Raw genomic sequence first — 144179 nt, 5'->3', positions numbered from 1 at the left:
GTGCCATTTCTAGTGTTTAAATCTAACTTACTGTAGCCCCTTTGGCAGGAGTTCTCTTAGCTGATTTTTTATTTTTTTTTGCTTTCTATCATTTTCTTTTAATCACAGGTTGAAAGCCGGCAGCTTGGAATTATGGGATAATATTCAACCTCAAGTAATGCAATATCAGGCTATTACAGTTTGATTGAAGAGTCAGAAAAAGAGCTGAAGTTCACACATTCTTCTTATGCGTAGTGCAGTGTTTTAAGAATTAATCCTTCATATGCAGAGAACAAAGTATTAAACAACAATTTCATTTGATACTCATTTCTTTCCAACTTCATTCTTGCTCTCTTTCCCACCACACATCACCTTAGTGCCACTCAAATCCTTCAGTATTCATTGAATAAAATAGGATATTATATTTCTTGTCAAGTGCTTTCATGCAGGTGTAATTTTTTCATGCTCGCTTAATCATTTCTGGAGGCTAAATCAGTGTTTTTGAGGAGAGCAACACAGTGAATATGACTGGAACTGAACTAAGATCCAGAACAAAGATGTTGTTATTTTCAAGTTGGTAAAATTATGATATCTATATTAAATAAAATGTAATAAATCTATAGCAGTTTTTATAAAGGCATTGCATCTTATATCTTGCGTTTTAGAAAGAGTTATAGTATTTTGATACTGGGTTAATGAATTCTGGCTTTCATTATATCAAGCAACAGTTTTTTCATTTTTCAATGGGGACAGGATTTCACTTGGAGTTGACTGAAACAGAGATGAATATCAAGGTCAGTTTTGAGGGCACTGTGACTTCAAAGTTTACTGAAACCTGAAACATACCGTTAGGGCAGCACAGCAGGACTATTGCAGTAGATAAATGCATTGTAACATTTCAATTTTAAGTTTTGGAAATTATATGTTTTTGAGCTCTAATTAATGAACTCTACTTTTGAGAACTGTCACAGTAGTTCAGTTTTACTCTAATCTAGACAAATGTATCTGGTTATGTCACTGGTTTTATTTGTCATGTAATTTTTCACCAAAGCGGAGCAAGGAAAAGGCAAAATTTGTTTAAAACTTTTCTGACATAAGCTGGTTACAGTATTTATGTGCGCAGTTTCTTACCTTTTGAAAGCTTTCATTTGTGCACAAGCATATCTTAGGTTGATGTATGGCAAACCTAGAAGAATAGCTAATATACTGTGCTTTATATAGCTATATTAATTTTCTTTATATAGTCATCACAAGTTTTTTTAACTGCTGTGCCAAACTACTGAAGAGTGTGATTCTAAATTACTTCAGTAAAAAGCAAAAGAGAAATAAATGATGAACGTTAGGATTGATCTGTTAATGATCAACATTAAAGATCAACTGTTAACTTCCCACTGACTCTTTCAAAAAATAAAGAATAGCTTCCTTCTTATATGTAAAATATTATAAGAGTAGAAATAGTGGACCTGCTTTTGGACTTCTGTGCTGTTGCAGGGAAATGTTGCTTTCATCTGAGCATTTTTAAATGCAGAACCAAAAACCAAGTGACCAGAGATCTTATGTACTCTGTCTCTACCTAATTGTATCTACAAACTCAGTCTTATTCATGCACTGGTATTAGTGCAATTTTGTACTATTTTCCTTTCCCTTTTTTTTTTTTTTTTTCTTTCTCCCTCCTTCACTCCATCCATTCCTTTCTTCCTTTCCTCCCTCCCTCCTTTCCTTTTTTTTCTTTTAAATAATTTTTTCCCCTTTTGCTTTCCTTTCTTATTCCTTGCTACTTTTACTTGTAGCTCTGGAAAAGATAAGCCAAGTGAGTTTTCATTTCGGACTGCAAATCTTGCAGCTTTCAGAATATTATTTTCCAGTAACAAATTCAAAGCTTTTGCCTTTGCTGTTGAGAGATCCCATCTCCAAGCCTTTCTGCTTCCTGAGGCTAGCTACTTCATTCAGCACTACTGAGAAATGTAGCAAGCAGCAAGATTAATTTGGAGAATGGAGAAGTGATTTTTCAGTGCTTTTGGAATCTTAAAGATCAACATAAAAGTTGTTGACTTCTTGTTCCCAGAGGAATCAGTGCACCAGCAAGAACTATGGGCTGGTTCTGCTTTATTTGTTTTTTTTCTTTGATAGGTTTTGTTTTCCTGTTAGCTGCCTGTGTTACCTGCACAACAGGATGGTAGTTGGTCCTGTAAAAACATACAAGGTTGATAGTATTACTGGCTGCCTGTGAGCACCTGTCTACCTCATTCAGGCTTGTTCATTTATTAGAGTGCTGCCCAATGGGGAGGGTTTCTTTCAGGCCTCCTTTATAGTTTTGTAATGTTCTGTAGCATGGAAATGGAGAGCAACACAATTGATCTGAGTAGCTATTTCAAATCTGTACAAGAAGAAAAAGCTTGCTGAAGCAGTTGATCATTATCAAAGTTAGCTGATGAAGGCTTCTATGCTGTAAATGCTGTGCAAAGTTGCGATGAAAAAAAAACAGTCCCTGAGAGTAGGAGATGCTGCAAATGCTCCATTCTGCTGTTTTTCCCTCTAAGGTTTTGAGACTTCTCCATTTCCTTAGCAAAATCTAGAGGACTGACTGGAGTTCTCTGGCCCCAACTAAACTGCCTATTTTGGTATCCTGTAGAGCAGCAGGGAAGCATGGATAGCAGGTTTGTGGCAAGCTCCCCTTTTACAGCAAGAGCTGACAAAAAATGTAATAAAAAGTGTGGCTCTTTGATGCCACTCATTACTAAAAAAGTAAATAAAATAATACAGCCAGCAACAACAGAAAAAAACCCACACACAACACACAAAAACCTCTCTATTTTCTCTATAACAGCTGACTTCATATTTAAAGCACCAATAAATAGACACCTACTGCAAGTCCCAGCGTTCTCATCGCCTGTATCCAGGAGACGCGGCTCAGGTTTCGCAGAGCCTCAGCGGGCGGTGCACCCAGCAGAGGGCAATGCGCCTCTGCAAATCGCTGCGAGCCTTCTGCTGCGAGCCTTCTGCTGCAGGGTCGGAAGTCTGCCCTGTTGGTTCCATTTGTACAGATTTCCATAACCTGCTTCCTATTTGTTCATATCTCCCCTTAACCAAGGGGAGCTTTCTCTCACTGAGAATTCGTAAGAGTGCAGTTTTCCAGATAGTACTTAAAAACAGCAGAACAAAATGAAAATGAGAACATTATCTAGAATATTCTTGTTTGTTACCATCCTGCTTTTTCTTCATTACTTTTATTTCTTTCACTTCCCTTAACCTATGGTAGTAAATATTAAAAAAAAGTAAAATGAAAGAAAAACAACAACAAACAACAACATACAAACTAACAATGACTATAAGATGTGTTTTTTAGGTGAGTGGAATACTTTTTCTATAGGGATTTCTTTGAATGAAGTCAGGCTGATTAATGTTTTTCTGAGGACATGCTGCATGTCCTTGCATCTGCCTGCCGTTAAAGAAATGGAGAATAAGATAAAGATCTTAGAGAGAGCACATTATGGAGATGTTTTTCAAAGGTGCGTCGTCTTAACTTCCGTAAACTGACCCATTGTGCTAACTGCTGACTAGAAGTACAGCTTGGTTATACAAATACTCCAAATATTGTGAAATGCATTGTTATTTCTTGATAAGAAAAGATCTTTTATCTTGATACCAGTGTCATCTTACGTGCTTCTTCTGTTGAGCTTCCCTTAGTGTTCAGCAAGTCTTTTCAAAAGCTTCAGAGCTTTCTCAATCTTATTCTCTCCAAAAACCTCAAGAATGGGTTGCTCTTCTCCCCTGGTTGTTGGGTCAGCAGGTTGATATACGAGTACAGGCTTGGGAAAAGTTTACAGTGTCATAGCTGGCATTAAAAAAAAAAAAAAAAATTTATGCCACATCTTTTTAATTACAGGAGGTTTTAACTGTGATGTAATGTGAGATTGTGGTGCTGATTACAATGTGATAATCAACTTGGGTAAAAATACAAAGTTCTGATAAATGACTGAAGATTGCTTATAGTGTTAATGATCAGATTTTCAATCAAGGTGCTGCTGATTCCAGTTTATTTAGAAATGTTGTGTTGTAAGAAGGAATTTGGGAACTGTAGTCTCTTATTTGTCTAAGGACTATCTCATAAATATACCTGTACAAGGAGACAGAGTGAACAATCTATTTTCGAGCCTTCAAACCCCAGTTTTGTACAGAAAATACTGTATAGTAGGGCATTAAATTAGTATCAGTGGGGAAATTCTCTCTTCAGTTGTGGAAGAATCACAGTTTTCAAAGATTAGTAGCTTAGCACTCAACTTTGTTATTCATTTCTAGACATGCATATAGTTGAAAATTTTGAAGAGGATTTAACTTCAACTCCACAATAAAAGAACAAAATCTTACCTAACTTTCCAAACTACCTCTATGGGAATTACTTTTTCTTTTAAATATATTCTGTGAGATGAATTGTTTTCTTAACATCTTTAGAAGACATGAATTAAAGTTTTCTCAGATAGCGTTCTGCCAAAAAATACGTTGTCATCAGGAAAATGTAAGCAACTACAATTACAATGTTGTTCTTACAAGGCCTGTCAGCAATTCTTTTTTAAATACAGAATCAGCAATACCCAGAGGAAAAACGTAAGTGAAACTCATTAATTTAAGAATTAATTTTCATTTGATTTTTTTTTTTCCAATTGGAATATTTGTAATTCTTCATTGTGAAGTATGTGGGGAACCTCAAGTACTCAACTATTTCTTTCCATCAGCTTGAAAATAATATCTGTGCACTTGAAAATCATTAGTATAATAATACAATCTGGTGTAGCTGCCAAAAATAAAAACTCCTTTTAGATGTAGTAAGGTAATGTAGCTGTCATCTCCAAGAGCAGAACCCTAAAAAGAACAGCTTAAATATTCGCATGCCTGTTCATCTTCTGAAATTGTTTCCTTGTAATAGAGGAAATGCACATGTGTTATTGATGTCACATCTGGGCTCTTTCCAGTTTCAAGAACAATCTCCATATGGTGTATTATGTGCTTCTCAGCCTACATGGAATGATTTCTCTCATGTAGATAAGCTTCTACTGCTGCCAGTCAGCATGCATTGGAAGTTGCAAAATGCTAATGTATGCTCTGTACATTTGGTAGAAACATCTAAAAAGAAAAACGCAGAGGTGATTTATATAGTGCTTTGAACTTGCACGTAGTTCCATTAGTACGTACATATTTCTATTATGAGTCATCATAGTCTGCATATAGAGCGATAATCCAGTATAAAAGCGCATTTTAAACTGCCATTGAGCAGTATTAGAGCTGTGCTCAGTAGAGGTAGAGCCACGGTATGAGTGCTCAAATGTCACTGTTGATGTTGACTGTTGTGGTCCAGAACTTGCTACAGGTAAGTAGTACTGACTGATAGTAGGTGCCAGTGGCATTATGCTGATGTACCTGATTCTTGCCAAGATTTCTTTTTTTCTCCAGTTCTGGTAGATAGCTGTTTCTGTTTTCTAAGCATGTGAAGCAGTGCAGCATTGCTTCAGATGTTGTTAAGGTGAGTAAGCAGTTGCCCAACAAACTAGCAATAATCATTTTTCAGTTAAAAAAATAGCATATCTTACTAGCAGCAAGTGAGAGGGAGTATGTTGGAGGGGAGTGATTCCATAGTGTCACTTGTGGAATAAGCAGCACTTCAGTTATCTCTGAAAAGGTGAATGCTCTGGAATGTGACAAAAAAATGCTTTTCATGGTATATTCTTCGACTGCTGTTGAGAAACCTGTTGCTAATAGTGAAACCGGTCAGATAATTGTTAGAGAATTGTCAAATATTCTTTGATACTGAGTGAGACAGCTCAGGCAATCACTGAAGTTGTTACTGTGGGGAATTATAGGATGATAAAAACCTGAATGAATGGATACTTGTGTAGGAAAAAAGTAAATATTTTGCTAGTGACACTTCTGTTTAGGAGTTCTTTTGATAACCAAGCTGCTACAATTTTACAGGTATTGTAGCTAGAAGTAATTTCTTTATCTTAAATACAAATGCATTTTAATAATGCATTTTTGTTTCCTTTCCTTCCCACACAAAATTCAGTAGCAATGAGCCTGAATTCCATGAGGCAAAATTTTCCAAGTGGCTTCTAAAACTAAAATAATTCCAATATCATTTAAAAAAAAAAAAAAAAAAAAAAAAGCAACTTGAGATATTCCCCATCTTTCAGAGTAAATGATGTATTAGCTATAAGAAACAAATGTGGCTAAAGTTTCCACAGATGAAGATTTATCTTCTTTAGTTGTCAAAATACTGTCGCAAAAGCAATGAGTTTTATGTTTGTAACCATCCCCTAAAGTGGGAAGATGACTGGAGAGTTAGACAGGGAGGAACCTGACAAGGTTTAAACAACAGCAAGCATGGAGTCTTACACCAGGAGAAGAATAACAGCATACATTGATACAGGTTAGGAGATGATCTGCTGGAGATGAGCTCCATAGAGAAGGACATTGTGGTCCTAGTGGACAACAGGTTAGCCATGAGCAACCACATGCTCTTGTGGCCAAGAACGCCAGTGGTATCTTGGGGTGCATTAAAAAGAGGATGGCCAGCACGTCAAAGGAGGTAATCCTCCCCCTTTATTTTACCCTGGTAATGCCACATTCAAACTATCGTGTCCAGTTCCGGGTTCCCTAGTTCAAAAAAGACAAGAATCTCCTAGAAGATGTGCAGCAGAGGGCCACAGAAATGATAATGGGCCTGGAGCATCTCCCATATCAGGAAAAGCTGTTCAGCTTGGGGAAAAGACAACCAAGAGGGAATCTAATAAGTGTTTATAAATAACTAAAGAATGATAGGAGGCTAATCATAGAGTAAACGAGGCCAGGCTCTTCTCAGTGGTGCATAGCAATAGAACAAGGAGCAATGACCTAAAACTCAGACACAGGAAGTATCATACAAACATATGGAAGAACTTCATTACAGTAAAGGTGACAGAGCACTGGAACAGGTTGTCCCAAGTCTCCACAGCCTCCTTCTATGGAGATATTCAAGACCCATCTGGGTGCTTACCAGTGTGACCTATTGCAGGGGACCTGCTTTAGCAGGGAGGTTGGACTTGACAATATCAAGGTCCTTTCCAGCCCCAGCAATTCTGTGAAGTGCTTACCTGCTATTACTGACAAGAGCATGACTTCAAATGTAGAAAAACGTTCAACGTAGTCACTGTGTAGATCACAGAGATTGAATTTAAAAACATGTAAGGAAAACTGCTGTGATACTGAACTGAAATTGTTATGATGGGATACCACGAGATAAGGGTTAGAAGCTTGTGGTAGCAATAGTAATGGGAGGACGGTTGGACTAGATGATCTTGCAGGTTGTTTCCAACCTTGCAATTCTATGACTGTTGATGATATCCTACTGAAATTGCCAGTTCCACCCTCTAGCACAGAGATGCAGAGCTGTTAGGTCCTACAGTTGAGGGGAGTTTCGGTAGTTGGAGAGACACTTTTTGAAGCTAAAAAACACAGGCCTAAGCAACAGAAAAGATAAAGATTGAAAAGGCTATGTCTTTTGAAGTGTTACTCTGCATATATTGTTTTATCAATATTTGCTTTGTTGAAGAAAGATAAAGAACAGCTTAGAAAAGCACTGTAAGACGTTTTGGGAGAATGAAGAAACAAACTGATTTCTTGAAGAGACTTGAAAAGTTCTCAGGTCAGTAGATTCCCAGACCTCTATACCTAGCGTATAGCTTAGGAGACAAAAACATTACCTGTAATAGAGGAAAAAATGAGCTGAAAAAAAATCAGATAAGCAACATGGGAGAGGCTATTCCCCATTTTTTCTGAAAACATGTGATCACTATGAGGTCTCTAGCAAATAGCATACCCACCTTCAAAATGGTTGGGAAGGAAGCCTGGGGAACAACATAAAAGCCAACCTCAATTCTTGGTAAGATTATGGAATAAATCTTCCTGGAAGCCATTCTCAGGCATGAGGATTTAAAGAAGGTAATTCAGAACAGCCAGCGTGGATTACCAAGAACAAATCATGCCTGATTACATTCCATGATGAAAGAGCTGGCTCTGTGGACAAAGGAAGAACAGCACAGGAAGTTTACCTTGACTTATCAGATATTTTGACATGATTTCTTGTACACTTTGGTAGCCAGATTGGAGAGAGACAGGCTGGAGGCCACAGGATGGTTGAGAAAGCCACTGCACTGTATTTCTTAAATAAGTAAATAGCTTGAAGCCTAATTTATGGCTGGTTAAAAATGACATTCTTCAAGGTTTGCTACTGGCGCAAATATTGCTTAATGTTTTTATCTTTGACATTGATGATGGGATGGAAGGTACCCTTTACCATGCTTATGAATGACAGTGAAATGGGTGAGGAAGAGAGGTGGTCTATACACTGGACTCTACAGGGCTACTATTCAGAAGAACCTTGACTAGCTGTAGGATCAAACCAAAAAGCTATGTGGTGAAATCTGATAAATTCGAGTGCAAAGTCCTGCATCTAGACTGGAATAAACTCATTCAATGGCACAAACTGGTGAATGACTGCCTAAGGAATAAAGCTGTGAAAAATAATCTGAGAGCCCTGATGAATGGCAGTATTAAATATGAGCCAGTATTTGGTAATGAAAGCTATCTCTATCCCTAACAGCCACGGTAATTGTAACCGGCATAGCAAGGTGCTCCTGCTTCTATAAGGAGATTGGTAAACTAGAGAAAGATCAGCAGACAGCTACTGGAATGGCTAATGGGATGGAGCACAATGGAGATTTATGTTCTTGAAACCATAGATCTCTTATTTTATAAAGGGATAACTATATAATTAGTTAATGATAAATGATTATTTAAATTGAAATGATCATTTAAATTATGTGCTTTTAACACCTAAGGCTGCGTAGGCTAAGAAACTAATGTGGAAACAGAATCTATGCATTTGATAAGAATCAGTATTCTTTCCAAACATGAAAAGGTTAAGAAAAAACAAAGTAGTATCTACCCTTAGTATTCCAATTTGCATTATGGCAAAGATGAAATATAAACAGATTAGAGGAGTTTTATGATTGGTATATTCAGTATTCTCATTTTAGATTTATTCTCATGTGCCTTGGTTTCCATAGCTACTAGTTTAATCATGATGCACGGAGCTATTTCTAATTACAGTATACGCCAGCATAAAATTAATTTTTTGAGTATCTTAAATAACAAACAGCTTACAGCTTGTTCCTTGGCGTTCTATTACCACATATCCTGAAGTAGGATACATTACCACATCATATTTGACTTGCTCAATTTTATTAGAAGTTTTTAAATATATACCTACTTTGATCTGTGTCAAGGGAGTGTATTTGATGAAGGAATGGAGTGTATCCAAGGCTGATGTATTAATTTTATATGGTAGGACTGAACATCCATTACAATCCATCTAGTTTTCAAATAGTGTTTAGTCAATGTGAAGACTGTAATGTCTTTGTATTCTTTCTACACGTTCTTTAATTAGGTGTTTTTTTCTTCACACAATAATAGAACAGATTACATATGCCTTCTGTCCTGAAGATCTTGCAGTATGCAGGACTCAAGTTCCAAAACAGAATGCAGGTGAAGTAGACATATATTTCAGTGTGAATTAGCTCAGTGAATGCAGGTAGGTCACGTAATGAAGTGCTACACATAAAACAGTGAAGTTAGTGGCAGCTGATGATCAGTGCCATTGAAAACCATGCCAAACCTTGTTGATCTTCAGTTATTAAATAAAATAGTTTTTTCCCTTTTTGTGTACAATCTTAAGTTATTATTTAAATAACAATTACAATTTATTTCCTTATTCAACTCTTTTCTCCTTCCCAAGCCCCGGTTATATTAAAACACTACCTTCCTAAACATGTTTCTGCAACATGAAGTAGCATGAGAAGAATCAGAACTGTTGGAGTTCTTGTTTAGCAGCAGTCAGCTTAACTAAAATGTCTTTGTATTTTAATAATCTGTGTTGTTGGGAATTGAAAATAGCCTTTCCTTATGTGTTAAGTTATGACAGGGATTTGCAGATTGACAGAGATATGAACTCCCAAGTAACAGCGGTAGGATGAGGGCTAACGGCCTCATGTTTCACCAGGAAAAGTTCTGGTTGGATGTCAGGAAAAACTTCTCTTAAGAAGTGGCTGGTCATTAGAACAGGCTACCCAAGAAGGTGGTGGAGTCACCATCCCTGGAGACATTCAAGAAACATGGAGATGCAGTACTTCAGCACAGTAGTGTTGTCCACACTGCGTTGCCACAGTTTAGTGGTGGTAGGCAGATGGTTGGACTCCATGATCTTAGAGGTTTTCTCTGACCTTAATGAGCCTAATGATTTTTAAAGGAGTGCTGGAGAAAAAAACAACACAAAAAATTGAGGAGTCCTAAGCAGGCTCTTGTTGAAAGTTGAATATAGTTTTTGCTCTCAAAAACAACATATCTAGTAGAGGAAAGCACAAAAGCTCAATAATATTGTTGTTTGTATTTTGTTTAAGTCAAGAGAAAAGAGATGATCAGCAAGGTCCCATGGGCATGAACTCCCCCAACAAACTTGCTTAAGTCATAAGAAAACTATTAAAGTGGGAATTGGTAGACTACTGAGGTACAGAATCTGAATTCAGGAAAAATATAGCCATGAAACATAAAGCTAAGTTGTTGTGATATTATTTACTGGACCATTAATTAATATAGATAAGTAGAAGTCCACTTAACGGGGGACAGACCCAAAACATTACATACAGCAGAAGAAATGTTTCATCAGTGACTAATTGGAAGAATTAAATAGAATTCATCTGAGATTACTGAAAGAAACCTGAAATTGCTTAATTGGTAGCATTTAATCCATGACTAACTTCGGTACTTTATCAGCGATACATAACAAAAGAATGTACTTTTAAAGTTATTAAAAGGAACTGTAGATACTTTAATATTTTCTAACATTTGGAAAGAAAAATTGTAATATGCTGAGTTTTTAATTTTTTTTTCTTTTTCTACAAAGGAGCAGAATTGCTTCTAACAAATTCTTAACAATATCAAGTAAAACATTGCAGATAGACTAATAGTTGCCCATAAAAATAAATAAATAAATAAATAAAAATCAAACTCACCCAACTGGTGAAAGGGGTCTCTAGCTATGCAGCCTAGATCCAAGAAATATCCTACTATCTGTGGCTGGCCCTTATATGAGCCCAGGTTGTCTCCACACTGGGTTCACTCCTTCTGGTCATGCGGGGAGCACAGGTGTGAACAATGTACCTGTGCTTCCTAGGCTAGCCACAGCCCTTCACCAGGTGCTCCATCACCTGTTCAAGTACTGCCCTAACAGTTCCCCTATATGTGCCGTGCAGAGAATTATGCTTCATTAAGGACTTGTTTCAATCTTTTCTGACAGAGATCTCTGACAGAGAAAGGAAGTGAATTTGTATCCTCTATTTCGAGTGAGTATTCCTCAATTGGACTCCAGTGAAAAATATATTTTACATCTTCTGTCTTTTACAGTGAAATCATTATTTCCTGATTTCTGAACAAAAAGTAGTTGGCACAGATGTATCTGTGGTGTTCCCTGCATAGTCTCAGTATTGTCCATATATTAGGTGTTCTGTGGGTCTGAGCTACAAAATGTGCCAAATCATTATAGTCCTATGATACAAAGCATGCCTTTTGTCACAGAAATAGATTGCTTAACAGAAGAGTAGCGTACCCTGACCTTATCTTTGTAGGCATATACTGGGTATTTCCTGGGTTAGCAGGTTGTAGTGGAAATGCTAAGTCATAGCTCGAACCAGTGATGAAGCACCTGATGGGAAGTCAGGCCAGCACAAGGGAGCTCAGGTGCACGTAATGCATCTGAGTGGCCAAAAGGTGTGGAGCCAGGATCCACCCCTACCAAGATCTTATTTAAGAGCTGGCAGTGGAAGTAAGGGGATCTTACTGGAGCACCCTGTGTATTTGAGCTAGTACGTTTCTGGAGGTAAGCATTTCCTTTATTTCTGTGCCTACTGCTGTTGTGTTGGATTAAGTCTTTATGCAGTGTAGTTTCTGGCCTTGCTTTGATGTTGTTATTGAGTTTTTCATCACTTTACATGGTGATGCTGTTCTCAGTACCTAGCTCAGTTGTGCCTTAGAGTTTGGATGCTTAAAGGGGAGTGTAGATAGTAACTACTAAATATTCCTACTTGTAACTAAAGAGAGTTCTCTAACAATAGTATGATTAAGTAATACTTTTCAAGGGCCCTTTTCCTGTTTTTTTTTTTCCAAGACAAACATTTTAAAATCTCAACAAGTACTTTATTCTTTAAAAACAAGTTTTTGAGAATTAATATTACTAATTACTTCAATAGTACTGTAAACAGGCTAGTCATTGCTAAGTGACAGTGAATGCAAGAATCATTCTTAAATTACTAATTGAAGTTATTTTGGTTTATTATGTGTTGTGGAATATTCTGAGATTTTATGTAGCTTTCTGTGGGATGTAAAAGGAAATAAGTGTGTATGTCAAAGCATATTGCTTTAATATCTATTTGTGTATTTATTTTATACTGTCTATTTAATATTTATTTGCGTATTTTATTTTGAATGCCTCAAAGTACAGCACTCTTTTCTTTGAGTGAAACTCGGTAAACTGTTTCACTGAAATTGCATTTACTCTAGAAGTTCTATTTCAGAGGCTTCTTGCCTCAAAAGAATAAGTGTGTTAATTTTAAGTTGTGGGAGTCTGCTAAGTTTATTCCAGGAGTAAAATGGAACTTATTCTTGATTTATTAATATAATACATGCTGCCTTCTAGGCAATCTAGAATAATGCTGTTCTGTCTCAGTGAATCTATTTTTTTAATTGCTATTACTGTTGCATTCTCGCTCCTCAGAAGTTCTGTGAAGAGATTTACTCTAAATGTGGTTTAGAGTATCATCTAGTATTTGAAAATGATTTGTGTTTATAAATAAACATATGTATTTATGCTATTTCAAGGGGAGAAGACCATATGGTTTTCAGCATATAGTAGTTTGTTTTACAGTATCTGTATGTATGTATTTAATATCTTTGTACTGATTTAAAAGAATAATAGATGTACTTGTCATGAAATATGTAATAGCTGAGACTTTCCTGTTTAAAAATGTGTTGCAAATTCTTTGGAGTAGAAAAACTGGTATAAATATTAGTGAAAAAAAGTTTTTTTATCCCTTGATGGAGACCTTTCCTGGATGCTGTACCTGATAGAACTGTGAATGTCAGTTATTTATCTTACTTTTACACCTGTGCTTAGAACTTTCTTTCTTTCAGCATTGTCTGAGAACTTAAAAACTTTGTCCAAAATCTCACTGGACTTACGCTGAGTGACAAAAGCCCAGCTTTTGGAATTTAATGGGTTATACAGGCCTGAAGTCTGTTGCCAGGAAATAGAACTCAGGCTGTGCTCTGCTGCCATTACTTGATTGTATTTAGTTAGGACAGTTTAAAATCATCAGTAGATAAATCTAATGTTAAAATGCTTCTTGCAAGAGTAGCATGGAGAAGGCATTGGTTGCTGGTAGGCATTGAGTAGTGGTGGAGGGAAAAGGATGATGGTTGTGAGGAAGTGAAGCAACATGATCTGCTGAGGCTCATGCTGTATCATGAGAAAGCCAATGGTATTCTGGGATGCATTAAAAAGAATGTGGCTGGAAAGTCAAATGAGGTTATCCTTACCCTCTCATCTGCCTTGGTAAGGCTAAATCTAGAGTACTGTGTCTAGAAAGGCTAAGAGAGCTGAGGCTGTTCAGTCTGGAGAGGAAAAGTCTGACGGGAGATCTTGTTAGTGCTTAATGGATGTGGAACAAGGCTCTTTTCAGTGATGGCCAGTGTTAGAGCAGGGGTTTGTGGTCACAAATCATAACATAGGAAGTTCTATACAAACATGATGATGAACTTCTATACTTTAAGAGCTACAAAGCACTGGAATATGCTGTACTGTGAAATATGTGGGTTCTCCTTTCTAGAGATGTATGAAACCTGACTGGGCACTTTTCTGTGTAACCTGCAGTAGAGAGCCTGCATCAGCATGGGAGTTGGACTTGATGATCTCCTGAGGTCCCTTCCAACCCCTATGCTTCTGTGGTTGTTTGTGATAGTATTCATCTTGTTGAATATTATCCTTGCTTTGGACTGTGCCTAATCGTGGTTTTGTTAAAGAAGGGCAGCCTTCACACTGAGCCTAAAAAAGGAAGATCAACTTCAGATTAAACAATGTTATTTTAATTTTGTCTTGATTTAGTGGGTGAGTTCAAACCAGTGGATTTTAAAGAAAATCTCTGCCACACAGTTTATGTAGTGCATCTGATGCAAGATAATATTCAGCAGAGGTTTATCATTCCAGGAAGCTGTTTACTAGCTGGGAGTAACCCAGCTTTGTTGATTCTTAAGGGATAGAGTTCTTACTTTTAATGAGCTTGAAGATCTTTCTACTTAATTGATTAGGCAGACTTTAAAGTAGTAACACATGAATTACGTAGCTTGGAAAGTTATTTCTGTCAAGGATGTTATCTTTGCATCTCCTGCAGTGTTCAGGTGAGGATACTTTTCATTATGTGAAATTCCACAATATTAATATTTTGTCTTGAAGACCCATGTACTTTTCACTAGAGATTTGAGTTAGACTTCTACTATTCCAAACATCAGGAGATGGCAAATAAGGTAAAATGAGGGTCTTTCACTGTGGCTGATATCACTTGATGTTGAATATCAGCTGGCTCTCAAATTTGAATTCTGCATTTGACATCAAGGGTAGTCAATATTGATATCTTGTTCTGTGGTCTATGGGAATAAAGTGGAATGGCTGGGTTTTTTCTGACTTGCTGCAACTTAGTCATGACTAGCTCTCCTAAAATCAGTGCAGATAGACAATGATAAAATCAATGGTGCATGTGTGCCAGAGTAAAGAACACCATTTAGAACTATGTATTTCTAGTGTTATTTCTGTAGCCTAGTACTTCATATTTTATTGTCATCTGGAGCATCACTGCGGTGTCAGTAAAGTTCTGTAGCAGCTCCATGCCTGGGTAAATTGTAATAATCAAATAATTTTAAGAAGTAGTCAACAGAAGGCCTTGTTTATAATCCCTAACCCAGCATGCATAACCAAAACTAAAGTAATCTGTCTCCTCTGTCTGCCTGCTGCAGTGATTGTCTTCCAAGATTCTTGATATTTGCTCGAGGTCGTGTGTTTTATTTATTTTCTTATTTTAGACATTAAAAAGTCCACTTTACGAAGAGCTTCATGAGTATCTGAATTAGTAGATTCAATGCCAGTGTAAGCAAAAGCTGCCATGAAGTTTCAAGGAATGTATAACACATTTCATTTTGTTTATGTGAGACTGTTGTTTGAGTTTATGGTTTCCTTGGCCTAATACTGCTGTGGAATATAGCCATCTGGTTTAGCAGAGAAAAGTAGGTGATTCTCTAAGATGCCGTGGCCAATTTGCTTGCTGCAAAATATATTTTCCACTTGAAGATCTGCTAGATCCTTTGGAAATACTAGTTCGCAGACTTTGAGTGTTTAAAGAAGTGATAAATTGGGATTGAATTTTCGAAAGTTCCTCAAGGTATCTAATGCACTTCAGAGAAGAAGCTGGTTTTCAGTTCCATAAGTCTGTGCATTTGCTAAATACTGTATCTAGTTTAATCTTAATCCCAGTGATCTAATTTTTTGAGGAAGTATGATGAAAGAATGTGAACTTGTTATTGCTGTGAAGTTTATAGTTAAACACACAACTTTAAATTTAGAACATAACAAATGTTGTGTTTTCCTTAAAAATGTTGTCATGATGAAAATCTCTTCTCGTGGAGTATCTGAAAGATGATGGTAGTAAAGGCCTTGAAGTGTAATCAAGTCTCTTATTTTCAGTGTCACGATCAAGTAGCTCAGGCTCTTTCCAAGTGATGTGGATGATTAAAAAAGGTTGCTCACAGTAAGGTAGAGATGATTGTGTGTAACAATTAAGTTCCTGAGATGGAGGAAGATGGGGAGCGTAGTTCCCCTTAATGAAAGAAAGGGGATTATATAAATAAATGAAAAACAGTAGTGCAGGGGAGCTAAAGATTGAAGGCATTCAAGTCTGTGGTGTCCTAGAATGAGTACTGTGCTAACAAATGTACTCCCTGACATGGAGAGTTTGCGATGGGTAGGGGAAGTCTTATGAGAGGCAACATGCAGTCTGTACTACTGAAATGTCAAGTCAACGAGTATTTATCTTTGCAGTAAATTTTTTGTTCTCTAGGGTAACATGGCTAGCACACAGAGGAAACAACCTATCCGAGTAGAACTTTACTGACGTTTTGATACTGTCTCATACATCATGGTAGAGTGAGGGGTAGAGAATTAGAGGGGTAGAGATGAGTTTAGCCATAAGACCAGTGCACCAATAGCTGACAAGTTCTATTCAAAATAGATAAAAAGTAGCTCTGCTTTATGTATGCTGACTTGCTCTTTGAGGAAGGAATGGTTCTTTCAAACCTCTGTTACCTTTTTTTTTTTTCTGTGGTGTCTTATTTCAGCTAGATAGTCTGTTAAAGTGCATAGTGTAAATTAAGAGCAAACTAATAAAACACCATCTGGTACATATATGGATCTCTTTTAAAATTTCAGTAGTTTTTTGAAGGCCATTATTTGAATCCTATCAGTAAGGAGATATCCTTTATAAGTATCCTTCTGCTTCAGTTCCTTAGGGACTTGATTGAAGCATAATCAAGTGACATGAAAACCCTTTTAGCTATCTTGAAATGCAAATAATTGTTTGAACTTCTGTGGAGTAAACTGATCTCAAACTGAAATATCTGAATTGGTATTCTAACTTTATATGGTTATGTAATGAGAACATCAGACTGTTTCTCTTCCTGTGAGGGTAGTACAGGTGGGGTGTTTCTGTTGATGAAAATTGTCTTTCCTAAGTTTCCTTTCAAGTCCGTCAGCATTTTTCTTCTCATCTTTCTCATCTCACTCTTTAATTCTTTATTCTTTTCACCCTTTTCTTTGAATTCTTACAGAAGAGATTGCATGAAACTGATTGAGAGGAGGTTGTTTTACTTATTCTCTGCTTGTTGTGCCTTTTTTCTTCACCACTCATTTTATTCACTTTCTCAGCTAGTCTAAGCAGTATAGCCACTACTTCATTCATTCCTTTGTGCTGTTTTACCACATACCTGCTCAGGTAGACTCCAGTCAATTCTGTCCACTTTGGCTAGAGAGTGAGTAAAAGTCACTGTTACTTAGCCAAACCATGAAATAAGGATTAGACTTTAATCCTTGCATGACAGTGCAGGCTAAAACCAGTCTAGCCTTCTCAGGAGAGGCTGAGATTTACATTTTAAAGATTTAGTTGAACTAGGAGTTTCAGAGGCAGTCTGTAGTGACCTGGTTAATTTTTAATGCTTTTTTCCTTTGGACTTCATTACATTTCCTTAGTGCAAGTGTGGGTGATAAATTTTAAGGAGCATGGCATGATCCCCAGATGACGTTGCTTTCTGTGTCAGTTTCTCAAGGTAATACAGAAGACAGTAAGCTAAGCATGTCTTTTCTGCACTTCAGTGCTCCTTGTAGCTCTCCTAAAAATCTAATTTTGTGAATGTGGAGCTGTGCTTTACAACTTCTTTGGTTAGGTATCTGGTTTAGGCAGAAGAGTGGTGATGATGGAGAGTAGTGCCAATCTGGATTAACATCTTGCAGCCAGACAAGATGTGGGTTGCTACTTCCTGTTGCTGAGGAGCTGGCAGTCTGATAAACATCTAGATGAGTTCACCTGGTGCACAAGGACAAACTTAAGATTTCTGAAGACCTGAGAATAAATTTGCCTCTTCTTAACAAGATCTGGCAGGATGAGAATATGTACTTTGTTCTAAAATCTAGATACTGCCTCCAGAATGTCATAGAAGTTGAATCTAGAGAAAAATAAACTGATTGCGTAGGATGTGCCACATACAAAAGCAAATGTTGTACATCTCAATAAATAAATTGCCTCTGTCTTTCTGATACAGTCCCTTGCCTAAGTGATCTGCACACATGAAAACTGAAGTGTCTCTGGATGTTCTAGTTCTTTGTTACTGTGGCTTTGTTCTTTGACTTTTGATTTGTTAGCGCTGAGCTGTTGCACAGAAATAAACCATCATTCCATTAAAATAGTGCATGTTCCATTAAATAGTGTATGCTCTATATAGTGTATCTTGCTTTATAAAATTGAGTAGATACTAGCTGTGTTATCAGTTCAACCCTGTTGTCTAAAATAGGGTACTTTGCCATGAATTCTTGCCTTCAGTTTTGGTTTTTGGCCTGTAATCTTTTATAGTGAGTAAGGTGATAGGTTGAATGAAGATTACTTGAGTAACATTTTATTATTAACAACTAGATCGATGTAGTTAGACCTTGAAAATATTTCTAGTTTCTGCAACCATTCAGTTATTTTCATTGACAGAGCATGACTTGAATTCAAATCATAAAGGGTATATTTCTGCTCTTACTCAGTTAATTTTTAGACACAGCTTTCTGAAAGCTGTGTTTATGGTTCCAAGAGCTGCTTTGCTTTTTATATTACTGGCTTTAATTGTAAGTTATTTTTCCATTGGAAGGATTGACATCAACTCTGCATGCACCTGTTTGGATTATATATGTTTATATATAAATTATAAATACCACCAACAAAAAGCAGACAAACACCTATTATGTATTATACATTTGAGGAAAATGTTAATTTTTTCTTTTTTTTAGAAAAGGACATTATTTTACTTGTTACATTAAATCTGCCTTGTCCTCCCACTTCCAGTTACTGTGGCTTAGCTTCCTGGTGATTACAGTGATATAATAGATTGCTTTGGCCCCTAGTTTGGTGTCCTTGATATGCTAGTGTGTGCTGATAACCTTCAGTTTAAGTCTGCAGTGTTTCATTGTAACTCTTCATTATTTTCCTTGATGTGATGGAATGGTAGGTGGCTGGCTTAGATTTTATGTAGTATTTAGCAAAGCTAATAAATCAGTGAATCAGGTTGTTAATCACGATCACCTTTGGGAGAGAACTAGAAATTGGTGGGACTGCTCAGTTGGAAACTGAATATCTGAAGGCTCATCAAGGCTATATATATATGTATATATATTGTGTCTATTCCATGTAGCAGTTCAGACTAACATAATAATTTAAACTCCTTAATTTGTATGATTTATCTTCCATATGTTAATGTCCATCACTATTGCAAAAAAAAAAAGTATACCTTAAGATCCCAGAAGCTGCTGTATGCTTTGCCAGAAAAATTGCACCTGGTATTATGAATACATGTTTAAAAACAAACAAACAAACAAAAAAAACCAACGTGAATCTATCTTTCAGAGGACATACAATTCCAGTCATAATTGTTTAGGAGAAAATTCTACAGGTAGCTCTACTTGGTATAGAGACATAAGGAAGTACAGAATTCAAGCCTGTAATTTCAGTGTTATTTTTGCACTAGCAGGCCTAGCTAGTCACCGAATCACAAATGAATGTACCTCAAGGTGTAATAACTCCAATTAACACCGCAGAGGATATTTGTTAGGTCAGCGATTTATCTTGAAAATAGAACTCAATAAAAATGTATGAAATTTTGATCTTGCATGGATTTTTATCTCAGTATCAAAGTAGTCCGAAGTCTAAGAGCCAGCTAGGTATTGTAGTAAAATATGAATATCAATCCCATGTTCCTAATGCTCAGATGTTTTTTCTAATTCTTTTGCCTTCTTATCTTGTCTTGAACTGCCTCCCCGTTCTTTTCTTGGCATTTTATTTTTAGGACTATTTCAGGAGATATGTAAATGGCTCTACTTTCTCTGCAACAAGATTCGGCTTAATAATTGAGATAAAAGATTTCTGGGATGTGGCTTGTCTTTAATTTTTCTCATTCCACAGTGGTACTGAAGATGTATGATACTTCACTGAATTACTAGGCATCACCACAGTATTGCAATATGTACTGTGGTTCACTTTCACTTCGTATGTGATCAGTATTCGTGGTTCAATAGGAGTTTATATTACGTACATCTCAAATGCAGTATGAGGATTTTAAGGAAAAAGATGAAATAAATATTGATAAACATATATTACTTATTATAGAAAGCTGTACATATACTCAAATATATATGTTTCATATGTACATATGTTATGTATATTGAAAGTGGGATCATCAAGTTGAGCTAATTAGTACATAAGATGCTGCTCACATTACAGCTCTATGAGAAGGAAAATGTTGAGACTTTTTTCACAGGTTATGCCATCTGGCCTCACTTTATTTAGTGTATGATTAGCATAACTTTTAATTCTTTTCATGTCCAGAATGCATAAACTCCTCTATTTTGTATGCCTTCTAAATCATTAGCCTAATTAAGAGCTCAGCAGAAAACTGCATTTTAATTGCTTGGCCTCTTTTAATAACATGCTAATTTTATTAGGTTTAAAATTATGCCGTAATGCTTCAAGAAATGGAGCTTCTGTAGTTTTTCTGTGGTGTATCTGTATTGTCAGAACTATCAGCAGCTATCACCCAACAGTCTTGCTGAGGTAAATATGTGTCTGCTCAGGAACGGAGACTTAATTTTCTTCATGCTTTGCAGCAATGTCAGCTGCATAATACTGACCTTCAAAAAGAGGTCTTTCTATTGCTCTGTGGTTTAGCCTGTCATTTTTCTTCAGGAATAATGAGAGAGTGTATACGTGCTTCGGAAATTGAGTTCCAATCCCTTAAAACTTCTCTTGTTTATTAATAAACCACCTAGAAAACTAATTTATTTTTGGTGTTTGTGTTGTTTATTTACTGTTTACTATTGCAGAGTACAGGAAGTGTGTGATTTCATTTTTGAATTTTTGAGATAGTGTGAGTGCTGTTTATCACATTATTAATTCAATAAAACAGTCACAAAAAGTCTCTTCTATCATTGTGCATCAGTAAAGTAACATGGTTGTGTGATGGTTTGATGAAAAACGGTTGGGCTGGTCAAACACTTAAACATACGGATATTCTTTAAATACCTCCATATTTCAAGGCTTTGTACTTATTAAAGTACGTTGTCAGAAGAGCTGAGTGATTGCACTGGGTAAACTGGTTAGGAAACATGGTGCAACTTATAAAAGACAGGGAAGATTCTTAGAGCATGTTGCTTTCAAACTATTTCATATACTGACAATAATGTTTATTTTACTGATATTTAAGTAGTCTTGAGCAAAAGGTGAGCTTTAGGCCTATCTATACAAACCATAATAACTTCAGTCTTTATGAATTCATACCATGATTGTAGTTTTATTCTCCGTGCTTGGAGGTGGTGATATTCATAGATCTTCCTTGCTGTCAAAGTGTGCATCATGTTTTGCAATTTCTCTTATCAGAGATTAAATAGCCTGCAAAAAGCTTTCTAGTTCTAAAAACTAGCCTTGTTTCCTAAAAATGAGAATGTTAGAGAAACTCTTACTAGTAGCTTCTGAGAACTATAATGTTAAAGCTGTTTTCAATACTGAAAAAGAAATAAGTGAAAAAAATTAATATTTGCATTCTTAGCAGTGTGATGCTGATCCCAGGCAAGAGATTAAATGATTCTTAGGAGACCTGTTTAATCAGAAACTGAAGGAATATAATCTAATTAATGCAGTCAACTGGGATAAATGGTAAGTAGATCTTGTTTGACAAAAGAAATGTTGTAAGGATGTATTTAAAAGCAGATGGGGACCCTGAAAATCAGAATCAATTTTTTTAGTACTTGACATTTTGATTAAAAAAAAAAAGTGATACAAATTCAAAATGGTACACTACAAATAGAATAGGGATTGGCTGATGGCTCCTGAATTAATTTTAAAGGTGGTATAATCACCCATGTGCTCTGTTTTAAGCAAGAAATTGAATGCTTTGATTATATATTGTTTAATGTTAATGTTTTAATGTGTAGTCAATCAACTTTTGGCATTTTGGTTTTAATGTTGAAAAAAATTCTTGACTGATATTGAAGTAGATAGAACTTTAATGCCGCAGACAGTTTTGCTTTGGAACAACTTCCTAGCAGGTGCTGTGCTGCTTGCTTGACTTATCCATGTGGACTGCATCATGGCGGAGTTTGCGTAAATTGAATTGTACAGTAAGAAAGTCTGCTGCTTTCTAAATGTTAACAAGTTGAGGCTTGTCAATGTTTTTTTTTTTTGCTTTTTTTTTTTCCCAGTTTGCTATGCAGAAACTTCTGTTGGAGTGACCCTTCTTAGTTTTAGGATATTGTCAGAGCTGTAACTTTACTGTCTGTTACTGTCCTAGTTATCATGTCTATTCTGGCCCAAAATACTTGCAAGGAAGAAAATACTTTCTTATTCTCTTTGCCTCCCACCCCTTACAAGGCTCTCACTTTCACTCTTTTAGACCGATGTTCTTATGTTGAAAACTGAGGAACAAATAGGAAAGTTCTAGTAATATTCTCAATGCTAAGAAAGATTCTATTTCACTTATCTTGTAGTCTACTTTTCAAGTAATGAATTACAGCTAATAACTTTCCAAATGCAAAGATTCAGGTGCCTATCTATGTAAATTTCCCAAGCAGCTTGTAGCAACACACAAAATCCTTGCGAAGTTTGGAATATATTGTGCCCAAATAGTTTAATGCCTTTGCCAAATCAAAGATGCCTTTGGTTTTTCTTTTAGATATTGTGTTGTGTCAAACAGGAATTCCAGAACTTGTCATAACTACTGAAGGAAAAGTGAATTCAGGAAAATTACACCTGATTTATATATAGATATGTTGTTTTATTAAATTTGTATTGGAGGAATTAACCATGTGTGTGTATAAATGCTGAATTGTGACTGGGTATGGTGAAATAGAACTTGTAAGATTTCACAGATAGATGTGGAAAGGAAGTAAAGATCAAATTAAGAGTGGATGAATGCACATATAATTGATACTGTTGAAGTAAATCAATGATGCAGTGATTACCTCAGTCTTAAATGTATGTCAATGCAATACAAGCACTTTTTCACTGTGTGGAAGTTCAGAGAACTCCTGATCATACATTACTTTCAGCACTCTTAATTAATTCTTTGAACTTAATACTCATAATTTCTTTCAGACCATAGAGCTGTTATGGATGTTCCAGTTTTCTTAGAACTGCATAAGTATGCAATGTACATTCTGGACTTCAGCCACTTTTTAGCATATTCACTTGGACTACCACATAGCTAAGTAAATAGTTTATTCATGACTAGTTTATCTGTGAAGACTAGGTGAAGACTAGTAATTGTATTTTTAAGAGTTAGAGGGGTATTCTGACTCTGAAGGAGAAGTTGTACGTGCATTATACATAACACTGGTGAAGAATAGGATAGCTGTCAGTCTGGATTACAATCTAGAGATGTTCCTACAGAGCTCTTCACATTAGTGTGTGACCTCTGTCAACCTCCCTTTATTACTTCTCCCTGATGTCAGTGGAAAGGAGTGAAAGAATGTTTATTCATTTCTCATAGCAATAATCACAAACAGAAGTTTTCAGGATCTTCCTGCTTTTTCGAAGTAATAATTGAGTAAGCTTCAGTAGTTACCTCTTCATTGTATTTTCAAGCTACTATAGTAGATTTAACTAGATTTTTTTCCTTTCATAGCAGAAGTACAACAGAAAATGTAACTCATGCTGTAAGAAATCGCTTACAGTAAGCAAGGCAATGATGGGACTGTGAAATGGCCATATACACTGGCAGTCATTTCAGGTGACCAAGTATGGAAAGTGCTGCTGGAACCCAATCCTTTGTGAGAGATACCTCACAAATCAGAAGTCAGTCCTTCACAAATCAGAAGGGGGTTTTCATGTAATGCATGCTACTCTTTTTAATGTCTTATTCCAGAAAAACAGTTGCAGAAACGTGTCAAATGAGCATCTTTTCCCCGCTGGCCAAATGTCTTGGTTTTGACCCTGTTGCCATTCATAGAACCATTGGAATTTCTGTTGCTTTTTCTGTAACAGGAAAACAAAAGATCTAGAATTAAGCTTTTAGTAGTAAAATTGCTCCTTATTATGGTAAATGATTTTAATTTTAGAAGTGAAATAAAACATTGAAATGCTTTTTATTAAATATTTAAATGCATTTTCTCAATTTTTTTCTGCAGTATTTCCCTTCTTTCTAGTCCCATTCAGTTTTTATGTGGAAAATATTTATGTATAAGAAATGATGTGGAAAAGATATTAAGAAATAACCAACTTAAAGATTTCTCCCTCTCATTCTCCAGAGTCCAGAGATGTTATAAATGGAGAAATGAAGAGTTAGATCATAGCAGTAATGACAGATTTCACTTAAAAGATAGAAACGTACCAAGGCCAGTCATTTGACTTATTTGTGTTGCTCTGAAACATGGTCTTCTGCTACTATTAAAGAGGAACTGGAAAGATACTGTGAGATCATTTAGGCCACCCCTTTTTTTCAGGAAGCAGATTTAACTTAATGTTAAGCAGAGAAGAAAGACTTGTTGCTTGCTATGATCTTCTTTATAACCCCTACTAAAATGGCTATCTTTTTCTTTATACCATCCTTTCTGGTGCACTATTTTGTGATTTGCTACAATCCTTTCAAGCTTTTCACTGGAATGGGAGTCTGTGAGCAGCACTGTTCTTAATGCAGTCATTTACTTTTTTTTTTTTTGGAGACTTTTTTTTTCCTACATGTAAATATTGGTTTGTATTCTGTTCTTGTCCTCTAAGACAATTGTAGTCCCTTTAAGTTGTATGACGTGCAAATGTTACTAGTGTAATTTCTATTTCATTATACTGATGATGAAAATGCTGAATGAAAAGGCATCAAAGTTTCAGACAAGTTTTTAAACATTTCAGAGCTCAAATGAAGAAATAATTGCTCCTGGCAATTTGTTAAAAAGGGGTTTGTTTTAGAGGGTTGTAAGTTTAGGCATTGGATATCCAAAGCTGATACCCATTTGTGAGTAGGCAAATGTGTTTATAAAGGAATTATTTGGATGTGGAGGAACTCTGGATCACTTCTTCAGTTATGTTTGGTTTTCTTTGTCAGCACATCACTTCCTTGAAGTGCCTACACCAAACACTTTAAATGTAAAGATATTTGACATTTAGCTTTTGTCAAAAATTAAAATATTGTAACTTATGAAATAGGAAGTCAGATCTGTTGGGCATTATAGTTTGAAGTGAAAATGTGTGATGGATCCTTTCTTCACCCTGCCTTGCTAATACAGCATCCTTCAAGGGTATTCTTGGTTGCAGTAAGTAGTACAATCTCTTCTGGGTTTCCTGGGCAAAGCTTTCAGTAATCTCAAAGGCTGGCCTGGCAGTATGCTCTGTTCCCTATTCTAGGTTCCCTTGATGCTTACCCTGGCAGCTTCCCTGCCTGCCTTGTTTCACAGCCACAGCTTGCCCCATTGTGCACTATGTAAACATTTGCCAAATGAAGGTTCACGGGTACGTTTTGAAGCAGTCTTTTGCCCTCCAGAAAGCACATTTTGTCCCGATTAGCAGCAGCAAGCACAAGGCAAATAGATTTCCTCCTCTCTACAGCTCAGCTGTACTCACAAAGTAGACCTTATAGTTAGTAAGTGATGAACCAATAACTGAAGCAAATACTCTTTTATGCGGTGTCTTCATTGCACCAGCAGGCTCAAGAATGCAGTGTCACGTAACAGATGGGGGGGAGGGGCATCATTGGGACTGAATAGATGCTCAGAAACAGCAAAAATATAGGTGTTGAGTGTGCAGCTAGAAGCCTGCTTTGCTGGACAACAATGCTCAAGAGCCAAGCCATACTGGACAGTCAACCAATAAGTTTGCAACTAACGCTGTGCTGCTGTGAGCATTTCACAAAGTGCTGCTATAGAAAGGAGCTTTCCAGAGTAACCAGATGATAGCTTGTTTTGACAACTGTTCTGTAAAGATGGCTGCAGGCACTGTCCTAGTCAGTCAAGGAAATTGGGACTGTACTTTGAAAAAAAGAGAGGATGATACTGGGCTGTCCTTACAAATGTGAAGTGGCAAAGAAATGCCCTGAAGGTACTTCTGTAGCTCCCTCACATAAACCATTTAAATAAGGGAAAATAAAGATTTGTAGGTTCTCAGGCTTGACTTGTGATTATGTGCTTGCATATTTGTTTAAAAAAACAAACAACAACAACAATGTGGAGAAAGTAGAACTAGTAAAGTAGCTGCTTAAGTGTACATGGAACTTTGCAATGTTTATGAAAACATTTAAATAGGTCTGGAAGACATCTGTGTACCTACCTACTTCTGTCTGCAGCTCTAGCTGCCACCATTGCTGGTTCAGTGCTTTATGCTCTTTTTTTCAAGAAAAGGCAAAAAAAAATTGTCTTAAGTATTTTAGTACTATTTATGTAGTGATAAACTAGAAGAAATGATAGCAAAGAACACAGAAGGGTGTGCATACCCTCAAAGGGATGAAACATGATTGGACATAATATACTGACTGCTAATCATATGAAGTTACATACTTGTGATTTTTTTCATTTAAATAAGGCTTGAATAACTCTTCTGTTTTACTGGCTTTTTTTCCTCTGACCTCAGCATTTCTTCTTAGTGTGGAACCTGTTTTTCTGGTCCAGAGAGCTATTTCATGCCTTTAATGTATCCTAGGAAAACTTAAATGGACTTTTTAGTAGGTGGTCATTATTACTCATCATTATTTTTAACACAATGATACGTATGTATCATCATACATTAGTTATAGCACTCAAAAGTTAGAATTTTCTGCTGGTTTTTCAGTGGATAGTGTATCTGTTCTCTTGTTTAATCATGATCATTTCCCATTGACATTGGAATATCTTTCCACTGAAAGAAAACAGTCACTCTTACTCCCCACAAAGCTTGCAGCATCAGAGTGACACACAGTAGTGTTAGGTAATCTAGATGCTGGTGGAAACAGATGTCTCATGAATGCTGGACTTTCGTAATGTACTGTTGTGTTATATTAAGTATGTGGCAGTCTGATTTAGTTCCAAAAATTGTCATGTATCAAACAGACATTGATCATATGTATCAGTAGAGCATGCTAACAAATCTAATCTACAGTATATTGTTTTATAAGTTTAGGACCATATTTTTCCAGGATGTTTTAAGTGTCTACATTTTATGATTGTTTATCAGTATCTTAGAGTAGTAGAAGTTACCTTTTTTATTAAGACTGAAAGGCAGGGAAAAAATTAAAAGTAGCCACTTCACATGAGAAAGAGAAATAAATTCTATAATTACTTGTTTATGTGTAAGAAATTTAAAGAAGAAAAAGTGAAACTATAGAGTGAGAAGTTTTTTTGGATGACATTGATAAAATGAAAATAACTGGTAGTGGTGAAGTTGGATTGAGTCCTGAATTATGCTACTAGAAGAATAAATCGGGAAACCTAAATTATGTTGTTAAGCTAGTGAACCTAGTACATAACTAAAATTATGTGATTTTTTTTTTTTTTTTATAATGTGGAAGAAGCTAGGGAGAATAACAAGATAGAAACATTAGGAAGAAGGGTGTTTTTTAACAGTATAAAGAAAAGAATGTTTCCACGTAAATTATGAAAGATCATTTTTTGTTCAGAATGGGGATCTATATGATGTGACTGTTTAGGTTAATATGTAATAGGAAGGCAGGTATACTTTCCTAGTCAGGGAAGACTGTGTTTCTGTTTTCATCTGCACTTTTCTAAATGTGTAAAACGTTGGGCCATATTGTGATGATATGGTGGCTGTGCATGATAATGAATGAAGAGAAAGGAAATTGACAGCTGTAAATAACAATGAACAACAGTTTCTTAGTAGCAGAACTACACTGACCTGTTAACTAAATGAACTGATGAGAATTCTGTTGCATTTCTGGGTTTTTTTTAACTGAATGATGATTTCTGTGAAGCAAATGTGTTCAATGTTGTTCACAGTAACTGTTTCTTACCTTTAAGTAAAATATGGCTTTCTTAAGTATCCAAGGAAACCATTTCTCTTGTACCCTTATTTGTTTATGGAAAGTTTCCAGAGGAGAAACTTTTCAGTTTAAAAAATAAACAAAAATAGCCAGTGTATGCTCTGATAAAACAAATCCTTTTGAAATGTTCTGGCCCTTGATGTGCTTCTGTTGCCATGGGAATGGAGGCTTTTATTTTTTTCAAGTTGGTTTATTTGTTCTCCTTTGCTTTTTAGTCTTTTCATTATAAGTTTGGTGTTGTACTAGCAGTGGTGTACCTCATGGAAGAGTAGTCATCCTTTCTTTTATTTCTCTTTTATGTCCTTTAGGATTTGATGTTGAAAAGAAGAAACAAATATATTGGCAGATACAAATATACCAAGAGTGTGCTTCATTACACTGAGGCAGTAGTCTCAGTATGTCACAAAAAAGGTCATGTTTACAAGGAAGAATGAGTTTAAAAAATAAAATTAAAATCAAAAATGGTAACAGAACTACATGACAAAAAAAAAAGTGGATGTTATTAGCTCTTTCCTTTACATACACATGAAAATTGAAGAGTTAAGCTATGGAGGAAGGTCATGAAAACAACGCAGTTTTTCTGTGAATTGTTGTTGACTTAGGATATTTGCTGCTACAAAATTTTTCATTCATAAAGACATTTTGAGCTTGTTTCTGCCTTTTATTTCGTGTTGGGTCTTCCTGGATCTCAGTAAGGAAGATGTCTCAAACACATAGGTAGTTAAATGCTATTTACTGAATAGAAAGTGAGAGTAATGATTTAACCCCAAGGCCCTTCAGAAACCAAGATGGCATGAGGTGTGCCAGCATCAGACAGTCCTCTTCAAGGTGGCCATGGCATGCTGCAAGTTCTGATCTGTGAAGAGGTTCAGCACACCTTCCCTGCCACATTTCTGTATCCTTTTTCCTCCATGTAAACCACATCTCTCTCAGCTAAGAGTCTTCTCTTCCCTGGCAATGCTACTACTGTTATCTGAGTGTAGAATGTCTGCAGAGGACAGGTCACATGTCAGAACATCAGACAGGACTGCATGTACACCCTCCACAATAGCTGCAAAGCATAACAGACATGGAGGGGGATCATTCAGCAGGTGCTTAACCTAATATATGAGCACTGGCTAGGGAGGCTTACTTGGGACAACACATCTCTGGATCACTAATTACTCATATCTTCCTGCATGGTTCCTGCTATAATAGCTTTTTCTGCATGTATATAGGAAAATAATGCTGTAAGTATGTGATCTGTAAAAAAAGTATGCGTATCTTTCTACTGAGTCAGAAGGGGAGGGAACATGCTTCAGACTGTGTAATTTGTGCCTCTACTCTGCAGATGTGTTACTTCTGAGGAAAGGTTTATACTTCAGAAATAAATTACATAATGTCTTCCTGTTGGATCTGATGTTGTCTTAGCTCTAATATGGTACTTTAACCTCCTTTACAGGTTTCATATTATAATAGTAGTTGTGAAATGACATCTACAGCTGAGTTCCTGTGAGGTAGATCTTTTAAACATGGCATCAAAAGTTAGTTTTCCCACTTTCTGTGGAGGAAGGAAAATGTGGGGAAATACATGCTAGTAATAATTTGAAAAGGTGTGCTAGTAAGTTAGTGCTGCCTTAAGCTTGTCCTTTAAAGTTGTCTGTGAAGGTGATTATTCTGCACTTGAACCCCTCAGATTAATGCTTTTAGGTAATGCTTAGTGAGTACATGAGATATTTTGGAAATGACTAGAAAAGAGTTCATGAAGTGGATAAGTATTCCTAAAATCTACAATGTTAGCAGATAAATTCAGGAAGACTCAAAGACTCTTCATGTCTATAATGTATTGCGTGATTTAGGAAAGAGTTGAGTTACTATATCTGCATTTGAAGTCTTGATTTTTAAAAAACAATCTCATCTGCTAGGAGGATAGATGTCACGTGGTAATGATGCATAATATTTTTTATTTTTCAGCCATTTTTATTCTTTAGACCATATGTTGAGAAATAGGCCAGGAAAACTTAAAGGTCTGTAATAAAAAAAAAGTATTGGATCATTAAATTATTGTACTTACCATGAACTTGTGAAAAGTTATTTCTGATTCTTTATTTGGCAAAATTTCTACACTGCAGATTGCAATTCCACCCTTGTTTAAACACTGCAGTTGAGTATGTGTAAGGGAGGTGGAGGGATATCTGGTATCTAAAATTCTTTTTTTTTTTTTTTTTTTTTTTACAGTTAAGATAGCAGTTCAGGAGATGTGGTTTGATTTTTTTTTTTTTTAATGTGTTTGTTGTTTTGATAAAGATGTGTTTTGTTTTTTTATAACCTCCTAGTTTTTTTTTTTCTTTTGGATGGGGGCAGGGTCATCTGAAAACTAATCTGCAATCCATTTATATGACTTAATTTTCCAGATTAGGAAGATCCTTTAATTGTGTTGTATTAAGCGATTACAAGTAGAGTGTGTAAAGGAATCTTAAATTGAATACCACCTAAAATGTACTGCTTGAAGAAAAATGTTTTCTTGATCTTGTTTCCTCCATTGCTGTGCAATGAGGACATTGTATGCTACTTTGATCCTTTCAAAGGCACTAAGTATATAACAGATGAAATAAAGGGATTATAGGATTCAGTGAGTTTGCTGAACCAGCATCATTACATCAGTGCTCATGAAGGTATTTACAAACTGCTCTTTCATGGCCTATGGTTGCGCAGTCCATTTCAGTTCTGACTTTAACACTTTTTCCTTATGAGTGTTAACGTGTTGGGGTGAGAGATGTAGTGCAACACTTACTGTGTGCTCTGCTAGGACATGATTTGCTGGCCTTTTGTCTGTTGCTGGGCATCCATATTGTTGGAAGCTTTCATTTGTTGAATACTTTGCAGGCCAATAGAATTGCATAGGAGTATGTCTGTGATTCTGTATGTGGTTTGTGTGTGTATATATGGATACATACACATAAAATTATAAAACACATGTATGCCTTTGCATTTCCATTCAGATACATGAAATGTATACATACCTTCATATCTATATATATATATATCATACATGAGTATGCGCATGCAAATATGAAACATGCATAGGTATGTGGGGGAGCTTTATTTCTAGCAACCTTTTTTTCTAACAAACAAGAAAAAACAGATTGCATACTCCTAAAACCTTATAGCTTGCTTAAGGAAGTTAGGTTTTGTTTACTCTTCTTGTGAATGTTACTTTAGGAAAATGATTATATCTGTTTAAGACATAGATTTTTCATGTGTAGACCATCACAGGGAGTGATGTGTTGCTTGTTAGAAGATATATTAAGGAGTAAAAAGCTTGCTAGTGAATTGCTGTAAGCATAGTTCAACTTGTGGTGTTTTATGAAAGATTTGTGATCTCTCCAGTTGTAAGTGGTGAACACAGACAACTGAACTTGACTCTAGAATAACTGTTTAACATCTATGATTTTTGTCAGCTGCTCAATTCTCTGTTAGTCTTGAGCTTTCTGTGCCAGTGGGAAGAGCCACCCAACAGGCTTTTGTTAATTTCTCTTTTCTTTTTCCTTGACTGATAATCTCCCCTTTTTTGGGGGGTTGTTTTTCTTTTGTATTCCTTTCAGAACTTGGGTGAAATAAATGCAGTTTGAGGAAATGGAGCTGGCATCTACACAAAGCATCTACTGTAGTTGCTTCTTAAACAGGCCTTCAAGAAAAGAGTCCACAGTGGGGCATCTCAACTTGTTAGCAACCAAGAGTTTACTTCTACTGCAAGGACATCTTTTCTGGCTGTATTTTTTCCACCTATAGCTTTAATGTAGAAAAAAAAATCTGCATTAGCTGACATGAAACTTCTCTGAAGTTGTATGATCTTAGTACCTTGCCTGCGCCTCTCAAGCACTTCATGGTGTATGGATGGTCTTAAAAGCATAATTTGCAGCAGTGTTTTCATTTGGTTAATTAGAAGGCATGAAGAGCTCTTCATGAGAAAATCAAAACTATATATTACACAGTCTCAAAACTACTTTTTCAAATGCACAGTTTTCTTTGCAGTTCTAAAAAGCAACAGTTTAAAGTCTGAATGTTCTCAGGTATTTTTTCACTTCCGAGTTTCTGTTGAGAATAAGTGTCAGCTGTGTGTAAAATAGTTTTCTTCTATGGAATTCTGATTTAGGATTTGACTGTTTCATGAGTGCAAAATAAAACTCTCTCAATAGTACTTTATATTACTTTTCACCCCAGAATGTGAAAGGCTAAGCACTGGTAATTCCTTATTATGCTTAACTTCAAAAGTTTATAAAGAATGTTTCTGTACCAAACAAAGTGTGAATAAAGTGTCTAAACTACAATTTATAAAACAGCAGAGATAAGTTCAAGTGATCGGGCTACCATGGGTAGTCTGAGTAGTTTGCTGTTCTGTGGTTTTTTTTTACATGTGCAGAAATCCGTTTTTCCTTCTGTACTATCATCTCTGTGGAGAAAGCTGAAGTGTGAAGCAGAGGGAATGCATGATAATGCTAGAAAGGCAAAGATACTTCAGTACTTCAAGATTTTGTAGGTTAATATTTTGCATTTTGTGGGTCATGAGGTCAAGTCATAACTTTAAGTTATTTGAAGTTTAAAAAAAATAATAATCATTAGCTTACAGCATATAGCCCATATCACAGAGTGATTTATATTAACCAATAGAGAGCCTTAACAAATAAACACCCTGCTTACAAGATTCAAATGGAAGAGATAATTTAAACTTTTTTTGTTAAAAGAGAGCTGTGAGGTAAAATTTAAATGGGAATTGTGTTTTGGAGCTGGTTTAATTTTTGTTGCTTGTACTTCTGCAAACCAAACTATGATGACAGTGAAGTAGCATGAATTCAGCTGGAAAGATTTGATGTTTTCTTTTCCTGTGAAGTGGCATCTCTTATAGGATGATGATGTTTCCCAAGGGGAAAATCAAACCTTTCTTTCTTTCTTGCTTATACTTACCAGGTATTTCTGAATATGAGGACTGTTTTGAAAAAGTTCCCTTCTTGTCTGTGCATTTTTCCCGTTTCCTTGCTCTTTTCTTCCATACTTATCCATTCTTGCTACTTTAATTGCATGTTGTTTGTGTTCCATATTCTTCTGTACCTAGCTGTCTTCTTGTAGCTGTCTCATAATTTGAGACAAATGCAGTCCTCATCAAACCATGTTAGACCAAATTCAACCATTTGAAAGCATTAATAGGTACTTTCAGAAGTCTAAGGCTTTGAATGTGAGAGAGACTTTATGTAGTTGAAGAGATGCTTGAAGTATTTAATGGATTGATACCACTTGTAGAACAGTGGCGTGCCCAGTTACATGTGGGTGAACAACATCTTGGATCACAGTGTCAGAAATGTGCTCCAAAAGAAGGGTGGGAACAGAAGAAAAAGCAAAGGTGTTGGTGGTAACTTACATCAAACATCTACATCTTTGAAGCTATTTCAGTACAGACTAGTATATATAGACTACAGAAGTAAAAGGAATCACAGAGCACATTAAGATAAGAAATCTCTCAGCAAACATAATTGCAGCTTTAATTAATTTAATGATTAGAAAGCCAGAAGGGACTAGTATGGTCATCTAGTTCAAACTCCCAGATATTGTGAGAACAAATGAGAATTCCTGTGACCTAATTTAACTGAAATATTACTACAAAAATGAGGTATTCTTCATTTTTTTTCTTACAGGGATCTAATCTTGACAAACTTCTCTAGTGTTTTAAACAAAACTGTTGAATGTAATTTTTTAATGAATTTGTCTGGATCCATATTCCAGCAATATTGACTAACATGAACAGTTTTCATTAAGTCAATATCCTTGTAATTAATTTATTTCCAGTGTAGATGGTTGCTAACCTGTTTTGCTAAATTTAGTAGACCAATTATTTTAAGGTTTTTAAGTGAAAGGATGTTTTATTTAACCATGTCTGTGGCCATTTTTTTGGAAGTATCTTAACTTCTTTTAGCAGCATTTTCGCATTGCTTGGAGTATTTCAATAATAATAACACCAGTAGGAAATCACAGAACACAATCATGGTATGAGTTAGTGGGTGAGGACTTCTGGAGATTTTGCAGGTCAAGTCCCCTGATTAAAGCAGGGTCAGCTAGAACAGGTGTGTATACTACCCTGTGAAATGTTCTTTGTGTATTACAGAAACATGTTGCTGTCACAGAAACATGGTGGGGTAAATTAAACAGCTAGAGTACTATAATTGAGAGATAAAAACTTTTCAGAAGGGGTAGGCAGGGTAACAAAAAAGGGAGAGCCTTGTTGGTTTAAATTAGGGAGCAGACCTACAAAGGACAACTGGTGGCTGGGGTATAAGACAGGCTACCTGATTGAGGAGAACCTGACAAGGCCTTCTTGCTGTGGCTGCAAGAGATATTGCATTTGCAGGCTCTCTTCCTGATAGGGGATGGTGCAGATGGAACTGAACTTGGTAGGAATGTGAACAATAGCGAGAAGGGATTCAATAAGTATGTTCTTGAGAAGGGACAAAGGAGAGTTGCTCCTGGTAAATGAGAATGGAGAACTGGTTTCAGCAGTCACTGAGAAAGCTGAGATGCTCAGCTCATGTGTCTCCCTTGCACTGTGATAGAGCATGTCTGAGACTGCCTCATGAGACTGAATATGTGCAAGTCTATGGGCCAGATGGTATGCACTCCAGGGTCCTAAAGGAACTGACTGATGTTGCTAAACCACTCCCCATCTGAATTACTGCGTCCACACCTGAGGGCCTCAGCACTAGACAGATGTTGAGCTGTTGGAGCAGGTCATGAGAAAAGACACAGAGATGATTGTAGATGGCTGGAGCACTTCTATGAGGAAAGATTGTGGGAGTTTTTCTTTTTTTAGTTTGGAGAAGAGAAGACCTTGGGGAGACCTCATTGTGCCCTTCCAGTACTTGAAGGGAGCTTATAAACAAGAGCGAGACTGACTTTTTGTCACAGGCAGGTAGTGATAGGACAAGGGAGAATGGCTTTAAACTTTAAAAAAAAAAAAAAAAAAAAAAAGGAGATTCAGGTTAAGTAACTGGTTCTCAATATCTACTCAGAGGGTGTGAGACACCTGGAACAGGTCGCCCAGAGAAGTTGTGGAAGCCCTATCCTTCGAGGTGCTCAATGTCAGGTTGGGTGGGGCTCTCAGCAGCCTGATCTAATGGTTGGCAGCCCTGTTAACAACAGGCGTTTGGACCTAGATGATCTTCAAGCTTTTTCAATACAAGCCATTGTGTGATTTTGTGATATCCAATCCACCCATTGCTATTAAGGGAGAAAGAGCTCTCCTGGAGGATGGCAGTGCGGTGCTTATGGGATGGCCTCCAGTATTCACAAGGGATGCCAGCAGCCAGCTGCTGTTGTGCTGTAGCACTTACATGCCAGTTCACATATGAGTCAGATTTAGAGTGTCTGTGTTGGAAGATCTAGCCAAGCAATTTATTGTGCTGTATGTTTAAATGCAATAAGTGTGGGAGGTTTCCCTGAATTCTCTTGTGCAACATTCGTGTTCTGTCCTCCATCACCCTCTTTGCCAGTATCCTTTGGAAATATGGCTAACTATTCTTGCTCCTAAAGTCTTAAGACTTGACCATTTAAAAAAAGCCATAATTCCTTACTTTTATCTAATGAAGTAATAAAGTGGGTCAAGGTCTTAAGAATTTTGGGGGATAACATTAGCAGTGTTATTTCTATTTAATTTTGGAATTTTTACCCATTTCAAAAATAAATCCTTACTGATAATTGTCATAGAACATGCAGTCAAAACTGAGTTTCAAGTGATAGGTAATACTATTAATAGTTACAGATAATAGACTTCCAGACTATTAAGTGTGGTATTCTGAATTTAAGGTCCTATTAATCACTCTTATAATTCTCCTCTTGGTTAATACTGCATGTAGAAAAGATGTATTTGAGTACTGAGAGGAGCAAGTTCTTATCTATTGTGTTGTAAGGCTGGGTATCTTATACAGTAGTGAAAAGTTTCTCACTAAAGAATTTTTTTTTAACCAGATGAAAGTTTCTCAGAGGGGTTAGCCTTTTTCTGATAGTTGTGTTAATAGCTCTTAGTTTTGGATTTAAGGGCATCCACTTCACACTTCCCTCTTCAATAAAATTTCTGTTGTTAGAACTGTTAGATTATGGGAAGATTGAAAAATAAATGTGAATAAATTAAAGATGTAAAAACAAAAAAGATACTACTGTCTGTTGCATCTCAAGCAAAATAGGAATGTAATAACCTCTTTAGACTCCTTTATAGCATTCTGCATTTGTATGTCACTTGTTTCTCTCTGTTTGGCAGTCAGTAGTTGATATTATTAGTCAGACTCAATATTTCTTTAAGTAGCAATAAGTAGCAATAGATACAAATCAAGCGCAGTACTATTCAGAAATAGCTTTATTATATGACCATCCTGCCATTTCTTTGGTAATAGTTTGATTTAAATTGCTGCTCTGTTCCTTGAGCTGACAACATATTCATCTAATAGTTTTTAAATTTATTTCTGATTAACGGAGTTATGCACATCCCATTACTAAGATGAGCAACACTCAACCAAAGTTACATTTTACCTTCCACTTCCTTCCTTTTTCTGCTAATTTAACCATTTCCCTACTAATTCTGATAATTTGTCATGTCATTAAGCACTTCTCCTTTCCCCAAGACATTTTCATGAATGTCTGGCATAGACTCTGGGATGGACTGTTATTTATTATTTGACAAGCATAATGTAAAGCTGTAGATAAGGAACTTGCATTCTAGAACATGTAATCAGGCAGATTTTCAGTGCTTCAACTAAATCTATTTGGTTCTGGCATCTTATAGTTATATTTTGAATATAAAAATATAAACATTAATTGCAGAGCACTCTAAATACCAAATTTGAGAATCCAATTTAAATTTTCTCAGATTTCCCTAATCCACTACCTAACTTTGATAAAAATTACTACAGGTTTGTTTTTTGTTTGTATCGGGAGTGAGCATACAAAATGTCACAATTTTTCCTAGCTGCTGTGTTTTGGTTTGTATCATGGGATGTTCTCTGAGAACATAAAATTGTTCTTCCAATAAAGAAATTAGAACATGCTTTCTAGGAACATACCTAATGCACCTGAGCTCTGCAGGACAGTGAATCTATGGGACGAAACTGGAGTTAGTTTGAAATGAATTCCCCAAAATAAGCAGCATCAGTATGGCTTCCATTTTCACATCCACCCAGTTAAGCTTCACTGCTTGCTCATGCACTCATTGCAGCAGAGTGCTCGGATAGTTCTAGCTGGCTTTGATTTTTCTTTATCAGTTGTTGAGACACAGTGTTATTTTCCTATTTTTAAGTAATGTTTCCCTGTGTTGATCAAAACATCCCTGCACCGCAGCGTTATTTTTATTATGTAATTGAAAACAGTAGTATAGAAGGATGGAATGGTGAACTGACTTGGAGGCCTTATAAAACAGGGAGTAAAAGTCAGGTTTTATCATTCTGTTTAAAGCTGTAAGTGCTCAACCACATCTCATAATATCATAATAGATACCAGGGGATCTGTTAATGTCATCAGCTTCCAATTATTCTCTTGATTAACTGTTTATTTATTCATTATACAGTTGGATGTTCTGTCGTGCTTTGCTACTTACAAGTGGCATTGTTATCCAATGATCATTTGCACCAATAATCTCATCTTGTGTTATGAGGGAATTTTAGGCTGTCGTATGAAGCTCCTACTAAAATAACTTATTTCTGTGTTAGAAACGTGCCCAGCAAGAGATTAGCAGCTTTGAGAGGTTATAACTTCAATGGAGTTCTTGTGTCATAGAATCATGGACTGGCCTGGGTTAAAAAGGACCACAATGATCATCTAGTTTCAACCCCCCTGCTATGGGCAGGGTCACCATGCACTAGACCAGCTCAGGCTGCCCAGAGCCTTGAATGTCTCCAGAGATGGGGCATCCACAACATTCTTGGGCAACCTGTTCCAGTGTGTTGCTGGTATCAAATATTTTTCACAGTGTACTGAAGGATGGAAACCTCAACAGTTGTATCCTAGAAAATAACATAAGATGGCATTTCTTGTTTTTCTTGGTACTTTTAATGTTTGCAGAATTTTGTAACTGTAAGTTGATCTGCAACTTTATCTGCAAAGGCTTTCAGAATAATCTGAGAGGCAGATATGTTTTACTGTAAGCATGTTAATAAAATACAGCAAAATATGAAGGGAAGAGATGTAAAATCTGTGTGCGTGTGGTGCCAATTAATAACACTTGAAACTAATCCAACACCTCTTAAGTCAAAATTTCAAAACTTAAGTAGTTTTTTTTGTTTAACGGGTGAAGCTGTTATACCTTCATTAGAGCTATGTCTGCACAGAAAAAAATAAACCACTGCAAGGAAAAACAAAACAAAAACCATCTCTTAAAAAATCTCTAAGCAATTGTTTGGCAGTTTTCAACTTCATTTCACTGGTCCCTGAGATTTCACCTTAATCTCTGACATATGAATGTATTCGTCTTCTGGAAGTTAAAATCCCATCATTTTACCAGGTTCAAACACACTTTGATTTTGAAGATGACCTTCCTGGATGAGATCTACTATTCACAGAACACAGAATCTCATCTCTTTGTGTCCCAAAGCAGATGTTCCTGGAAGCAGTACAAGATTAAAAAAAAAAAAAACCTTCAAAATATTCCTTACTATTCAATAGTTTGTTACTCAGGGGTCTCCTGATGTAAAGGGATATCTTCAGATTGTGAATTTTCATGTGATCCAGATTCTCTTTTTTTTTTTTTTTTTTTTCCCCTCTACAGGACCCAGTTGAAACAAGGTTCACAGCTTAAGTACATACTGTGTTTCTACACCTTTTCATCTTCTAGGCCTCCGTTCTTTACAGCCCTCTCCCTTTGAAATAACTGGTAAACAAGCTTTCTTAATTCAGCCTTTCATGATGAAAATTCACCAACACAATTGTCTGGATGTAAGCTGTAACCTCTTCCAGTTATCTATTTCCAGCCTATTTTCTATTTTTTGTACTATTTGTATTTAAAAATAATATATTTGTATGATTGTTTCAAGAAATGAGGTCACTTGGTGCCATAAGGAATCCACAGATTCATGTCTTGAAGACATCCCTGTAAATGCAGTCAGTTACTTTAATTTTTGATGCTACCCAGAGGAACCAAACTTCAGAAGCAAGAGACAGCCTAAGCACCCTGGTGTTTTTGTTTGATTTTTGGTAAATATGAAGATATACTAATGTTTATGTAAGAAAATAAGTTGAGAATAAAGTATAAATAACAATGTTTAATAGTGGTTAAGGATGCAATGCAGAGAAGACAACAGACGTGATGTCTTCTAAGCTTTTTTTTCATTGGTGATATCATCTGTGTTCCTGTACAGAATTCCTTCACATTTTTTCCAAACTCAAGATCTTGTTAGATCATTTTACATATATTTGTCCCCTCCCTTTCCGTTTTTTTTTCCCCCCTTTTCTCCAGAAGGGATTGTGGGGCTGGAATGATTGAGGTGGATAATTGAGGTAGACGTCACTTCTACAGCAGAAGTGACTTATACAGGAGATGGCTGTGTAAAGCCATTAAAGGATGTATTTTTTTATTTATTATTTTATTTGCCTGAAGAGGTAATTTCTAGAAAGGCAAATGACAATGAGAGACTGTGATGTCAGAGCACTTCCATGTGTACAAGTAGTCTTTAAGAGTGTCAGATCTGAGAACTAAAACTACACATCACATTTCTTCTGTTCTTCTGGAAAAGAGAATCCTAGAAGGGTAAATTAAGAACTTCTTTGCAGTGAGGTGACGGAGCACTGGAACAGGCTGCCCAGGGAGGTGGTGGAGTCTCCTTCTCTGGAGATGTTCAAGACCTGCCTGGATGCCTACCTGTGCGACCTGCTGTAGGGAACCTGCTTTGGCAGGGGATTTGGACTCGATCTCTGGAGGTCCCTTCCCACCCCTACAATTCTGTGATTCTGTGAAATTAAAATGAGGAAGAATGATTTCTTAAATATATATAAAATATATATAACTTGAAATTCATACATAGAAGCTATCCTGGTGTGATTCTAGTAAGAGCAATTCTATATGGAAAATATATAAACTTTTTGTTTGGTGATATAGATTGATCTGTCGTTTCCTTCTTTTTAGGCAATATAAAGAAAATGAAAGTTATCATTTACATGTGAACAGGAATTTTCCACCATAGTAGATTTTAGTTGTATGTAATTTTGTCACATTTTTCTGAGCATGAGAAGAGAAAATTAAAAAAAGTATGATCTAACTGCAGTTTTGGTGAAACGATGAATCTCTTGAAATGATTCTACGTCACCCATAGACTAAGGTACAAAATGCTAATTTACTGCTAGACTGCAGCGTCTGATTTGCATTCCAAATCAGGCTGCAGAGCTCCCCAAATGACTGTGTGCCCTCACAGAGTATTTAACCTATGCTTTTCCTGAGTAAATCTGTTAGCGTGTGTGTGTATACTTAAGGAAGCCCGTACAAACATGTTGTGCTTCACCATTTTCAGACATCTACTCTTTAAAATGGGGAATAGAAGCATAGGGATAAATCTGGATACTAGCAATCAGATAAGGAATAGATAGTGGTTGTTTTAAAGCTCTGCACTGTCCCTGAGTTCCTGTTTATTGTAACACTGATGGCAGATAATGTATAGGGTGTGTATCATTTGTAGTGATTAATATGTGTTAAATTCTGCTTGTGTATATGCATAAGCACGCATGTGCATACATAGATGCTTGCTGTAAATGTTTTCTAGTATATTCTAAATGTGTGTATATTTTTTAGCTCCAAATGATACAGATACATGAGAAGGAGGGAAATGAAGACTTGTATTATTCTTAAATGTGCTGAGGGAGAGAGAGGGAGGGAGCGAGGGAGGGAGAGAGACAAGTAATACAGCATAAAGAACCCACAGGCATCTGGGCTTTCCCACTTCAGTAGCAAATAGGGGGAATTATGGGTTGGTGGTCTGCTGCATGTTAAGAGGACACCCCTCCATCTGTTTTCAGTACAGCCTGTTTCCAATTTAAAACACAGTTTTCAGTACAAACCTCAATTTTTCTCTCCATTTTATATGCAAAGTAAGGCTTATGAATTGGTGTCATTGCCATAAGGGCTCAGACCAAATTTCCCCCCAAAAAATTCACAGGCTGTTCATTTGAATACCTGCTTACAGTGGTACACAATGGGCAGCTTTGAGAAGAAAAATTGATAATCTTCACGGAAGAGTAATTTGAATGAAATTACACTTGACAGCCTGTCTCCAAGCAAACAAGGAGAGTGAGGGAGCCTTGCTAAGCTCTGAGGACTTGCCTAAGCCTCTGCTGTTGGAGCTTCCCAGGGAAAAAAAAAATCCACACTTTTTCCTAAATCTGACTGAAACCTTTGATTAATTCTCTGTAGCTGTTTCTAGTGAAGAAAGGTAGCCATGGAAGAGAATATGGAAGAGGGACAAACACAGAAAGGTATTGTGATAATTGCTTTCTGTTTGCGAAGAGATAATGATTTTGCAGTTCCTTATTTGCTTTAGCAGCATGCTGTAAGGTTAGTGAATGTCCTTATGCGGCAGATGGGAAAGATTTTTTTTTTTCCTTTCTGTACTGCTTTCATTCATTTGTTTCTCTGCAGCAGCAATTAGTATTAATATAGTGATTGTTGTATGACGTTTAATATTAAAGGGATCTAAACAGTGAATTTTACGTTTATACTTAGAATATTGCAAGCATTTAATGCAGGCTGCTTCCCAGACCAGTCTTTGTTAGCCTTCATTTATTTCATGTTTTCACGCTTGTCTAGCTGGGTCAAGGGAGCCGAGTGTGAACTATGAGAGAGCTACTCACACAGTATTTGAAGCTGGTTGCTGTTGGATATCTAACAATGTAGCCAGTATTTACACCTTGAATGAGAGTCCAGACTGAACAAAGACACAGGGATATATTTTGTGTGTGTATGTATATATATATATATATATGTATATATATATATATTCAGGAAGCACTGATATCTTTTGGCGTTTTTTCTTTTTTTCCTGTGCTTTATGTTGAAGTAATCTTACTATTTGCACTGTTCAGATTTGGATCTTGTTGAATTTTGTTCTGCATGTAGCAGCTGAAATTGCTTTAGCAAGATGTACACAGCATGTTCTGAACATCCAAGGTTTCTGGATAAGTTGAAAATAACATCAGTGTGCTAGCACTTAAAGATGCAACACAAGATGATTGCTGACTGTTTATTGATTTCTGAATCTCTGAAAAATGCAGTGTTTATGGAGTCCTTGCAGTCATGTTATTCTGTACAATTGACATTACAGCAGTGAGAGGAGTCAAGGATTTTTTTTTTTCATTTTACTGCAGAACAAAGATTAATCCTGGGGAATATTGGCCACGATAAATAATGCGTACTCTTAATTCTCTATTTATTGCCATTTTTTGAGAAGGAATGAGAAACTCACCAAGTTTGTTAATGAAAATTGCCTGCAATGGCATGTTTTTCTGAGTTGATGCCATATTCTGTTTTCTGCTCCCTGATCAATCTGCTTGCTACATGTAAATGTCATGCTTTCTCATTGTAAGTGACCCATTTAGACTGAATGCAGCTTTGGATTGTTTATGGTTCTCGTTTTGTCTAGAAACATAGTATATAATCATAAGAAGACTAAAGGAAGACATATGACCACCTTCTGTGTTCATATGTATTATTATATATAAAAAGACTATAATTTGTTAGTGATTTAGCAGTTTCTTGAGTTAAATTTTATTATTTGCAAATGGCAGAAATAATGGCAAAGTACAAGAGTTTTTTCTGAATGTAAAATCAATACTTTCATTGCCTGGTCTGTGTTACTTTAGAAATTAAAGATCGTTTTTCATAGAGCTAGAGTAAATTGAACTGTTTGGTCACTGAATTAAAATGCTTCATTGTTATTGCCTGAAGAAACTGAAATTCAAAGTCCCCAAATCCTTACTAGGAAAAAAAAAAAAATCATGGAAAATGAATCTGTATTTTAAAAGCACATGTTGTTAATGAACTGTGTTCTCATTGTTCTTATTATAAGCAGCTGAATGACCAACAGCCACTCAAAATGGTGTGATTAATAGTCTGATTACAGCAGCTAACACTATTTATTCCCCCCTCACCCTCTTCCCATTTACAATGCAATATTTTTGGCCTTTTTTTCCTTTAGTGGTACCCAGCTGTCATTGTGGACAGTGACAAGAGAATGTTAAGACCTGACAAATTATATTTATTTTTTCCTGATTGGTGTGGAAAGGGGGAGCTGCTTAGTTGCTGTCACCATATTTGTTAACCTGTCATCTCGACTTGTGTTCCTGCTTTAGATTCTGATGGCTTGAAAAATGTATTTGGAGTTTGAAGAAAACATCTAGTTTAGGAGCAAAATGAAAAAAAATCTTTATTTTTTGTGAGTTTTTGAATGCAGATCCAGGAATTTTAGCAAAATACTTTGGACGCAGGGAAGATCGTGAAATGATGGATCTGTTTAAGGTTTGCACTTTGCATTTGAAAAGTGTTGGCTATTATCAGTCTGACTGGATATTCCTCTTTTATAATGCCTGTTTTTTGCTCTATTGAATGTTTTATTGATATCAGTGATACAGTTCCAGTTAATCTGGACCAGTTTTTCTAACTGTAGTGCCTCAGCAACTTCATCTGTAATATCTATGCTCTGATTTTCATGTTTTTCTCCTGTTTCTTACAAAATCGATGGGTGTGTAAATCTCACTGCTTGCCAACTCCAGTGCTCTTTACAGCAGTTGCTTTGAACCTCCCACTGAACAGCATTACGTCTTGCTAGCAGCCATGATGGAATTGGATAGTTTCATAGTGATGCATTTCATAAATATTATAATGATATCTCTAATAACAAGACTACCAGAACTGCAAGCCTCTTATTTGAGAGACTATTATGCAATAAGTTACTGAGAAGTGCAAATGGAATTCTTACCGTAGAGATTCTTAATAATGTCATTCCGTCTTACACAATCTCTGCATTCTGATGTTTAACGACGTTTGTTTATGGCTTTAGCTTGGAAAATTGTCAGAGTACATCACATCTGGTTTCTGAAATTAATGCATTATTAGAAACTATACAGTTTGAATTAATGATTGGAGATCAGAAACTTAATATTTCCTTACTGAGTGGTTTCTTTTTGACATAATTATCCTTTTTTTTTTTTTTTTTTTCATAAATGGAGCTACTGCTGTTGCCCAGTGGATTTCATTTGTGAAAATCTAAACCAAGAATATTTAGTTACTCTCTTTCTGTTTTAAACTACTAGAAGATTTTTTTTCTATTTTTATTGTTCAGTTGTCTTTGTTCACATTCTGCAACTTAAGCTTGCAAGCCAGTGCAGACTAGTCTGTATGTCTCAAACACATTTGCTATACAATTGTTTGTAGCTGACCAAGAACTGAAGCTGTGCAGAAAACCTGGCTGGAGTGTCTACAAGTGAATGCCTAAAATACGTTCTAAGAAAGATCAGCTTGTTAACAATTTCTGTAACAATGTCATTGCACTATATGCCTAGAAACTTCAACTTTCTATACCTTTGATTGTAAATTTGCAGTCTGGAAAAGCCCGGATAACTAAAGCCTGTGATTGAAGTGATTGACATATTTTTTTTTTTTTTAAATGATCAGCTGCACTTAGAAGCATAAGTTTTCTTGATGTCCGTAGGGATGCATGCTAATTGTGAAACCCTTATGCATAAATTAGCACGCGTGTTAGTGTTAGGTCTCAACTGCCAGTATTTGGAAGACAGTGATGTCAAAAGCTCCAGCTCCTGCAGCACAGGTCCTCTCTCCATGAAAGCACTGAGATTGCAATGATGACTCCCACTCCTGTCATTCACCCTAAAAAAACAACAAAAACAAAAACAAAAAAAACCGAACACTTTCTTGAGGGCAGGCACTGTAAATCCACTGTAAAGAGTGGAGTTTTGAATACTCATACAACATACTCATTTCAAAAACAAACAAACTATTCTGTACCACAGCAAGACATGTTTACACCATTTGGAAATATTTTTTTAATGGTGTAGTGGTTTGAATTCCTTTCTAAAATAAGCTGTTGTAAATGGATAGAGCAATTGTTTGTGCAACAGCAAGCACTGTGAATATGATTTTATTTTAGCTCTCTTGGCTGTAGTATGCCTGACAAAAATAGGCAAGGTTCCAGTGGTAGCAGAATAGCTATATTTTGTGACAGGTAGTGGTTGAATACTGGAGTTAATGAGTTAGCACTTCGTTTGCAATAGTGATCGTGATGGATCTGCAGTCTATTTACCAAAGTATAAAAAGGAAGATTTACGCTGCCTAGGATGCTATCAGCAGCGTGCACACAGATTCTGCTTCTTCAGACATGAGAGAGATTGAATTGCTTCCTTTTATTCTGGAAGTACGTAGTAGTCTAATATGGAGTAGATGAAACTGATCTTGATTTCATATTCAGAAGTGAAATCATCAGCTAAAAAATTGCAAACATTGCTGGCAGTTTTTGTGTTCTTCTAAATCTTTTTTTTTTTACCTCTAAAAGAGAATAATTGTCGCTAAGTCTTGTTAGGAAACTTGTTAAAATAAAAAGGAGCAGATCATGCATTTTTGCACTTTGATTTTCTTGGTGACACTATTTGTAAATGAAGAGTTAACTTATTTTCTTCACTTCAAATACAAATTATAGGTGCCAGCCATGTTTGTATCTTTAGTTGGATTCTTCTTGAATTGTTAGCACTTCAGCCCTCTAGGACCCCTGAATTATAATCAGTTTTCTGAGCAATTTGGAAACTTTAAATTTGGCCTTATAATTAGGAAGTAGTGGAGTTTTGCCAGCTGATATTCTTCATTCTGAATCTGTATTTTTCAATGTTTTCTTCTTAAATCCTGATGTACACAGGTCAATGTAAAATCTTACTTGAAAATTGGAGAGCCACTAGCAGAGTAATTAATTTTCTTTCTTAATCAATGTTTAGTATGGAAGTAAATTTTAGTATCTGGCAAAGTCTCTCACTCTATTTCATGCTTAATACTTCTGTGTTAATCAATATGTTTATCAAAGAAAAATTCCATAACATCGTTCTATATGAATTTGAAATTGTTCTAACACTGTAAATTAATCACATTTATATAGTAATATCAGACTAAATTACTTAATTCTTACATTAGGATCTGTAATTTGAACATCTGTTATTATTCAATATATTATGCTGTTATTCAGACAAAGATGCAAATTTCATCTTTCTTGTTTATTTAATCTTTAACACTGAAAAGTCTGTCTTAAGAAACACTGTTTTTTTACTATTGCAGGCTTAATGTCATGTTAGTTGTAGGCATGAAAAGCCAGCTTAAGTATGACCTATATAAATTCTTACAGGACAAAAAGTATTCTAGCTGCCGTAGGGTAGCATTTTCAGTTAAATGTATGAGAATTGAAGTCTGTATGGTAATTTTAACACTTACGTCAACTTCATGAACTACTTTTGTAAAAAGATTTCATAAATAAGCTGTGTAAATATTTAGGAAAAAATATTGAATATATTACAAATTTATATATCAATTATTTAAAAATACATAATGAGAATAGTGCTATAAATTTGTACCAAGATATTTGTACGGTTTGTGAAAGTAGAAGTTAATTTGGTAGGGAAAACTTTCTAACTACTCTGAAAAAAATCAACAGTTGTGACAAAAATCTGCAAATATGGTGAAAATAAATTAGATTCAATTTAGTGCTTAGGCTCTAAGGACTTACACATCTGAAAAATTATTCTTAAGTATAACTATGCATTATTTCTAAGTACCTCATACAGTTTTGCCCATGTACTTTTTACCCTGTTTGATCTGCAACGGGTTAAAGAATGTGCTCTGTCCTGTTGATATTTCATATGGAGTACAAAGTAGAAAAAAAAATAAAATAAAATAGTTCTTCTGGTTGTTCTGCCACAGGTTGCAGACACCGGGTATAATTATACGACAATTATGAAGCACATAAGCATCTGATTTGCATTTGAATCCAAACAGAAAAAAATCAATGGTGAATATGATTCTATATCAAATACTTTGCCAGTTAATTTTCAGTTTGACAATTCTATGTTACAAAATCTTCAGTCCATACCACTGCGATGCGAAATTCCTGCTAGTATGTCATCAGGTGACTGATTTCTCAGATGTGCCAGCAAGCTCCACATTAATGCATTGTCACAAGTCCTTATGGGGGCTTATGGGGAAAAAGAGAAAAGGTATAGGGACTTAAATTTTATTGTGTAAGGAGTGGTTAAGAATTCTTGCCATTTTCTTTTGCAGAGTGATCAGAATCAGTGTCAGATCAAGAAAGTATGGCGTGAAACACTTCTTTCCAGAGGGATCCAGAATTTTAAAACTGCTATGGGAAGAGAAAAATATTTGATTTAAAATATTGAAATATACAGTTGTCCTTTCATGTCAGACCTATAGAGGTTCGACCACCTCCCTGGGGAATCTGTTCCAGTGCCTAGCCACTCTTTCAGAGTGAAAATGTCAATTGAAGTGTTGGCAATTTCTTTATGCACAAAATCTATGTTTTGAAGTGGGGTGTTTTCAAGTGGTTTCCAAATCTTTGTCTTCTGTCTTTCAAGGAAAAAATCTGTTTAGGTGTTAATGTAATGATTAAAGGTTCGATAATCTTAAAGTTAAAAACAAAACAACACATAGGGGTGGTTTGAGAAGAATAATACTAGATTGGTATTGAGTGGTCAGGTGCTGGTACAGACTGCCCACAGTCACCATCCCTGGAGGTGTTTAGTAAACATTTGGATTTTGTGCTGAGGGACATGGTTTAGTGGGAAAATATTGGTGGTAGATGGATGGTTGAACTAGATGATCTTAGATGTCTTTTCTGATCTTGGTGTTTCTATGTCTGTGCTACATTCTATACTATGTGAAGTAAAACATTTGAAAAATGTTACACACAAAAAAGCTACCATAAGAGTAAGTCCAGATTCCCTTTTTAAAACAGTGCACCAGTAACTTTTTTCCCCCTGAGGAAACATTCAACATGCTACATTCATGGCACCTTACATTTATGCTAATATTGCAAGTATGAGCAGCATCTAAGTATTTCAAAGCTATGCTCAGGTAATTGAAAGAGGGAGAGCAAGTTTGGTTTTACCTTAACTGAAAGCAGTGAGTGATAGGAAAATTTTCATGCTTGGAAAAGGTGAGTATACATTTTCCTGTTACTGGAAAGTTCTCCTAGTTGACCCATTGGCCTAGTTTCCATGGTGAGGGAAACTGGCTACATCACTTTGCTAGGCAGCATACACTGTCTGGGAAACTCCTCTAGCCTAGTGACACTATCTTCTACTAGTGAATCAGTTTAGCTTTGTTTTTTGTGTGTATGTGTGAATTCATTAAAACTTGCCACACTCAGTTTTCCCACCAAATCTTCTTACTGTTATGCTATATGCAATACTAAGCAGCTAGCATAATTTTGGACCAATTTAAAAGCCTTTGGAAATCTAGCATGGGAAGAGCTTGTGGTCTCTTTCTATAGCTTTCAAGTGAGCTATCTGAAATGTGTTTGGTCATAGCTAAGAACTTGGGCTTGCAGTTTTTCATACAGGAAAGAAAAATGACTTGCTTCCCATCTCCTCTACCCTTCTACAAATCTTATCTCAAACAACTTTTCACTGTCAAAACTCATTTTTTTTATAAAGTGCAGGTTACCAACAGTACCTTGGATGCTTTGGTTTGCCTTAATAATTAAAAGCTGGAATCTGCGTGCCGAAGTTGATAGTTGTTTATAACAGTAATGCTGTTCCTGTTCTGTCAGTAAATAAGCCCTCTTTAAGGCTATTCTTTAATATTTAATTCACACTAGTAAACATCTAGGGTCTTAGGTGTTTTAATTTAATTTCTTATAAAAAATAGAAAGTCCAGGCTCTAGATATGGTGGTATATAAAGCATCAAAGGAACTTGCATCTCTGTTAGCTTGTAGAAGTATGCCACAGAGGCTGATATGTTATAAAATCTGCTGTTTCAGATTTTACCTGGTTGTAATTCTTGTCTTTTAGCAAAAATTAGGTCACAAGTTTTTAACTTATTAATTCCTGAGAATATGATGCGAAAATAATAGAATCACCAAGGTTGGAGAAGCCCTCCAAGATCATCCAATCCAACCATCCACCTATCACCAATAGTTCTCACTAAACCATATCCCTCAGCACAATATCCAAATGTTACTTGAACACCTTCAGGGTCGGTGACTCCATATATGTACTTAAAATGTAAGGAATACCTTGAATTTTATGGCATTGTAGGTATGCTGCCAAAGACATCTACATAGTCTACTGGCAGAGCCGTCCCTAAATTTCATATGCTGTTGTGGTTCTCATAATGTTTTGGTTTTACTAATTGGAACTGTAGACTTTCATGAGACATTTCTGTCAGATAAGGGTAATTAAATACACAGTGCCAGTGATATCATAGTACTTACCCTTCACTGTAAATATGAGAGACATTTATTGGAGACGCAGAAGAACATTTGCTCCAGCAGCAGGCAGTACTCATAATTACTTGAGAGAGTGTTTATCTGTCATGCAACTAACTGTTAGGCTGTTCACTGAAGTACTGCATTGCCTGTTAGTGAGTGGCAATGAACATTAATTGTCCTGGTTTTTTCATTTTGCCAGTTAAATGTAATATTGCTTCCTTGCATCATGTATATGAAGTGATTAATATTGAGTAACTTCTTGCTTGGTACTGACCTGCTTGTTCTTGGATGTCCATGGGCAATATTAAATTTATAACTCTGTTTTTCTGTGTAACTTATTTATCATAGGTCATGGGGCAAACTGAAGGTTGGACCTGATCTCTGGGGTGCTTATATCTAATCCACTCTGTTTTTATGGGGAGACAGATCAACAGATTAGAAGGTGCTGCTGACATTCTAAGCAGACAAATACATCTGAGACCTGCCTGTGTATAGTTAGGGCAGATAGCTGCTGTAAAAGAAAATGGGATGCAGTAGCTGCTCCTATGCGTAGTGAACCCAATTCAGCCTCTCTGGTTGTTGAATTGGTCAATTGTGGAATAACCTTAACTGAGAAGACACTTCTATTTTTACTGATAATTATAATAGTAAATAAGTACCTTGTTGAATCCTGCGTGTGGTACGGAAGAACTGAAAACTTTAATGTAGTAGTGTTTAAAATAAAGACTATACCAACAAGAAGGATGTACTTTATAAGGATAAAATAGTAAATAGCAACTGTAGATTCTCTTTTTTGTTCTCATGCTATTTAAAAGCATCTTATTACCATGTGGCCTAAGTAGATTGCTGTACTGATCTCTGCAGACTGGAACAGTGAACAATTTGTTCCTGCGTAACTAGTTAGAGATCTGCTCCTCTTTGAGCCATAAGATATTTCTTCAATTTAGTTTTGTTGCTGCAGAATACTTCCCCTTTGCTGGAAGATCAATTGTCCAAGTAAGTATTAAGGATCGCTTTCATTCACACTAGCTACCACTTGTAAAAATGAGTAGTGTTTGCTTGTAAAATCATACATTGCCATTGATGTTAGTGTAACTTGATGCAACTGACATACTAGACCTGTGTAACTTCGGTGAAAGTCACTAACCAGGGCTTAGATCCTGAGAATACTTGCCTGCATATTTTTGCTGTCATGCACTGTCAGTAAATCCTATAGGCTTTATTCAGATTATTAATTTATGCAAAAATGAAGCATTTGCACAGTCTTTAAGATTAGAACTAACATTGCAGTGGTGGAATTTGCTGTCAGGTTTTGGGCTGGCAATCTGAGAGAGGACATGATGATGCAATTAAATGGGATCTGAGTGGAGACTGGAAGGAAGTTTGAATGGCGTCTCAGGTTTTCTTGTTTGCATGAAATCACAGCAAATTAATATGTTCCTGTCTGTCTACAAGAGGGTCTGTTTTCAAGAAATACTGCCTTTTTTTTTTCCTTGGCTGCTTTTTTTTTTTTTTGAGTTTTAGTGGGGTAAACTGTGGACCTAGTAGTAGCAGTACTGAAATATATTGCTGGTGTGTTTTGTTCACACACTTAAGCCATGCTGATCATCAAATTTACCATGCAGAAGGAATTTTTCCCCAAGGCGGATTGTGAGTGACCTTCTTTTTACCTTTCTCCCATAACATAAGCATAGTATGCTTTCTAAGATTATCTGGGAGTTTAATATCAGAGTTCTGCTGCTAATGCAAGGACATACAACATTGATATTATCCTACTTGTTATTGTCCTATAATGAGTGATAGGTGAGATTTTTAGTTTTTTATTGCAGATCTGATGGAGAATGCTGGTTAATTACCTGTGTTTTGTTGCAAAGGGTAGTGTAGATCTTTAATTAAAGCCTTCTGAGTGGAGTGTCTCTTATGTGGTTGTCTATGATTACTGGAGTTTGACAGTGTCTGAAGTGAACGCATAAAATGGATGCTTGTTTTCAAGTTTTTTTTCTTGCCATGCTAAGCTGTACCATTAGTAAAGGATACAATATTCAGCCACTGGTAGAGTTAGGGAATAAATTCCAGTTTTATAACACTGTTCAGTTACACAGAAATTAATCAAAAAATGATGCTTCTAACTGTGGCTAAACTATGAATTTATTAAAACATGTATGCTGCAATCACACCTATAGCATATGGTGCAAAGGCCAGAAAATAAAAGCAAATTGTTCAACAGCATATGGAGGCTATAATTTGTCAAAGATGCAATCTTTCAAAGTTATTCTAGTTTTATGAGCAGTGTTCACTTGTGAAAACACTGCAGTAATTATAACCTAGTGGTGATTAGGCCTTTCAGGTCAGCTGTGTTTATGCTATTGGTTCAGACAATATATGTTTTTTGCACAACCCATCTGCCACAGACATTAAATATTTAAGACATGAGGGAACCTATTATATACATTTGGGGCCCTTTATCAGCTTTGTGTATGTGTTTGCACATGGGAGACTTTCGTTGTTAATTTTTTTTCATTGTTCTGGTCTGTTATATATGACCCATACTGTCTGCATTGCCTCTGCTAGCAGCAAATATCCTCATTGTTACCTGTCACATCACATGTGGGATGAAAACATATTTTCTTATGTATTTATTGACAACCATACTACTTTCAGAATCCATCGCAAGAGAATCCATCTCTTCCTAAATGTTACTGGGATATGGAGATTTGAAGACTTTGAAGTACCTGCAGCTATCTCTTGACATATTTTGAGAGTTTTATGCACATACAGAGTAGTGAAATATCCCATTCTTTCCTGTTAGAAACTGTAGTTATGGCTGTATTTGTGGAGTTATCTCGTAATGCACAGTTACTCCTATTCGTCTTCCTTGATTCATTTCTTACCTAGGTTTGTTTTTATAACCTTTTAACATAGACTCAATTAGATTTGATGTAGATGCTGCAGTTGCTAAAACTTGTGTTGTTCTCTGGCATCTCAATTTTCTCTTTTGGTTGTTCTTGCCCTCATAATTCCTGGTCTTTTTGGAGTGCTTGAACTCGGTAGTTCAAGCTGATAAGACAGACCTTCTGCTATGAGAGCTTTGAAAGTACTGCCACTCAGAAATGGCTGATGGGTAACAATTCCTGTAATATTTCAGTGTTGCTACAGAACACCACTGTTTTACCTGTAAAGAGATAATCTTACTAGGATTTTGTAGTTCTACCAGGACAATGAATTGCACAGGGGGCCAGATGTTAACAAACATTATAAAAGTAGCAGTCACTAAACTAAAATATTGCAGTATCTTAATTGTCCACAATCTGTTTTTTTCCCCATAGCAGCCTCAGTGTGATAAACTGTATAACTCAAACTCTGTCCTTCAGAAATGTGACGAGTAGTAATTTGGTTAGAGCTATTAGTGGGTAATCATTCTGAAGATCTTTTTCAGGTAGGCATGGTCACAAATTCTGTAGTAAATTCAGGTAGTATAAAGAAAAATTAAGAATGCTTGCATGGGATGAATGTGAAGAAACTTACTCTATTCAAGTGGGAAAGTATGTTAGAAACCTTCATGTAAAATTGTTCATTATTGTCAGAATTCTAAAAAAAAAAAACCTTACTATCTTTTTCATTTTAATGACATGTAAAAAGAGGTCAATTATTTTCGTTAGCTTTACTTAATTACTTTTTTATTCTTTGTCCATTATGACTAGCTTTCTGAAATTATTTTTCCTTTCTTAACAAAAAATGAGGAAACACTATTCTGTTTTGAGTGCTTTTATGGATAGAGCAGCAGTTGCTCTGTCAGTGTCAGTGTTTATTTTAGTCTCTGAATTAATTTTCTTGGTTGCTAGGCAATTCTACTTCATAGTTTTAATGGAGATGACTAATTCAGGGTGCTCTCATTCCACAATCTGCGATTTTTTTTGAAACTAGATTTCTGATATAATGCTTGACAAATAGTCTTATCAGTGTATGGTTCTAGGATTATAGTTAATAAATGCCTATATTTAGAGTTAATAAAATGTTCATGCTGATTGTTTGGCCCTGTCTTCCTTGTCCATTCCAACAAAGCCACTGTAAATCCAAGGTATTCAAAAAAGGCAGAACTGGGCTTTTGTTTGTATGTAGAGGCATTGTGTAGTATGTGTTTGGAGCTGGTACCAGCTGGACCTTTTTACCTTTACAGTGGCAGTGGTATAATAAAATGTGCACATCTCAGTTACCTAGCTTGCAGATACAATCAACAAATCTTGCTTATTTAATTGTGCAGGGAAATTAAAAAAAAAAAAAAGGGTATGAATATTCAAAGTATTGATAACCATATTGCTAAATTAAAATTCTTAAAAGAGTGCAGTTCTGGAGCTATTTTTCATACTGGAATATATAATGAATGAGGACATTGTGTTTAATGCTTTATGATATATCCTTTTTGAAGGACAAATACAGGGAAAAAATAACTTGGTATTTCACAGAACCCTCAGTATTGGGATAAAGCAGAAATATGGGCTTTGTTTATTTTGTTGCTATTATCTATCTGCTAGTAAAACATGCTCTTTTGGCTTACCTCCATTCTATTCTTATGTTCCAGTGTGAGTGAACTGCCCAGCTTAGAAATGAATGAGATTGACCCCACTTCCTTGTTAGGAGAATATGTTGTGTGGGCCTAAAATGACAATGACATCTTCTAGGCTCTGTGTTCCCAGTGTTGTTTCAAGGTTTGGCAGCTAAGTTTCTTTTAAAGCATCATTCTGGCTGCTTAATTGTTTTTTTGTTTTCATTTCTCTTAATTTATAATAAGCCCTTCTTCTGAATTGTGGCAACCTTCTTGGCACAGTTAGTGCACTGAGGGCTACAGCTGATGCGCTTTATCTAAATGATTTGTTGCTATGAAAAAGTCTAACTTTGTTCAGCTCAAAAAATGTTAGGCTGCAGATGTGTATATTAATGATTTTGCTTTAAGTACACAATCTTCGTTTTATTCGTGCAACTAGCTTCTGGCAAAACTTCCCAGTTGCTATCTTACATCTTGACTTGGAGCTGAGGTTGGTGTTAAACTTTTTTTTTTTTTTACAAGTAACATTAAAAAATAAATAAAAATAAAAATAAAAATCCCATAGAGGAAGTTCTACCAGGTAATTTCAGTAGTATACAGATTCAGTAGGTAAAAAAAATTGGACCTTCATCCAAAGTAAGTTCTCAATAGGAGTAAACTATTAAAAATGGGAAAACATCATGGCTACAATTTTCATGATGCTTGATAATAATTGTGAATGAAATCATAGTAAGGGAATCAAACTTTTATTATTGGATTAACAAGCAAGCTACCAAGCAGTAGCTTAAGAATTAATGCTTCAGAGATAATTATGTTTCAGAAAATTGTTACGGTATCCTTAAAATTCTGGATTAAGGTATGATATATATGAAATTACTTACCTTTTGCACCTTTCAGTTTGACTTATGGAACTTACTACCAAATTGTGATTTAGAAAGCTCTTACTGTGCCTTAATTTCCCACTTGTCAAAAACCAAGTAGGACAGTTTTTAATTTCTTACACCCATGTTATGACTTGTTTATTTGGTTTTAGTATTTATACTTCTTCAGTGAGAGTCTTATTTTAGCTATGATCTGTAGATGCTACAGGAAAACAAAGAATTCAAGGGAATACTTACCCATTTGTTAAAGTGCTTTCAGTCATCAAGTAGTGCTTTCTGCTATTAAAGGTGAAATAAAGTGTAATTTGGGTATGCCCCACTTCAGAGTCTTTAATTTTAGAATCTTTATATAGAGGGAAAATGGTAAAGGAGTTGAAGTTGTCATGGTTATGGCAAATGTGGTGTTAAAATTAAGAGTGACAGACCTTTGATTTTTAGCGGTGATAATTTAAGGAAGAATGGTATGATGTACGTATGGTGGATGTCTGCTCAGTATGTCAAAGGAAGGAACAGCTTAGAAAGTTGTAACTTCAGTCTCTTTCAGTAGAACTCAATGTCTTAGTGATAATGTACATGTAATATGGAAAGTCTAGGACAAATATTATTATACTAGGTATTAATCTGATTTGTACTCATTTCATAGAACTGATGCCTGACAGTGACTAATTGGCTTATGTTTGCTTGTTTGTTTAAAAAAAAAAAAAAAAAACTTCAGAATATTTTTTTAGGAAGATGATCAGAGTATTTTTATACAACAAGGTTTTTGATAGAATGTAATTCTAAATATATAGAGAGAACTTCAGACTGAAATAAGGCTACTGAACTCTTATTAGAAATATCCGTGAAAGACTGTTTTTGTGTTCAAAGGAAGCAGATAAATCCACTTGGTGTACTGCCTGCACAGGAAGAGATGCTGAGCATCTTCTCTGGTTGTTTCCAGTCTAAATTACTCTTACTGAAGTCATGAGATAAAAAGAAAATTGTGGCAGTTGCATTTCAGACTTCATGATTTCAAAGGAAAAATTATTTAATTTACATATTTGTCATATTCCATCAGTAGGATGTGTTACCTGGAGGTTTTGACAATGCTGTTGACATACATATGCCCTACTCTCATTTTGCATTTGCATGCTTCCAAATAGCTTGAAATGCTGTTTTTGTGTTGTTGTGATACATAAGGGTAGCCTTCAGGGTTTTGTATTTCAGTTTAGTTTTAGAGTCAAAGCACATGACGGACCTAGAACATGCTGAATAACAATGGCAAGCAATTCCAGTTTCCTTGGGGTCTGACTGCCCACAACAAACATGACAGAATACAGTGTCAAGCAATTATCCACCTCCTGACATATATATAAAAGAGGAAGGATTTATTCAGAGGGAACAGATAGAATAAAGGGCATGAAGGTCTCTGAAACAGGGCTCTCTAGTATGAGGCTTGAGGAAAAGAGTATGGAATTAAATGTTCAACACCTAACCAAGAATTTTAAGAGCGAAAGAAGCTCACTAGAGAGTAATAATGATAATTATTACTAATTACTATTACTAAGAAGTCAGTCCAATAAATCACTAATCTGTATCACATCTGTGATGAAATGCGGCTCCACACTGTTTTTGTCACAAGTCTGTGTTTTTTCAATGCTTTTAACAGCATTTTTATTTTAACAAATAAAAACAGCTTTTTAAAAGTGTATATTTTAGGATGAAAAAAATCAAATAATGGCTTTATTTCTGATGCTACTGATTAGCTGTCTTTGAGTGTCAAATGAAAGTGATTTCTCCAGCTTTCCACAGAAGGTGATAGATTCCCTTTTCCTGCTGTTTCAGTTGACTACAAATTTTCTTTGTAATTTTTCTTAGTCCAAAAGCGTTCATTCCCTTGAATGGTAGGGAAGGATTTAGGAAACAAAAAGAAACAACAAGCAAAGCTAAAAAGCAGAGTTTTTATTATAATCCATTATTTAAAAAGGTAGTCTAGTCATAATATATCAGTGCACTTGTCACTGCTCACAGTGATTATCTGAAAGTTGATCCAATCACTTTCAAGGGTGATCTCTTTGAATTAGTATCCTGGTGACAGTAGAAGGATCGAGCCTGTTTAAATCCTGCACATCACCAGAAAACGTGAAGAAATTGCAATGACTGAAAGACAGATTACCAAAAGCAAGCAAAAGAAAGGCCTTATTGACGTGGATTTGGAATGATTCTTTGCTCACAAACACTAGAACCACAAGGTATTAGGCCATGCTAAATGACTTTAAGCAATGAAGTGATATTCATCAACTGTTTATAATGTGTCACATACACAATATGAATATGAATACTAATAATTCTGGGGAAAATTTGCCAGACTTTGCCTGCAAAAAAAAAAGTGAGCTCCACAAAACTAGCTTTTTTTCTTAAAAACATTTTGTTTGCCATGTATTCAAAATCTTCAAATATAGAGATAACATAAACATCTGTCAAGACTCCCAAGAAATGTTTGAGTATGCGTAAATTACGATGAATGTTAAATGCTAGTATCCTGAAATGCTGTACAACTAAGTGTTTGATTATGCTAGAAATTGGAAGGGAGGGTGATGGGAGTGGGAGAGGAAGAAGGAAAGTGGGAATGTCCTGTTCCCAAGTGTGTGTGTATATAGTTGTATATTTTTCCCTCAGTATTAATTTCCCTACTTGTATTAATTTGTTACAAATCTATGGACTTGCAACTAGCAATTCAAAATATTTAGAAAAATAAGATTATTTTGAAAATTCTATCTAATCTCGTGGCAGTTCCTTGGGCATGCTGGAAGTTATATATATTTTTTTTCTGTATGTAAGTAGCGCATTCTTTATATCAGGATAGAAAACTGTTATTTGTCTACATGTAAACACTGCTGTTCCTAAGAGATGTTTTGCTGACAGAAGCTGTAAACATACAGTAGATTAACTTACTCATAAAAGCATTACTGTTTTTTATGAGTCCTGAACAGAGGCAGATGAAGAAGCAAAAGGTGTCATGGCAATTTTATCATTCATTCTTGTGTCTTCCAATCAATGATTTCTGTGATATGTTTTCATGAAATAAATTTTCTTTGCTGTAAGAGCCAGGCAAGGATCCTGTCCTTCTTTCCACCCGCTCAGTTTCCTCAGAAGGTTTATAAGAAGCTAAGGACACCATCCATAAAAGTTTTTGTCTTTCGCAGGCTCTGATACAGGTGTAGTGTAGATGTGGTTGAATCTTCTCATTTCATCTCTCTAAAGGCAGGTGCTTTGTAGAAAGCTGTAGCTTTGTTCACTTTGCTGGAAAGCCAGTTTAAAGGTGGGTTCTTTAGGACTGAGTCACCATAGGTTGATTAGCTGAAGCTCCTAATGAATGGTCTGGAGATCAGAGAGTAAGCAGCTGATGGGGATGCAAAGGGAGAAGGATGGAAAATGAGGGTTGCGTGTGGTGAGAGGCAACAAGGATTAATATTTAACTGGGAGACAAAATGAAAAGAAGCCACTATTCAAAATAGAAAGTGTAGTTGCCAATATGTATCTAAGTTTTTCTCATCTGCTGTGAGAGGAATAGAAGACAAAGTTGTTCTTTGTGTCATGTCGCAAGTTTGAATGATTTGGTATTTCTCCATTTTGAGACCTTGTTAATTTCTATTAATGGGGAGATATTGTGGCTTATTAGATTAAGATAGTACTTAATAGTAAAAGATTGGGAGTAAGCAAAACTAGTCTTTTCTGAGGCTGTTCAGCTTTCAGACATAAGCCTAGATAAAAAATGATACTCTTTTTTTTTTTTGTTTGTTTTTCATGCACTGAATCCTGTCTCTTTGTTCTGACAGACTTCAACCTTTGTCAGAGATCATGTTGATGTTCCATTTTACTTCACACTAAGCTTGTTGCTATTTGTGAACAATTTTAAGTAACGTACAGGAGACTGTAAATAACGGTGTTCCCCAGGGGTTGCCCTGGTGAGGCCACATCTGGAATACTGTGTCCAGTTTTGGGCTTCCCAGTTCAAAAAATAGGGATCTCCTGGAAAGAATCCAGTGGAGGGCAACAAAGATGATTAAGGCCTGGAGTATCTCTTGCATGAGAGAGGCTGAAAGGCCTAGGACTGTTCAGTCTAGAGAGGAATAGGCTGAGGAGGGAATCTCATGACCATTTATAAATATCTCAAATGTGGGAGTCAAGTCAATGTGGGTAGACTTTTCAGTGGAGTGCAGCAATAGAGCAAGTGGCAGTGGGCAGAAACTGGAACACAAGAAGTTGCATACTGTTGCAAGGAGGAACTTCTTTACTATCTGAGTGACAGAGCACTGGAACAAGCTGCCCAGAGAGGTTGTGGAGTGTCCTTCTTTGAAGATATTCAAGAACAGTCTGAATACCTACTTAGGCGAACTGCTGTAGGGAATCTGCATTAGCAGTGAGGTTGGACTCTACGACCTCTAGAGATCCCTTCCAACTCCTACAACCTTGTGAATCTGTGATTCTGTGTTTATTACATGCCATGGCCTGATTTCTGTTTGATTTCATTAAAGGAAATATTGTTCTGCATCTCACTAGTAAGAAAAATTCTTTGGTGATGCATCTCTTGAGCTACAGGCTATATTATGTTAGAACTAGCTGTGCTGCAACAACTCTACAACTCTTTGTCAGTAGAACTGTACTGCTGTTGCCAGAAAAGCAGTGCATGTGAAGTTTTGCAGAGCAACTTGGGTTTTCTCAGTTCTGCAGTACAAAGTCCAATAAATGATAATGAGTGCAGCTTCAGCAAAATATACTGAGGAGACTATGCTTTGTAGAGTACCTGCCTTTCTTTTGAAACAAGCTTTAGTTCATCATATTTGGTCTTCTGATATCATAATTCAGAAACAATGCTTCCTATACTTGGAAGCAGGGGTGAAATAGAGTTGAATGTTGGTATAGATTGTTGGTATTCCTTGCCAAGTGAAATTAGGAGAGAGGAGAATGGAAAGGGAGTGCAGCTTTCCCGTGCTGCACTGTTCAGTGGAGCCAAGGTCTAGAGGTGAGCTAATCTGGAAGAAAGAAATGATTGCCATTATTAATTGCCACTGGAGAGAAAGGAAACAACAGCATGAATAGGAGTTTTGTTGTGAAGCTTTGAGCTGCTATGTAGTACACAAGGTAACTGATGCCTGGAGTTTTATGGCATGTCTGCTTAAGCTTACAAAATTTCTAGGTGCTGTGTAATAGGGATTAAATGCAAAGATCAGTCTTAATGTCATAAATATAGAAAACATACTGAAAATATGAAGTGGATGCATTGTGAGGGTTCAGGAATAAGAAAACAAAGGAAAGCAAGCAATCTTTCTATTTCAAGTAAAAAAAAATTAAGTGTTCAGCATCCAATTTAGGGACCCGGCATGGGGCCCAGTTTTCCTGCCTTTGTAGTTTAAGGAAAATAATGTAGTCTTAAAGATAATTAGTTTACAACAGCAAAGCCTGTGAGCATGCAACAGCTGCTGCTTGAGTGAGAGCTATCCTTCAGTTATTCCTTTCACTGAGCCATGGATTTTTGCTTGTGAAGTAATAACAGGGCTGTTCAGAGTCAGAGCTCTGACTGTGTGTCTAGGAGAGTTGTAAAATACAGTTTGTAAATAGATACTAGGTATACCAAACTAGGTCATTATATCAGTTCAGTGAAGCTCCTCAGTGCTTGCAGGAGCCCTGTTTGACAGATCAGATACTGCCTGGCTTGGACGGTGTTAACATGATTGAGAGGGAACTGCAGGAGTTTCCAGTGGCTGCCAGATATTTTCTATAGATTGGATAGGAGTGTTCAGTTCCGAAGAGAGGCATTAAGCTGGGAGAGTCTCTTTTATTCTGTATCTAGAATGTGATATGATAACTGCATGATACTTCACTTCTGCTATTTGCTGTCAAAATTAAAAGGAAGCCAGAATCACTCTTCAGCCGGAAGGCTATGCTGAATCTGTGCAAAGTAGTATCAGGGTGGTGCTGGCACCATGGCTTTAGCCACAGAGGAAGCCTTGTGGACTTCAGTATTTCCCCCAGGCAACAACAAAAGCGAGACACAAAATGCTGACTGCTACTGGTTGGAGAGTTCCCATGAACTCTTGGCCCTGTATCACTAGTTACCTTGCTGTGATGCATAGGATACACATTAATTTTTACAAAAATGTTGCTTTGCTTTGAGCAGTAACTCTCAAATATAGTCCACTGATAAAGCTGTTTTTTTTGGAGATACTTTCTAAAAGCTGAGAGCAGCATGTGTAATCAGTCAAGGTGTTTTTCTAATACAAAAGAGTGAATTATCTCATTTTTACTGCCCTCAGCCTTTGGTTTTGGGAAATATAACACAGCGCTAGGAAGTATTTGTTATTGGTGAATGTATTTTGCTGCTGTTTCTCATGGAGGTAGGAGACATTGGACTGAGGTCTGCTGGGAGTTTTCTCTGTGCTGTTAACTAAGGAGAAGGACCAGAATTGCATAGGGGTCAGGAAAATCTTTTCTAGCAGTATAGGCAGATGGTACCCTTAGAGATAGCTTGGAGCAGGGATAAAGCTGCAGTAGTACTTAATTGTGCTCCTAAGTGTTCCTTTAAGTGATGATGCCAAGTAAAATTTGTGTAGCTTGGTTACCACACAGGCAAAAAAAAAAAATAAAAAAACAAAGTCCCAAATTGTTCCCTGATTCTCCATTAGAGATATGTTAAGGAGAAACCAAAGGTGTCTGCCTTTAGATAGTGGCAGAGGAAAAGCATATGATCTTGAGGAAAAAAAGAAGTGGAAGCTTAACTTCTCCTGTAGCCAAGAACAGTGGATAGGACCGTGCAAATTCTTATGAAATTAATGAGAATTGGAAACCATGGTGACTTTTTAATTAACACTAGATATTCCCTCTTTACCAGAGCTTTGAATGTGATGCAGCTGGTTCAGGATAATTCTTCCAATGTCCTGTTTTACAGAGATGCAGGAAAAACAGTGCTGTGCCACAACAGACGCAGACGGGACTCTTGACAGCATTTCTTGCACAGAGACAGCAGGAATGCTGAGTATGTATGTGTGTATGTGTACCCCACAGGTTTCACGGCCCATTTCTGAGGAGCTTCTTAGGAACACTTCAGAGAGCACATCTCTGATACCAAATCTGTCTTCTTGCTGTTTTCAAGTCCTTTCTGTAAAGCCTCGAGGAGATCCTAAAGTTGCCCAAAGAAGGGCTTGCTAGGTTTCTCACCCCTGAGGGCAAATTAATATACTTAGGTTTAATTTCACTCTGGAAAAGCAGGGGTTTTTTTTGTCTGAAACTTTAAAGACTTCAGCCTAGAGGGACATCTTACACAAACAGTCTCATCTCTAAGAATTAGTTTAGAAAAATGAGGAAATAAACCCAGTGTATTTACCATGGAAAATACTGGCATAATGACAGAAATCCCCCAATTCTGAGAGAGAATCAGTGAAAAAATGAACACAGGTGTGTATCTATTTTGCTGGTGTATAGCATTTGTGTGGAATGAGACATGTTTAGATTATAGACTAGAATAATCCTCCTGGGAAACTGGAAGTAAAGCCTGTGTCTTACTTTTGCATGGCACAGTAGCATGCGCCTAGGCAGTTCTTTGAAGATATGCCAGATACTGGGAAAAAAAGGGAGTTGGAGGAGTCCAGAGGAAGGACTGAGCGCTCAGTAGCATGAGACAGAAGGAACGTGTGTGGGACAGGTGGTTGAAAGTGAAAGAGGTGTGAGTGGTTCACTGTGTACATTTTTTTAAAACTTAAAAAAATACCCACAGAAACACTACAAAAAAAGTGTTTCAGGTTTGGGAAAAATCAGCTTCAGGATTTGAGGGAAACTACACTCATTCAAAAAATAGCACGCTCTATAGCATACTGCAGAATGCTGCAGCTCTATTTTTCTCTCTGCATGGCTCTTCAGACAATTCCATTTGTTAACTGGTGACAAATGCCTTAAAATAAAAAATAGGCTAATTTAGAGTCACAGGACTAAGAAACTAAAGAACATAGGTAAGCATACATTAGGTATTTATGTGTGTGCATTCTGTAATGCACCATTATGTAGATTTTCATTCTTTTGATGGTAGCAGTTTTTATAAAGCAAATTACTTAAATCGGAGCCATCTATTTTTAGAGAATGGAAAGAACAGAAGGAACCTGGAAGTGAGTGGGGGAAGCCTTAAAGCTTGACCATGTCTGTATTAACGTGCTCATGAAGGTGCAGAAGAGCCTGGGAAACCTGTAACTAACATGCATGTGGATTTTAAGTATAAATATATGACATAACTATCTTGCTGAAATCAGTTTTTTTTTTTTTCAATGATTTGCTTCTACAATGGCAGTCGAACAAATGTATTATAATTGAGCATTACCTCCTTGTAGCTGGAAGGAACATTTGTATGTGCTAATATGGACAATTCTGGCAAAGATCATAATAGAAAAGAAGCATTTATTGAATTAGATTTGTGAGCGTAGTTAAAAGATGAACATGTGGAGAACAGTGGCAGAGATTTCCCCCCATAAAGCCCCAGACACACAGGGGATTAGGAAGCATTAGGGCTGGCTGTTGGGAGGAGTCCAGCCCCTTGTCATGGCGGCTGCCCTGCGGGAACTAGGTCACAGTGTGTCCCTCCACACGTGTGCTGATGTGCACTGTGCCATCAGCCCTGTCTGTCCATCTGTCTGTGCTGTCCCTCAACAGAGAGAGGCTGGGGCACTGAAAGGGAGAGCTACTCTCTCGCTGACACAAGAAAGGAGAGGCAATCTCTAAGCTTCCAATTTCGTTGTATTTCTGTTCTATTTATGATGAGTGCTTTTGAGGTGTTTTTTGCTGGTTTTTGTTGATGGAAGGAAACAATTAGTGTGACTGATCAGTGTGCAGCCACTGAATTTCTCAAGATCTTATTTCACTTCAAGATGTCTTACTTTAAGGAATATTATCTTTATAGATTAAATCACAGCTTCGTTGGCTTCAATACAAAAATTTACTCTAAATAGTTTGTCTTTTTGGAGTGAATTCTAAGAATGGTATGCTATTGTGTAGTACAGTCATTAGTGCTAGTATTAGTAGTATTGGAATAGTAATACCATGAACTGCTATTATCAATTATTAATTTACAGTCATGCTATAATGTGTTCTTGAGGATGTACCTGCATCCTCTGTAGGTGTCTTGAAAATGTTATTTACTTCAGTATGTAATTGTTGGAAAGTTATTTCAAGAGAACACTGAAAATAAATCAGAAAGTTGGGATTAAAGAGTTGTTCAGTGCTTGTAGGGATGTGGTCTTGATATACCTGGAGACAGCTTCTAAATCACCAGTTAAGTAAAAATAACCTGTGCCAGTCAGCTTTATTTATAGTCACCTCAAGACAAATTCTACATGTCTGCATAATTAACAAGTGATGTTTAAAGCAAGTGGAGTTATGTATGACTTAAATAAATTTGAGGTCTATGCCTACTTAAAAATCTGAAGTGAGGGAAGAAACCCCTTTGTGTCTTACTGAAACAATTTCTTCTCTGTCCTACCAATATATCTAGGATGTGAAATGCGAAATTATTTGGAGGTTTTAAAAACACAATTGATAAAATGCTTCTCTATTTTAAATAATGTAAATTGTTTTTATCATTATTTTCAGACTCCTGAACCAGCTTTGTTTTCATTTAAACAACTAGAAATGTGTGAGAAATGCATTTATACCACATAGTGCAGATGCTTCTCTCTCCGTAAGTTAGGAATCTTCATTAGCAAATAAAGACGACAAAAATGAGCAGAGCTGTTCATCACTGCTTTAGTAGCTTTTCTCAAAGGTATGGAAGACTCTAAACTTGTCAAATAGAATATAAATTGCTAGCACTTTCTATTTATTATTAACGTTTACTCTATAAATTGGCTATTTTGATTTAACAAGAAGAGCCAAGAGTAGAAAGAATTGTCATTTTGTCTTGGTTAGTTTAAACAATCATCCAACACTCGAAAGATCAGCGATAATTGAATTCATTTTCCTAAAAGTAGTTCAAGTGCCGCGGAAATAGATTTAAACATCCACAAGTTCACGGTTGATCTCATTAACTGATTTCTGCAGTTGAAGGTGGAGACTGAATATTAGCACTAAAAGGCTTTGCAAGACAAGGGCTATGAAGGGAAAAGGAAGGAGTTTTATAATTGAATGGAGATTGAAATCTTTCCCTGAGCATCAATGAAAATCCTGTTCTGCAGGAAACTAGCTTTCTTAGCAATGCTGTTCCATTGGCTACTTGTGCATCTGTGATGATGGAGTTGCTGATAAATGCAAGTGAGGATGATTCAACATGATGGGCACTGCTAATCTCATAAAAGCACTGCAGTGAACTGAGGGGCATACTTTCTGTAGATATGAATGTTTTTATTTAGTTTAAATGAAATCAGGTAGGAATTGCCATAATTAGTATTCTCATGACAGTAGTTATAGTGCTGGTTACAGTTGCAGCAGCTTTGTAGCATCATTCCCATTTCATGGAAGGAGCCTGGCTCACTTGTACCTTTTGCATAAGTCCCAGATGTTCAAATACGCTGTTGATTCCAGCGTGGTAGTGTTGCACATCAGGACTTTACAGAGCATGAAACTCTTTTCACCCTCACAACTCCTGTGCTTCACAACCCTATAAGCTGTTCAATATCACTTGCTTCTGCTGAAGAAGTAACTCACACTGCATTGCAAACACTTCACGCTTGGAGCTGTAGTTGTTTCAGAAGCAGCATTAAAAAAAATACGCTGTGGAACCCTGTCATATATTAACAAAATTGAAACTACTTTGGGATTTTAGAGTTCTAAAATATTTCAAACTGCATACTCATACATTTCATTACCATGAAATGGCACACTGGAGAAATAAGGAGATATGGTTCAACTCAAAATAGCTGAAAATGGGGGCTGAAAAGATATTTATAAAATTTTAAAACTGAGGGTGGAGGAACATTGAGTCATGATCTGGTGCAATGCCACTTATGCTCTGCATGTATTTTAGACAGAAGTGGAAGAAGTGGTGCTAACAAGTCTTGGTCTTCTCAGTACTGTTCTCCTTCCTTTCTTGAGAACAATCCCTGTCTGACTCTGTTCTTGCTCTGCGTAGTTAAAATAAACCAACATTTGAATAGAAGAGTTTTAAAGTTGATTATTATATTTTAATGAGAAAAAGCTTTAGCGAGAAGGACAGTGGAGTTTTTGTTAATGTAATTTAAGCTTTTCATCTAGTTTAAGTTGCTTATTTTTAACCTTTCACCTTTACTGCATCACTGTTTCCTAGGCAATTAAAGATCTTATTCAGTTAAAGTGTAAGCTACCATACATGGGCATTTTTAAAATCCGGTATATGCATATTAGCTTGTTTCCCTTGGTCAAAAGAGCATAGAAAACTTTTCTCATTTATTTTGGGTGCATGTTTTGGAGGAAATGTCCTTTGAGATAATTAGTTTTTCCTTGAATAAAAGAAAATAAATCTTTTCCAGCTTTTTACTACTGTTTTTATGAAAGATTTTCTTTTTCCCATGGGTAGGCTTTATTTTCAATAAGTTATTTCAATATTTTGTTTGTCTTTCTTGAGTAAACTAGGCAGACATATTGCTCTTCTGTGTAATCCAAGTAGACCTGGACTACTTTGCCTTTGTGGTTAAGAGCTCAGTGCAGTTTTCACTGAAATGTGTGTTGAAACTGCACAGACTTCACGGTTTCATAGTCAGACCTTAAATTATCTACCTCTGCAGTGCTTTCAATTTCTTCAGTCCAAGAATAAATACATCATACATAATTAGACGAAGTTAAAGAATGTGAGGGACAGAGATGCAAAAAGGCCAGAACAGTAAATAAAACGTGCCACAACTCCAGTCTTCTGCATGAGGGCCTCAGACTTTTAGAGGCTGTGATTAAGAAGTTTATGTTCTGGTGGATGCACAAGATAGTGGAGGCCATATGGTATAGTCTTAAATGTCACAGCAGCTCTACCTTTTATTTCATGTTTGTAGCAATATAGCTTCCAATGTGTTACATATTTCCAAAGTGAACTCTTGATTAACAGAAGACTTGGGAATTTGATTTTGTTACCCATAGCAATGTAATTTACTCCTCCTTCAACACTTGTACAATATTTGTTTTAAAGAGTGGGCAGCAGTGCAGCAGTGACTGTACATGAAGCTGGTATCAGCTGCCAATCAATGATGAGCATACATGATGCTGTTGTCAGCTCCCAGTAAGTAAAGGCTTTTAGGGATAAAGATATTTTAAGATGTTAAGGAAAATAGCATTTCCCACAATAAAAATGCCTAGTTTTCCCAAAATAAATAAGCCTAATAATCCTAGCACATTAATTTTTGACAAGTAATTTACTGCATACTTATCTGTATATTTTTTCAAAACAACAAGAACAGCATTTTCAAATGAGATTGATTAATTTAAAGGAAAAAAAAGTTATTTTGATGTTTTTAAGTCATGATGAAGTGCTTTTTTGATCTGATTATTACATCTTTTCAATAGATGTCTTTTTAATAGCCTACAAGGAATGAAAGGTAAACCAGAGAAGAAATTTAAAGCACTGTGGGAGAGATTTGGAAGATCTTTCTTTGTACTGGGATTTGGCAGGGCAGGTTGTCTTTTTATGGAGTACTTTCCATTTCTATTTATTGTTGGCTTTAACATTGAAAGTGTTAGATGAGACTCCTGCTTAGTTCTTGAGAAAATAGCCCACAGCCCAATGGATCTAAACATCACGGGGACTAAAGCATCTCTCTTCTAATTTCTTATTTGCACAGTAGGTAGAGTATTACTGGAAAATATCACACAGTTATCTTTTATTTTAAAGCATCCTTGGAAACTGAAGGATGTCTCTTCCATTTCTGCTCTGTCACAGGACAAAATAAAAAAAAAAAAAAGCAAACAACATGAAAGGAATAGAAGAACAGCTAGTTTTTATTTTTGAGATACCTTTCTGGAATGGGGATGCTGGTGCTTGACCATAATTTCTTCAGTTCATATGCAGAAGATAGTGGAAATATGCATAAATTTATGTAGTCTTCATCCAGAAAAGCTTAACAAGAGGTTAATTTTATTGAATATCTATCTGGGGTAAATAAAAGCTACTTGTATTCTTGTATGAAAGAAAACATAGGTATAGAAGCTATTTGATACCAATAAGATCTAAGACTTCTGACTGTATTGTTTGATTTCTTTTTTCCATTCTCATTTTCCCAAACTTTCCTAGATGTTTGTCCCTGGATGGCCTCCCACAACTTGGCATTGGGTTTAACTGGTGGGAAGGCTTCTTGGAATCTGTTGCAGTAGTTAAATTAGGCTGTGTTGGACAGTAGCACTGTATTTTTAGGTTCACAGCCTGAATCTCCTGCAATTGTCCTTGTAAAACAAGAGGATGATTCAAGATTGATCCAAAAGGGACTTAGAATGTACTGTTTAAGTTTCTGATCCTTGCTAAAGGTTTTGTCTCATTCTGAGGACTTCTAAAATCTATATTTACCCAAATATCTAAGCTGCATTAGAGACATCCTGAAAGTGGTTTAGCAGGTTTCACATCTTCGTGCAGTTCACATACATGCAGGGTTGTAAAGGACCATCAAGGGTGTTGCTTTGCTTGTGTGCACTTACAGGTTTTAGCTTGTGAAGTCTGATCCGAGAATGCACTGGAGTTGGGGAGTGCTAAGTTAATGGCTAGAAATGAGTTTTTTTTCTCATTCACATCTCCTAGGTCCCTGAATGTATTCTAACAATTCAGTTGTAGATCAGGCTGAAATGGGGACCCTTCCCATCTCTGCTGAAATTGTTGGATTTTACTGAAAATGATTTTATATTCAGTGGATTAAAAGGAAAAAACAAACAAACAAAAAAACATAACTGTAAAGAGTGTGTAATAATGAAGTCAGTGTTTGCGTGCATATTTTATCTAAACCATCATGAAATTAATTATTGAAGTAAGAATTTCCCAGTTTGCTTATTGTGCTGGGTTCTTCTATGACGATCTCCCACTTGCAATTCATGCCCTCGCCCTGTGTGGGGAAAATGCATCTCCAGAGGATTTTGGGGTACTGTAAAACAGATGAGATAACAAGGCTTGTTTTAGACTTGTATCTTGGTGTAAGTCCAGACACCTGAACTAAAAAAATCTGTCAGTTTCAATTGTGATGTAGGATTACTAGCCACTGTGCATTGTAAAGGTATTCTGAGATTGCTTGTTGAAAAATGCACGATGATGAATGTGAAGAGCTCTAAAAATACTTCTGGTACTCTCAGATGCCCAGCTTCTGTGCTTGTTACTCCTTTTAAAATTTTTATGGGAGGGTTCATTTCAGCATGCACAACTAGATTCACTCTTTTTCATAACATTAGGACACACAGGACAATGCACTCCACATCTTAATGCATTTTGCGTGTATTATTTAAGCACTTTCAATCTGGCCAAATATGTAATAAAATGTAACCTCTTGCCTAAACAGCTTAAATCTTCAATGATGCTGTAAATTAAAAATGTAAGATGAAGATGAAATGTGTAGTTGACACTTTCCCCATGTAAATAATAGATATTTTAATATTTTAAGCATTTTTCTTTGATGTAACTGTAGATAAACAGTAGTAGTTCATAGTATTTAATCAAAGATTTTTTTTAAGATGAAATACAAAGCTTTCATAATGGGTGAGACAGTAAATGAAACAGTGCAAATCTGCAAATCCTCGTTGTTGTATCTTCCATGTGAAGTTGGCTTTATTTAGAGCTCATTGTTAAATGAAGTATTCATAAGAAAGGCTTGAATGATTCAGTGAAATGTAATAAAGAAACAAAGTTCTATAAAGTTTGAATTGCTGGTTTTTGTCATTGTCTAGGTCTTTTTTTATTATAGTGCATTCCAAATCACATTAAGCATCTTTTTCAATTACTGGACTTAAATAGGATGAGAAGAAAATGGCCTGGTAAAAATCCAAAATGACTCATTGTGAGCTTATAAAAGAAGCAAACCAATGTAGAAAAGGGAAGGTATCTTAAATACTTGTGTTTATAATTATTATTACTCTATGCTTACCAGTTTTCTGATGGTCTGAAAAGGTGTGTAGCTAATTTATTCAAGTGTAATCCTCATCACCTGGATTCATGCTGCTCTTAGAATTTCCTGTGATCAGAATTTATTTTTTGGGGTTTTTTTTAGAAAAGTTCAGACACTGATCATTATTTCTATCAGAAATTTAAAAATTATAGTCTCATTTTACTGGAAGTGTCCACAAAATACAAAGAAGTATTTCAGTTTAATTAAACTGAAGATTGTTAGTTTACCAGTGAAAAAATGCATAAGATGGCATAGTACAGTTTTCCAAAGTATAGGATGATTTGCTGAATGTGGATTGAAAGCACCTTATTTCCACCTCATCATCCTTACACAGCAAGAAAAATTGTAAATCATATTAATGATCAGTTTGCATGCTGCCTGACATTTATTTGTCTAATGTGACTCACAGAAGCATAGCACATTCTTGAATGGATTTGTGCGTGGCTGCTGGTTTGTATAGCCAGAAAATGTGAACTTATAAACAAGCTGTGCAAAGTCAGTGTCTTATAAGAAGTGACATAATTAACATTAGTTATGACTGTTGTGTATTTCCTGATTTGTTATTTAACTTATGCTATTAGTGACTGCATTTCCATTCTTTGCAATTCTTCATTAGACTATGATTTTCATCTTGTTCTTATATTATCTGAATTTGCTGATGTGAGCATGCTGCAAGAAGCTGGCCTCAATCAACTCTGATAGATGGAAATAAAGGCTAGATACTATAAGCATTTTCACTGCTGCATCTTTGAAATCTTCACAAATTTTCAAAACATTTTGTATTTGCATTGCTAAATTCCTGGTAGAGTTTTTTAATACACAAGACTAAATTATAGAATTATCAAGACAATAAAAAGACTTAAAACAACCTTCAAATCAAATATACCCTTTCAAAAATAGGGTATGAATGCATATATTGCTTTGCTTCATTTGTTGCTGTTGTTAAAAGGTTATCTATGTAAATAAAACAGGGTTCAATGAAGTATGGTGAGACGTTGGCCTTTTAAATGAACAAAAGAATGTTAGCATGTGTCAAAACTAGTTGAAAAGCTATTGTTGTATTTACTATATCTTACACTATTAAACCAAAATTTGCAAGTACTTATTAGATGGCTCAAAAATACACTCACTGTTATTTGGCTTGTTAGATCTACTTAGGTTTTGATGTTTTGAGACAGTTATGTAGATATGACTGCCTTTTCCCAAACTGTTGAGCAATCTGTAATGTTAACCATGGTTGATTTAGTCACCCAGCTTAAGCTCTCAGTGTTTTTTTTGTTTACTGGCATACTTTGTTGATCTGGTCTGCTAAAGCAGGTAAGTTCTTCAGGAATTTATTCAGCTAAGTCTTTTCTTCATTTAATTTTTTTTTTCTGAGTTTAGTTGTCTTGATCTCAGTGTTATCTGATATAAACAACAAATACAGGAAAGCATATTGCCCTTCGCATCCTGTAGAGTCCATCCTGGTACTCGTTGTTGATTTACTCTCACCTGCATCAGGACATCGAAGTCCTCAACCTGTTCCTTTAACCCTGTCTATTTATTCAAAGCCATGCAATTCATCTCAGAGGGAGCCTACATTTCTGGTTTTCTTTAACTTAAAAAAGCTATCAGACAAATGATATTAATCCTTGTCAAATCTTATAATGCTCTTGACACAGACTTCAGTCACCCTGAAGATGGCTAATGGAGATATCACTAGCTGGTTTATTTGAAGTGTTTAGATAAAATCTGTGGCTTAACTAAGTCTGGTTTTCAGTTTTTCAAAATTGTGCAGTGAAAATGTGGTAAAATCATAGCAAATTTTATTATGTTTTTCTGTCTATTGCAATAGCTGCTTAATGGCAAAAGCAGGATATTGTTTTTTTAATTTAGCTGATTTCAGCTTAAAAAATACCATATACAATCTGGTTGTTCCTTGGAAATCTGGACCTGGAGATCTTACACTGATTTATTCTCTAACTGGATCGATTTTTTTGTAATATTTGGCATTTACTGGTTCTCATCCATTTATATGAATCAGTTTAATTTTCTGTAAATGTGCTTCAATGTAGAGATATGATAGGCATATTGACATACAGACTGCATACTTGCATGATGTTTGGTAAAGAGATGTCTTGTAGACTTCCAGGTTTGTATATTTTTCTGAAGAAGCTTGAATTATCTTATTCAAGTGAAACTTCCCTTGTACTTATCAGTATAAGACTACTGCATGTGATGGTGAGACTATTGATTTGTACTTGTAGAGGAAGAATCAAAGCATTTGTTAATGTGCTTTTCCTGTTGATGTGGCTTTTTACTTTAAGACTACATATCATGATTTTGCATCATGCCTGTACAGTAAAATGTATACTACACTATACAGTGGTTTTTTCTAGCATCAAAATTCCTCTGGTTTTGGGATCGTTGCCAATTTATTTCTACTATTATGAGACTGGCTAGTTAAATTTTACTGGTTTCTTACTGCATTTACTCTGAGATAATTTGTTTCTTCTGTAAAATAAAGTTACTTTGAATTAGCTACTTTAAAACTCAGTAAATGTATGCTGTAGAATTCTTTATTTATTGTCTTAAAGTTTAAGATATCAAAGCTTTTGTTACTGGTAACGAGTTCTTTTAACTTCACAGTTTAAGTAGTAAATTCAAAAAGTAACTTTGAAAATCCTTGAGAGGAATAGATAAGCCTATTTTTCTTTCCAAATGGTATATGCAAACTCATATGCCAGGCATCCATACAGACTGGAAGGAGCGGTCCTTGTGAGCAGCCCTGCGGGGAAGGACCTTGCAGCTTGGAAAGCAAATGGTATCCTGGGCTCCATCAGAAAAGGAGTGGCCAGAAGGGACAGGGAGGTGATTGTCCACCTCTGCTCTTGTGAGGCCCCATCTGGAGCACTGTGTCCAGGTCTGGAGCCCCCAGTACAAGAAAGACAGAGCTGTTGGAGAGGGTCCAGAGGAGAGCCACAAAGATGATCAGGGGACTGGAGCACCTCCCCTATGAAGACAGGCTGGGAGAGCTGGGCTTCTTCAGCCTGGAGAAAAGAAGGCTGCAGGTTGACCTCATTGCAGCCTTTCAGTATCTGAAGGGGAGCCTACAGACTGGAGGGGAATCAACTCTTTGAAATGGTAGATAACTACAGGACAAGGGAAAATGGTTTTAAGTTGAGGGAGGGAAGATTCAGGTTGGATGTCAGGGGGAAGTTCTTTACAGAGAGAGTGGCGAGGTGCTGGAACAGGCTGCCCAGAGAGGTTGTGGATGCTCCGTCCATGGAGGTGTTCAAGGCCAGATTGGATGGGGCCCTGGGCAGCCCAGTCTAGTAGTAAATGGGGAGGTTGGTGGCCCTGAATGTGGCGGGGGGGTTGGAGATTCATGATCTTTGAGGTCCCTCCCAACCCTGGCCATTCTATGATTCCGTGAAACTCAGAAGTTATACATCTTGGTAGCTGTAAATCTCTGTAGGCTTGTATACACATAGTTTTCTATTTAAGTAACTGCTGAAATATGTTGAAATACTTGGGTTTGTAAAACAGTGCATATCTCAACTTGTAATGTCTAACTTGTTTTGGACACTTAAAAATGTTGATAGCTCAAGGAAACATGGAACTAGATAAATAATCATGGCTTAGAGTATGGAACATCTTTTTCCATGTCAAAACAGTCCTGTTTTTCGGCGACTTCCAAAGTTCAATTTGTGTGTTTAATCCTAAGGAGTTAATATTAAATTTGTCAGTAATGAAATTTTAATGAAACAAATTGGTCAACAGAAGGGTTTCGGGGACCTTGGTTTCATTCAGGAAGAGAGCAAAATGACTTAAAATGCTAAGAATTAGGACATTCATAGTTTGAGGGAAACTCAAATTGCTACGTGCAATTGAAATTTTGAGCTGAAGTTTTTGCCTATTTAACCAATAGCGTTTGCTGAAATCACAAGTTCTAACTACACAAATTCTTTTACCCTAGAAAACCTAGAAATCAGGAATATGCAAAAAGTGTTTATCTAGCTGTTCTTGAGGTGCATATCTGTTATAAAGGCGTAAATGACTTTTTGACCTTTTCTCTCATGATTGCTGGGGGCAAACCTCTGAAGTGTCTGGTATACTCAGTCAGTGAGTGCAGCCTTCTGAGATGCCTGCACACACTTAGGCATCCTGACTCTATGCATAATTTGATCCTGCTGTAATTTAAATGTGAAAGCAAATGTTGAGAATCAAGGCAAGGAAGTTCTTTGAATCTTGCAACTTTATTATTTTGTTTAGTAACTTCTCAATATTGAGGAAGAATACTGATCTCTGCATCTCAAGGGAACATACTGGACACAGTCTTATCACACCCTGTGGTAGCCTTGGATCTGCCACACTCTGAATGTAGCTGCTCGTCTGTTTCCTGAGGCAGGTGGCATTCTGCCACCTACCAGGAGTATCAAGCATTCTGTTCACAGAAGATATGTTTGTCCTGTAAATCAGTTGGAAGAAATACTTTTATGATGAAAGGCAAGAGTATTAATACACTGGAAATGAAGCATTACAACATATACAACTTATTTCTCATTAATACAGCCAGATATTTGGCTACAGAAAGTAAAAAGCATTTAGCATGTAGAAGAAAGTATAGAAAGATGTATGAATGCATCAAAGTACAGCATGCTCAGATTTACGTTTCTGTTCCAACACTGACATGGAGATGGAGTGGGGGAGAGTATTGGAAAAAAATCTACATGTAGAGTCTTTGGAAAAATTGACAAATTTCAGCACATATTTAAAAACTATAGTTTCAGTAAGAGAGATGTTTTGTTGTGAAGAGGTTAAAGCTGACTTTATTTTGTCTTAAGGGAAAAGGATGTGCAAAGTGACCTGAAATCTTGTCCAGTCCTTCTTTCTGTGATCTTATAGCTACTGACAGAATAAACAAGATTATCCAGTTCTTCATATGTCTTTTCAAATGTCTTTACAAATAAGAAAAGATGTGTTTCTATGTATGTGTTAGAATATTCTATTCATTTAACTATAGTTTCTTGGCATTATTTATAGTCACAGCTCTTAAAGCTCTGTGCTTGTGACACTGATTGTTTGAAGAATCTCTTTGTGTGGGACTTAAAAAAAAAAAATAAATAAAATAAAATAAATAAAAAAAAATCCATGGAATTAAAACTGATGAAAGCTTGGTTTAAAAGCATAACTTGACCAAAGACCTACTGAAGTATTATTAAATAATCAAGTGTTGAATACTGGAAATATCGTTTGGAGAATGAAAAATACGGTGCTACTACTAAATTTAGTACCAAAAGGAAGCACACGCTTCCTTGAGGCAGTTAATGTAGCCATGGTTTGAAATTCAAGGGAGTGAGCATTAAAGATTTTGGTCAGTACTGTAATATGACCAATTTTCAGGTTGTGCTAGTTTTCAAATACTTGAATTTCAGTCATGGCAAGTATAAATTGAAGTCATTGGCTCAAACAATAAGACTTCAGAGTCACAATTTGAAATATTAATAGCTTAGAAACAGTAATGTAGGGAACCTGCTGTAGCTGGTGGGTGGACTTGATGATCCCCAGAAGTCCCTTCCAACCCCTATGATTCTGTAATTATGTAATTTTAGTATCTTTTGCTGCTGCTTCTTATTGTGTGCTTAACCACACAACATGACTCTGCTTTGCGAGTTTGTAGAGAAATGGTATTTGCAAGATGTGCTTTATCTGCAGCTTTGTTACTATAGAAACTGCTGCCTTTTTCTCTTATATCTTACAGTAATCTAAGTTCTGTGGACAGAATGGTCCAATCAATTCAATTTAATGTTTTTTGTATGAATACAATTAATTTTTAGCTCTAACAATTGTTGGAGCAACATTGCAGACAAATGTATCTGAACTGCTGTTACAAATGCACTTGGGCTGGAGAAAGTCAAAGAAGAGAGTCAAGAAGGGGAAGGGATGTGGCAGCTCCAGTGTAATTTCTGTTAATTACCCTGCATAAAGCATAAAAACCAGGGGAAGTTTCCAAAATTTCTGTTTTGAGGTGCCAGTAGTAGTTTGTATAGCTCATGCCTTGGGATCTCTGACCCGAATTAAACGAGGACGTTTGTTTGTAAAATAATCTTGAATAAATAGGATGTTTGCTTGCTTTGATTTCTGTGCAAATAATCCAGAATTTTGTGTTTAAAAACATCGATTTTTTTTTTTTAAAGCTGCCTGAATATTTTTTTAATATATGGCTTTTAGATCCCTGTTGGTACAAAAACTTAGTATATTCCACTGGATTTTCCTCATAACCCCATACAAGTTCAATTGCCAGTTATTGGCATTATGTCTTTTCAGACTAGTTTTTCACGTTCCATTATAGACAAGCTGACCAAGTTTATTTCAGAATGGATTTTAGTAACAGACCAAAGATGCTAAAATACTATACCTCAACCACTTCCTTCAATGCGCAATGCATTTACAACTCAAATAAAGAAAGATTAAATTCATTTTTGAAAAATTTATTACAAATTTTGAGAATATTTTGTTTACTATTGCAATAATGGATAATTGACTTCTAGTGTGTGCTGCAAGATTGATTCTCTTGTGACTTCTTTCTGTACCATAACTTCTTGAAAGCAGAGCATGTTTTTCTGACAAGTACCTATTTTTCAAGTTTCTCTGCCTTTCACATTCACGTGCAGGAATCTTGGTGTTGCGGCTCCATTTTCTAGACAGACAGTCAATGACAGAAGCCTTTTTTGCTGCCTGCTTTCTGTGGAATAAAATAGTTGCGTGCAAAGAAAGCATTGATGCTGTTTGCCTTAATAAGCTTCTGCATTTCTCTGGAAGCTTTTTCACACTGCCTGGATTGATGCATGAGGCCTCCCTAAATTTTGAATCTATATTCAATATTCAGTATAAGATGAATTTAATGTCCGAAGGCATCAGGAATATCTCTGTGGAATAAAAGCCATTGCTTCAAGGCCATTCATATGATCTTGATTTTTTTTTTCTTTTTTTTTTTCAGATGAGATCATCAGGTACATGCAATACCCATTGTATTTTTTTTCCCCAGTGCTCTGAAGGAAAAGTAACAAAAGCTGCATATGTAATCTCAATATCTAAGAAATATCTAAGTGTTTTCATTTAACTAGCTTTCACAAAGAAGCACTTATGAAAAAAAGGCCTTTTGTTCTGACAGGAGATGAAATGGATAACTGGGGAGTTAGTAGTATGGGGAGTAATGGGAGTGGGAGCAGCCAACAAAAAAATCTACAGAAGTAATGAAAACCAAGGAATTCAGAACTTTGTGATAAAGAGCAAAAACTTGACAACAATAAAAAAAAAAAACTGCAGTAGGTTGACTGTGTTAATGATCTTTTGTTTTAAAAAGCTATTTACCAATCGTGTATACTTCTGCATAACAGCAGGACTTGATGAATATACTGACAGTTTGCAGAACAGTATTGAGAATTAGATGGCCATCTTGGGGCAAAAGATGTTTCCTTGTGAGCACTGAAATCCTTATTAGCTATATAGATACTCCTTCCATGTCCTGTAAGAGCATACGGTGGCCTCTAAGGAAAAGCATACTTATTAATATTCTCCAAAGCAGTTTTATGTGCCATTGCATCCTTGTTTTGTGACTTGGCCTATTGGATAAAGAGGGAAATTCATGTGCATCATCAACAAGAACTGGCACAATTGAATCAGATTGAAATCTGGTTTTCTCCTAATGAGAACTCTGTGTATTTGCAATAGAAATATCCCACAGGAGGTGATTGGTTTTGGTTTGGGGTTTTTTTTTGTGAATTTTTTTAAGCACTGCACATCAAAAACAGTTAAAATTTTAGGTGGAAAAGATGGCATACAATGTAATTGTGTTGTTGGTTTTTTTTGTTTTTTTTTTTTGTTGTTTTTTTTTTTGCATTTTTGTCCCAACTTAATTATTTACTGTAGTTACTTTGCCTGCAACTTAGAATTGTCACTACCTTCACATAGGCTGAAGTATCCCAACTGCATTGTAGCATGTGATGCTGGCACGCTAAGATTTAGGTTCCCCTACTAAAAGGGTACATTTTTGAGTGAGAGAGATATAAATATGGGGTAAAGGCCTTTATTCTCAGTTGTATACAGACTCAACTGCATATTAAGTTTGTCCCCTTAAGAAAGTGGCAATTCATTTTTAGGATTTCTTTCAGCTTTTGCACTAGAAAATGGACTGGAAATTTTAATAAGTATCTTTGTACAATGCATGCATTATGACAGTTGGTGAATGTGCATTAAGAGATCATCTTCCTGTCCCCCACAGGAGATCACCTCCACAACAACATATGCAGCATTTATTTGCCAAAATTCAGAAGTCTTTTGAATCAAGCATTAGAAAAAAAAAAATTCTTCCATCTGGAGCTCTTAGTGTTTTCAAGAGATTCCAGAAACTCTTCCAAAAGAAATTCTGGAGTGTTTCAGGGCCTAAAGTTAAGCTGATATATTTGTTTTAAAAGGAAAGTTCCTTTGAGAATTGTGAAGGATATCCTTTGAAAGCTGTGTGTATGAGTGTGTGTGTTTTTATGTATCTAGTACTGTTAAGTTCTTTATGTGCATACAAAAGGCTGTTGTTATATAAATATGTTAATATATAAATGTTACATTAATATATGGATACATTATAAACATATAGGAATAGACTGTAGTACTGTAGCCTTCTTTTTTTCTAAGTTGTGAAGAGGTTGGCATCCAAGACAGATGTCAAAAAGCCTGATGTATACTCCCTGAGAGATTTAGTTTATGATGTTTTCAGCATGTTGCTCTTCTGACAGTAATACTGATTCCCAATTCTTAGTATTGGTAAGTGAAAACTTCACGATGCCTTAAGATGAGAGAATTTGAGAAAGAGAAACAAAGACAGAAAGAGAAAATAAATGTAAACTCAGAGCCTTTATTCTTCCCAGACTATTCTCTTTGGTTAACATACTCAGGATCTAAGTCCCTAGCTGCCTGAAAAGAGTAAGTAGGGGAAGAAGTGATATTATGAATACTAAACAATCTCTTCAGTTCAGCTTTGTGGCTGGGAAAAAAATAACCTTTTTTCTGCTGGTTCTGCAGAGGTATTCCACTGGTACTGAGCATTGCAGACTGAGGAACAGTGGGTAGGGGAAAGGAACCGCTGAACTGCTGAGATATTATTATTATTTTTTTTTAAGTGTCCTAGACTATAGACTATTTATTTTCAGTGCTAATAATTTGGATAAAGGCAGTTGTGGACTGTGATAACAGTCAACATTCACAGACTTCAAGTAGCTTTAATTGAAATTAGTAAGTAATTTGAAAGCTGCCTCGTGTCAGCTGACTTGTTTAGCCAAAGGCTGATTTTATAGAGTACTTGTTTCCTAACAGGTTTTGACAATCTGATTTTTAGAAACGGTTGTCTTGGTAACCCACTTTTTTGCTTACATCTATGAAAAAGCAAGTGAGGAAACAGTGGCCTGACTAGAATTGTTCCTTAAATCTTTAGCACTTATCTACATTTTCATGCTAGGTAATTCAAAACCTGGAACCTACAGTAATGCAAATATGTAATATAGAACACTGAATCATGCTGTCTGTGTAGCTCACAGGCAGATAGATGCACTGCCCTCGCTTACTCAGTATATAATTCACAGGGGGTTTAATTATAAGCTCTTCAAGGCAGTGACCTCATTTTCAAAGACATCTGTAAAGTGCTGAGCACAGTAATGGTGCTATCTGAATAATAACAGAAAAGCTCTACTAAAATTTTTATGGAACTGGAATTGAATTTTTATGTATGTTTTTTAATGTTATGACTTTTTTTTTACTTGCATACATTTTTAGTACTTTATTTTTAGTTTTTATTTTTATATCATGTTTATGATATCATGTTGCCAGCGTGTACTAGGATTATATATTTGTTGTATGAATTAACATTTGCTTATTTATTTGCTTAATCATTTAAATTCCAGTATTCTGATGGTCTTAAGCTCCATAGGAAAACTTAATTACAATAAATGTGAATAACAAAAATACTATTGAAAATTATTATAAAAGAAAGCATTATAATTACTTGAAATGGTATGAAATCAGGAGACATAATTACTGCATTTGCAATCATCTCGAATTCAACCTGGAAATGAAGGCTATAATAGCATATGGCCACACAAGAATTTTAGAATCTGAGAAAGCAAACATGAAAGGCATTGAGGAATTCAATTAGTACAGTAGAAAATCAGAAAATTCTGCAAAATGGAACACAGTTGAGCAGTCTTAAAAAGCACACTAGTTAAGGCATGACTGATCACATCTTAAAGTGAACAGAATGAAAGAAGCAGGAGAAAAGCCAAGTGCCTTCATGATACTTTTTAATGATGTAAGGCTGAGAGAAAAAATAGCTCCTGAAAGAAAAGGGAAGCAACCAAGTAACAATAAAAATAATGTCAGCATGAGTTAAACTGGAAAGGAAAAAAAAAAAAAAAGAGAATAAAAGCAGAATGATTTCATTTCAGTGAAAAAGTAAGGGGACATATATGAAAAGCCTTTAGAAAAGGAAGGATGGATAAAAAGAAAATAGAACTTAGATTAAATAACGGATGTAGTTTATGATCTTTTATTTAAAAATAAAATGATAGAGTTCCAAATCCTAAGATATTAATCTTGAATTTGACAAAAACTTTTTCAATTTTAAAATAAAGTCTTTTTTTTCTCCCCTTTCTCCCTTCTCCCCACAAATCCCAAAGAGATTGTAACTCATAACATTTAGAATTGGCATCTTAGCTCAGAATTTTTGTTTTGTTTTGATAGGGGCTGACTGTTAGAAATCCCCATTATTTTTTCTTTTTTAATGCCAGTTCCAAAACCCTCCAATTCCAAACCAATGGAACCAGAAGAACGCTAGGGAAAGTGTTGAAGAACCATAATTATTCATTGGTGGTGGTTTTATAATTAATTTATAATACACTTTCCATTATTCTGAATACAGCAAGACAAAACACAAATTCTCTTTTTTTTTAACTGAAGAACCTGTTGTATCTATGTGGTTCAACTTGCTGACTGGCTTGTGGATTGGTTACTGTCCCCTTAGCCCTGTTCTGTCACTTTGGCACTTGAGATTCTAGAATGTATTCCAGCTTATTGAATGGCAAAGTTTCTGGAACCTTATCCGAGTCCCTTTTGCTTCTCTGATTTCTGCCACATCATCTCCTACCTGTCCTGTGCAGCTCCAGCGGGGCCCTGCTTTGCTACCTGTTTGATACTGTGGAAAGCGTGTTGAGAATAGAAGGCATTTAAGGTTTTTAAATTCTCCATGTCTTTTTGAGAGAATTTACGTGCTATTATTCAAGTCCTGAAATCATACTCAAATCAAAATAAATAAAAATGCAACTGTAAGCATATATAGCACTTAACACAGGCAGAACAAATGATTATAAGATGCTTAGATAAATGTAACAGATACTACAGTTGATCTGTCAGTGTAACTGTGCATAAGGCTCTTCATCTTGCTTTACTTGCTTCCTGACTAAATGATAGCATGTATTTCACCATTTTGAGGTGATTAGCTTTTTATAGGCAGTCTGACCTTTCAAGTCTTCTGAGAGGTCTTGACTGTTTTCTTCTGTTTTCCTGAAATTGTTTCATTTCTTTCCGTCAATAGGAGACAGTTGCTGTTTGGCATGGTACGAAATTTGAGCAGCTTTTCCCTAATTCTCTTCTGTGATAAACTCTCTCTGCTAGTGAAAATCATACTGCTGTTGTCATTGCTGCGGCATGGAGTGTTTGAAGTCCTTTATTTCTCTGCTCTGTATACCCTCCTTCTTTTGATGTGTCCCTAAAAGGCATCAGCAGTCTTTAGATGGCTGTGGGCATACGAGTCATGTATGAATGCTGTGCATAGCTGTCTGGGTGTCCAAAGTCATTGGTCTCTGCCCTTGCTGAACAGGAGAAGGTCCTGTTGCCTGGGCACATATGCACTGCACTGTGGTAAGATCTTGTCTTTGTTTGTTTGAGCATAAACATTTTATATTTTAATATTGTTAATTCTATAATGTGAGACAAATAAGGTGACATGCAGTGGGTTAAACTTACTAATACTCATTTAGAAAGATAATGAGTACTCTGTAAGACAGCAGGCTGACAATCTTTATGTGACTACCTCATATATTATCTAATGTATATGTGTATATTGTGCATATGTGATAACGTTTGTATTATCTAAATTCTCCTCTTAACAGAACTGAATTTCCAGTAGAACCATGTCTTTGTGGGCAACCAGGAATATAAAATAGGCCTGTGATTTTTGATACCTTCCTCTCTGGTATGCATTTTAGTTTCAAAAGGACTTTCTGGCATGAGTAAACAAACACATCTGTTTTGTAGTGCTTTCCAGTCAGTTAAAAGAATATGGTAATCTCATCCCTTTCACACAGCTATTTGTCTCCCGAAATGTAAAGGAGTGTTCATTCTGTGTGCAGGATAGATTGCTGAATTTACTGTTTAAAAGATCATCACAAGAAGATTAAGGCTGTAGAAATAGTGTCCCAAGTGCCTCATGTAACTTTCTAGGTTTTTCATAACTCAAAGAGAGATTTGGCCTGCGGTTATAATAATGATGATAATGCTATTGATAATCTAATGTGATACTGATAATACTAGAAGTTGTGCTCTGGACTGTATTTATTACTGCTTGTGTGACTAAAGTAAATATGTTATAACTGAGTCTTTACTTTCTTTGCTTGTCTTGTAATTATACAAAGATCGTGAGATACCATATGAATAGTTGTCCTTTTTTTCCTCTGTTGTAAATTCACTTCATGGATTATAGAAAACATTTTCTCTCTCTGAGTAAGATTAATTGCTGAATGTGGAAGTCATTGATATCCGTAAATTCTTCACACTCCACTCATTTTTTCCATGTTAAAAGTAGATATGAGCTGAATTACTATCTGGTTTCAGTGGCTTTTCATTAAGAAACTTGGTAAGAGAAATCCCAAGTTGAAGTTATCTGAATATGAATGACATAGGCAACCTTTCGGGGGTTTTGTTGCATATGTATCTAATAGCTTGAATTTTTTATCTACTAAAATGCTGCTACATACTGTTGTGGTTTCAGGTGGACTTCTGTAGAGGGAAAAAAAAGCTTACACATTCCATTTTTGCATTCCATTTATATCATCTTTATGTAAGCCAGAATGAATTCAGCTTATTCCAACCACATGAAGCATCACTGTTGGCTCTCTTAATTACATGGCTGTCATCTGTCAAAATTTTGGAGTTGTAGCACTGTGATTTCTTCTGGATCTATCAGTGCTCTCCCTTAGTTGGCATGCGCTTTTAATGCAGGGAGTCTTCCAGGGCCTCAAGGACAAAATAGTTGCCTTTCTGTAATATTTGTGTTTGCAAATACGTGCAGAATTGGTTATTCAAATGAAAATTTTCTCTAGAATGATTTAGTGTTTAGGATTGGGTGCACTTCTACACCATGCTGATACTTCCAGGATGTCTCTACCACCAGCCTCAAAGGAGTGACATTTGTATGAGGGTGCCCCTAATGCCTCCCCAAAGGTTCAACCAGCAGTAGGCAGTCTGAGCTTACTTAGCATGTGATGGAAACCAATGGCTAGTCCCAAGGGTATATAAATAACACAGCTGGTTTTTGGAAAAGGTCTGTCAGATGACTTTGAACTACATCTCAATGTAAGACCCAGGAATGAAACTTTGCTTCTGAAAATTTGCCTTTTATTCTCATAGGCAAATCTGGCTTGCACTCACAATGAGCAGATAAACTGATCTGTGCATTTCGTAAAGGTTCACAGTGTGGAAGAATGTGACCAAAGGTTTTGTGTTTTGTTTTTTTTGTGTGTGTGTGTAGATCTAAGTAAAGTTAATCTTAATCTAGCCTTTCAAGTCAGAATTTATTAACAAAATTTTACCAATCCCCTGTATATTTGTTTAGATAATGCTTACAATCTTGCATAATCTTAAATGTCGCCAATTTGCTATATATAAATCTTCTAGAAGGTATGAGAGTTATTTTAATTGCACTGAGAGTGTCACTCAAGTATTATAAGTCCAGTACGTGCTGAATTTCACAAATTGTGATGTGTATTGGAAGCGAAGACCTTTTTAGGACTAAGTTTCCTGTGATTGAGAGTTTATATTATATAATCCATTTATCAACTGTGGTAAGTTCTGTTTAAATCTTGTGAGTTTCATATTTAATTCTATATTTGAGCAGTACATGGCTCTTCGTGGTTTTAGGTGTCATACTTGTTATGCTTTTCAAGGGACACATTAGTGGGTCAGTTATGCAACCATCTAGGGGTGGGCAGGTTATCTTTTGCACATAGATTAGAGCAAAACATGTCATAACAGACACTTGTGGTCATATATCCCTATTACATTTGCTGATGATTGAGCTGAGTGAGGATATGTTGACTGAGAATAAAAATGAAGTGAATAGACTGGCATCTACTGGCTCTCTTAGCTAGTGTACATTTAGTTCCAAGGCTTATGCAATAAAAATAATTCCTAAGGTAATGAAATATGTAGGAATTTCTGTAATTTCTGTTTGCGGAGTTTTAATTTGAAATGCTTGTAGGCATGTGGTAGCAAGAAAAATGGCTATTGACTGATATGTAGATGTCACTGTCTGAAGATTGTGCAGAAGCCGTTTACACAGAGGTTTTATTGCATGTCTAGAATCACCAGTCTTGAAAGTAATGCCAATTGTTACAGCAGAAATCCTCCCAGTAGCCACAGTCACTGGTAATAAAAAATACCTTTCCTGATTACAATCTCAGGAACCCTGTTTCAGTTATTTCCAAAAGAATTTCTGTGTAGTCTGGCTGTACATTGCAGATTTCTGTGTTTTTTTTACAGCTGTGGGAGCTTAGGAAAAAAAAAAAAATCTGCAAATAAAAAGCAGGAAGCCAGAGCAGCAAGTGTATTTGACTAGAATCCTAATAAGGCTTGAGTTTTAATTTTTCCCCGATGCTCTGTTGTCTTGTTTCATGCTGAAGTGTTTATATAAGGGGAAATTGGTAAGTAAAGTATGATTGCTGTGGTATGGGACTAAAGTACATCTCAATATGTATGTTAGTAGAATTCCCTGATGGTAAGACAGAAACCATAGGGCTTTTTTATTTCACATCATTTTATAGTTCTGATTATTTTCATTAATGATTCACATCAGTATACACATTTTGTTGTTGAAATTTCTTGCATCTAAAAAAAAACACCATGCCTGTAAATGTATATTCATGTTAGATATTACTGATATCATAATTTTAAAATACATATCATACCAAAATTATTAGGTGAGACAATGGAAACAACCCATCATGGATCTATGTAAGAGGACTTAATTGAGAGCCAACAGGGCTAGAACTTTACCCCTGATATGATTATCGCACATCCTCGCTTACTCAGGTGTCACATCCATCCCACTATCTTCCAACACAAAACAACCAAAACATTTTTGTCCTAGTTTCTTGTGAATGTAAAAATAAAATGTTGGAGTTTCTCTTTTCATGTTATGTAAGAAATATAAATATTTAATAAAACACTGGTTGTATGTTAATATGTTTTACAGACTGAGAATAAGCTACATTCATTTATATCAGATGAGGTCTTTATAAGGTACAGATATCCTTTGAGTCTTCCATAGCTGCGTGTCCATGTGTATTTGGCAATACACATGTATAAATGCTTTTATGGATGCTTTGGTGCATTAAAAAAAAAAAAGCCTCAAAGATTTATGCAGAAGAGCCCACTGATAGCGAGTTTGAGTGTATCTTTGTGATTATTTTTTACAGTCAATACTTCATTAGAAATCTATTTATTTATTTTAACCACTATAACAGGTCTCATTCCTGAATTCTAATTTTCAAGCAAAGATAGTCTTGCAGGGAAAGCTCATACAAGTAGGTTGTGTTAGAGAGACTTAATATTCTATTCGTATCCCTAGTGACAGCTGAAATGAAGCCAGTCAAATGATTTCAGGAATAAAGCTGTGCTACTTACAGCTTGTCCATGAATTTAGCTATTAGGAAATTGTGTATAAAGAGGGATGACTACTGCTTCTGAATTTTTGTGTAGTAAGCATTGGAGGATGATGTATTTGAATAAATGAGCATGAAAAACAAGTAAGAAGATCCATCTATTCTTATTTTTTTCTTAAATCATGATCCAGAACAATTACAATTTTATTCTTTTATTTTATTGATGCTCTTTAAGAAAGTCCCCAGTGATCACAAATATTTATAACCTCTTTGGAAGATTTATTTTGGGCTGAAGAACTTAGTTTTATTTTGTACAGAGTCCTGTGTTTTATACAGCACATGTCAGATAGACACAAGTAGGAAATAAATATATTCTGGAAAGTTGTAGTGTTAGCAGTATCTGGGATTATTGTCAGATGTTCTTCGAAGTTTATGTGAAAGTAGTTGCAGAAATGTGTTGATGCCAGATATGTGATGAACTGGTGGAATGAATGAAGTCGAAGCAGCTGGCATCAGGTAACAAAATACTTTGATTCTGTTGAATGCTGGATTATGTTTCTCATTATTTAGAAAGTGCTTAATTTCTGGAAATTAATTTCTAGATGTTCTGGAAAATGTCTAGGAAAAGAATTATCTTAAATCATTTGAGTGCAATACAGAGATTTATTTCTCACAGCTGCAATTTACAGTTAATTGAGGCATTATATTATTGTAGCAATTCCTCTTAATAGGAGGTAACAATATTCATTGGTAGAGGGTTTTGTGACCAGCCTAACAAAGCTGATATGAGTAGGTTAGGTATGACTGGTTTCACTGTGATTGTAGAAATAGTCTAGATGGCTTCTGCAGGTAGGTATTCTTTTTCTCTCATTTACTATTTTAGGATAGAAACTTACTTTTTTTTTTTTTTTTTTTTTTTTTTTTTACTATTACTCGTTTACTATTTCAGGATAGAAGTAAAAATCTCCACTTCCCAAATACACTGTACTCAGAGTACATGTTTCATACAACTCTTGTTTCTTTCTTGGCTAGAGAGAGAAAAAAAAGATCAGCATGTGTTACTTGTTCTCTATGTGTCTCATGACACGTAGTAGTATTTCAGTGCTCTGTGCCATCAGTATGCTTGCACTGGAAATAACCCATATCTTGTACTAGCTTGGTAGGTCATTGTTTCTTTTAACTGTGTGAAGAAGTAAAAAGCTAGCACAAAATCTGCTCTTCACAGTTTGTGAAATGCCAGGAACCTGATTGCTTTTATAGCTGCTATGGCTGTGAAAGCAAAAAAGGCATCTACTGAGGTATAGATGAGTAGGCCATATTTTGACCAATAGAATTGTTTTGAGTGGTAGAACTGTTAAATCTTTTGGACAAGAAGTTTGACAAAATGGTGACAGAATAAAACAAAATCAGCTTTACAAGGAAAAAGTGAAGTGTCACAACTTGGAATCCATATAAGTTGAAATTTGACATAATTTTTCAGTTGGAAGTCCTGGAATATCTTTAGGCTATTATCTTTAAAATCAACATCTACCCTACTGATTTCTAGTGGTCTCTGAGAAATTTAGTGTTCTACTTCTGTAGTAGAGGACACGGGTAATTAATTTGTCCCAAAGCAAATAGTAAGACTGGGGGAAATCAATCAATATGGCAATGAAATATGACAAGGAATAAAAATTTTTAAAAGCCTCTGTATTTGTAGAAAAGCACTCCATCCCCCAAAGTCCGTTCCCTCTCCCAAATGATGGAAATGGATTATTGTTCAGATTCCTTTCTTGTGCAAGACTTTGTGCTCTTTAAAATCTTGTACAGATCATTCCAGGTTAAGATGCCAATGATATGTCTTACGTAGCCAAATTCTGCAGTGACCTGGCTTTATGATCATCAAGACACATATTTTGTGGAAGAAATCTGTAGGCATCTTTTAAGGGGCTCTCTGACTCAACCCAGTACAGAGAGATAAAACTAACAGGAGAAGGAAATTTCGGTGAAATTCTGAAAAAGCTTTATTGACAGATCATTGGTTGAAAATAAGTCAGCTAAGCCAGCTCATCATTTAGTCTTGAATAGAATAATGTTTTTATCAAGTTAAAAACCAAAATTAAAACCCCTTAACTGTTGTCAGTAAAAGAAGAAAAATAATTGTTTCCATTTTTAGAACAAAGCTACTTTTAATACTGTCCTTCATAAACAAGAAAAAGTAATGCCCTTTGGTTTCTTCAAAAGAAAATTTAAGATTCTGTATTTACACATGCCAAACAGATCCATGAAAGTTACGGTTGTTTGGTGTTTTGTTTTTTTTTTTTTTTTTGCAAACACCCAAGAAAGCTGCACTTCTGCAATATACTGACACAGAAGACTGTCTTTACACAAGTACTAAGGCAGAACAAGTCTGATAGCGATCAGAGAACATAATTTCCCTGTTAGTTTCAATATTAAATATACAAAAAGTTATTCCTTTTACTTGAAGTTTTCTCAGTAAACTGTTACTTAGAGAAACATTTTTTTACGACACTTTCTTACATTTTTCCATTATGAATGTCATCTTTTTTCTAAGGTGTGGAGAATGTTTTGATTAGTTTTGAACACATTTACTTTCTGAATAAATGTCCAAGAGCAATAATCTTATATTTAATTTTCACTGTATTTGACTGAAAACCTGTTTGAGTGAATAATCCAAAGTTTTGAAAATAAGACTTTCAAAAATATACTGTATATGGCTTTGAAGTCACTGTGTATTCAAAAATGTAGACTTCTGAGAACTATTCTTGTGAACTAGTTACAGACCTGAAGTATATGTTACCCATTTAAATTTTAAGTTGTTAAAAGTTGTTTCTGATGCTCAAAACTGTTCTTTAGAAGTACAGTTCTCATGAAAGTTGTTAGATGACCATTCATTTTTTTCTGTATTTGGAAATATAACTCTTAAGATTCCTGAATACGTTTGCTAGTGTGCTATCAGGAAATGACCATGCATTTTGTCTGAATGCTTTATATGAAGCCCATAATTTAGCTTTAGTCAGTTCTGTCTTGGTGTTGACATTCAGATTAAACAGAATTTTTTAAACTTCCCTTTTGTTATTTGTAAACCACAGCTCCTTAAGTGAGTTAAATGCTACACGTGTAGAGTACCAGAATAAAGCGTGTGTTCCTCCCTCATACACACACACACACACACACACACACACACACACACACACAGACTTTGGCTGAGTTCTACTCAATTCTTTGTGTTCTAGAAACAAACAAAAACTATTGACAGCAATTTTAACCTTTACTTTACTGGGAACAAAAGTGTTGGCAAGAGGCCATTAGAACAGATTTTCTGGGTGACATGCTCATTCTATTGTCATCATGCCAAAGCCTGGCATTTGAGATAGCTTCCTTTTCAAGAGCAGGTGTTCATTTATTCCACATCATTCTCCAACCTTGGCAGATGATCTAAAATTTGGAAACAGTAAGAAAATCAGTACTTTACATCTCCATAGAAAGAAAATCCTAACACTTGAGCCTGAAGGAAAAAATCTGGAAAAAGAAATATAGATGTATAAAGTTGGGTTGTAACTGGGTGGAGGTTGGAAAGGGTAGTGAATTATAATTTAATGTGTTACATGAACCCGACTGGGTTCTGCATGTTTAAAGAAATATCCCAATTTTTGATCTATTCAATTACTTGTTTAAATCATTTCTGTACTGAAGGTGTTTGTCTGGACAGGACTCTTAAAGTGATGCTAAGAGTCACTTTATAGTAGTTCACTGACTAAAACATTGACTGAATAGTTATTTTTCAGATTGCAATAGTTTTCTTCTTTGTTCTCTTCTTTTAGGAGGTACAGTTTAGTTTGAACATCTGGACTTCGTCAACATCATTTTGATTAGACATAACATAAACCATCAAAATTTTTCACTTGTGCAAAACATAATGCATTTAACCTCTGAGATCTAATAGCAAATCTATGCTTGAGAGCTATAGATAGATTAAAAAAATCCTTTGCTCTATCAATAGCAAAAATCGATGTTTTTATGTCTACTGAGATAGAAAATAAGCTTGTCAAAAAAAAGTTACAGGGTATAGATTAAAAAAATATTCAAATTGAGCCACCTGATTGATGCACCTGCTTTGTGGACTGCAGACTTTCTGCGATGACACAGAATTTTCTTGTAAATGATTTTCTTGTATCTATAAATGATTATAAGTTTAAGGGGAAGAAGAAACAAGAAGTTCAAATATAAGTACGTCTGGGAGTCATTTCTGACTGTGCTTCATGTAGAAATAATGATAAATACTTACTGCAAATAATGTAGACCAACTAACCAACTAATTAAGTGAATCTCTCTTGAACATTATGGAGTTTGTGTTGCTACATGTTGACCATACCTGTAATATATTTCTATGTTAGTTAGGATTACTGCAATACTGCATTTTACAGCTATTGAACTCTTGCGCTCCAAATGCTATACTATTATTACTATTTGCACTTGGAGAACACTTGATTTTTTTAGAAGAATGAAGCAGGAAGCAAGTTTTCCACTCTTCAGAAATTGGGACTCAAAAATTATCCAGGAAAATGAATAGTAAATACCTGCCATTTGAAAAAGATTCATGTTTTCATATTACCAGTTGTCTGCAGTTACCGTACTTTTCAGCAGATGTTCCAGCCTAGAAATGACAGAAGGAAATTTTTGTAAAATAAATTTAATTAAACAAATGTATTTCTGCAAAATATTTATAACCATTGAACTGGCATTTTTTGAATGATTTTTAGAGGAAAAAATGGCTATTAATATTGAAAAAAATCAGATTTTTTTTAATATTAAAGCTGAAGACACAAATGTGAAGTTAGATCTTTTTCCATCATATTAGTGTCAAAATCTTGGTGACAAACTTTCTCTTCTACACTCTGGAATCTTCTGTCTTTTCTTGATCTGCTACGCAGTATAAACAATATGCTAAGTTGTTACATGTTTCCAACAGACTTAGTTTATCTTAGAATGATGTAGGTTAATGTTATGTAATTTTTCTAAAAAAAAAATCCAGAAGCACTTTGGTATCATAGCATCAATGTATTCACATGGACAAGCCAGAGGATGGAATGTTGTGAGAAAATCTTAAATATGAAAGCTAAAATTAGAAGAGAATTTAAGTATCTTTATTGGGTTTTCAACTAGATAGAATTTAGCTTGTGACCTTGGCACAAAATTTGTTTTTAGGGAAGAATTGTATTTGAAACATTCTAACAAAGTTTTGTATAGTGAAGTGTATCTAGTCCTCCTAAAAATTTATTAAGAATATATTTTCCCTTTCATGTCTTTTATGTTCTTGTCCAGACTTTTTACGTTTCTGGGTCTAAAACAAGTCATGAGGTCTTGAACCACAGGGTTTCACTGAAAGACAGGACCTGAAGTTTAACTTGCATCATCTTGTTTTCATTCTTGTTCTCCCACCACTTATTCTTCTTGTGTAAATGCAGTGGCTTTTCCTTCAATCCCTGGCTGTGTCCTACTTTCCTCACAGTCCTTTCACTTTCTTTCTTTAGTACATTGGTTGAGAATGTACGTAATCCATGGAAAACAGCTGTGTTGATAAACAAGATAATCAGGGATATTGGAAAAGCTGGACACTGTGAATCAATTTATGAGGACTCTCCAGATGAAAGGAGGGAGTCCTAGCTGAAAAGCACCTGAGGTTAGGGGCACGGTAAAGAATAGAATAGCTATGATCTGATGAAAGAGCACTATTATTATCTTTATTCTATGCAGGTATGAAATATATTGACAAATAATCCTGCCTTTGGTGATAAAATCAGTTTCATTAGCCTAAATAACAAAAATCGTGAAAATACTTGTTTGCATTGTAACAGAGAAAATCATGGTGACATACTTAGCCTGGTTTTCTCTGTTAGGACTTTTTTTTTTTTTAAGGTAACCCCACCTGCAAGTAAATTCCTACTAGAGCATCAGAATAAAATTGAGTTTCAATGGAAACTTAATAATCTTCTAGATTATGTTGCTCCAAGAGACTCTTGATGCTACACATTTTTCTTACCTACAGTTGTCACAGAAATCCCTGTGGCTTGCAGTGTATGTATTGCAGTGAAGTGCAAGAGTATAGATCTGGAAATGAAAACTGCAGGAATAAAATAGAAGTATTGTTTTAACTTTTTTTGACATTGGGGCTCACCTCATGGGTTTTGGCCAGTGTTGTAACTTTGTTTTGTTTTGGAAGTCTTCCCTAATGATCGTAAATACAAGTTTATGTTATATTTGGCAGCCCTTAGGAATTAGACCACTTTTTCTTTGCATCAAGCACATTATCTGTCCAGGAAGACCTTCACCTTAATGGAACACATGATGAGTCTACTTCCTTCTTGTGGATCTTGAGAAATGCTGCTATTCATCTGTATTTTGTTGACATTTGATTTTTTTTTCCAGCGAAGTGAAATGGTCGTGTCTGTGTTTCGGAGTTTGTAAAACTAAATCAATCACCACAGGGAGAGATGAGATCCGGAATGAAGATGGATTTTTAGGGCAGTTAGGTTTCTTCCCTATCCTTCCTTCAAATATTCATGTTTACCTTGTTGTACGAGAAGTATTTGCATTCTTCAGACCTAGTAGCAGGTGATGCCTTAAAAAAGAAAAACCTGGTCTCCATTTCATCTATGTTGTCTGGATCCTGCATTATCTCATTGCTTGGTTTATTTAAGGGCTCCTTCAGATTCTGCTTCAGGTCCTACTCGTGGATGTGTGAAAACAGTGGGTGTTTCTATCTTAATGCTAGCAGTTGAGTTCTGTTGATTTTTGGCTGCCTCTGTATCACAAAAAACTCATGAATTTGTGAATTTGAAGGAGAAATTGAAGGAGTGTTTGGTAAAGCATGTAGAATACTCCTTTATTTTTCCTGTCAAATGCTACCGGGGCCTTGAAGTACTTTGAAGTAACTTGCTCTGCTTTGGAACCCTGAAGAATTGCAGTTCCCTGTACTGGAGTGCAAGAGAACAAACAAGGTGAATATCTCTCAGAAGTCATTCTTGAGACTCTAATGATGGACAAAGTTGCTTCAGTAGTGCAGTGTATTGCACTTGGGATAATTCACAACTCCTGCATTTTTATTTTTATTTTGAGTTTTTAAAGTTTTGTGACACAGTCATCACTGTCTCTTTAAGGAAAAGATACAATTTGCATACTTTAACTCAGATTATTTTGTCTGTTTAAAATTTGAATTTTGTTAACATGTCTAAAAAAAACATTCCCATGATTTTGAAAAACTTACTGTATAGCTCAGTCCACTGAAATTAGCCTGAACTGTCAGATTTCTAAATTTGATGGGAAAAAAAAAAGTGGTATTACAGATTCAGAAAAAGTAATTTGAGGGTTTTTTTTTTTTGGCTATATAAACCTTCTCTTGATGTGAAACACTGAAATAAAGATAAGTGAAGACGTGAGAAATTACGTAACCATAGAAAAGGCTTTGCCTTTAGCTTATATACTTGTTTGCATATGACTTATATATGTTTGTGTGCTCAATGTAAAAGCTAGTTTTGAAGCCTTTTTAGTTGTTATTTTTAAGGTAAAATTGTGGTATTGCTGGTACTCTATTTACCTTTCAAGATAGTCTGTAGTTATGCAGCTGCCTCCCTGACCATGTGTTCTGCAGCCACCCTACTGCCCCCTAGGAACGGGGTAACTATTCAAAAAGTGACTCTACTGTGGCTGTTGAGTGATGGCATCATTTACCACAAATTGATTTTTTTTTTTTTTTTTTCCATCATCTGTTTGGATGAATTTTGTTAGGTCAGGAAACATTAAATCCCTGGAGGCAGCTGAATTCTTGTTCCCTGTTCTATGGCTTGAACCTTGCTCAATTAAAATCAGTCAATGACTGAAAAACAATTCACAGAAACCTTTCTGCCATTGCACATAACATACTGATTTGTTCCCTGAGTTAAAATGAAATTGAATATTGGATTTCAATTTTTTAAGAATGCAGTGGAATGACTAACAATGAGGATAATTGTGAAAGTTTCCCATGTTGTTCATCTGCAGCATGTGGAATTGTAGACAATTATAGTTGTTACAGCAGCAGCTAGAGCAATTTTCTCAAGTGTTCCCCAGTGATGTTTGCCTGCAGCGCATGCAGCTCTGAAATCTTTGTGTAGGGAAGAGATCATTGGCTTTGGAGAGAACTTGCATTCTTCAACCCCTCAGGTGCTCTTAGATTGGCTGTGTGTAATGGAAAGGGCTTAGGATTTACATTTAGTATATAAATAAGTGGTAATAACAGTATAAATCATAGAAAGTTACTTTTATGAATACTTCAAACATTGTTTACAGTTTGCTTGTCTTGTCTTAGTTTTTATACATAGCTTCCCGTGTTCAATAGTATGCTATACATACAATGGAAATTCTCATATCAACAGTGTTTCAAGAAATTCAATAGAAAATTTGTTTAGAGATCTGTCTTGTCTTCTTTGACATTTTGTTGAAAAATTTCATTCAAAATATCAATTTCATTAATTTGTCTTATTCTCTTAAGCATAGTTTTTTGCTTGTTGGTATGTTCTCACTGTTGTTGATACCTAATCAGAATAACTACACTACACTGAAAATTCAAGAAAAAAATTGTGTTACTTTTAAAGAAGAACCATCCCCCAACCAACCCCCCAAAATATTAACTTAATAGCAATTTCTTGAAGGTAACATTTAATGCCACTATCTTTGCTTTTTCCAAACATGAGACGCCTTTGTGCAATGGTCTACAACGTTCTTTACTGATGGATTCAAAAGTTTGTGATTTTAAATGAGATTAAAAGCGTTAATATACACAGGTGTAAATAGTACATTTAAATGTATCACACATTCGCATACTTATTTTGAAAAACATACAAGATGGCATTCATTAATTTTCATGGAAAGGTCTTCCTCAAAACTGGTCACACAGCATGAGTGGGTTATCTAGATCCTCCTAGAGGATGACAGTTGCCTGCCTCATCATTGCCTGTTTCTTTACCTTTTTTTTTTTTTTTTTCCTGAGGTGTTGGAATGAGAGACATATATAAAGTAATGCATTCCTTCCATTAAAGGACTATGGTTTTATTTCCAGACCGAAATATTCAGAATAGTCAAAATTTCAGACAGGAGCTTTGTATCCTTTCTTTTTTTTCTGTTTTAGTTGAAATTATTCTGCTCTTTTGGGTAATAAACACAAGTTGTACGTGCTTGTTTCATTGAGTATCTTGGTGCCCTCAAGAGAAATATGGAATACAGTAGACAGACAAAGATTTCAGGGGAAGAGGGAGGTGAAACTCTGTTCCCACTGCTCATCCCACACAGCAGATGAGCTTGCTCTCTCTCAGCTTTGAAGAGGATGAGTGAGATTATCTGTTGTTTGTCTCTCAGGCAAATATGCATGTAAGGGAGATAGAAGTAGCCAGGGTCGAAACAGCCTACAAATGAAGGGAGGCTTTTAAAATAAAAGCAATGGAAAACATGGGCTCAGAAGTTGCATGAGATGTGGAATAAAGAGCATAAGCTATGTGATACCAAGGAAAATAATTTTTTAGTTATTAACTTACCGAAGGTCCTAGGATTTTTCAGTTTGAAAAATCTGAAAATTTTTCCACTGCTGTCAGGTAGCAGTTACACAACCTATGCACCCTATCCCTAACAGTGTAAGAGTTTGTAAGGAAACAGATCATTTAAGGCAGCTGAGTATTTTGTATTATCTTCAGATACCTCTTTCCTGTATGTCCTGAACAGCTGCTGAGAACAAAGCATTCAAAAATTTGCTAACTGTATTTTCATGATTTCTAAGTGTTGAGCACACATGACTGCAAGTGACATCATTAAGGTGTGCTTTAATTTTATTTATATATTATATAAAAACAGGTATTCTGAGAAATCATGCTATCTGGAATGCAAGAATGGAAGCTCATTTGCAAGTAACCTGTTTGTCTCTTTTGCGTAGCAAAAAAGGGAGATGCTACCTCTGCTAAAATGAGAAAATTTTAAATACATAAAAGGTTTGTGGACTATTCCAGTTAAACAGATGACTGCACAGAAAATTCATGGGGGAATGTTTTTTGAGGTGCAAGATTTGGATAATGCACTAAAAAAAGAAGTGGCTTAAAGCCCAGTGGAACTCAGCCTATTTGTGAATGAGGGGAGAAGAGATGCTGCAGGATTACATTTCATTACATTTTTTTGTAGTAGTTTTCCATTTGGGAGAAACAGCTTTGCTTAAGGATGAGGAGGTGGAGTGAGTTTTATGAACTCCAGAAGAGAGAGATGAAATGGATACTTTTTCAGTCTTTTGATCTGTAACATTACTCTCATCTTAAAGCTAGTGGTACAATTCAATATGTTGTTTTGAATTAGTGCTCTTACAAACTGTTATTGTTTCAAGCAGATCAAAAACATGGTTATAGTCGTTCATATCAGACTCAATCATCACGCATGCATCATTGTCACATATATTAAATGTTTATAATCTATTTATCAATGATAATATATTACTAATTTATTCATCATTCAAATTCAAATTACATGATGTAAAACATAGACAAAACATTTGAAATTACTGCTATATTTTATTATTGTAAGAATTTAAACAAATATTTCTTTATTAGTGTCATATTTATGGATTTACTTTTTTTCATTCCTGTATCATTAACTTTAGAATGATTTTGAAGGATGTTATGGATGTCTCTGATAACTCAGCTGGCAATATTTTTTAAAGGTAACAAAGACTGACTATGTTATGCCTGACTGGTTTGTATTTCAAGAAAGGACTGCTCTGTGTCAATAACTTGAATGCTTATGAACTATTAGAGTAAGATTTGCTTAATTAAGCAGCAATAAACCTAATGTACTGAGAAGAACATGACTAATCACAACACTATTTTCTCTACATTGGAGTAATACAGATCTGAATGGTGAACTATTTGGTGGATATGGAATTGGTTGAAGGGTTGGAGCCAAAAAGTTGTGGTCAATGGATCTGTGTCTGAGTGGGGGCTGGTAATGAGTGGTGTCCCCCACAGACCTTTCTTGGGACTGTCCTTCTTCAATATCTTTAATGACAGACAGTGGGATTGAGTGTACTATCATCAAGTTTGCTGATGGCACCGAGTTTTGTGGTGCTGTTGACACAATAGAGGGGAGGGACACTTTACAGAGGGACCTGGACATGCTTGAAAAGTAGGCACACAGAAATCTAATGAGGTTTAACAAGGCCAAGTGTTAAGGTGTTGCGCTTGGGTTGAGGCAATCCCAGATATGAGTAATGACCAGGAGAACTACGTGAGAACAACCCTACGGAGAAGGACTTAAGGATTCTGGTAGATGAAAAGCTGTATGTGAGCTAGAAATATGCTCCTGCAGCCTGCAAGGCTGATGCTATCCTGGGCTGCACCAAGAGAGGAGTAGCCAGCAGAGAGAGGGCAGTGATTGTCCTCCTCTGTTCTGCTCTTCTGAGGCCACATCTGAAGGTATCGTGTCCCAGCCCCACTACAGGAGGGATGAGAAGCTGTTGGAGTGTTTCCAGAGGAGGGCCACAAAAATGATCAGGAGGCTGGAGCACCTCTTCTATGAAGAAAGATTAAGGGAGTTGGAAAGAGAAGGTTCTGAGGAGACCTTGCTGTGGCTTTCCGGTACTTGAAGGGAGCTTGTAAACAGGAGGGACATCAACTTTTTATACAGTCTGATAGTGCTAGGAAAAGGGGGAATGGCTTTAAACTAGAAGAGGGAAGGATCAGATTAAGCATTAGGAAGAAATTTTTTACTCAAAGTGGTGAAGTATTGGAACAGGTTGTCCAGAGAATCTATGGATACCCCAGCCCTGGAGGTGTTCAAGGCCAGGTTGGATGGGATTTTGGGCAGCCTGATCTAGTGGTCATCAACCCTGCCTGCAGAAGGGAGTTGGAAGTAAATGATCTTTAAGGTCCCTTCAGGCTTCAGCCATTCCATGATTCTCTAAGGAACAGCAGCAACAATTGTGGTTGAGGAGATGGGAAGTGTTTTATTAAAGACCCTGAACTAGTACTGTTTATTCTCACTTATATTAGTGGGACTTCACCAGTCAAGTGTTTTCTTAGGATTTACTCAAAGATACAATGAATTCAAGTTTAGGATGAGACCATAGTATTTAGGAATATTTGTGGTGTTATGTCACCTCCTGATCTCTATCTCCTATTCTGCATATCTTATTGAATTTATAGTGTTAATTTCCTTTTAAATTGATGAGAGAGGCCATGTTTACAGTCAAGCATGTACCCATTTTCTTACAAAACAAATCCTTGTGTAGGAGCATAAATGAGCCAATTTCCTTGACAAGCTGTGAGATGTGAAGCCAGGAGCTTTCACTTAAATTAGCACTTTGTTAGAGCTACAATTGACAGTGTTGAGAAAGGTGGCACAGATACCTTGAAGGAAGTATGCAGCACACAGGATGATCATTTATATGTCTATCAAATAATAACATAAACAAAATTAAGTAGTGAAAAGAAAGGCTAACTTCCTGTCTGACTAGCAAGGGTAATAAAATGTTTTGCTTTAAACAGTTCCATCCAGAATAGTTTTGTTATGTAGTTGAGACCTGTGAAGTAGGGAAGTGATGCAAACTAGTTGTTTAGTATATATTATAAAGTGAATGATCAAATTTGCTGTCACTATGTGAAATTAGATCTTTGGACATTTCTCGTAATAAGATTTTACTGCCAACTTGTTGATTCTCTACTGTCACAATAGCTTAGATCTGTGTTTTGCTATAAGGGACAAATTATGTAGCTTGTTTCATGGTACTGTTTTGTTAATGTTTTGCTATCAAGTAATTCTCATAATTTGATAGAAAATTGTCACAATATATATAAAAAAAACACGAAACCTTTGTTGGATTACTTTGGTGCAATAGGCGAAGACAGCAAGTTATTTACTCACTGATAAAAAAGAGTGCAGGCTATTATGAGAGTACGTTGTACTCACGTAATTGATTGTTGCTGAAGTATGGCTAAGACAAAAAAAGAGGAGTTGAAATTGTAGCATGTGCTGGTTAATTCTTGTTGAATATATCTACAAAAAATAAACAGCTCATTTCCTTAGTTTCATATTGGGTGCTGTGCTGTAAGTGCGTATCAGTTTCCCAGGAAAAGATGTTGGCGGCTTTTGTTTTTTTCAGATTCAGACGTATGAAGCACAACAGAAGCATGTTTGATGTCTGGGCTAAGTAAGGATACATATGTGACTTCTAATCTAGAACAAATAAAGGATCTCCTCTTATTTGATGTGTAAGTGGACATGCTGCGTGCTTTGAAAAGATGGAAGACATGTTTACTTACGTTAGATATGTCTTCAAATTTAGTTGAAAACCTTTTTGTATTTGTTTTAATATGAGTTAGCCCAGATACAAGACTTCAATTTGTCTTTGAAAGATTATTGTATCAGAGAGTAGAAACACAGAAATTATACATCTCTCTGCCAGGTGGATTTGCTAAATATAGTTGTTTGAATTGCACAGTGTTATTCTACTGCAAGATTCTTGAAATAGTATTTCTCTAGGTAGCTTATTTCATGTTAATATCATGGTACATTAAAACAGAATTATTGGGAAACCATTTGAGCAATCCATTCATGATTTAATTACCTTGAATATAATTGAAAAATGTTTTGAAGGCATATGAAAATGCCCTGATGAAAATGAAAATCTATTTTACACCTCTGATATAGAATGTACTGTGATGCATTATTCATATGACTGAACTGAGTTTTTTCTCTAGCAATTTTTGTTTTTTCAAACATGACAATTTCAGCTGGAATTCTGAGTACTTAATAATGTTAAGGGGCAGTTCTGAATGAATTTATAGCTAATTTCTTATTGTATGAAACGCGAGACGGTGAGTGTTCCCTTTAATAAGGATGAAAGAGGCCCTAATGGACCATACAACGTGCAGGTGGTGAAGGCATAGCATCTAACCATGTTTTTGGGGCCCCCAGTACAGGAAGGAAGCGGAGCTGTACAGAGCTAGAGGACTGACTTTTCACACAGTCTGATAGTGATAAGACAAGGGGGAATGGATTTAAACAAGAAAAGGATACATTTATATTCGATGTTAGGAGGAAGTTCTTTACTCAGAAGGTGGTGAGGCATGGGAACAGATTGCCCAGAGAACTTGTGGATCTCCATCCTGGAGGTGCTCAAGGCCAGGTTGAGTGGGATTCTGAGCAGCCTGATCTAATGCTTCTCAATCCTGCCCACTGCAGGGTGTTGGAACTAAGATACTCCCTTTGGTCCCTTCCAACTGAAGCAACTCTAAGATTTTATGATTTAAGCAGTGTACAAAAATTACAAATTCTATTGTCCTTGTTAAACTTTAATTACCATTATTCATGACTCAGAGTCTATCACTGTAAGTAAGACAGGGAGAGTTCTTTTGTTTGTTGTTTTTTTCATTTGTTTTATGCTACTAGTATTATTAAAACACTCTATTGTCTGCAGTGCTCCATACTGTCCAATAAAAATAATTATGAACAGAAAGAAATTCACAGCTTGTGTAAGCACTCAGAATAAAAAAAAAGGTGTTCTTAAATGGGTTTGTAAGGCAGTTATTTGAAGGTCATAATAGTGACTGCTACTGTTTTCCCATTGGGAAAAAAAAAAAAAAATTCCAGTGCATTGTTTTCTATTTAAAGAAGTTGGTGCTTCCACAAGAAGACTTTGCAAACTAAAGAAAAAAATCTTCCATTTTATGGAACATACGAGTTTGCATTGGACTACTGGCTTAAGTTGGTCTTAATTCTCGAATCTGTAACTAAAATATCTCAAAATTTGACTTAATTAAAGCCTTTGTCAAAACTGTGACACCTGGCAATTTAAGGTGAGTTCATCTAAAATACTAAAATGTGTATTATATTATTTAGATTTTTTTATGTATGCATGTATGTAGCAATGTAACTGCGAGCCTTTACTTTTCAAGTAAAAATGTAGAACATTCTTACATTGGTATAAGGTAGAGAAAATAAGAGCTCACTATTTCAGTTTTGTTTCCTTGAGCCTACTAAGGATAAAACAACACTAGAACTGAGCTGAAATAAAAACTAAGTTGATAATTGATTCCTTTTGTTGTGATGACTGTAGACAAGTTCTCATATACCTTCTGGAATTCAAGTCAGATGAACGGCCAACTATTTCACTTCTGCCTCTTCAATTCCTATTTTTTCATCATTTTGTCCCTTAAGAAAACATCAGCTCTTATAAATGTTAATAAAATGATGTTGCTTTTGTCGCCAGAGGATTCCTCACTTATGCATTCAATCTGTGCATCTCAAACACCCTAATTTTAGACTACTGTATTGTATTTTTCCCCCATTTTTCCTTTGAAATGAGTTTTATGATTTTTCCTTGTTGCTGAACATTCTATTTCTAATCTCTCGTAGAAGTTCTAGCTGAAAATATCTTGTGAAGGAGAAATGAAACAAACCTAAAAGATCCTTCTGTACTGTTTGTTTTTTTCTTCTGTGTTTATTTTTTCCATAAAATTCTGGGTTGATTGGGTTTTCTATAACAGTTTATTTAGAAGATAGTAACATAATTTCATTCTGAATCTGGTTATACCACTCATCTAAATTTCACTTTCACAAATGCATGAGGTAGAAGGTATGTCCTAAATCTCTCTTTTATCCATCTACCTGTCTGTCTATCTGTTTATTTAATGTACTGGCCAGAAATAAAATTTTATAAAGTGGAAGAATTGCGAATGGTTTGTCTGGACAAAGACAGTACAAAGAAAGTTTTATAAGCCTTTTAAAGCAGAAGTTTTTTCTCTTATTGAGAATAATTACTGATAATGGACAGTAAGGATTGTACTAAGAGGAGATGAGGTGGTTGTGTGTGAGACCTTTGCTGACTGGAAAGTAAATATATGAAAAGCAACCTTAATAAGCCCTATTTGGATAACTAAATATAGTCGGTATTTGGATTTTGACTTTATCCACATAACATAAAATTCCTTGTCTTGCCATCTTTGTTATTATGATTTCTCTGTGCAGTGACTTATCAAAAAATATGATCGATGCAGTTCTTCATATTGGAAGTTCCAAAGAAGAATGCTAATTTGCATTACTTCCTCTGGCTTACGTAGAAATATATAGTTCCACCAGATCTAGACTTTTGCCTGAGGGAGAATATTGGAAAACATCATAATAAGACTAAATGCTGATATTTGAGATTAAATAGGTTCATTTTGCAGAGCGAACTGTTTGAAAGCACTTATGTCTTTATTTCCAGAGGAGAACAAACATCAAAGCAGTGTGCACTTTTTTTTAATCTTTCCTAGTAATTATTTCTGTGGCTGTGTGTTCTATCTTGTGAAGATGATGTTCAGAGCCCTGAATGACTGTCTCTCTCACACAGACACATACTATACACACGTGGTACAACTGAGTCATACTCTGTACTGGTTCAATAGTATTCTGCTAGTTAAAATAGCATTTCTATTGTTGTGTTATTAAACATCTATTTTCACACTCTGAATAGCTGAAAAAAAGAATCAGAGGAAATGTAACTTGCAGCACATTACCTTTTGTGGTGTATGATTGATGAGCAATATCCATTTTAACACCTTATTCCTGACACACTGCTTTTCTTTAGTTTTTATTTGGTTTGACAACACTGAAAACTCCAGCATTACTCATGAAGTAAGTAGTTAGAAAGGTAATAGGCATGAGGAAGAGCTGAATAAATTAGAAAGGTCTTAAAGGATAAACAATTATTTGAAAAGCTACATGTTTAAAGGAATTCTCTGACGATTCCTCAGTCAGCAACAAATTCTTGAACTGGTAAAATAGACTGCTGTAGAAGTTTCTGTCAAGGGCTTACAAATGTGAGAAATTGTAATGTGAGATAGGAACAGAAGCAATTTTTCTAATTCTCAAATTATAAATTTTTCAGTTACCTTTTAGAATTTAAACAATTAAAAAAAAAAAGATTTTCTGATAAAATTTAGATAGCACTTTATTACATCCATTTTTGCTCATTCTCTACTAGTCACTACAATATATCACTCTGCTATGCCATATATATCACTTTGCTATGCTATTTCATGGTAGTATATGTTTTACTGTAATAGAGCCAAAGAAATATTACTTACATGAGATTTCTGATGCAGTTTATGGGGTCAGATTGTGACAGCTGTCATTGGACTGGTGGGTCAGATTCAGCAGCTTCAGGAGGCAGTGCAAAGGTGACTGTTTCCTGATAACAATACTCATAGAACTAATATATGTTTCTTCTAATTCAGAATATTTGCTGGTTTTGTTCCTATCTTGTCACTTCTTTAGCTTTCTCACTCCCATGTTGCCTGTTTCTGAAGATGAAAAAGAAAGCTTTTGGAAATAATTTTCTTCCTCCCTGCCTCACACCACTGCAATATTAAGGAATGCTCTCTGAAGTCCACGTGTCCCTGTAAATCACAGAATCACAGAATTAACTTCCAAGGCAGACAGAAGTAAGACTTACAGCAGCCCAATTTTGGAAGGGAAAGGGGGGAGGAGGGCATGGAGATGCAGCAATACACTTACTTAGGTACAGCTTAGGTACAGCTTGCTTTTTCATTTTTAACATTCCAGGCCCTGGTACTTCACTCCCAGTGTCACTCTGCTGTCATCTCTCCCTCATTACTATTTCTTACAATGCTGAGAAATATAGAGTACTAATTTCCAAAGGCTTTTTCTGCCCTTATGCTGTGCTGAAAATTGCAATGGGCATTTTTCATTAATCTGTGCAATCAAACATATATCTATTTCCCTGTCTTCCTTGCAAAAAAAAAAAAAAAAAAATTTATATATATATTTTGAATATGTATTTCTTATTTTCTATGCCTATTAGAGAGCAGATTAGCCAGTGCAGGATCCACAAACAGTATTTGTGTTGGATTTTAAGCTCTGGGGAAGTAGTTATAGGTATTGCTAGGGGTAATCTTAGAAAATGGGAATGAGAGAATTTTAAAAGATTGAGTAATTTATCTGCTTGCAGAACTAGTTACTTCACAAGCATTTGTTTTCCTAGTCTCTTAAAACCTCCCACTAATGAAAAAAACCCAGATTTCCTAGATATAAAACTCTGGACTTTTACAATCACTGAACAGACAAAAAGTGATCTCTTGGCATCGAAAGCCCTGTGTAGCTGCTGAAAAGGAAATCTATCTCCTGTCAGCACAGTAGGGTGTCATGAGTAGAGAGAGAGAAGGATATATCCTTCAGCAAGGGAGGGCAGTGTTACAATCACGCAAATGTGTTATGGCAACTGGAGATGGATGATTTGCTGATATAATTTGTAAAGTACAAGTCTCAAACAATCTTTGCTTCTGTTGTAATTAAATCATCATATGTATTTGGGAATTACATTAATTTATGAAGTCTGATTATGTCTTGTGTATGTTTAGTATATTTTTATTTTATTTTTCTTATAGAAATTATCCAGCAGTTCAAACACTGCTTTTCAGGTAATCTGTATTTACAAAATATCAATAGAGGTTTCCATTTAACTAAAATATGTGTATGTTTGAAACTGGCCTAAATTGTTGTTTAACCTGGCAGGCAGCTAAACACAATTTGCTAGGACAAAAAAATGAAGAGAGAGATAAATGCAATGAAAATATATATATACACACACATATATAGTCATGTATGCATATACACAAAACTAGTGATGCACAAAGCAGTTGCTCTCCACTTAACATATGATCCCCAGCCACTTCTTGAGTAGTGGCTGTCCCCTTGGCCAACTCCCCTTGACGTTTGGTTTGGTGGGGTTTTTTTGTTTGTTTGTTTGTTTTTGCATAATTTCATATGGAATGGAATATCCCTTTGACCCATTTGGATCAACTGTCCCGGTTCTGTTCCCTCCAATCTCAGTGAGCCTCCCCAGCTCCCTCACTGGCAAGGCAATAAGAGAAGCTCAGAAAACAGAAATGTCCTCGGCTCTGTGCAACACCGCTCAACAGCAACTAAAACATCATTGTGTTATTAATGTTTTTCTCCTAAAGCCAAATCAAAGCATTGTACCAGACACTATGAAGGAAAATCAACACTGTCTCTGCTGAAACCAGGACAACTGATCAGAGATTTTGATGTGTATAAACAGCTGCTAAATATATATATGATAAACAGATTGGCATTTGTTCATTAAGAGCAGAAAATGAATGTTTGAACAGACAGAGGAAATGACTATTCTGATTATCTGGACAGAAAGAAACAAGAATCTGCATGACAAAATACAAATTACGTGTAGATGCTACATGTACTTTGAGTAAGGTAGACATATTTTATTTTTAAAAAATGTCTTTTTGCACTTTCGTTGTTGCTATTTCACTGTAACTCTGGCATTCCTATGATTTAGCATAGCCTGAGGTTTTGGGAGCATCTTAAAATATACTGACACCTGCTGAACATCATATATATAATCTTTAATTGGCAATCACTGACACATCTGTGTAAAATCTATAAGCCTCACCCTGTTTCTCATCTAAATCTTTTGTGGCACAAGCTAGCAATTATTAGGAGAAAATAAAGTTTCTAGCTATTGAGTCAGTGCCTTTCTTCAGGATTTTCTCCCATTACAGATCAGATTCCTTAATACCTACAGTTCTGTCTGCCCTCTCCCTACTATAGGTTCCTGCCTTTTCTGTCCTTCCAAAAATTAACAGGCAGGGCTTTACAGGATGTGAAAGTTGTTATGGGATTGCTGAGATTTGACAGGATGAGAGATTGCTGCATTTGTGAAACTACTTGTTAAGCAAGGCAAGGTAGTGCCAAAAACTTGAGAACCTTTGGTCCAAGCTGAGCTTAGAACTTGATGAATGGAGGAAAGATTGGCCTGGTATAATCAAAGGGCAATTGCTCTCACTCTAGAAACATTGCACGGGGTAAAATAAGTTGGGAAATAATTCAGCTTCTACAATTATTCTGTACCTTTTTATTAGTGGTGTCTTAATCTGTGCCTTTTTAGTGTGGTATCTTCCTCGATTATTATTAGCTATTTTAGTGACATGTGGAAAGTTGCTTGCATCCTCAAAATGGTGCTATGGGGTGGAAAAATTCTGTTGTCACTCTCTGCAGATGAAAAAAATATATGGTGATAGAGGGAACTGAATTGGATGCTCCCTGTGGCTTTCCCGTTATTGAGGATTCTTCTCAGAAATCCAATGAGAAACAGTTGTGAATATTGGTGTAACCTGGAATTGACTCTGTAATCTGCTCTTAATCAAAATATGAAACTGCACAAGGAATAATACAATGTTGAACGTTCCATGTTCCGTGTCTACACTTAATAGGCCAAATAACAACTAAGAAAGCTCAAAAATTGAATTAACCTGTGCCCTCTCACAGATTTTCTGAACTGATGGATTTTTATATCTGATCTAATCTGTCTTTGGCCTGCCACCTTCAGTTTATGCATTTCTCAAGATAAAAAAAAAAAACAACTTTTTTCTTCTCCTTGATATAATATATTAACAAAAAAATTTCCTTTTTTTGTAGGGTGCTTTGAGTGTTGCATCAAATGCCTGGGAGGTATTCCCTATGCATCTTTGATTGCTACCATCCTGCTGTATGCTGGTGTTGCACTGTTCTGTGGTTGTGGACATGAAGCACTTTCAGGAACTGTCAACATTCTGCAAACCTACTTCGAGATGACAAGAGCTGCAGGAGATGTTATTGATGTCTTTACTATGTAAGTTAGTACCTTCTTTTAATTGTTTCCTTTTAAACCGGCTGAAAAATTTCATGGAGGGATATGAATTTGAGTCAAGAAAATGTGTTACAATATAAAAATCATAGAAAATTTGGATAAGCTTCGTGGATAAAATTTTGATAGAGCTGATATTTTTATTGATTACAAACAATTCATAATGCTTTTTAATATCATTTAGGACCAAAATTACTTCATATACTAATAGACCTTTTCAATACGTTTGTTTTCATTTGTGAAAATGTCTTCACCGAAATGTGTAAAATTTTCCTCTTTGCAGTTCAAATAGATGCAGAAGGAGTGTGTATCATGTAGCAGATTACTTCTGTGAATAAATGCAGTAAGGAAGTGCTCTACAGAACTTCAGTTCTTGAAGTGTTAAATGTTTCCCCTGGTTTTCTTAGAATTCATGTGTTTTGAAGGGGTCATGCTTTGCTACTCCTGAAAAACTTGTTCCCGGAAAGTCTCTATGAAGTTTGCAATACTACTTTTGTCAGGAGTCTCCTTCAGTTTACTAAATTAAGTATATTTAATAATGAAGTAAATTATAAATAAACTTTATAATCTTGTTGCCTCTTTAAAATATTTTTATCTTGGATATTTGAATTCCAAAATCCTGTCTGGCTCATACTCCTTACTGAAGCTGAAGAATCTTATCCACAATTCTTTAAGCCTTTTCTTTCTTAAATGTTTTTTGAAGAAGTGATTTGATCATCCACTGCATTGAGTGATAGCACCATACATTGCTACAGGTTTAGGACAGAGTGGCTGCATGGTGGAAAAGGATCTGGAGATTATCAGTCTGCAATCAGCTGAACATGAGCCAGCCATGTGCCTAGGTGGCCAAGTAGACTAATGATATCCTGGCTTGAATTAGAAATAGCAATACAAGAGTACCGTGTTTAGTTTTGGGCCCCTCACTGCAAGATGGACATTGAACCTCTCTAGCATGTCCAAAGAGGGGCAGCGAAGCTGTGAAGGATCTGGAGCACAGGTCTTATGAGTAGCAGCTGAAGGAATTGGGATTGTTCAGTCTGGAGAAGAAGAGGCTTGGGAAAGAACTTATTGCTCTCTACAAACTCCCTGAAAGGCAGTTGTAAAAAGGTGCAGATCAGCTTCTTTTCCCAGGTAACAGAGACAGGGTGAGAGGTAATGGCCTCAAGCTGCACCAGGAAATGTTCAGGTTGGAGAATAGGAAAAATTTCTTGGAAAGAGCAGTGAGGTATTGGAACAAACTTCCCAGCAAGTGGTGAAGTCACAGTCCCTGGAGACTTTCAAGAAAGGGGTAGGTGTGGCACTTAGGAATGTGGTTTAGTGGACATGGGTTGAGTTGTAGTAGACCACCTTAGAGGTCTTTTCCAACTTTAATGATACTATGATTCACAGTGTATGTAAGGATAAACTGTTTCTTTCTTCTGCTATGGAGAAAGAGGTGGTATCAGAGGAAACTAGTAGGTGTCAGTTCAGAAGGCACTACAAGTGATGTTTTTTTCAATTAAGTTAACAGACTTACCCAGCCTAGGAAGTCCCAAAGGCTGGAGGAGCACTGGGAGTTGTCCTATTGACTTCTGTGTTCTTAGGCTTTTACATCTATTTTTTGAGATAAGAAATTGAACAAGAAAATTGTGCAATCCGACTTGGTGCCACGATTTTCACAACATTTCATGCATTTCATGAATCCGAAATCTTGTGTGGTGCTGTATCATCAACATCCACCCCAGAGCTTCTCTGAAAATACGAGCAGTATTATTTCTGAAATTAGCAGTCAGAAGGGAGAATTTTACCAAGTAAGTATGTCTTGCTTCACCGCATACAAATGTATTCTCCTTAGTACTGAGAAATTTAAGTGTTCTTGTATGATAATATATTAGGTTCATGGGAAGTATGTGACTTCTGCTTTGAAGCTTTTTGTCTTGTCATTTAGAATAATGGGTCTGACTTAACTTGGCAGCTAAGGTTCATTGTTATCCTAAATAAAAGGTCAGTCTTTTTATTAGGCTCTAACTTATTTTATTAGTCCCTAAGGAAGCCATTAGTGTGGAACAGCCACAAGTCAATGCTTTCTCTTCATGGCAAATTTTCCAGCTTCCCTCTGTCAAATTCTTAAGTGAAAATATATCCGTCAGGAAGCCTCATTGTTCAAATGTAGACAATTCACTGAAATGACTAAGGAACTGTAAATGAGATTTTTTTTTTCATCTGTTCATTTACTTAAATACATCCTAAAGCTAATTATTTCCTTGGAAGACCTATTAGGATCAAAAGTTCTGTTCATTGAATAGTGATAGATATTTCTGAAATTATGTCTTAAAGTTGTTTAAACTGGAGAAACTGTGATTCTCAAAGATGTTTGCTTATCAGTTTTCCAGATACTTAAAGGGAGAGTACTCTTTTAAAATAATCTCGTATGCTGAAACAGTGATTGTTTTGTCATAATTATTGATTGAATAACAATTGGCAATACAAAAGTTCTATGGTAATTATATTCCTTTGAAAGACCAAAAAGCAGAGAAAAAAATGTGTAATTAGAACAAGCAGTGTAGTTTCTACATTCTTAAAAATGGACATCTAACAAAGTTGTTTATTTTTTTGATTTCAAATAATAAGAATGAAAAGATACAGCGGGGTGTTCTGCTAAATTACTTCTAGACTATTTAAGATATTTTGGCTCTTTAAAGTTTCTGCTACTCCAAAGCTGACCTGGAGTCTGTCCCTCAGTGATGAATGTGTGCGGGTAACGTCCCAGTGGAATGAAGTGTGTTCTGTTTCATCACACCTATGATTGCTATCTATATTTTTATTGGCCTGCTGGATTTTGAATGCCATTCAGTGTAAAAATCAATTCATATTTTTCATAGAACTACTTATGCAGGTGGTGAGAGATAAAGGCTTTCTTAGCCACACTTAGAACTGCATTTGTTCTGAGCTCAAATAACACAGCTCACAAGGCATTCTTTATAGTTACTCATTGCAATTTAAAAGGAGTAAACCCCTATAGAGGATGCAGCTTCTCTCCAAAGAATAAACAAAGGAGGTCTGAAGCATCCTTTATGTTCCTGAAAATAAAACCCAAAGTACCTAAATCCAACAAAGCTATTCAGAAATGTCCATGTCACAGCAGCAGCAGAAAAATTTTTATATCAGAGCCATGAGGGAACTGCCATTCATTACTGTCCCCAGAAGGCTTCCTCTGGGACCTCCCACACTCTGCTCAATTCAGTCAGTCCTTCTCTCTCACAGTTGAAGGCCTGGGGATGCCCCAGCTGCCCTGTTCCTGGCTGGGGCACTGGGATGTGCCCTGGACATGAGGTTTAGCCTTACTAGCCCTGTGGCCCACATCCTACACAGCACTCTGATGCATAGGGAGGCCTGAATTGATTAATGATCTACAATGAGTGTCCCAAGTCCCCTCTGAGCTATCTGCCCTTGGGGGTTCAGCCAAAACTGCTTTGGGAATATTAATAAGTAGTAAATATTCACAATTTGGAGGAAAAAAAAAAAAAAAAAAGAGTATGAGTTTTGCGTCTTGTTTTAAAATTCCTTAAATGTGAGACAGTGAAATTAATTTCCTCAAATTTGTGATTTTTGTTTCCAAGTTGAAATATGGAACATCATTGTCAATACTTCTTGGACCTTGGAGACATCCTGCAGAGCCATTGAGTGGGGAGGAGGTAGTGCTTTTAGAGCAATGAGTTACAGTAATGCATGATCTTTTGATTGCTTATTTGGAAAACAAACAAGCGGTCTTTGACTATAATGTGCTAAAAACAATAGGTTCTAAAAACATTATGTTCTAAAAATCAATGAGGATTTTATTAAGTGAACTTTGTCTCTGAAGTACTGGCTTGCAGCCTGGCTTAAGCTACTTCAGGGCGTTGTGGGCAAAACAGATATTCTAAGCTCTGCGTTTGAGGTGTGAATTCCATAAAATTGATATTGAGTGACAATTTCAGTTTCTTGTGATTTGAAGAGATTCTCAGAAAAAAAACCAAAACATATATATAAAATAGTTTATATATATATAAAATAATATTATATATATAAGGTAGCTTAATTTATCCTGAAAACTGCTTTTATAGCATTCTAACCATAAGAGGTCAATGGTTTATGTTGCATACTTTGTCAGTTTAACAGTTATGCAGACTTCACGGAGAATGAATAATGTACTTCAGGTAGATACGGTATTCAATTGTTACTCTAATAGCTTAATAACCTGCACTGGACAGTATATCTACAAAGCTATGGGTACTTGGTTCACTTTATCACTGACTTAGTCAAGATTCCAAAGTCAGCAGAAATTGGACAATTGTCAAACATATATTTTTTGAACCCCATTGTTACATTTTTCTGGTGATTGGAGCAAATTCTAGAAGACAGTCTTTAGGCAATCAACAGCACAAGATACATTTGGTGTATTTCCCAATAGCATATTTTCACAGTTCTCTTTTCACTGTGCAAGGCCAGTTAGTACCATCTGTCACATATTTGTGAAACATAGACCATGAAACAAGGGAATTAAGCTCTTGGAGTAGAAAATGAAGAAACCTTCCTGGTAGGAACAGTAACCTTTTCCTACTACAGTTAGTGCTACTTCAGGTCATGGCAAATTCACTTCACTTTAAAGCTGTGATACCAAGTAGTAAACTAATGAAATTACTATATGTAAATCCATTGTTACTATCCTTGGTATTGCATGCACTGTGGATGCTCCACAGAATCCATCTTACAGATAAAAAAAAATTCTTCTTTTAAAAATACTAAAGCCCCTGGTTTGTATTCTGAAGCATCCAGGTTTGAAGCTTGCTGATAATCTTCCTGTCAGTTGGAGTGTATTCATGATTCATTAAAAGGGTAATATTTAATAAAAGACATATGTGTGTGCAGCTGTTTTGATTTGAAGAAAAAGAACAGCATTCATAGAAGCTTTTATATCCCCCTACCATGCTCTCATACTGTTTGAAAACAGAGTTTAGGAAGGTAAATGAATGGATGTTATTCTAATCTTTTGTTTTTCTTCATTTGTGTTGATTTTGCAGTTATCAGAAGTTAAATATTGGTACAACTAACAATAGCCTTTTTATTATTAATATTGCATTAATATTAATGGCATTCTGTGAAAGGTATTACAATGAGATTTATAGTAAAGGCTAGCTGATATGAAATACAGTATGTATAAATATTTGAATTAGATCATGTGATATTTATGTTTCAGTCGTCTACCTAGTATATAATAGTACTGTGTGTATTCATTCTTGTACAAAAGACTGATGTTCTACAAATGTGAACATTTAAACACTCTGTACTGTAAGAAAAAAAAGTTGCAAGGCTCTGTCAGGATTATCAATTGCAAGCTTATGCAGTTCTGTTTTATAATATGTTTGGAAACAATAGTTCAAAGACTGGGGAGGTACCAGTAAAAATGTGTTCATTTCATAAAGTAGGCTAATAAGAAGTTCATGAGCACATATGAATGTCAGCAGAGTGGTCTTATGTAAATAATTATCTACCCTAGTGTTTGTGCAATACTTTACTATTCCATTAGATTGTGATTTCTCTGCTGGTTTTAGAAATGCTCCTTGAATCTCAGCTCAACTTTCCTGTTCCTGGGAAGGATGCAACCATCACAGTTTTAAAGGAGGTTGACTTAAGGTAGAATTCTGCATTTTTTGTAGTTGTATACCACAAAAGAATCTGTTAAAAACAGTGGGAACATATGTGATATTATCTGCTGCTCAGAGTAAAAGAACAAAATGTAGAATACAAGAGCATCTTGCATCCTACAATGCAGTGATCTTTTCATTATATAATCCCAGCAGTCTGGCTTCAGTATTGAGCAAATGTTTGTATGCTTATTTACAAAACTTATTTCAGGAAAACAGAGACAGAATACAGCTCTGTCAACTGTTTTCATGTGTAGTACATTTCATTTCTCTTACAATTTAAAAAAAAAACAACCTTTGGGCCTTCATTGTTCTTATCATTCATTGATTTTTCTTTCTTTCTCCATTTATCATTTTCTCACAAACTTTAATTGAACGCTCTGTACTCTGATATGTTTGTTTCCCACCTGTATTTTATACAGTTTAATATAAGTTTTTATTTATGTAAGTTTAGATTCTGTATTAAATTAATCTCTGAAAAATCCCCTATGGAGCTATGCTGACATTTTTTCTGGTCTCATTTTTCTTTTCTCTACATTGCGAATATTTTAGTCTCTTTTTACCTCAAGTATTGTGTTACCTAGAGTTTTTTACTCACTGCTGTATACAATTGTTAATCCTCCTTTTTCCCTGCTGGCTATATCTTTTCCTTCTGAAGTCTGTCCATGCTTGTCTCTCCCCTCTTTCTTAACAACCTGTGCTTCGTAGCACCAAAACCTCTTTCCTCAAACCATTTAAGTGAATAGCATCATGAACTTGCATCAATAAATTGTTCCCAGCTGGTGTGCAGGACAGGCTAAGCACCTCTTTCCAAAACTTCCCTGGAACTTGACTTCTGCAGACCCCATACGAAACTTCTTGCTTACAAATAGCCCTCTGCACCTTGTTTATCTAAAACAAACAACAACGACAGCAAAAACAACCACAAAACAAACACTGCAAAACTGAGATCTTGAGATAGATTGAGAGATCAGAAAGCTTTCTCAGTCTCTTAGCAACCTCTGAGGACCTGTCTCTCAGGGGGTGAAAGAATCATCATAAAGGCGTTCAGCATTGATTATTTCCTTGTGATGAGAAAACAAAATATGAAGAGAAAAACAAAACAGCAAAGCTGATCTTAACCAATGGAGATGATTACGTTCATTATTCTATGCCAGTTATAAAGAAATTATAATTGTAAATGAGAAATTTTACTGTGATAATCTAACTAGCTTTGTATTTGATGGTGTTGTATTTTTCTTTGAATTTATCTTTTACTTATAGTATTATTATTTTTACTCTTGGGTATAGGTATAATTGCCTGAATTTAATTGCACACTGAGAATATGGGTATGGGCTGATGGCAATTATGTGCTATTCAACACCTGTAGTATCCAAATACATTATCTGCATTTGGAGAAGTTATGTTATAAATTCAGGAAGAGAAGTGTGAAGTAGAAATATGAAGCCTGAAAAACTGCTTCCACGTAAATACCTGGTATTCTGGTGGATCAGACCAACCCAAACCTCTGTGATATGTTCAGCATGAAATGAACACATCTAGATATAAAGGTTTCTGGGAAACATGACGATCACGTGTCACAGAGAAAAAATTGTTTGTTGCTACTATTGTAGTTGCTGTTGCTACTAATTGCAAATAATTGTCTGTAATGCAGTCATATTTTAGTGGAGTTGAATAAAAATATCCCTAGATGATATGCTGATTGTTCCAAAAGAATATTAATTAATTTTAATATATAAATATATAGATAGATATAAATACATATGTTGGTATGTCCTAGGTAAATGTCAGTCTTCAGCATTGAGGGTAGAAAGGTTACTGTGATTAGACTAGTACAGACTAGTTAAAATGCCTCAGAGTTCCTACAATTTGTAATTCCTTTTTGGAAGAGTTAAAAGGCCAAAGGTAAAAGTTCTTTTTGGTTTATCTGTTTGTGTGTTGTAAATACAGTTGTTATCACAGAGCAATACTGATTAACTCCAATGAAGCAACAAGTTCTTCAAGCCCAAAGCATTGTTACTTAAAGACACAGTATTTAACAGGAGCTAATTTTGAATATTGAAATACATTCAAAATAGGATACAATAGTTACCAGTCCAGTTGTCTGAAGGAGTTTCAAAGAATATTACTAGCTGTTTTATTAAAACTCTCTTCCCCAAATTGTGCTATAAATAGACATGATCATCCAGCAATTAATCTTATTGCTTGTTGATTTTTTTCTATCCTTGTATTTGCAAAACACCACAAAAATGCACAGCAGGGAATCTACAACTTTTATCTCACTCAATAAGAATATTTTCACTCACCTCTGACTTGTCTGCTGGCATTGTCTACTCTATACTCAGCTACAGCCTGTTAAGATGTTAGCACTGATGGCTTCCATCAGCAGCTTCAGCTAGTGAAAGAAAGTGTTTTCACTACAGCTATTTTAACATTCATATGGTTGGATAGAATCCAGATTCAGATTAATGAATTAGAAAGTATGCTTAATATGGAATGATTATTGTCCCAGCAGTAGACAAGTAAGTAAAAGATCAACTTGATTTAAATTACAAATTAAAAGATGACATGTTTGTGTTTGTTAGTATTTCAGAACACAGTGTAATGAGTAAATCAAGTCTGGACCCTACAGCAGCCTCTTCCAGACACAGATAATACGTGAAGTACATTTTAGATTATTCTGTTAAAAATAAAAATAAAAAAAGAAAATTTCTAATTTCAGGATGCTTCTCATTATTAAGTTATGTTTACATAATTCAACAGCTTATTCGATCCAGCAACCTACATTAATCTGTGAAGACGGCACTATCAGTTTGAATTTGTAATCTTGACTCGCTGTCTTTTAGCAGAAATGTTTCATGGCTGTGAATGTATTGTTATGTAATATCCTTAGGACTCCTGCGTTTAGTGAATAACTCTTTGAGATTTCTTATTGTTCCTCTCATTTGGACTAGCCTCAGCATTCACCTAATGTGTATCTTTCCAGTCCCATCAGAGGCACAGACTTTACCTTTTTAATTTTGTCTCTGCTTCCTTAGCTGCTTAGGCATCTCTTTCCACCCACTCCAGCCTGCACAAGTGTGAGCCCTGTTTGTCCTTCTGCTGTGCCCTTGTCCACCTTGCCCATTGGCTCCTGTTCATTGCTCCTTCTGCTATTCACTGTTACCTCCCTGGCTGCTCTGATGCTCTGTCTGCAGCATTTGAGACTTTACTGAAACACAGATGGCAATTAATCTCTCTGAGTTCATTCACGAAGAATTAAATTTTATTTTTAAAGGATGTCAATCTCTGTTTTATAAGGCCTATATTTTATTATCTATTATAATTTCATTGGAAGATCAAAGTTTATGTGAAATTTATAAATGCTGTAGAATATGCCAGTAATATCTTCTAAACTATGTGTGATTAAAGGGCAATGATTGTAATATATCTTGTTTAAATATAGTGTACCTAGTAGATATATTGCAATACAATTCTCTCTGATATCCTAAAAGGTAGTGAAATCATTGTTTCACTATTTTTACTTCTTACTCTCTGCATTATGCAAGATCCATCTCCTTGCATTGTCTGGCTATTTCATTTCATGTAGTCTGTCCAGCAGGAATTTTTCTATTTTCTGAGTGTGTGATGGGAGCATATGAGAAATACATATTTGGTTAGTATATATATATTATATGAATATATTATTTAGTATATATATTATATAAATATATATATTTGGTTACTGTTTATCTCTACGTATTTTTCTTGCAAAAAGAGTAATGAAAGCTATTCCTTTGGTTACACATAAGGCTGAGGGAAAAACAAAGATATGTTGGTACCCTACTTGATATGAGCAGCTCAGTGGGAGGCTCAGCACAGATGGTTTAAAGAGCTGTTGCAAGGGCTGAAATAGTCTCTGGACTTTCCAAAAGCCTTAATCCCTTCGGGGCAATGATAGCTTCTAATTTCTACAGCACTGAGCACACTGAGGTCTGTGAGGAGCTGCTGCTGGCGTAACTCCCACACTTCAGCCGCTGGCAGAGGTTGTCCTTTATAAGGTGTATAATGTAGGAGGGGCAGTGTATCCAATGGCATGATCACAAAGTTGTCTGTTGCCTACAATACATTTATTTTCATCACTAACGGCAAGATAGGCTCAAAAGATCATTTTCCTGTTAAAACAGTGTTACACTGAGTGAATTACTACAAAATTAGGAAGACGGTATTTTTACAGGATAATCAGTAATTATATCTATTAAAATAAATGTCATCTTTGCACTACCTAACATTGTCTACAGTGCTAGATTTATTTTACCATTGTGAACAGTTTATGTATCTCTTCCACACAAGTTTCCACTTGCATTATTTTTCACTTGGCTGTGAAATAAAGGATGATGTGGAAGGAAACAAAGAAGACTTTGTTTTTTGGATGTAAGAGAGAAAGTATATTCATTTTCATTCCCAGGACACTTCTGTCATTGCCCTGCAAAAAATGCTGCAACAAGCTTATTGCATTAATTTAGTACACATTCCATCCCTCACCCTCTCAGCTAGGTCATAAGTTTAGCTGAATTTTTATGAGAATAATGCAAGCTTAAAATAAAATCAGCGCTGCTGTTGACACACTGGTACATCTTAAACATCAGCTGTAGACTTGAATCTGACTTTGAGTTTCTTGAAAACCATTCAAATTCAAAGATAAGTTAATGGGCTGTTGAGCCTTGTTATTGTCAACTGTGAATTGAGAGTTCATTTTGGGGTGACAATTAAAAGTGTGAACCCAAAGAAATGTTACTAAATGTTTCTTTTCATAATAATAGAGGTATCAATATTGGTGTCTTGAGAGATTTTCAGTGTGGATAGCTGTTCAGTGCGTGTCAAAATTCATCTTGTAGCTCCTCGTGGCACCCTGATTTATTTTTCATCCTACTCCCTAATGAGCTGTTTTATCTTGACCTGGACTTACTAACTGACTGGAACTTACTAACACCTGAAACCTATACATAACCTTCTAAAAAGTCACACAACCTGCCAAATTACATCAATGAATTGAAAGTTCACTGTGGTTAGTTTTTCAGAGAGGTTCAAGTATAAGACAATGAAACTTGATGATTCAAGGTAATGATCATGAGAAGTCTACGCTTGGAAAGAAACTTAGGGCAGAGAAATCCTTCTGAGCATCTCTTCAGAAACCTTTCTCATGAGAACATTTAGGAGACAGTATCTCCTTGCCAGCACTATTTGTTTGCAGAGAGTGCTGGGCAGGCCAACCACAGCACAGCCCATTAAATCTTTTTGATCACTTCAGTCTTATGGGGTCTGCATGTTACACTGCAAACTATTGTTTGATTTCTTGACTTTTGGGTTTATAAAATGATGTCTTTAAACTCCACTATAGAAAATCTCTGGATGATCTGTCTTTGATGCTTTTGTTTGAGAAGCATATCTTTCTGGTTTGAAGTTAGAGATCTCTTCTGAAGATCTTGCTATTTTGTGTCAGACAGTTTGATCATTGAGGAATAAGCAGAAAAATAATAGTGAGGAGATGATAACAGTGACTGATATTGCAACTTGAGAACTACTTGCATATGTAGATTTATTGAAGATTATAACAAAATACATCATCACTAATGAAGTGAAACCTCAGTGTTAGGTGCAATGTGTTACTCAGGGGATATGTAACCTTTTTCTGTTTTTTTCTTTGCCACTTTATTTAGATGAAAAATGAAATGAATTAGATGTGATTTTCAAATTTTTCTGACAAATTGAGCTCTCTTACCTGCACGATTCAATGTTTAGTCTTTCTTTCAATTAAATGAGCCAATATTTTTATATTGATGTTGTTTTATTCAGAAGTTCACTCTTGCACTCAGCTTCAGCTGGTATAGTGTATCAACACTTAAGCTGACTCCAGAGTTGAAACTTTGATGCTGAATCTAATTATCTCACCATGAAATTTCAGAGTCAGCTTTAAATAGTTATGAGGATAAGTAACTTTTGCTCTTCCTCTACAGGATTGACATCTTCAAGTATGTGATATATGGTGTAGCAGCTGCATTCTTTGTATATGGCATTTTGCTGATGGTGGAGGGATTCTTTACAACTGGTGCCATCAAAGATCTCTATGGAGATTTCAAAATCACCACTTGTGGCAGATGTGTCAGTGCCTGGGTAAGTGGATAAGATTTTGTAGTTTTAATACAATTTGTGTGTTTGTAATGCATTGTGATGTTTTTATTACTTTTTTCTTTAATATTTTCTGATATTTCAGTGAATCCTAGCAAAGTATAATAGGCTGTTTGAAATGCTCTCCATGTCAGTTAATTGCAAAATAACTAGGAAGAAATTAATTCTACCATCTGAGTGGGAAAGCTTATTCTCTCAGCAAAATAAGCTCTTTGACCAAAAAGGCCAAAAGATTATAATGCCTTCAGCTGCACTAGGCAATAAATACTTTTCTTACTATTTTCACAGGCACTTAGAAATCTTACCCATTCCAGCTTGGGACAAGCTGACTTCTCTCATCAGGTTTTGTTTTGTTTCATTTTTGAACAAGAAGCAGTCCATTATTTATTCCTACGTTATCTCTGGTTTGAAGAGCCAATTCACTTATTACCCTGGAAAAGATAGATTAAGAGAAATCTGATTTATTTAAGGGACTTAATCAGAGGTTTCTCATAGTGAAATTGCTGACTTTTTGGGGCTGGGATTATTTTAAGGTTGGTGGGCAGGCCTGTTCCAAACCAATTAAATAACTACATATTTTGTTATTTGACTCTTCTGGATGTCAGGTGAGAGGTCTGGACATTTATTAAATTGGAATACAGATTAGGAACAAGTATAGGCTTGTCATATCTCCCTGTCATACTAGTAGCTATTAAAATGAATACTTTGAAAATCCTGACACTTAATAGTAAACGTGTACACAGGTTATCTACACACTAGAAATTAGGAAACACAGAATATATTGCAATTCCTACGCAGATGTAACATGCTCCACAGTAATGCTACTTTTTCATCTTTTTTATATTGGTTGTTCCAATCGAAAGTCATTGTGTGATCTTAGCACTTTGGCTGCGAATAGTTTAAGTCACTAACATTATCTTCTGTATGTTTAGTGCTAAGGAACCTTGTATTTTAATGAGTGAAAGGGATTTTTCTGCTTTTGAAAATTGTATTAGTTACCTGAATACCTATGTTCTGTCTTACTCATGATTCTCAAGTTCTTAAAGTAAAACTTGAAATGTCCAAAGCATTTACCAATTTATTATTATTATTATTATTATTATTATTATTATTATTTTGCAAGGAAAATCATGAAAGCTTCACAAATGCCTTGAAAAAATACATCTGAGGGGTGTGAACTTGTCATTTCATCTTGTCCTTACTGTAGCAGTTATTTCAGAGACAGCAAAGCTGTATCATAATGACATTTGATTCTTTGTGTGAAACAAGGAACAGAGAGAAAGATGTATTTATAAGTCTAAACTGCCTTAATCCAATGTTCCATACAGAAAGCATTTAACAAAATTCCTATCCTGATATATGCTAAATGGTGAATTCCTTAAACAGTTTATCTACTGACAAGAAAAGTGATCAAGATGAGTTTCATATGGTGCTCTGACCTTTCAGATTGCATAGTTCTTAGAATAATTAATTGTTGTTCCAAATGACCTAGAAGCTAGCAAAGAAATCTTAGCAGTTTGGCCAGTTGACCATAGTTTCTGCAGTTTCAGAAAGGTAATACTTCTCAGAAGTCTGGATGGTCACATGTTTAGAATCTACCATAAGATTAATAGCCAAATCACTGGCTTTTACTGAAAATCCAAATCTCTTGATTCAGACTCAAGTTTATGTGTTTCACAAACATCACTGAAAAGAGATAGAAAGGGAGGAGGAAAGGTTTGAGAGTAAGTATACGCATTTTGAGGCAAAGAACTTCCAAATTTCAAATGGTCAATGAGAAAGAGACATTTTGAAAACACCAGCGTGTTAGAAAAAATAAATAAATTTTTAAAAATCCTATCTGGAAGATTTTAAAATTAGATGAAAAACTCTGTTGGTGTTAAATACCAGATAAGATTTAAAGACTTTTGTCTTGCCTAAAAAACATGTGGAATACTGAGCGTCAAAGGTGTTATGCAGCCTAATGCTACAAAACCACCAACATCATAAAGAAAATTCAGAAATAAAATATGGGGTATGGTTGGTTTACAAGAAAGTATCAGATGAACTTTAAAATCTTCAGGGAAAACCTATTCATCTGTCATTATAAAGATGTATTCTTCAAACTGAGTGTCTCATAGCTAGTGGATTTCAAAATATCAATTTTTCTTTTTTTAAATTTTTTCTATTTAACTTCAAAATATTGATTAATTAATCTTTATAATGTATTTGTAATGCAGCTGTGAAAATCTTCTCCCCTACCGCTGCCAATAAATTAATTTCACAGTAAATCAGAAAGTTAAACAGTTGTTTTATAGGCTGCTAATTATATTTCAGTTTGTCAGATATCACATATAGAATATCAGCCTTGAAAGGCACATCTAAAGGAATTTTAGAAAAATATACATTTAAATGAAAAGAGAACAGTAATGATGATCATTGCTTTTAATTTTAACAAGATGAGTTTTTCATCCTTTTAAACTATCCATAAAAGTTAAATGTTAGAAAAAAAAAAAATTTAAAAAAAAAAAAAAAAAATCAGTTCCTTAAAAAGAATGCTTCAAAAGTTTAAATTTCAAGGATTTCATCATTCTCTGGTAACAGTTTTTAAGAATCGAGAGAATGTCTCCTTGGCTAGTATTTAGTGTGTAAATGAATGGCAATTAGGCAAACTTGAGAAGTTATTTTGACTGTTACAGTCTGTCCTGGTAGTAAGAGAAATTTGGACCAATATTGTAATATTATTGGCTTTCTTTTTCTCTTGAAGCAGTTGATTTGAACGCCAGCCAAGAAGAATTAACCACAGAACAGTAATAATATAGCATGAAATGTATCCATGTTTCAACAAGAGTCTTGGAGCTGTGCCTAGGCATATAACATGTCAGAGAGAGACAGGATGAACATGTTTTGTAGAGGCAATAATAAAGACCAACAAGTTAGTGCTAGGAGTAGTGAGTGCAATATTCTAGACCAAGCAGAAAAGTCTTTACAAGCGTGTATTTTCTTTGATTTATAGCAAATTTAGTAGTAATGTATGAACATCAGACTCTTTCTTCCAGCAGTGTTGTTTGTAAAACAAGAGAGGTTGAAAAATGTATGTTTCATCATGTACTTCTGTCCAGGAGTGGGGCATGAGGCATGAATGTAGGAGATGCTAGTTAGAACAGATCAGAGAATGTAAGAGGAGTCCCTTAGGTTGTGATCTATTTAAATGTCCTTCTTTTATTATATTTATATTTCAAACTGGGTGTAAAAAGAGAAAATGAGGATGGCTAGGATGACAAAGGATGATTTGCAACCACTTAAGCATTGATATATCTGTGAGTTTAAAGATATCTGTACGGTGAGGTTATATTAGCATTGAAATAAGGTCTATAGGTAGTCAAATTCAAATGTGGTGTTGTAGAGACAGAACATTTTAGGAAGATGTTGAAATCTTCCTGTTCATCCTTCCGAGTTGCTACCAAAAACTGCGATGATAATTTCTGAGTCTGGGAAGAAGTTTGGAAGGAATGCCTTAGATTGCCAAGCTGAAAATAAAAAACAAAATATTAAGTATGTGTCACAGTAGATAATAAATGTAAATTAGGTATAAACAGTGCAAAGTGTACTTTTCATAACTCTGTGGTAAAGCTTATGTCAGGGAGTTCATATAAAACAAGAATATGAGTGCTTTGAAACAGATGAGATTACATGGCACCATGAGCTTTTTAAGAGTTAAGTATATTTTCAGGCACTTCTGATTTTACTGCTATATTTGTATATATGTAATAGGTAGCAGAAATTTCTTCATGCAATAAAATGACTAGAGTAACAGTTGGAGTTCACTATTTCCATTTCAATTCGTCTCTTTGTAGTAACAGAACTTTTAAACATGACTTTGCAGTCTGTCTCCATGGTGACTGAAGTAGTCATAAAATGTTGTTTTAAGAGTATTAAAATATTTATAACAAAACTAAAATAAGAACATTATTAGACAGTCAATCAAAGTGCTTTTCATGGGACCAGTATCCATATGTTTTAAAAAGAAAGCAGTAATTGAAATCTTGATCTTATTAAAACAGATAGAGTTTGGTAATGTTTTCAATGGAAACAGGATTTTACCCAGTTGTGACTGCCATAAAAGCTGTTCTGCCATATATGTGTTATTTTAGAATGTACAGTGAAATTTCTGCTTCCTGATGCTGATCTGTGAAACAGATTTTATCATAAAAGCCTTCCAAAAGGGTTGGTGGCTTGATTACTTTGATGCATCATGATTCAAGACAGCCCTTGTTGCCAATGAAAAGCTTGTAAAATCTGGCACCAAGGTATTACCAGTCACAGAGCAAGAACTTGGTGCAAGAACTTAACTGCTACATAGATTAAATATCTGTTTCGAAACTATGATCTAGTTAAATGAATTTCTCCATCACTTCCACTTTGTTTTGTATGTTTGCCTTCTTACAGAGACAATTGAGATGACCAGAGAACCACATCATCATTATCAGTGCAATGCACAGAGTAGTAAAGAACAAACTGTGGTACCTCTTTAAGATGTTGTACTGCTATTTCATAAATCTTTGGCTTGTCATATAGCAGAATGCTACTTCAAAGCAGAATGATCCCTTTGAATCTCTGGAGACTAAGTTCTGAATTTAATTCCTGCAGTGAACAGGCTCCTTAAGCATTTCTTACAAGCCGTGTGCAGCAGAGGATAGACTGTCATAGCATAGGAAGTTATTTTTAAAAATACTTTAGTCCTTCATCTATGGTTTTCAAACAAATATGTTTGCATTTTCACCCCATAATAAAAGGAATTTGTAACATTTCCTTTTGCCAGAAACTAATAATTTGTTGAGCAAGGTTAACTTTTTCGTTTTTACTGCCCCTAGGGTGGAAATTGTTGTCATGTCCAGATTACAAAGCTTGCCTCACAGATGTCAGTGATGGCATCTTCCAGGGATAACTGTTAATTACCATGATTTCACACGATTTTTTTGCATTTCAGTTATTCTGTGAGATGAAGGAAATTTATCTATCTTTTCCTTGTGCTTAGTGTATTATGACAAAAATTTGAGCACATAATTGACCACTGGCTCCTCAGTCAAAGCTGGCAGGAAAAAAAAAAGAAATTCTTCTTTTTTCTAAATTATTTCTTAAAATTAAATCAGCATTTGATTCCCTTTTTCTGCGCCACTAAAACAAGTAGTCATGTCTTCAAAAGAGAATCCCTTCCACAAACAAGTGGACGTTTCTCTCTGAGTTAATAGCTCCTATGACTCCCAGCCTTCATCTGACAGAATTCTGCTGCTCTTATTCTATGCCCCAGGCAGAGGCAGGCTGTTTTTTGTGGGTTTTTTTTTTTTTTATTAGAGGCTAACGAGCTCTGTTTTTTCCTCTTTGCTATGCCGATGCTTTGTGTTATCTCAGCACAGATTTTTAAGCAGGCTTCCTGTTCTTTGCTACAGAGAGATCCACTCCTCCTACAGATCAAAAAATTCACAAATACTAAACAAATATTGTAATGCTCATACTAAGGCTGATCATTTTCCTCCCTGTCCTCTCTGTCATATTATTATACAGTACTACACCGAGCACTATGCTAAATGTTTAAAATGTTGATTAGTTCATAAGATATGGAAGGAGGCTCAAAAAGTACGGCTGCAGATATAGCTGTGTTTGGCACACTCATAGGATATATACTAAGGAAGCTGTCCTTACCTTTAACATGCTTCAAAAAAACAGTGATCTATAGAATATAAAATAGTAAATGGAGACTTTTAAGGCTGTTCTGAGAACACACAGAGAACATTCTTCCCTATTGGTTGTTTCTGCTTTACAAAAGCTGCGTGTAACTCTTTAGCATGATAATAAATGAGGATCAGACATAGCATGTTAATTGGGAATTCATAGTCCTTAAGTGAGTCTACATTTCCAAGTAATTTTCTGAGTAGTTATTTGTAAATAAATGCCCAAGGTTCAAACAGATGTTGCCTCATCAGCTTTAAGACTGTAAGATAGAACAAAGAAATAATGTTTCTCTTCATTGTTCCACTTTACCTTATTGTTTCTTGAATCCTTCTGATAATTATTTTTAGAGCTATAAATTCTCCAGCTTTTCAAAATACTGCTGAAAGACTCATCTACCAAGGGACAATCAGGAAAATCAATCTGACTTAAATTTTAAACTGGATTAATTAAGCTACATTAAATCTTATGTAAATACACTTGCTCAGAAGCAAAATGGCTTTTATTAAATATTATTTGGAAGTAAGTTAAGGTAAATCAAATTACAGTCTCTTTAATATGGCTTGAGAATGTCCATCCTATACCAGCAAAGTAATAAAACTATCTCACCTGAAATTCAAAGCTAGTTTCTGCTTGGGCTTATTTTTCCTGAACAGGTACATGTGGACAAGCTATGCCTGGAGCAATTTTCAGTACCGTTTACAACCCTTTATATCTGATATTATTTGATTTCAAGAACTAAAAATTGTATTTTTATTAGGCTTTTTCCTTTATGACCTCATATATGAGATCTTTCATTAGAATAACTAGAAAATTAAATTTTCCCTTTATTTACTCTTTAAAGTTTAATTTTAAGCACTCTGTGGACTAGCTTATTCTGCTTTCAAAAATAGGTCTTATTTTTTATTCTCAGATTCCATGTTGTTGGACTTTTTTGGTTTTTTTTTGTTTTGTTTTTGGGTTGTTTTTTTTTTTTGCTGTGGTAAGCAGCTCAAAAAATGTCAGTGTGCTGAATATTTTTTTGTTTCAGCAGTGTGTTTAGATCCATCAACCTTTCTGAAACCATCAAATCTTGAGACTGTTTGGATTCAACATTTAGAGGTTGACTTTCTTCCACATTTAGCAGGGTAGCATCTTCATATCCTTTCCACGGCATAAAATGAAAAGTTTACTGATGAATGTCTTCTAGTTGTCTGAGGTGGAATGCTTATTTATTTATTTATTTTCTATTTATGCTTTGTGCCAGTATAACTACCAGCCCTGGAGGCAAATAGAGTTCAATGCTTCCTACAGGCGTATTGCTATACAAGTAACAAATGCCACACTCTCGAGGCTCAGGGCTAAAAAAGGAAATGTGTTGACCCTTTGGGAAATGTGTTACAAAACATGTAGTTTAATTCCTTGCTAACAGAGGTAAGCACCCTAGTTTGTCCACAGTGATGAATTCCCTTGTATTTCTTTTGATCTCAGGTTTCTTTAAATGTAATAACAAAATGACAGATAGATGGTCTCATTCAGTACCAGTGAAATTTTGCAGTAGCTACGGATTAGTTTTTTTTTTTAAGACCTGGATTTTAATAGCAAAAGCAAGCACAGCATATAGTATTACACTGTATATGTATTATTGTGAACAATAGTAGTAAAACCGGTCAGTGTTGCCTCTTGTTTTAACTAAAGATTAGTGGCGATGGGGGAGAGGTAGAGATATTCTTCTAAAAGTGTGCAGCTCTGTCAGTACTTCAGGTGGGATGCTTTGCAACGATCACAGACCCAAGAGTGACAGAAATGTGTGGAGTAAGCTTGCATTTCTGAAAGTGTAACTGCTCTGTTTTTCTAATGAGACCAAAACCATAATACTAACAAAGAAAGAGACAAAAGCAATCAGAAATCCTCTTTCTCTCACTCCCTCTCTCTTCTCATTCTCTTTTTTTTGCGTTTGAGTATCAGTTAAATTCTGACTTACTTGTTTTTCCCTCTTTTACTACAGTTTATTATGCTGACATACATCTTTATGTTGGCTTGGCTTGGAGTTACAGCCTTCACTTCTCTGCCTGTTTACATGTACTTCAATCTGTGGACCATTTGCCGAAATGCCACCTTAGTGGATGGAACTAATCTCTGCTTGGATCTTCGTCAGTATGGTATGTGAGTGAGGAATACTAAATACAGCAAGCTTTCACAACAGAAAATATCATGTTGCTTTGTTTCCAAGTATCTGAATGTTTCCAACCAATGTTTCAAAAAAGAAAACCAAACCTGTTTCTATGCTATTACCTACAAGTCAAGGCAGTTTATCAGAGATTTGCTGCATTATTAGGTCTGGTGAAGGTGAAGAGCAATACAAATAGGAACTTTCTAAGAGGCTTCTGGAGAAAGAATCTGGGGCTACAGGATGAGCTGTGGAGTTTTAAAAAACGTGGAAATATTTTTGTTTTTTGAAGGGTGGAGAATTTAGACATAAAGTGGTTTGGAATTTTACAGAAGTCTGAGAATTCTTGGATTTGATATTGATTCCTTTCTTTCATAAGACTGATTTGAGACTAGATACTCTGCACTCTGTGGTTTCTCAGCCCACAGAGCCTTGGGTAATCTTATTCCTCTTGGACACTTCTGTGAGTCTTATTCCTTTGTCTCCTTAGCCAAATATAAACATGTAGTGTGTTTTTAATTGATGTCTTAAGATAGAAAAAATGCTGCACTGCATCGGAGTGAATATATTGAATATTTAACTTAACCTGAAACAAAATACTTCACCTTATTGTTTTCAGGGGTGATCTATTAAAAAAAAAAAAAAAAATTCCCCCCCCAGCATGATAGGCGAGTTGAAAAGACAGTTATCTGTACAGATCTCACCAAAGTATTCATTCTTCTTTCTCTTAGCTTTTCTTTTGCTCATATTTATTTTGTTCATACTTATTTTTCATTCTTATTTTTATTTAAAATCTGCATACAGCACTAGCATGTAAAATGTATATTCTGTGAATACATCTGTTTCCTATAAATTCTGTTTTAAAACTATTTGTTTCTAATAAGAAAGAACATTACTGGTTTTCATGATAAATGATTTATAGGGATTTTCTTCAAGCTGTCTTTGATTTAGTTTAGACTTCAACATTAGCTGAAGCAAGCAGCATAAATTCTGGTTATTCTTGCTGATAGAAACTATTATTACAATCAAATATGTGTTTGAGTAATACTTGGTTATAAGTTTCGGAAGAAGCTTTGTACCACCAGGTCAACACATCTGAATACAATATACAGCACAGTTCTCAACATGAGGGTAGAGAATATTTATGAATATCCAGCATGATATGTTACACACTGGTTGCAAATTATTTCCTAATGTTTCAATTATTGTGCTGATTAAGATGTAGAATAAAGACTTTTTTTTTAATGGCACAAAAATGATTGCCCACGTGCTTCCTAGTAGAATTTTTACTAAGATGATGTGTTTGGTTTTTTGAGGACTGAAATTAGGAAAAAATGATTTTGTTATTAACTAGATTTCTATGTAGGAGGCAAAAATTGGTATTTCTTAGCTTTCCTGGCACACATGAAGTAGACTGCTATGGACTAGGAGAACTAAATAGTGTGAATGTTTTTTCTGCTCTAGGTATTGTAACAATTGGAGAGGAAAAGAAGGTTTGTACCACATCAGAAAGTTTCATCAAGATGTGCGACTCGAATGAGGTGAGTAAGTGTGATGATATTTTGTCAAATCCATGAGTAACTGGTGTGTGTGTTTTTTCTTCTTACTCTTTATGTTCTGATTTTAGCTAGAGTGATAAAATGGTGTGGAAAGTGGAAAATACAATAATCAAGTACTTTTCCTGCTTTTTTTACCAATACTGCATTTAGCCACTGAATCTTCTCTGGCCATTATTTTTTTAAACATACTTGTATTTTGTTTTTGTTAAGAAATAAATAAGGTGCATGTGTTTTTGAATGCTAATGCACCTTGCTGCACAATGAAGAAGACTATATATATGATTACTGTTTGAAGATCTCAGTTGCTGTTGTGACAGGAGAATAATGTTTTCAAATGGATTAGACCAAATTTTGCAGCGGGTTAGGATAAATGCACCTCTTCTTATTTTTTTCTCAGGCAAAGACCACAACTTCAGTACAACTAAGATCTTTGGTTCTGTTTTTAAATGATAAAGGTAGAAAACAGGGCAAACAAAATGTATATCTAAAACTATAAGAGAATAAAATCTTGATCAATCTGAAGTCAGAGGGTGCTTCATTAAGTGTATCACATGGTCTTACTCTGCATAAATCTTCTAGAATGCAGTTACACAATCACCCTTCATTATATCAAAAAGCATTGAAGAAAATGCAACCTTTGCTGTACAGTCAGTATGGTGAGTGTAAACCAGATCACTGATCTGAAAAACAGATGCAGTCATTTAGTTTGGGATAGAGTGGGGAAGATAGCTTGGATTACTTAAGTTTGTTTATATTATATCACTGTAAACAAATTTTATTGGCAAAATTTGGAGGAAAATCTGCAAATGAGTATATGAAAAGCTACAGCTGGCAGAGGGAAACAAATTCTTAAGCTCTCTCTGCCACTAGAGAAACTAAAGTTTTGAAGAGCTAGTTAGGTAGTATCATAATGACTATCATAGAGAGTGTCACTGCAAACGTAAACTATTTTTTTGAGTCCTGTTAATTTTTAAATATTTGTTTTCATTTATTTATTTATTTTGTCCTTAATATGAGTATTGTAACAAAGTCACGTTGTAATTTCAATCTTTTGGTAAGAGGTATTAGCAATCACCAGTTTTGTAGAACAGTGGTACCAGGTTTGCAGTCTTTTGTTCTGCATTATTTAGGCTTTTTGTTCTGTTTCCATTTGGTATTAAATGCATAAAGATCCCTTTCTTTGTCCCTTTTTGCAGCTAAACATGACATTCCACTTGTTCATTGTGGCGCTCGCTGGAGCAGGAGCAGCAGTCATTGCTATGGTAAGCTGCCCAACACCATTTTATTTTATTTTATTTTATTCTATTCTATTTTATTCTATTCTATTTTTGTCATTTAAATCACTAATATGTTCTGATTGTTACTTATTCAGTTTGTGTGCCTATTGGTATAATATAATTCTGTAATTCAATACTACTACCTATATGTAAATTTAAATTTTATTGCTAGATTACCTTCTAAGTAGAGTGTCATGATTACTTTGAATAAGATACACCTTTGGGTACCTAATAGGAATTTTTATCATTTTATTGCTATATTCAGACAAGTGTAAGAATCTGTGTGTCTTTCTTATGACCCAAACAATATCTGTTTATGATCAATGCCTTTCTGGATATTCACAGGCTTACCATGCTGCTATCTTATGAACTACATCTATTTGTTTGCTCTGTGCATATATGTGAATATTTTAGTTTCTCTTTTAGGACATATTTTTATACTTTTGTACTTATTTTTACTTTTATAATAAAGATTACTTTCAATTTTTGCCAGTGAGAATGTTCCAAGGAATAAAAAGTGTGTGAGACAGTGCCCTGCTTTTCTGCCTTTTGCCTGCAGTGTCTGTCCAAATATCAAGATATTTTTAGAGTGGGGATTCTGTACTGTGTTCCCTGTACTGATGTATACTCTACTGAAACCCTGATAAAAATTGGTATAGAGAATGAAAAATGACTATTACTTGATAATGATGCATTCCCTCTGAGAATTTTTAGTGATGGTGTGTGCTTCACAATTGCAACTAGTATTTTGTCACTGAATTCTACAGCCATACTTTGTTTTTTTGTTTCTTTGTTTGCTCTCTTAGAATCACTTTTGTGATTCTATTGTTGCAGAGCAGTGGTTGTACTAAGGCAAGGGCATTTCAGCTTCTCATACTGGCCTGCCTGTGAGGAATTGGAGATATGCAAAGAACTGGGAGGGGGCAGAACCAGCTGACCCCGTATGGTGTCGTGTAAAACAATAACATTGGAGGAGCTGGGCAGGGGGATTGAGCTTTTCTTCTTTTTTTAGCTTCTTTTTTTTTTTTTTTTCCTTTTTTTTTTTCTTTTCTCTTTTTAAACTGCCTTTATCTGAGCATATGAGTTTCTTTTTTTCTTTTTTTTTCCTTCATTTCTCTCCCCAACCATCTCGGGGGTGTGACTGACCAGCTGTTTGATGCTTAGATGCTAAACCACAAAAAGGAGGTTCTGTACTTTCTGTACTTTCTGTCGAAATGCCTCATACAGGACGAAGAAAGATCCTGTGCTCCAAATTAGAAGGTGTTGACAGTAGGCTAGGGTATCAAAAACGTTGCATAGGGGTAATTTAAGTCACTGGAGAATCAACATCCTTCTTCATGTGTGCAAAAAGAATCAGAACAATGCTAAGTTGAAGTTACTCTAGTGTCTTTGTACGAATCCATTGTAGTAGCAAAACTCTACATTTGTGAAATTTAGTTCTTCTTAACAGAAAAATGAGATCAAAATATTAGTCTTTTACAAAGGAGAAAGCTTATGAATTCATTGCAGGTTGAAAACATTTATTAGACATTTACTTTAAAACAGAGTAGTTCATCTGACTGAAGTAGTAAGCATTTTGTATTTTTACCATTCAGTAATAACGCTATTTTATCCATGAAGTTGTTGTTTTCAATTGAAATAGTTGAAATAGTTAAAATCACCTCTTTTAAATGACATTTTGATCATTCCACTGATATGTTTCACTTCATCACTTCTGGAGATACACTTGCATGACCCAAATTAGTTGATATAAGTGTTGTGAAATTTTCCAGAGAAAGTAGTTTGCTTATACATGTCAGGACCATCTGTGAGTAAGTTATTTTTCATTAATCTGGATTAAAAACATATATGTAGTAGAGAAATGTAAGCATTTATTGCAAAAACAAGCAAAAAATTGTTAGAATTTGCAAAACCATGTGGTCACAAGTCATGTTTTTTCCATAGCTATTACTTTAATCTCTCTTTTGGTCTCAGGTTTGTACATGGATGTTGATTTTTGTTATTATTATTATTATTTTTTTTTTTTCAATTAATTAGCTGCCTGTTTAGTCTCCAAAAGGAAATGCACTCTGGGAATCAAAAAGTATGTAAATTAGTGTTGGAGCATAGAAAACTCATATACTCTCAGGATTTCATGGCAGGGAAAACTTATAGAGAAGGAAAACGTTAAACAAGAGTCAAGGAAATATGTAAGCAGGCTCGTTCCTGTAGCCAAATAGAATTGTGTTCTTTTGAAGGATGTTAGATGCAGGTAAGAGGAGAAAAGCAAGTTCTTCAGACTTCTACCCTGCTGAGATCGTGGAATGTCCCAGAAGGAAAGAAAAAAACAAAACAAACAAACAAAAAAGTCCGTTCCAAATTCTACAGATCTGAAAGGTCAAAATGTACTTTCTTCTTCGGAAGAAAATTAAGCAAGAATGTTTCATAGACGATGGAAAGACCCTGCACTATCTTGCATATGCCTGTAATTGAAACGTCCCGAGGCAAACTGAGGAAGCTGCCCTATTTCAATTCGAATAAGCCTTGACAGGGCCCCATTGGCTTCAGGCTATTCGGGTCAGGGAAGTGTGAAATGCAATTAGACAGCCACTTAAAGATGACCTCCTCCCTGTGTCAACGTTATCTGGGAACTTGGTGTGAAATTAAAAAAACAAAAACAAAACAGAACAAAAAAAAACAAACAGAGGTGATGGATTCTTTAACCAATATGTAATTATGTACCATAAACGTTTATTTGAGATTTTTTTCTTTATAGATGTAGTAGTTATTAGTAGTTATTCCAGGAAAGTCAACCTACTTACAGTGAGTGGACATGCAAGAGATTTCAACAGCTATGCCAGAACTTTGGTTCTGTAACTTTTTTAGAGAGAGAAGAGAGAAAAATTGGAGTTAAATGAATGCCCAACTGTGCACAATGTATCTTAAGAGTAGTTCGTCTGGCTTTTTGTACTTTTTAAAAGCCAAGTAAAATGCCACCTGAAAATGCAAGACTCTAGCATCATTGTGCAATGTTAACCAAATACTTTGTGTCAAGAAATCAGGGCCTACATGGTCCCATTTTCATCACATGATCTTCAGCAGTGAGGTTTTCTGGCTTGTGATTTAAAAAGGAAGTTGTAAGAACACTCAGATACTCTCTGCCTGTAGGATTCTCATCTGTCTACCTGCTCAGGTATAATTTTTGAGAGGTTCAAATTATATTTTTCAACTGAAATCATACTGTTCAAAGAATAGCAATGGTCTAATTGTCTGAGATGACAAAATGATTAGAACTTCCAGTCACACTCTTCGAATTTTGTCAAGAATTTTATAGTGGGGGAAGAAATAAATAAATAAAATTTAAAAAAAGGTAAGGCATTTAGTTAATCTGAATGGAGATTGTGGAAATTGGATATCATCATCTCTCATTTGATCTAGTAATCCCAGACCTGGATGCTACTCATGGTGCCAGCTTTTGGATTGATTGACTTTGATTTCTTTTTCCTGTGTATTAAATGATGACCAGTAAGTGTTCAAGAGTAACACAATTAACAACAAACTCAGCCCTGTAATTTCTGAAGTTTGAACATGAATTTGATTAGGTCTGTTGATGCTTAACTGCATGTTACTTCTCTTACAGGTCCATTATCTCATGGTCTTGTCTGCCAACTGGGCCTATGTGAAAGATGCCTGCAGAATGCAAAAATATGAGGATATTAAGTCAAAGGAGGAGCAAGAGCTTCATGACATTCATTCCACTCGCTCTAAAGAGCGGCTCAACGCTTACACATAAAAGAAACCTTGTTTTACTTTCTAACACGTGAATGCTTTGTCGTTTAACTCAAGGCCATCCAACCATTTCAAAAACAATTGAAAGTGCTTCTCACAAAAGATAGTTTGGGTGACTTACATATCACCCATGTGCAATTCTTGGTTGTCTAGCACTTGGTTTCTAAATTAGTTTTTACTTTTTGTGATCGTTCTCTACCACAGAGCTCCTATATAGCCTCTCCTGAATCCTTTTCAGCTAATTAGTTCCGCTAGATGAAAGATACTAAACTATTGTCAAATACAAATATGTGTTTGCTTTTTTTAATCACTTTGTATGTGTTATGCATAACACCTTTTGCATTGTTTCTTATATGTTTTTGAAAAAAAGGTAGCTTTTTATACTTTTTAGTTTTGAGTTCAATAACTACTTTAACTACAGGTATACTTCAAAGGGACCATTGTACATGATGTACAATATATAAAGAAAACACTGATGACTTTCCTTTATATTTGGAAATCTTGCCAGACGGACCCTCGTCAACTTGAACGAAGGTCCTAAGAACATTTTAAACGATCAAAGGTGCAATTTCTAAATTTGTAATAGTGGGTAAAAAAAAAAAAAAGGGAAAAAAAAAAGAAAAAAGAAAAAAGAAAAAAAAAAAAAGAAAAAAGTGCTTCTTATCTTTGTTAACATTGTATTATTATTGATGTTTTTAAAGAATATTCTCTTGTTCCAAGTTCCATGGGTGATAATTCCTGTTTGTATTGTGAGCATGCCGACCGTGGTGCTAACAATGCATGGACACTTGCCTTTTGAAGGAGTTCAATACCACGGTTACCTGTTAAAGAGTTATGGTATATAGACAATTGTTACTTAAGTGATATAGTTATCCATAGTTTTTTACAGAATGATCTCTCTTTAATTCAATGATGGTTATGCTAAATTGGAGTTGTTCATGTGATGATGTGAGAAATTACTGCTTAGCTACATTTATGAAAGTAATATATCAAAAATACAGTGATCGTAGGAATCAGAAGTCTTTTTACCTGCTTTAAAAATTTAAATGGATTGCACCTGTCTGAACTGTACAAGATATATTAAAGGAGACTTCCATAAATGTTGTAGCTTGGCTTCTAGCTTTCCTACTCATATTGGTTTACCTGTATTACGTTAAAGTTGGGTGAAAGACCACTACAGAGCTTATTATTTGAAAGTGTAGTAATATATTTGAACATTTATTTTGATAGGAAAATTTTATCAGAAAGATAAGTCATCTTAATTTGAAAGAATTTCCTGTATCAAAAACAAAAGCAACCAACCAACCAAACAAACAAAAAACCCTACTTAAACTAAGTCAGTTTTATCAGACCAAATTTGATGGATTTTTTTTAATTAATTAATTTTTTTTTTTTTTTGCCTATTTCTAATGCTACAAGAATGCTGTAAAGTGTCTTTTAAAGTGATGTAGCCTGACAAGACATTTTTGTCAGTGTTAAAAACTTAGGTAGTTTGTGCACTTATTGGACCATTGTGAATTCTCTCTCAGTGTAAGTGCATTTCTAATAAAACTTCTTGAGTAAAACTCTTCTTTGTACTATTACTAGTCATGCATCATCAGTAATTTTTAACAACTCTTGTAGTAAGTAGAGGGTATTACTATAGTTATTTGTGTGGCATGATAATGCATTAGGTAGTATTAGTTGATTTAGTTGATTGATTATTTTTCTTTTGCTTGTTTTGGGGATTTTTGGTTGTGGTTTTGATTTGGAGTTTTGGTTTAATATTTGTTTTGTTTTCTTTTTTTTTTTTTTTTTACTTTTTCTTTTTTTTTTTTTTTCTTTTTCTTTTTTTTCTTTTTTTTTTTTTACACTTAGGCTGTCCTACAGGGTCAACAGTTTTCTCATAATGTGCAGTACCAGTATTACAGTTCTGCAAAAAGTATTAGGAACCTCTTTTGGATTCTATATTGTAGTGTTTCAGTTTTGTGTCTTAAAACGTTTGTGCTGATTTTTAAAACTATGTCTTTTAAACTCATGTAATGATGTTAATGCTTTTGGCTCTTCTCTGGTATTAGAGTTTGTATTTTCACAAAGAATGCTTTGTAGCAGGCATTACAATTAATCTGTTTTGTACATAAATGTGCCAACAGCTTGATGGTGGCGTTTTTGAAATGTAGAACAAAGTGCTTGCAAAAATGTAATAAACACACTTGTGTACTTTGTGTACTTATTAATTGTTCACGCTGTGTAGTTTTTTCTTTGCCTATAGTTAACCAAGACATTCACAGCAAAAATAACCAGAAAGTCCTGTTCATTCAATTGCCCTTGCTATTGGAGCAATGCTTATGGTGTCATGCATTTTTTGTACAGCCCAGGAGAAAAATCCTTTAGCAGAAATTATGAGAACAAAAACCAGAATTAGAAAAAATGAGATGGAGGTGTTATATGAATTATAGATCATGTGTCTGTCAAATATGTGATTAAAAAAAAAAAATTCTTATTGCAGTGGAAAGTGACTAAGAAAATCTAAAACTGAGAGCAAAATTTTCATCCCCTATCTTGACTGTGAGTTCCCAATGGACTGTATCTCTCAAATCGCAAATGGGTAAAAATAAAATAAGCAGCTTTCCAATGAGATGAGATTCGATTATGGGTAGTATAAGTACTGCATTAAAACTCACAGTCGCTGCCAGTATGTACATTACTTTAAATCTGTCTCTTAAACAACATCGACTGTCAGAAATGATATATCCTAAGAATAAGAGAGTAAAAGATTTCTAAAAGCAGAATTCGTAGCCTGGGAAAAGCAAGGTAGCATGGGCATACTTGCTATAATTTTTACCTGTAAGTCATGAGAAGAGATACACAAGGTTGGTGTTACTTTGCTCTCATTTGGAACAGTTTGCCAGAAGCTGGGCTGGTATCATTTTGAAGAGTGATGAAGATGCAGGTACCTGAATATTACAACAGCTATAACTTTAAAACTATGGTAACAATACACTACTTATGTGCACGTAATGTAATTTAAGTTGTTAATACAAATCTATTGATATGTCAATTGGCGTGATATTGCTAAGGAAAAATAGTTATAAATCCAAAATGTGTTTGCTTCTCATTTGACTGTTATATGTGCAGTTTCTGTGCAGTTGAGAACACGTGCCATAATGGCAAGTGATTTTCCATCAGCAGCACAAGCCAAGGGAGCAGCAGATCTTCTCAAAGCTCAGCACATCAGCCATAACTGATTAACTTTAAATTCTGCGTATATTTAGTATATATCAGTTTAGGCTGTCAACAAACACTCTTCTTTTGTTTGTTGGCAGCCTAAGCTGATTTATATTGGGGTGGGTTGCATGTCTTCATTTCTATACACACTGCTGCACTTAGTCAAACTGTGACTTGTGCTTTTCGGGAGCAAGAAAATCACTTGTGGATAAATATTTGGTGCAAGATTTTTACTTGCTTGCTTATTTGTTTATTGCTGTAGGAAAGGCAGGTTCGATGAAGACTAGTTTAAAAATTCACAGCCCTTGATCTTCAGTTTCCCTTTTTCTTCAGTTTGCTCTTACTCATCAACAGTACTAAAAGCATGTTACAAAACAGATAAAAAAACCTCTCTGAGTTACAAGATCTTCCTACCTGTTTGCCCTTATTCTTACCCATTCTTTTATTTATTTATTTATTTATTTTTGTGCAAGAAACTTTGTATGCCAGCAGGATCCTATTGATGTCTCTGTTTACAGCACAGCCAAACAAACCAAATCAGCATGATTTCGGTAATGGCAAAATGCATTAAAGATGTGGGGATGAATGTGCGCAGCGGGAGTGGATGAAAAGAGAAATTTTAAAACCAATCTTATTCCTGAGGTCAATTTATCCCATAGTTTGGCTGTAAAGTTGAAAAGAGGAGACACTGAAATTATTTGCAAATTTCATTTTAGTGGAACAAGATAAATGGCAAAAACTGCAAAATGAAAAGCAGCTCTCAAGTGTTATTTCTCAGATTTTCTTATGCTACTAAGGTGTAAGTCATAAGGTATAAGTTAACTTATAAGATAAATTCTCCCTGTAGTTGGACAGATCTTAAGGGATAATAATTTGACTTCACCTATTGATCAAAATTATCTGTTGATCCATGGATGCAATGCACCTATGGTTGGCACTGTAAATTTTAGAACAGAATTTCTCTGTACCGTACTTACCATAATAATCAGTGACAGAATATTATATAATTATTTCCACAGTTAAGTGCCAGTGTATTTTTCTAATTAGTCATTTCTGCATTACCACAACTGATGGTTTAGCTGATTTTCACACACACATTCAATTCAGCTGAGCCATAAAAGAGCAGACTATAGTGCATTTCATCCCAGGAGAGAAAGGGCTTTGCTTGAACAAACTCTCTTTTAAATATAAGCAGCATTTTATTTCCATTGAATTGCACCAAATGCTGCAAACAGATACTATTTATGCGGCATTTATGTCTCCTGGTGATATCCCTTTTCAGCACCACTGACATTTTGGGTCGATGTCCTTTGAAAAGAGCAGCATTCAATATATTTAGCAGCTTTAGTCCCACATGATTTTTTTCTAACTTGTATTCTTTGCAAAGGAGGAACTCAGCCATTTCTGAAAGTTTTCAACCATAGTTTCTTGTTCTTTCTTGTTCTTTCAGATATCTACAGAGAATTCCAACACTTCAGAGGCTTATTCTGGCAATAAACAGGTATTAGCGATGATGGCAACAGGTAAGTGATGCCTGCTAGTGTGATGATTACTTGGTTAGTAGTGGATCTTTTTTGACTGAGTGTCAGCCAAGAACTTGGTAGCTATTTTGCAGAGAGATCTGTTTTTAGAAGAAGGTTCTGCCCAAATTGTACAATCTATTGTGGACTTCTTCCCCTCATGTCATGCTGAGTCTGCCCAGATCATCCAGGAGAGATTATCTTGGTTCCTCTTTGAATTTGGTATTTCTGATCTGTCTGCTTTTCTTTGATGTCACTGAACTTTCCCTGTTTGGAAGAAATGGCTTAAGGATGGGTGTATCTCCTCTAAAAGTGGTGAGGCCATGTCAAACTAAAGCTCTTTTTACAGCAGCTGCCACAGCTTTAGCAATAACAGAGCAACAACTAAAATTTTGCCACTCAATCCCAGTCATGCTATAAAAAAAGATGTCCTGAAGAAGTAAGAAGTTTGCATGAATATTCTGTGGTTCTGCATGCTGAGTTCAAGCCAGAACTACTGCACAGACCAGTAAAATAGTGACAAGCACTGTGTTTTCCAGACCATCTATCTAAATGGTTTTCTTACTCAGCTTTCCAAGAAAAAAGGATATGTATGCATGAATCATTTTCGTAGAATTAATAAGAAAGTATTTTGCTCTCTGAGGCTGTTGGTCCTGTATCTTCTAAAAAGCTTTACTTAGAGCTGACTGAATTTCTTCTTGAAGATAAGCATTAAGAGTGAAACTCACTGGGGAACAAATTATCCTGAGAAATTCCATGTCCCAGTTAAAACATGCAATTTTCTAATTCTATCTGCTTTATTTGCATGTGCAGTCAAGAAGGCGGTCTTGAACCCCTATCATTGAGACCATACCTTTATGATAGGGGACAAAAAGCAACATGTTGAGCAGGAATACCTCATTAAGGTTCTTCTTTTATGGCTAGGTTCTCCTTTCACTATTTGTTTTTCTCCTTGACATGCTGCTCTTTGTACCATAATTTTAAGTGGAACCAAAGTAACATAAAACAGGGATGAGGGCAGTGAAAAAGAGCAAGAGAGAAGTGAAGAAATGCAAGAATTTTCCCTTATAGTAGCCATAGCAGCACACTAATAATCTGGATCAGGGCATCTGCCTTAAAACATTTTTACATGCGTATGCCTTACACAACTCAAGGACTAGTACAGGCATTTCCAACCCGTAATCTGCAGACCTCATGAGGCCCAGCACAGCTCACAATGTAGCAACTCAGATTTGTGTGTTAGTTTCATAAAAGCAAGGTCACATATCCCACTAGCTTTAAGTATTTGATCATCTCTCTTTTTCTCTTAATATTTTAAGACAAACATTTTAAATTGAAATGTTTTGTTACTTACATATTAATGATATTGTATATTTTGTAAATGCTGCTCTGAAAGTATTGCCTCCTATTTCATGATTTGGCCCATGACATCAGAGGCAGATGGTGGTGATGGTACAGCAGGAGAGCTTGAACCTTCCCACCATATTCCATTACATGTTGTTGCTGTGTTACAGATGACAGCAGAGGGGCAATCTGACAGCATGGTGTCTGATATGGAAATGCATATGAAGCAAAGATGTATCATTGAATTCCTCCAGGTGGAAAGATTTGCACCCACTGACATTTGCCAATGCTTGCTTATGCAGACCAAAGAGTGGATGCGAACACAGTGAGGTGGTGGGTGTTTCAGTAGTGGTGATAGTGGGTCACATTCACTGGTGCAGATTGTTATGATCACAGTTCGCAGGCTCTTGTTCATTGCTGGCAAAAATGCATAGTTAATGGTGATGACTATGTTAAAAAATAGGGGTTTTTTTTTGTGGTTTTTTGGTGTTGTTTTTATTTTTTTTCCTCCTGTATCAGTTGGTGTAGCTGTCATCTTTTCTATGGAAATAGGAGGCTTTACTTTTGGAGCAGCATACTTACATGCAACCCAAGACGTTTTCTATTCATTAAATGCTGCCAAAGGAAGCCAAAAGGTTGGACACCCCGGGACTAGTGAGAGTTTCCTACAAGGTACAAAATGCAAATGCTATTGAGAAAACCTGAATTTTGAGCAGTTCCAAAGCTTATTTCTCTTTAGAGGAATTCAAGAGGAACAGATAGCTGAGAGAAACCTGTAGCTACATGTCTTTATGACTTTTTATGACATGACTTTAATTGTCGCAGTAGGATCAAGTAGCTGGTGGTGTGGCCATGTGCTCTTGCTTTGCCTTCCCAGCATGAGTAGCATGATGGTATGGCAGATGTACTGCATGTGCAGCAGCATGGAACAGCCAGGTGGTCATTTGTGGCTGCTTGAAGATGCAGATGCAGAAGAGGATGGACCCCTGCTGCACAGACAGAAGCTTGACCCCCTCTATATCAAGGTTGCATTTCACTCACAGAAATGAAGAAAGCCAGAATTTCAGGGTCTGCAATCTGGAAAATTGGATGCTTGTATCATCTGCTGAAAAAAAAATGAAAAATTAGTTAGGATTTTTTTGCAGTGTAATAGTTAAAGTTAACTGATTACATTTTCGTATTAGTCATATGAACACAATATTGATATAGTCTGATAAAACGTGGGCTTGTTTATTATTTTTGTTGTTTCTTGTTTGTTTTTTGTTGATATGCAATTCACCGGTGCTCAGTTATCTGAAATTGTACCATACAGACTGGGCAGACTGTTGTGGTATTCTAATATCCTGTAGCCTGTAAGCCCATAGTTTTTATTCAGCTGTTTCTCTTAGAAACCTCAGTAAAAAAGAATACAATTAATGAGCACCTGAGTAAATTAAATATACTTGAGAAGACACAAAATGACTTTTACAAATGGAAATCTGCTAAGAAAAATATTGGATGGTGTCAGCAGCTACGTAGATACTGACAGTACGGTATATTTATGATTTATTTTTTTAAACATTCACATTATTTCTTGCCAAAGGATTTTAAGCTTAATCAACCATAGGAAAATTCTTATATAGGTCAAAAGAAAACAAAAAAGAAAGTGTTGGGTAACATTATAAATACGACAGTTTGTACACTGGAGATAGGTTGTATTTAGACTTTAAGCTCTAGACTCTCCTTGAGCAGGGCAATCCTGCAGCTGCATGGACTCATCCATCCCTCTCAGAAAGAGTATTTGTTCATTTCTGTGGAGTTGGACTTCTCTGTCTTTTCCTAATCTAATTTATCTTGACTTTGTCATTAGTGACTCAGGGGAATGTGACTCAGGGACTTTATGACCATGATAATTCTCCTTAGCTCGTTGGCACCTGCTGTACTGAATATGGATCCTCTTAGATTTTTATAGCAGTTGCATTTGTGGAAAATGCACTTCCATGCTACACTAATGTTACAGCCATCTTTATGGGAAAATAAGATATTCAATGATAAGGTGAAGTATTTTTCATATTTAAAATGACAGTTACTATACCATAATCTTTGTAAAGATGATAAGATAGTCTACAAAAATAATAGCAGCTTTGCTTGTTATTAATGGATTTAATCACCTTAGTTTGATTTCTACTAATGAAAGGCCTCTGTACCTTTGTGTTTGCTTTTTTTTTTTTTTTTTTCTCTTCAACTCCTCCAAACCACTTGTGTTAAGCATAACAGTACATAGGATTTCTCTCAGAATTTAACATGTGCATGAACAGGATTTTTTGTCATATTTCAACAAGCTAAATACTGTTCTTCCCCTTCCTGCACAGTCTCTGGAGAACTACCTTGTGTGCTGAAGCTTCATGTTTTGCTTTCCCCCAACTCTTTTCCTAATAGTTCCTTCACCAACACATCGCTGTCCCCAGGCAAACCATTGCTGTGCCCCCCTTCCACATTCTCTCTGCAGGTCAGGTCAGCTCCAGCTGTGAGCAACTGAGTGACACTGGGACTGATGTTACCTGACTGAGAAACGTGAGGCTGTACCCAGTTAAGTCCCTGCCACAATTATTCATCGCACTTCTTCTACCACATTCTCATCCTGACTGCCTAACTTCGAGGAATATGCTGAGTATAGCAAAGGCAGGTACCAAGAAAACCTGAGGTACACTGGGAAGGCTACAGAGAAGATGTTAACTAAGAAGAAAAATCTGAGCCCCATAAAACAACTTCTGTTGTCTTTCAGTATTCAAAGTGTAAAAATATGGGAAAATCAGGAAGGGGAGAAACCTATTTACCTGCTGAGTCATGTTACCTTAGATGCTGTGTAAATCTGTGCTATGTGATGCTTATCAGATGGTGTTCAAGATTGATTTTTGCTTTTCTTTCTTACATTGTTTTGTATGATTTTGTTTCATCTGACAAAAGAATGTTTTGGTAAATCTTGGTAGGAGATTCAACTGGGACGAAGCAGTAGATAACTGAAGCAGCAAACTACATATTTTGTGAAAAAGGGTGAAAGTCACAATGTGAATTTATGCCACAAGATATATAATGCAGTTCTGTGAACAGGAACTGTTTCTAGGGAAAAAAAATATATATATATAAGAAAAGAAGAAAAATTTCCTTGTTTAAAAAGCAAGAATAGTTACAAGTGTTCAGGAACTATATACGCGTTTTCACAAGTGGTAATTGGTGTTTTTTCATTTTGGCAATAGATACACAGATTAATGTATCTGTTTGTATTTCCTTTCATTAAAATAGGATAGAGAGCCATGTGCACGGAGGAAACCATTGAAGTCTGTGAGAGTCTTCTCTTCCCTAAGTTTCCCTGTATGGCACAGACAGCTGGTTGTCTCATGCATTCATCTCTCTAACTGGGTTAAATTCTTGAGGAAAAAATCCATTCGCCTCCTGGACTTGTACATGGGCCAGACCTGTAGAACAGATATTTATGAACAGACATGCAGACAATTTGATTCGTTACGGACCAGAACTTAAGATTGCATACAAATAAACAATTTGCTGTGTTAAGAAGAAAATTGGAGTTAAATTTGTGTCACAGATTTTCCCAGGAGGTTGACTCCTTAGACAGTCACAGAGTTATTTTACAACTTTTAATGACAGTAAGTTGGTGGAAGGGGAAGACTGTTGAATTTGATGCCAACATTTGCATAATACTGACATCTGGTGGAAAAAAATACTTACAGCAGAAAGTTGTGCTCAGCTGATGATGATTGCTTGCAGTGACTGAAAATAACCACTTTCAGACAATTATTCCAATCTGTTCCTTTTCCAGTTTTGCATATTGGGAAACTATGATGTGTCATAACTTAGGCATTTCAAAACAGTTCTTCATTATGCAAGTACATAGGTATCCCTTAAATCTTAGTAATAATTGGTGAATTTAGAAGTGAATAATGAAGGAATTTCAGCAGCAAACTTAATTATTCTGAATGAATTTCTGCCACTTACTTTTAAAATGATATTTGTTAATAATTCTTGTTGCAAGGAAATACTCTGAATATTAAAAAAAAAAACAAAAAACAACCACAACACCAAACTGCTACCAATATATATGGGATGATTTTCAAACAGGCCATATCTCCCACCTGTAGCCCAAACCGGTTATATGAAAGCACACAAAGCCTACATTATCTCCAGTGTTTTGGCTGTGGCTTCTCAGCACAGAACAGAGACAACCCTGTTGCTGCTTCTGACTCAGCCTCTAGCCTGGGTTCCTTGGCAAGAAGACACTACAGGCAAACCCATCTGTGGCTTCCCAGCTTCCCAGCCTGAGGAACAGTACGTACATGTACTGCATGTGTAGCATTGCTCTCAAAATCATCACTTCCTCTTTCCAGGTAATGATAATGCAGATATGAACTAGTGTGAAAATATCAATTAAGGGTGTTGAATTTTAAAATGTGAGAAACTAATTAATAAAATGAGAATATTATTAATAAAGGCTATCAATAAAGGGTTGTTTATTAAGATGAGAACTCTAATGCTTTATGGTCTGGTGCCTTCATAAAGCAGAATTACTCAGTGACTGAAATTGAAAATATTTATTAAATTTAGGATCAAGGAAAAAGACTTAAAAAATACGTGAATTCAGTTAAGAGAATTTTTCATAAATTCAGTCATTATCAAAGCAAAATTTTATGAAGAGCAAAACTTCTGAAAATAAATGTTTGAGCATGAGATTCTCTTAGTTTTCCCTTAGTGCCGTTTAACAATGAATATTTCCTTCCAAGAAAGAAGTTTATAGGTTAGAGCATAAAGCATGTTCCAAATAAAATTTTTCAAATGTTTTGTATTTTTTAGCACGACAAATGCTCCTTGGCCATTGCTTAATTTTAAGAGATTCGTAAAATTTCTTTCAGACAGGTCATGTGTATACAATGGGACAATATTTGTAAGGTTTTTTTAAGGAGAACTAAAGGCCTGAAGTGAAATGAAAGGTTATACTGGGAAATTGAACTCCAAAGATAAACTCTATCCCACAGTTTTCATGCAAAGAGCACAGGGAAGAGGAGGTTTCCTGACAGCCACATGTGAAAAAGCAGAAAAACGTAGAAGCAAAAAGTAAGAGGCCAAAATGTTGAAGTTTAGGTACTCTGCACTAGAGGAAAGAAGTTCCATCTGAAACAGAGCAGGACTTGGGTTGCAGGAACTTGCAGAAAGAACTTGGGTTTATACAGAGCAAGCAGGAGAGG

The 144179-nt window shown here is 35.6% G+C and overlaps 1 protein-coding gene across 1 annotated transcript; it reads left to right on the top strand.

The window, feature by feature from the left end:
* Positions 1 to 41348: 41348 nt before the first annotated feature.
* Positions 41349 to 132875, top strand: GPM6A (glycoprotein M6A; the record flags this gene model as incomplete). Its single annotated transcript, XM_079534512.1, has 7 exons — positions 41349 to 41385; positions 106370 to 106562; positions 118238 to 118394; positions 126106 to 126259; positions 127732 to 127808; positions 129023 to 129088; positions 132723 to 132875. The coding sequence occupies 7 exons, from the start codon at positions 41349 to 41351 to the stop codon at positions 132873 to 132875; spliced, it is 837 nt and encodes a 278-aa protein (XP_079390638.1).
* Between the last annotated feature and the right edge of the window lie 11304 nt (positions 132876 to 144179).

Source organism: Tetrao urogallus, assembly GCF_951394365.1.
Source record: "Tetrao urogallus genome assembly, chromosome: 4".
NCBI lineage: Eukaryota > Metazoa > Chordata > Aves > Galliformes > Phasianidae > Tetrao > Tetrao urogallus.
This window is presented reverse-complemented; position numbering and strand designations above follow the sequence as displayed.